This window comes from Catharus ustulatus, chromosome 14 (assembly GCF_009819885.2).
Source record: "Catharus ustulatus isolate bCatUst1 chromosome 14, bCatUst1.pri.v2, whole genome shotgun sequence".
In the NCBI taxonomy this organism is placed as follows: Eukaryota; Metazoa; Chordata; class Aves; order Passeriformes; family Turdidae; genus Catharus; species Catharus ustulatus.
This window is the reverse complement of record NC_046234.1, coordinates 13,974,698-14,118,321: the sequence shown is the minus strand read 5'-3', so window position 1 is coordinate 14,118,321 and position 143,624 is coordinate 13,974,698. Positions and strand designations below refer to the sequence as shown.

Genomic DNA, 143,624 nt, shown 5'->3' with positions numbered 1-143,624 from the left:
AGATTCTTGCTAAATCCCAAGGCATTCTTTTTCTCCAGTTTCTTCCTTTTCCATTTAGGATAGACTTCAACTTGTTTTTGCAGACCTGCAAGCAGCAGCTCCTTTTAATTCCAGTGACTAACATCCTTCCTTCAGATCTCTGCCAAACCTCCTGTCTGCCAGATCTGAAGTATCTTTGGCCTTGTTTTCTGCTTAACTAGGTTGCACATTCTCAAGACAAGCACTCTCAAGTCCATTTGCTAAAGGTGTGATGTTGCCATGTTGCTGGTATGAAACACTGTAGTTGAGCTTTACAGGTTTTTTTTAACCATTTGTTTCTCTTGTATTTTTCCATCAAAGTTTCTTAGCAGGTGCTAAAGAACAGACCAAAAGAAATCAAACTCAACAGCCTACGCTGCTGCCATTTCAGACAGGCAGTTTAGAGGAAGAACCAGGAGAAAATTACTAGATTAAAAAACCACCCAAAAAATAGGTTTGGTGGGTTTTTTTTTTTTACAGTTTCCTGCAAAGGGAGACATACAATTGCTTGACCACTGCACAGTCAAGTAACAGCCTTTGCAGCTGCTGTTTTGGAAGACTGGAATCACTCTCTGATGCTGGCTAAACCTGGGCAAGAACACACAAGCCCACCATAAATGCACTGCATCCCCAAACTGGGAGCAGCAGCACCCAACAGACACCTGCCACAGTGACCAGCCTGGAGCTGCATGGCTTAGGAGGAAAAACCCTTGATGTCCACAAGGGAAAAAATAAAGGTAACACACACTGAGGAGACCTAATTAAGAGAGGGTCAGAAAACAGATGCAGCAGAACTCACACAGGTATCCAGACTCCAAAGCACCTCACAAGCCTTCCACCCAAGGAAGGCAAGTGCTAAATTTGCTAATTCAGATTGTTAAACAGAGCTCCTTACAGGAAGCACAGAGCTGTATTTCTTCCCTACTTCCCAACATTCAAAAGGGCTCAAAAATATAAGTTTGAGCAAAGCACAAATTGTTTCCAATTCCAGGATGCATCAGTGGACCCATCCTCTCTCCTGAGCCCTTGCTGAGGGACACCCCTGCTGTGAGAGGCTCACCTGTCACACAGGTCACAGCCCTGGTGACACAGCTCTTGCCACTGGGCCATGGTCTGTATAGAAAAGACAAGGCCTGACACCAGCGTGGCCTTCCTGGCTGTCCCTGAAGTGCCAGCACAGCTTGGGACTGTGTTTGTTCAAAGCATGTCCCACCCACATCCAGCACTGGGGTCTGGCTCACAAGGAATTCTCTCCATTAAGAATCTTCTTAAATCAGTTGTGGAGCCATTTCCATGTGGAGTTCAGGGCTGTGTGCTCTTCACCAACTGGTGTTGATTCTTTTTCTTCACCTCTGCACTGACACAACCCTTGAAGAAATCTTCCTTCCTTCCTTCTTATGAAGACTCACATCCAGTTCACTCTATGGTTTCTGCTAATCTAATATTCTAACCCAAATTCAATCTATTCAGATAAAATAATGATGAGGTAAGGGAAAATTCTCACTGCTTGCACTTGAATATTTTGTAGCTTCTGAGGTGCAAGATTTCAAAGGAGTTAATGGAAGTTACCAGCTCCCTGCAGCTGATTGGGCAGCCAACTGCATCCCAGCAAAAGAGCAGGTTTACACACTAACAAGGCCACTAGTTTAAAAAATGGCCCCTTCTCAGACACACAATGATCAAGTGAGTGTCTCTGGAATTGGTGATGAAAATTGAACAGCCATTAACTATATGGAAGAAAGCTGTCTCCTCTTATCACCTACTATTTCAAGAATAGCACATTACATGCAGCTTGATGCATTTAACCAGGCCATTTTACAACGAGGTATGCACAGTACATCCGACCCTCTGTAAATAAAATCCCTTCTCAGAGTCCAACACTTGGCATGGGAGGTCCATCACAATGACAAACAACTGCCATGAGAAATTCAAAGGAGTAAATCTTCCTTTGTATCACTTCAAGGTATTTGTGGGGTTTAAAATAAATATTCCATTTTATTCATCTGCACAGATGAATAAAAGTTACTCCTAAGAATCAGGGCACATTTATAGTGATGCCTTCCTCTATTTCACTTCATTCATATACAACATGACAGAGATTTGCTGTTGCTGTATTTAATTTCCTTCTCAAATTTCATTTCCTTCTTGGATTTCACTGGTGCCATTCCAATGGTCAAACTGCATCTTCCAAGGAAATCAAGGCCACTGCTTCACAGCGGGTGGAAAAGATGTCTCACAGGCTGGTTTGTACTAAAAATAACAGCAGGAATAGAGTACAGGCTCACCACAAGAACCTGTTTCCCTGCCTGGCCAGTCCACTGGAATCCCTGGGGTATTTCCCACACGAGGCCAAGAGCACAAGTCAGCATGAGCACAACTTTAACCTGTCTTTTAAAGAAAGCTGTTAGAGGATCAGAGGAGGTTATGAGTGAACAACTGAAAATACACACTCGTCCCAAGAGCCACTTAATACTGGCACGTTATTGGTACTGCTTTAAAGAGGGAAAAAAAATTACATGCAGGTAGCTTCAGTCTTCTTTGTATGTCCTGTCATATATGGAATTGCCTTTGGACAAAATAGTTAAGAGGAACAAGGAGAGGATACCAGCTCAGGTAACCAAGGGTTTGGTAAACTGCGACTTATGGCCCTCAAAACTGAGTAAAAATGTGCACCCCAGAGGCCAAGCTGAATGACACCTGGGTAAGTGCTCCAGGGTACAAACACATTCTGCAGCTAACACCACAAGCTGTGTTTGAGAATGTGAAACACCAGGTTCAGCTGGTTTTACAAAAATATCCTCAGTCTGCTGGTAACAGACAACTGGAGGAACTCAGTGCTGCCCGCTACAGACTCCTCAGATTAGCACTTCTTAAAAATTAATAAAATGGTTTATTTTATATATACATATGTTCCAAAAAATTTATACAGTTAAAATATCAAATTAGTGATCTGGTAACAATACTGTTCAAAATAATCTCTTTTGTATGAACATTAAAATACACGTTTTTAAAAGCGTTTCCTTTTAGTGCTTCCAAAGCACAGCGTGTGCCAAGGCCACCTGAAGAATCTCCGTCCTCCTCACAGGATGAAAGAGAACTGAAGTCGGGGACCTGGGAAGCCTCAGGTGCACTTTCATAATGTCTGCAGACAAAACAGAAGAGAGTCTGAGGTAGATTGTTTAGTGACCATCAGGTGGTAACAGTCACAGGGCTGTCTTTAGCTTTCATTAACACAATAGCAGTTTCTTTACTCTCAATCTACACTGAATCTCAAGTTTAAAGGCATGGCTAGCAGTTCTTGGGAACAAGACCCTTGTCTCTGTGGTGGCAACATGCAATTTTACCAGTGCAGGTGTTTCTGGGAGGGTTTTTTTTGGGAACACACGGGCTCTCTCCACGATGCAGACAGTGTGTGCATTTGACAGTGCCCCATTTTAGTGCAACCTGCTGCCTATAGCACGTAAATGTCTAATGACAGCGTTCAAATGAGTAAATTCTCATCACCTGCAGGAGGGGCAGCAATGCTTATTTTCTTCCGCCTGTTGAGCAAAGAGCACCCTCCACAGGAAAAAGCCACACCTTTCATAGCAAATCCTTAAGGTTATAGCCCAGCTTCTGCCGAATCAGGCTCTTAAAGTTAAAGCTCCACTGCTTCTTCTCAGACTGTGACAGTAAAATCACTTGACTGCCGAGATGGTGAGGGCAGCAGCTACGTCCTCTTCCACTCTTCTGTGGCACAGCAAACTGGTTCCTGGTCCGCATTCGTCTGGCTGGTACATTATTATCTACTGTTGACGTGATTAACTCTGTTGGGTGGGCTGGTGAAATCTAGTTCCTCTAGTATTCTCTCTAAGTGTTGTATTAAGACCCGTTTTTTAAACCTGCAGAAGAGAAGGAGAGCAATATAAATTTCTTCTTCCAAGAATATTCAGCCATGACAAACTGTATTACCAGAGGCTCTCTGTTTCCAGTAGGGAAGAGCTTGCTTTATTTCTGGCATTAAAATGGCTAGAAAATTTAATTTAATACATCTGCCCCTCCCCAAACCCCTCATATTTTGAGTTGGTCTTCAATAACAACCTGTTATCTCTCTAATTCATACTTAAACTTCATGTAAAGACCATTTCTACATAAAAATGTAATGGTAGTTTGACCACTAAATTGTAATTTAAATATGTCAAACCAGAAAATAAAAATACTAGCACTGATAAAGTTTATTATGTACTACCATGATCTAAATTAATATTTAATTTATGACTCTGAGTCATTTCTATCTGTACAAACCTTGCTGCTTCCTTGATAGCAAATTCAATGAAATACTTCTGAATTTCCATAGGTCCTTGCACCTCCTCAAGAAGAGAAAATATTTTTTCGTAATCTAAAAAAAGAGATAAAAATTCAACCATGTATTAAAAGTGACTGTTGCAGATGCAATTTCAGAAAAACTCAAGAGCCAAAATGGAAAAACAAAGCCCAGTTTCATGTATTTCTGTAAAATAAAACACATAAGGGAAGAAAAACACCTGTATTGGCTTTAAGAGCAGAACACAAGTGATAGAATGATTTGAAGTAATACTGATGATCTGAGAATTCAAATGTGGAACCAAATATTAAGGTTCTCTTTTAAAGAGCAGCAGCTAGGAACATTCAACCTCAGAAAATGCCTCCCATTTCCATGATCACAGTTCACATGCACAGGGCCACCAAACCCTGATCTGGCCTGAAGCCATCATTTCTGGGGGCAGAGGCTGCCATTAGATCTCTAGAAAGACAAATTATCAACCCTTGGTGAGCCATTTGTACAAGGTAAATATGTCCACTGCAAAAGAATAAACTGGACATATTAAATTGGAAACAGATTTAAAACGAGCATTGTTTCACTATTTCCCATAACTGACCCCAGGATGAATACATTCATGGTGCTGTGACCAAGGGTCTGCTCAGAACGATGCAATAGGCAGAGGGAGCATAAATGATCAGACCTCTGAATAGATGTACATATTCAAGCCATTATATTTTAGTTTCTTTCTTTTATGACTGCTTGAATTCTGCAGCAAGACAGGTGACTCACACTGAACACAGTTTTACTCCACATCACCATTTGCTAGGCATGAATTTGGTATAAAATTGGATGAGCCCACTTTGCAGGATGTAACTTTTAGTCTTCAGTTTTTAAGTCTGTAACTCTTTGCGTTTCATCACTCTTTAGTTCCAAAAAAATAAAATAAAAATAATTTAAAAAATCACTCTGCTAAAAACTGTTACTATTCCCTTTCAAGCATATTCCAAGATGCACCCTTACAGAGATATGCCTTCACCCTGAAAAGGGAATTCTGATGGACACAGAGCATTCAGTCTCATTAGATCACTGGTAACAAAACCAAAACCTCTGAAAGGTCTGCTTTCACAGGGCACCTCTTACAACAGTTAACCTGTCTTTGAGGGCAAACAGGGTGACTTGGCATTCAACCCCCAAGCCCAAGTCCAAACTTCAACTCACCTGCCCAGCACTTCCTCCTTTTTTGCCCCTCCATTGCCCATTCATGAGCAATCAGAAATTAATCTGAACCTGAAGTTGTGTGTATACTGAAAATAGCTCCCTCCTTCCAGGGAAAGTCTTCTCTCACACCACATATAATACATACTACTGAAACAAAGAAACCCAAACAACTTACTTCTTCCAGGTTTGCGAACTTCTTTCATCACTTTAATTTTGATGTCAGCATTGCTTCCCTCCAACATGGTAGGTGTTATTTTAAAGGAATTTGGCACAGATTCAGAAGTAGACTCCATGGCCCGCTTTTGGTCATCTCCACTCACACTGTAATTCAGAGGCCCTCGAACAAGTGCATTGGTACCAGGTTTGTGATCCAATCCATCTTCACTTAAACAATTGAATTCAACAGGCAAGGAGTCTAAGTCGTTGGGTAACATCTCATCCTCTCCCACAGCAGCTGGAACCACAGGAGCCATTTGCACAGGTAAGCCATCAATTTGCTTCTCCATTGACTGACAATTTTCTGCTTTCTTCTCTCCATTGCCATCTTGGACAACACTGTTATTGGTTTCTACAAGTGAAAAATATGTATCTTACTGGTGTGTAAGTGCAGCATCAAAAGAACCAAACAGAAGTAGTTGTGCATCCTTTCTGTCTGAAGTGCTGGGTACAATGTGACAGTGCTGGACAACACACCAATACTTTTATTCAACTGTGGATGTGACCTAGGGATAATTCCTCTTTGGACTGTTACATCTCCTATCACTGTTGAGGAGTCACCATGTTCTGTATTCCTAGTGCAATGTCATGACTCCTATGTAAACTCATGTCTTCCCTCTCTTCCCCAAACACAGCTAATGGAGTTTCCTTCTAACTCCATTTGCTGCAGTAAGTGGATATGAAAATTCCTATTTGTGGGAAACGAAACAACTGTAATTTTAACTTTCCTTCTTCGCCACAGAATACACGAAGAAAAACTAAAAGCAGATCTGAGATACCTTCTAAACCTGATCTGAGATCCTTTCTACCTCCAAACATTTTTTTTAAAGTTTCAGATTTCATTAGCTGTAGCAGCAACCTGTTTATCTAGGCCAACAAAAGAAACCCACTCCTACGTAACAGCGAAGCACAGACGCGCTGGCAGAACCTTTTCCCTTCCTCCCCAGATCCACCCGAGCTGCTGTACCACAGCTCAGTGTACCTTTATTTGCTGGGACACCCTTGAGGCTCAGGGAGGAGGGCGAGCCAGGAGCAGCAGGTGGCCCCTTGCCACCCACGTGGTTGGTGACGACGGGCGGTGACTGCGGGCGCCGCAGCAGGGGGGACATGCTGCGCCGCCGCTTCAGCGACGCCGGCGTGTTGGGCTCCCCGGGACGCTTGATCTTGTTCTGGGGCCCAGCCACAAACTCATCAGCTTCATCTATCATCATACCCTGAAAAAAAAATAAATTTCAGTAGCAGTACAAAACAGCAACTGTTTCACCAATCCACTGATGAGTTGAGTGCCTCTGTCTTCAGGCTCAAGTGGTTTTCAAACACTTGACAGCTCTCAGAACAGAGGTACCCAATGTAACCAGAGAGAACCAGCACAATTCCATATAATTCCTCTTGGACCACATGGGAAACATCCCTCCTTTCCACAGGCTGCACAGGTTAGCAATATATTGTAGTTGTGGGGGAGAAATTCTACTCATAAATGATTTCAAGTTGCGTTAAATATAAAGGCACAGCAGGCAGCAAGGCCCCTCCTACCTTCTTGTCCTGTTTAAATGGATTGCCAAACGTATGGAGTCTTTTTGGTTGATCTGGGTCAATTTCCCGAAGAGGTGAAGGCATCATTTTCAGGTATTCCTGGTAATTTCCCATCTGAGCAACAGGAACACTGTGAAGGCAGTCTGCAACAGAAAAGAGATCTTAATTTAGTCTTAAAATTAAGGTGATAGAAACTTCACACCTCAATTTCAAGTGTTAGCATTTAAGAAATAGAACTGATTATTTCTTTTGACTACAGAGGATGAGTTGAAGACTACAATTGTGGAAATAAGCCTGGCAAGAGCTGAGCTTAATTGGTAGAAAAATAAAAAATAAGCAAGTTTAATTTCTATGACAACAACCGCATCTTTAGACCACCAGCACCTCACAAAAAAACCAAGAAAGCTCCTCTCTGACTTAAGCCCCCATCACTTTATAACACATATCTACTGAACCCTGGTGAATGTGAAAGCTCTCCCATAAAACTTATTTTTAAATTTCAAAGCAAGCATGACATCTTGCTTGACAGAAGGCAAAGATTTCCTTCCTTCCCCTCCAGAGTCAAGAAAAGGACATTGTCTGACTCAGCAAGACATGCAATGCCCACTTCTGCTCCCACACCAGAGACAAAAAACACTACCTTAAGGAAATAACAAAAATAGCTGTATTCTCTTCAAACTGTTAATGAAGAACTGTGACTCCTTACCTTCATCCTGCCCCAAGATAAGCCTGTGTGTTTTCAGAAGATTGGTTCTCATTCGAGTTAGCTGGTCTAGAAGACTGCGACGAGGAATATCATAGGCATTTCTGAATGCCTGTGGCTTCAAATCCTAATTTTGTAACAAAAGAAGTAACTTTCAGTTAATTCATCAGTTCTCATGCACCCACTATGAACTGTAATGACATTAACTTTTTAAAAATATTCTTAACTTTAGAGTTTCATAACTGGCTACAAGCAGCTCAGTGAGTGTCTTTCCAACATGACCTTATTCAGCATTAGTGCTTTCAGCTCCATTAAGAGTAAGCACATTAATTCATGGATGAACAACAATAGCTGTCTTTTGCAGAGATTGGCACTTAGAACACAGTAATTTTCATTTACTACCATGGGGTTTTCAAAATCAAGTGCAAAAAAACTGCATTTACCCATCTCTCTCTATGTGTATGCTGTACTCATCACAGTTCAGCAAAGGTACTTCCTTCTACATTAACCCCATAAAAGTTACCCATTTAAAACAGATAAGAATAACTGCTTAATCATGCAAGATCACAGGGCTGTTTACCTTGTTTAAAAGTCCTATCTGGAATCCAGCAAATTCTTTAACATTCATTTCCGACAGTCTCAGAGGAGATTCCCCAGTGATCCCTTGCAGCAGTTGTTTAAAATCCCTACTGTGTACCAAGGAGAGGCCACTGGAGTGATTTTTCACTTTTATTCCAGTTTCTTGTGGAACTTTCTTACCCACTGAACCTATCATCCGTTCCGATTCTATTTTTGTCTAAAATGGAATCATACCGTGAGTTAAAGAATCAGCAGGCATTGCACGTCTCCAATACAAAAAACACACAGTACATTAGCAGAATAAAACTACAAATTTAGTTCCCTACTACCTACCCAGGGATATATTGGATTACATAGATTAGATCTCAAGCATAAAGAAATCCTAATGTGCTAGCATATGGAAAAATATTTAGCCAGTGAATCTAAATTTATGTGTCAGTAGGAGGTCTGTGATTATCCCTCATTTTGCTGCAACTCTGTGACTCTCTTGTGTCCCTGAAGAACCATTTTTAAAGGGAAAGAAAAAACAAAATGGAAGGTAGAATGCCTCAGGTTACAATAAAGTTGCATCTAAAACAATACTATTATTCAGTTCATTTTTGAAGCAACCTATGAACTAAGGTTTGCCCTCTATGTTTGTATCAATATAAGAGAGAAAAGTTGCAAAAGAAATCTGGTTTGTGAGTACATTTCTAAAAACGTATCACATCTCCAATTAGAACAGATTTCTTATCACAGCTACAGAGAATTTTACTGTATTAAGCTCTAAGTGTATTCCAAGTTAAGGTTTTTTTTACCCACTAGCAATACCTCCAAAGAAAAAAAAACAAAAACAAACACCCAACCAACCAAAACCCCAAGACCCACTGTGATTGCAAGCCACTTCCCCCAGATCTCCTCCTCTGCAGAGTTTGCTTCATTATCTGTGGGAAACTGAATTTAAGGACAGCAGGAGCACAGCAGAATTCTGGAATTGCCTGTGCCTATAGAGGAGTTTATAATGCATTCCACACATTCAAACTGTTCCATGTGCTGAGAACGTCTGTGAGAGCCACAGCAGCCATCTCCAGTCAGTCCAACTCCACAGTGCAGATAAATCATATGAATTTGCATATCATTAGATCACCAAAATACCACAGCAAGTTTTATGTCTAGTAGATTCTCAGTGATTCAGAGGCTCTGGGATGTATTTTGTGCATTCTTTAAGGTGGAGGATTTTTTCTTTGTCATTTTAAAGGTTGCACTGCTTCCCCACTACCTTCTAGATATTGAACTGCTGTTTTAAGAGCCCCTCATGCTAAGGAGGAAGAACTTCCAGGCCCTTACACCTGGAATGGAAGTCTTAGTAAAAAGATACATAGGACTATTTCCCACAAGGTCACATTTAACACATAGAAAGACTTTGACCTGAAGGAAACAGGAAGCTCAGAAAGCTTGAACTGTGATTTTACTCCCCATGGACAAGAGCACAATTTTTTTTTTTTTTTTTTTTTTTTTTTTTTTAGAAAATACACATTGCCAAGGGACACATGGTAATAAACATGAGACTGAAATCAAGCCTCTGACTTCAGCTGTGAAGAACAATGGCAAGAGCAGCCATAAAACCAATTAGTGATTATCTTTGGAGTTTAAAGTCTAGCAGATATAAAGATATTTCATTTGCATTCCTCTCCACCACTTACAGAAGGCACAATCACTGGCTGCAGAACCATACTGGATTCATCCATATTTGCAGTGGAAATGCTCACCAATCTTCAATTACAATATATGCTGCACACCCATATGAACTCCCACAGGGATTAACTGCTTTATAATGAGATTACCACAAACTAAATAATCAACGCACTTCTAATTGCAAAGGTTTCATCAATACTACCTGTTGGCTGAGTTTTTTAAGGTAAGAGATAACACTGTAACTAAGTCCACAATCTAAATTATCTGATATCAGATTTGGAGCTCCCATCATCCTTAGGGCTTTCTTTAATGGCTATAAGGAAAACAAAATACACAATAGTAAGAGAATAAGTATTTAAAAAAGAAATTTATAAGCTCAATTATAGGAAGCTAAGGCACATAGAAGAGTGCTCTAGCTTTTCCACTTTTGGCCACTAAAATTCAAGCCTATTCAGATAACATGTGACATGAGTTTGGTGTCTAACTAGCTCACAATGGACATTATGCCACATCACCAAGACACCACACAGCGTGGTGCCACTGGCAATTTCCACTCAAAGGCTCAGGTCCAGAATAGCCGGGATGATGCAAGTCCATATTGAGGTGCATTGTCCAAGCTACACGTAAAAGGTGACACAGTGCCTCCCTCCACCCTTCATTTGGCCCAGGCAGTAGCAGCTTCCCAAGTTCTAGCACTTCACCCACATTAACAAAAATCTAATCTGCATTTTCCTTATCCAGTTACAAAAATAATGCCAAATTTGGCTTCTCTGGATGTTCTGAAGTACTTTTGATCAAAATAATGTAACATTTAATGATTAGAAAACACATTTACTAAACACTATCTTTCAATTTAATTTCTACCAAATTATTAAAATTCTTAAAAATGTTTGCTCTAATCTACATACCTCTGAAAGGCAGAATGTTAACTAGCTAAAATGCCATCATAATTATGTAAAAAAAAATTTACTAGGAAGAGGTATGATGCAAAGGACTCTGGTCACACCAGCCATTATACCCCGGAGGATGAGATGAGAAGAGGAACATACCAGTAAGTAGTAAGGAGGCATTGTTTTTAAGTAGTTGTCAAAAGCCTGTCGCCACTTCAGATTTGGCTTAAGTTTGTGAACCTTAAACAAGTCATCTGCAAGAGGAAAACAACAAAAGAAGGTGTCATTTATACAGTCCCAGAACTTTGTCTGAAATCCTTCGTGCCAGGTTTCCCCCCGTTTTCTCCCCTCACCCATCTCCCAATGGGGCTTCCCCCCAAAACCTGCTCTTAACCTGAGGTGTGAAGGATTGGGAATCCCCAGTCCTAGCTGTAGTAGGCAATCCAGAGCAAGTTCCCATTACAAGCAAACTTAAAAGGTACACCAGACTTAAACACTGCACACAACTACCAGCAGCATGGAAGATCCACCTGTTAAAGAGTTTCACCTCCCTTGCCTCTCTCTTGCACATCAGGGAGTCCCTGTATCTGATTAAATCAAACAACATTAATTTGGTTCAATTTTCATTTTCAAACCAGCTTTCTTCTGTTCAACCTGTATGATGAATTCTGGTCTCCAGTAAAAATATTCTTTGGCATCAAAGGGAAAGAATCAAAAAAGTCCAATCAAGGAATCCTTCTGGTCAGCTTTGCTGGAACTGCTGCCACCAGCAGCAGCTGCACCTGGCACACAAGGGGTTACCTCCAGCCACACCACCTGCCTCATGCCAGTGCAGCAAAGTCTCCCATAGGTATAGACAAGAGACAGAAATCAGCTAAAAACCTGTTGTGCTTTAAAAGAGGGGCAACCAGACGTTTCCTTCCTTTGGGTACTGTTTTAGAAGCACCTTGCTCACTCCAGGTGTGCACCTGGCTGTTTAGGAATGGCTGAGGTGAAGCCTATTTGCTGTGCACACTATGGAACTGTGGTCTCTACACCCAACACAGCATCCTGCAATTTACCATTTGCAATTATGAATTATCCACTGAAATAAAGGTGGTTCTTAGCAGGATAGTAGCATGCTGGCAAACTGAGGCTAACGGAAGGATATGCAGGTCTGGAGAAAGGGATGTCCAAAAATTAACTGCAGGAGACAAAGATGCACAGAAGAGGATGTGCAAAAGACAGATGCAGCAAGGAAATTGGTTTTTTCCACGCTGAGTTTTCAGGAAGACATATTTGGAGAAGAAAATTTGACTTGCATAGTACTCTGCACAAATTGAACAGATGTTATGATACTATTTCCCAAGTTCTCATAGACAAACCACACTCAATTACAGGTATTCTCCAATCTAAATGAATTCCAGATTACATATAAAAACCATACTACAGATGCTACTTCTTCTCTTCCCTGGCCTGAAGAAAGTGGGCTGGAGTTGGAGAGGACAAATTAAAATTCAATTTAAAATCTCAATATACTTCAAGCTTAGCACTATTAATCCAAAAAATCCTAGGACAATATCATGGCATATGGCAAATATAAAATAACATCCATTCTTATCTCACAGACCTATTACCTTTTTGCAGCAAAATGCAAGTTAAACTACACTCTTCTCAAAATTCAACATAAAAACAAAACAAAAAACAACTTAAAAAGCAATATATTCAGTATTATAGTATATCCTAATATTTTGTAAAGAAGTCTATGAGTTGGTTGAGCACAGCTTACCCCTTAAACCCCTATCAGCACCTGATTAATGTCTCACCTGCTGCACTGTGAGGCTGTACCAGTGAGAGCACACAGGCACTGTGACATGGCACAGCCACTCTCAGCTCAGCCAGCTGGGGTCCCAATCCACACCACAGCTCTACTCCCAGACATCAAATGAAAAGGCATCTCCCTGATCTCTGCTATCCTAGGAAAAATTCTCAAACCTATGCAGAGCTTCAGCTTTTTAAAATCAGTGTTTCCCCACAGCACAAACTCACTGCAGGAACTGCCACCCTCTCAAAAGGGTGGTAAACACAGCCCCAAGTTTCAAAGAGAACTTCACCATCAGCATCTTACCTGCCTCTACCTCCAGAGTTTGAGACACACATTGTCAGCAGATTGCAACACAGGCCCTTGAAAGGCACTTTTTCCCTGTGCCCTGGGCTGCACATATGATTTATACAGATAAACTAACAATAATCCAGTTAACTATGTACTTCACAGATTAAAACCCAAACATCTAGAGATAAAAATCAAGAAGTATTGAAAAAAAACCTTACATAATTTAGTTTTTACTACTATCTAATTATTTGCACATACTAATTTCTGTATAGTCCACTTAATGCAGAATTCTTTTTGCTTCTGAACTCCAAGGGAGTTAAAAGCACTATCATTGGGAACATGGTATTAAAAACCATCAGGAATAGGCTGCAAGCTGCAACAACTCAAGGGATCAGATAAAACCACACAGACCTGTTAACTGAAACCTGTATTGTAAAGTCTTTATCCACTTCAGATTAATGTACAAAATAACCAAATTGTGACAAACAGGACAACAATACACACTTTTAACACTCAGTACTATAGAAAGGTGCTGGATGCACCTTTTAAGATCAGTTAACAGTTAAAAAAAGAGCATGAGAGAGAGGAGAGTCAGCAGGTAATTTAAGTAGTTCAGTTGGAGCCTAAATTACAACAGTTCATGCACCACATAACCCAAAGTAAAACTTATTTTTTTAAATCACCACTCACATTAAATTCCACCTGAGCAAGGACACCACCATTCCCTCTTGACTCCTGGAATTCTCCTAATGATGCACTAACAGAGACACTCCTCTATTCTAGGTATTAGATTAATGATTTTACATTCACAGAAAACAGGAAGCTTCCCTGCAAATAAACCCCCTAGCCAAAAATCAGGCACTGCAATGAAAAACAGGATCCATCATTACCCAAGAAAGGCATTGTGTCACTGTTTCCCCACTGATATAAAAGGTATCAAAATGTATTTGGTTGTCCCTCCCAGAGCTACAGCATGCTGCACTCACACTGGTGAGAACATAGCCCTTAGTTTCCAAAATATAAAATCATCACCTGCAGGTTCCCTCACAGAGCCTGCAAAAGCATCAAAGGAAACTGTCCATGCTGCAGTTCTTCACAGGCAGACATTTTCTAAATGCTCATCCTGTTGCATATTTAGACCCACAGAAAAAGGGATTTAACCACCTTCTCAAGGCATTTCCTGCATGGCTGTTTCACTGCAGCTTCTGCTGACACTCCCAGTGAACAGCCACTCCTACTGCCCAGCAGTGCTTGCCCTCCCACCCATGCAGCTCAAAGGAACCAAGGAAACAATTCAGGCAGAAGCATTTAGAAATACACCTCTTATTAACTTAGCTCTCCCTAAAACCCCTCAAATTTCTGCTTCATGAACTTGGATGTTTTTAAACATAACAGCACCTCAAGTACAACAGCTTTGCAACAATCCTTCAAGAGGAAATTTCTATCATCTGCAGGCCAAGCATTCAGCACTGAAGCACATCAGCATCCACCTGTGAAAAGCTCTGCTTTCAGCAGCCTCCCACTGAACACAAAGAACTGCACTCCACCTCCTCAGTTCTGGGAGCAAACCACCACCAAGCTAGGCAGGACTTCTCTCTGGCTTTCTGAAAGCAAACTGGAGCTGCTCATCCCACATTATCCATCACTGCTGGAAACGGACCAGAGACCAGTGTTTCTGTCAGCCAACCAAACACAGAGCATGAGCCCATTAACACACAAGTCCATCAGCTTCACTGTTTCACCAAATTCTATTGATTGGTTCCTTTTCCTTACAAAGCTTCTGAATACAAACTCTGTAAGTCAAAAGACAGGAGAAGCTACAGCATTCCCAAATCCACTCTTGCGAAAACCAAGACATAAAATCACCAAAGCTACAGGATGTGGGACAATTTACCTCCTTCAGCCAGGAATCATTACAATCTGTTTCAGTTTGCTCAAGTATCACTGCCTCATGTCTACCTATCTTACCTGTTTTTAGGGCTGTCTTACACTGTTTTTCAAAAAGAGAAGTAAAACTTTACCTGCTCAGGAATGCAGGAGGAAAACGAAAATGCAAGCAAAAAAAAAATCCTTAAGCATCTTACTATCTGTTTATAAGGTTGAACACATTTGATAATACAGTACAAATATACAGTTGTAAAGTGGTTTTGTCTTTGAAAGTCACTGGAAGGAACAGAGATAGATTATCCATGGTACTGTCCCAACCAGTCCTCCAACACAATATTCTACCAGTAGGGCAGGAGCCACTAGAACCACACTGATGCACCAGTATAGGAGATAGTGGCTGAACGGAGCAGACTTCTGGTCTTGGGAGTTCACACTTCCATTTAAATCTGGGTGAGAGTAACGAAAAATTGGTTTTACACACTCAAATCAGTCCTCTGCTGAACCATCAGTATCCACTATTAGCATGTATGAAGAAAAACACAGTTCCTACCTACCTACAGAGTCACTATTGCTAAAAACATCTACAAATAATTTACCAGGTATGCTGCTTATCATCTCACTCATTTTCCATACTGCTAAGTAGAAAAGGGCCCAGATCTATTTTTGTGTTGAAGGTACATTCCACAGAACCTAATTCTACCATGCCTTAGAGTCCAAGGATAAACCAAGTCCTGGAAGGAGATCTGAAGGTAACACTGTGTGTGTTTGTATGAACAATATGGAATGCATGGGATTCATGTCCTCAAGCAAACATCCACTTTACAGCTCAGGCAATGTGGGAGCTCTGCAGTTTCCTTTGAAGAGCCTTCAGAAACGTAAGAAATGGATTACCAGGTGAGTAAACTGCAGAATAGCATTACACACACTGGAAAATGCCTTTCCTCAAAGAAAAGGAAGAGCTTTACACCCCTGTTTAAAAAAAGGCAGGGGGAAGACAAGAGCTGCCAGGGAAGATACAGCAGAACTGCAAATGTCAACATCAAAATGAACAGGGAAGTTAATTTAGGATCAGTGATAGCTTTTCAGCTAGTGGATCTGCTGCAGTATTTCAGGAACCACAAAGTCACCAAAACTCTCATCCTCCTTGCACACTTTTGGACAATTATCAGGCTACATAGAAAACTATAAAAGACACATTATCAGCAAGCATACGTTTCTTCTTTTCTGGTTATGACCAGGATTATGAAAAAGCATTCCTGAATTGTGTTCTGATTTTTTTTTCCTTTTTAGAAAAGAACAGAAAAATCCTGTGAAAGACAGTAAGATTCAATTCTCTTGGTCACTGTTCTTCTGCATCACTAAACACACACACAAAAACTAGAACAAAAAAGCCTTACAGCATCTGCAACTGAAAGGGTTAGCAGCACCCTGGAAACTCCTGTCTGCCATTACCTTTATGCCAGATCCCTACCAATCATAATTACTGTGGCAGTTGCTCACACAGCACCTCTTCATATCATCTTTTCCTTAGAAAGTAATTTCATTGTGGGAGTAAAAAAACAAAAGCAAAACCTGGTCCTTTGGGCAGGAAAGAAATGCAGACTGTTCCACTGCTCAGTTCCTTCTTACTGCTCTGAACTGCATTAGGGAATTCCCTCTTCCCAACACCCGTGACAAACACTGCATCTCATCTTCCTGTAAAAAATAAGCTGCTACAAGAGCAACTGCAAAACCTGGATACACCACACCCTAAATGAGGGAAAAGAATGGAGGTTGAAGCTTACTCCAGGTTAAGGAAGAGGCTACGTGTCTAGGAGGTGAACAGCATCAAACATGCACTGGAAGCAGGTAGCTCTCCTCCTCTGCTGGAGAGAAAAAAAGGGAGAGGGGGTATGAAAATCCTCTCCTCCCAAAGTACGTTAAAAGAGTTTGCAACATTCTCTACTCTCTGATCTCCATTATTTTATAATGGCTCAAACTAAGGCAGAACACCAACCATTATTGTTTTGCTTTTACTCTGAAGCAGCTGCACTGGCAGCCCAGTGCAGATGTGTTACCTACCTAACAATGGAAGTAAAACAGGGTAGTTGTAAGGCATCACAAAGAGGTTTACACAGGTTAAAGTAGTGCTTGCTTTTAAATACCCAAACGGGTGGCCAAGTTCGCTGTATTTTCCACTGCTACTCACAAATACCTGACAAAGAATGAGAGAGAGAGATCATTGTATTAGAATGAAGAACATGAAGAGTATTAAGCATAAGGCATTTAAAAATTCCAATCAATCTGAATCCAACTGCATTAAGACAGTAAATTATCAAGCACAGACAAATCTGAACACATCAGGATGAGTGTGAACTTACATTCCCCAGTCACAAAACATTTAGTGCACATCCAGCAAGTGTGGAGATGCTCTTCAGAGAGTCATCTTTACTACTTTAGTGAAACTACTATGAAGAGATGCCCTGAAGAGTTTTTGAAATTATTCAAAATTGGTTTGGGCACATCTGTTGAAGGAATGTTCAATAAATAAGCTATTTGAAATCAGGCTTCTGACTCAAAAAAAAAACCAACTAATTTTTACAACGCTGATAAAAAGAAATGCAAAACGTTTTTAAGCATAGAAATTAAACAAAACAAACAACCACTCAAGAAATGTCTTGATTATGCCCAGTGCCAACATTCTGAAAATTGACTTTATTTTTTTAAGTGCACATATATGAGGGTCTTAACCCTGAAAAGCAGTACATGTAAACAAAATTTCAACAAGATAAAAATGGTAGATGTTCTTGACTGAGGCAAGCAAAATAACCCACATCTAAGTCAAAAATAGTTTTCCTAGAAAAAATAAACCTTGCAGCAAATAGCAAGTGGTTTTCTTCTGTTTTTGCAGGGCATAAGGAACTGGGTTTGTTACATGGTTTCTATGACAATGAGCCTATTTCTCTGATTTGTAAGGGTCTGATGTATAGCTGGGAGAAGAAAAGCAGTTTCTGAAAAACAGTAGAGTAATTTTAGTAACTCAGGCAAATAATGTACCTATAAATGTTTAAAGGACATTTCTGAAATCAGGTTTTTTTAAAGTAACTTTAGTTTTTCTTCTGAATATGCATGTCATGTTTTCAACTAAGCTGTAGTATTTATTAGGGATACAGAGACACCTCCAAATTCACCTTTCCAGCTGAAGTATCATATCAAGTAAACTCCTGGTGTACATATTAGGCTAATATTTAAAAGAACACCACCAAGAAGGGAGTCTGATTTTACAGAGGACACAGAAACTTATAAAAAAAATTACAAAAGGAGCCTGTGACAAGGGATTTCAAAAACAGAACTTTGACCTCTTCAAGGCCAATGTAGTCAACAGGATCAACAGCTTCCACTCAATTCCCATCAGCAGCTTCAACCATCTAGTGAAAATGATTTGCAGCTGTTCATTAGGTAACAAGATGGAAACTAGTGCTGGATTTTCCCTGTAAGCAAATGGAAGCCTGCAGAGAATTTCAATTTAGCCAAAAATGGAACCTGGGGGGCATATTTCTCAGCAAAATGAGATGGACCTAGAAAGAGAACTAAATGAGATTACAAGGCCTGTGGAGGGAACACTCAATTCTGACTCCTGACAATTCTCTTAGAAAGGAGGTAAGTGAAACCTTGACATGTTTCTTCTCTTCTGGTGCAGAGTTTGAACCAGACCCCAATTCTCCAGGCTGGCAAAGACTGAAGTACCTCAGATTACATTTCTAGAATCAAATAAAGGACAAGTACCTGCCAGCAGGTATGGGGAGACTTTCGTTCCAAGATGTACTGGGTGAGGGGTGAAGGCTCAAGCTCATACTTGTCAAAAGGAAGCTTGTCTATGACCATGGGCTCACAATCCACACAGGAGAACCTCACCACGGGGTGAGCTGTGCGTGGAGGCTGAAAAGGGGGAAAAGGTATCAGTTTTCACATATTTATGGTACATGAATCAATTCTCTTAAAAACATCCATAAGTGGGTATTTCACCTTCCTATAAGTCTTAAAATACTCAGTTTCCATAATATTCCTTCAAAGAAAATAAAATACAAGCTCCCATAACAGAATATAGATTAACTAAATATTTCTCTAACTGAAAAAAAAAAATGCTCACACATTGATACATTCTTCCCACCAAGACAAAAACATGGTAAATAAGCCACCATTTATCTTTCTATTAGAAGCCTTCACGTCAATCAAGCTACAACAATACAGACAGGCTTAAAAGAAACTTCAACTCTTCTTCCCAGCTTGAAGTTCACAAAAAAACAGATGTGAGATGGCACTCAATTCACAAATAATGCTCTACAAATTTTTTTTTTTCTCCTCTTTTTGTAGGAGGTGGGAGCAAGGGGAATGGACAGACAGCACCTTGTGCACTTGCAAAGTGCAGGAACAGAACATGCCTAACAAAAGAGAGGTGTTTAGAAAGGCTAGTAAGGCATGCCAAATCTATCATTTCAGTAAGAAAAGGAGAAATTAATACTGTTTTCTCCTCATTTTTTGCAGGGAATACTCTTCTGTTTCAGTTTTAACTCTTCCTACTAGTGAAAGAAGAGTCCGCACATAAAGTAATACTAAGGAAAAAAAAACATGGTTGATCTTTCAAAAACAAATCCTACTTTTTCCACATAAATGAATTTTATAAAGCTTTGATTAAAATTTAATAGGCTCACTCTGATTTGTGGCATGTGAAGTAACTTACAGCTCATTTTTATAATCTTTAAAAACCATTCAGCAAATTAACTAACCATATACATGGAAGTGAACTTTCTGGATACAGGAAATGTCACAGGTTACAGTATCCACATTAGATTACATCACTCCATTAAAAACAGTTTTAACCTTTTCAAACAAAGTCACATCATATTATAAATAAAGTAAAAACTACTCTATCCATTATCTATTTTCAGTCCATTCAACTATTAGCATAGAATCCTTTTTTCAGTTCTTATTTTACTTACCAGTGTTGGTGAATTCTGATCAGGCCAAAAAGATTCTGGGATTGGCCAGTGCCCCACAGGAACACCCGTTTTAGGGTTAGGCCGTACATAAATGAGTTTATGACAACTATGCCACGGCTGAGAAGCAAATGAATTGATGGGCCTGGATGAATCAACAAGTCCATCTAAAATTTAAACAAAGCAAAATAACAAACAAAAAGAAAATGAAAAGCTACATGCATGCATTTGTCTGCTAGCAAAATTTCTGTATTAGCAGCCAGTAAGGCATTTCATTACTCTTGTTCCAAAGGCATACAGATCTTTACATCAGAGACTGAAATCACAGGTGTATCACAGAATCATCTGAGAAACAATTACAATATTTGCCCTGATCTCCCTTCTGCTCCTGTGGCACAGCCATTACACAGTGAGTGCAGCAAGGCATACTCACACATTGTGGAAAATATATTTGCTTAAGCTCAGTGTCTGAGCTCCCATAGGCAGCACCAAGCTACTGCTGCTGGTTCTGCTGCACCTGGAAAGGCTGAGAATTGGCATTTTCATTTCTACAGGGCTGCAACGCTCACTGACTGATGCTGCCACTAGAGGAAACAAAGAGGAGCAAAGTTTCTTGGAGAAGTTGGATCCATCTTGCAGGAGGCAGCTTTTGCCACATTTTTAATGACAACAATTCAGAAATAACTTAAACCCCACAGCCTGCTGCAAAGGCCAGAATTCCCTGCCAGTCCACCAGCACAGACACCCCTGCACACTGAGGACAAAGAACTCACTCAGCTGTTCTAGTTTTCAAAGACTGCTCTTCAAAGCAAAAGCACAGCAGAGATCACCCACTTAACCAATCTTCCTTGTTTTATAAAGATTTTACATTACTAGTTTTCCGTGCTGTAGAGAATTGGCCAGTACTACTGTGGAAACCATGTTTCAGTGACACATCAGTTTGGTTTCTCTGCATTATAAAAACAGTGATTTTTGCAGCTTGGGTAAATCCTCTTGTATTTCTCTCTAGTTTAGGACCTCCTCAATTTCCATAGATATGAAAACTCTCAACATTTTTATACATTCATATCCTCAGTCCATCACCATTCAAATGTGACCAAAATGAAGTAAACACACCCCTTCCCAATTTTCATCACTTGTTTTGTCACATAGGAGAGAACATTTGGGCCACCAGAGACATGGGAACTTGCTTATATGCTGTCCAGCACAGTGTTACAGGAAAGCCTTCTTTAAATAAGCAAAAGGAGAAAACAAACAGAAAAAGCTGATTCCAGAATGAAAGCAGGAATAAAGTTGGCTTTGCTAGAATGTTCAAGTGATGCTAAAAGCCATTATGATTTTTGATATTCCAGGATCCTAACTTCCTAAACTGGAACTGGTCAGCCCTCTCCTCTTCCTTTAAAAGTCTTGAACTTGTGCAAATCTGAAGATCTGCTTCTGCTCTTTCCTCTTATACACTTAACTCACAGGGAGCAAAATAATTCCTTGTTCTTTGTAGTTTTTCACTCACAGCTAAGACCATTCACCTGAAACTTACTTTTCTGTGCTCAATTAGCAGAATGAAAATGTACAGAAAACTAAGCATTCAGATTGCTTCAGAGATGTTTAAGTGTTTAAATACACTCATGCTAGATTTAATTATTTTAAGTACAGTCTTGACAACACTGTAATTCAAACATAAATGCTTCCTGCAAACATTCCCTTTCCTCAGCCATCCAAAAAGAGGTAAAAGGAGTGACACAGAGCCAGCCAGCAGTAGATGATCCATACAAGCATGTGCAGACATATGGCATCATTTAACTTAGCAAGGTTCAAACTGACACTTATAGAAGATGCATCCTGTACACTACAGAGAAAAGGTGGCAGGAAGGACATGGAAGACACTTAAGGATATCTACATACAAACAAAACATTTAAAACATTAGGAGCAGGGGAAAAAATCCCCAACAATCACTGTACCTTCTCCAATAGGAGCTGGGTCTGGTCCTGACTTCTCAAAGTTAATAACAACTCCACTTTGGACTTTTTGAACTAAAGATTCTAAACATTGATTCAACATTCTTTGTGTCCGAACACAATACGAACGACCTATTTAAGAGAGAAATTACAGGGGGAAACAGAAAAGCAAATTTTGAGTAATCTTATTTAAGAAAGATGTTTTATTACTTAAGTCACACTGCCAAGGCTTGCAATTTTATCCAAAATAACAGCAACAAACTCTGTACAAGTTTATGTAAAAGGCAAAGTACTTTGCAAATGCAGTACAACCAAGAAAAAGCACCAAAACCCCACACCCTGCTGGGATTTTACTTGTTACTAAAAAGAGGTCATTAAGGCTTCATCAGGCTGGACCAAGGCCAAATTTATAGAGGCCCTTAGGAAGGCCTGATTTCACCAAGACTATGTAATCTATCTGCTTTTGTGTGCCCAAACCTCCTCCTCCCACACAACAACTTCTCCAAGCACCAATTAAAAAAAAATTCTAATCAACATATCAAGTAATAGGCTCCAGAATTAATTTTTAAAGATTAAATTTAGCTTATCAGCCTTGCAGCAGAATTAACATCTCACTAATAGCAGTCCTGCCCAATTCAATGATTAAATTTAAAAAAAAAAATTAAAAAACTCTCATGAGCAAAGCCAACCTCCAGAATAACCAAAGAAATTTTCCAAACCTCCTACTGCATTTAGAAAATGCCCTCACATCTAGATCTGAAATAGGAATAAGTTCTGCTGTGCTACTGGAATCCAAGAAAGCACCACATGGATTCACATGGACGCAGAGCAATTCAGAGAAAAAAGGAAGAGGTGAAGGTGAATTAAAGGCAAAGAAATATTCCAAGGCAAATGCCAAATGTGAAGCAAAGCAAAAAAGCATCCAGTTACCTCCTGTAACCTCACACATCTGTGTGATAGCAGATTCATCAGTAGGCACACTCCCAAGCTGCTCTGGTTCAGCAGATGCAGCTCCTGGCAAACGCAGCACCAGAGCAAACAGCCTTTGATCCCAGCGGAATGGTTCTTTGGTTAGTTCACTTCCAGGCAAAGGAGAATTCAACGGAAGATGAAGCTGGTAAAAAAAGATATAAGAACATTTTCCAGTATTTGACAAACCAGCTAAAAACATCATATCCAAATTCATTCATTTATCTGTAGAAGACCCCGTTTCTCTCCAACCCACTAATTTATCTGAAGTTCTCATCTCAAAACCCTTACAGACTGAATTTAGGGGCTGGGCAGTGACAACATAGCTGGTTTCTATTCTCTATAAAAACAGGTCAATGATGAAGAAGTACAATTAGCAGGAAAAGAACTATTAATATTCATCTCAGCATAGCACCAACTTACACAATCATAACTTGAAAGAACTTAATGCAAGTTTACCTCCTCTTGGACTCCAGCTGTATTTGTCAGTTTGTTTCCGTCTGTGATGGTAATCAAAATAGATGGCTCCAAAAAGAATGGATTCCTTCCCTACAGACAAAAGCACAACAATGGCAAGAGCAACCTTAACACACAGGCTTAGAGACTTGTATTTTTGTCACTACAAAATAAACAGTAAGATAAGCAATCTTTCAAAATAATCCTGTAATTTTTTTAATAGGTGTGGAACCACACAGAACTACACAAAATGGGCAACTCCTGTGTTTCTGTGGTTGGGGCATTTATACTCTGCTTCTTTGTACTTCAGTAAGGAAAAAAATGCCAGTATTTTCCAGGGTCTTTTCACTAGACACAGTAAGGAAAAAAGAGCTCCCAGTCTAAGCTCTTACACAGAGCTATCCAACATTAAAAGAAAAAATTAAATGCAAAAATGAACTTGAACCACCAAAATCCCTCACCAACTATAACTTAAAAAAACATAGAACTATAAAAGATGGAAGACTATAAATAAATTTGTTACCTGTCCATAATTGTCTATTCCAGACACTAATCTATTGAGATTTAACAAGTCAAACGATGACCTGAGTGCCTGACCAAGGGTTGTTAGTCCTGAAGCCTGAAGGTTTTTCAGCTCATTCATGAACGTTGCATGGTTTTCCTTCCATCCAGCCTGTTACATAAAACAAAAAAGCTTATTAGTTATTCTAGCAGCAAACTGCAATCAACTGCAAGTTGGCATTTATCTCCCTTCCCAACAAAAATTAATTATATTCCTGATTAACGGATGCACTGCACATTTACATGCTGCACACACCTAATCCAGGTATGCACAACTTGGTGTGAAACATGGTTACACCTACAATGGGAGGTTTAAGAAACACACACACTGCCAAACACTGGAAAAACTTTGTATTACCATGAAAACTGCTGTAGAGATGATGGTGTTAATAGAAGTATTTGGATTTAGCATATGAATATTTTTTTAGGAGAAAGTGCCATGTTTAGAAATCAGAAATGCAGCTGCCAAAGTAACAGCAAAGGTAAAACCAAGATAAAAGCAGCATAATGTCACTGCCTCTTCTGGCATATACCCACTGCCTTTTTGTCCTTTATTCCATAAATTAAGTCTGGAAGGAAAGAAAGGAGTGGCTGCAAACAGAATTAAATCACCATTTAGTGTCTCAGTGTAACAGTTTAAAATTTTTGAGGTATTTTAAAAAGGTATTCCTGCCAAAGCCTAGGGTCAAAGGAACAGCAAGTGATGAGGATGATCAGTCCAGCCAAGCACTCTGGACCTGCTGGTAAGCAGGCCCCACAGGTGTGACTCACATATCCTTCCTTTAAAAGTGCTTTGCTGCACAGTTGGGAGGCTATTTTAGAGAAGACCAGCTCACAGGGAATTGGTACAGGATTTAAAGATGCCTCAGCTAAAACAACAAAGCTTGAAAGTGCTGGATATTCCCATAACTGTCAGCCTTGCTGTTACACCACACTCTCCCAGGCACTCCTGCAGAAAGCAAGCAGTTATTCAGGTAGGCTCACTCTCATCTGGCACCAGAGACATTCCTGTGCTCCACCAGGAATCCCAGCCACGCAGACATGGAGAGGATCATTTCAGACAGCCTGACTCTTGCTGGGACAATCTCTGAGCAACACATCCTCCAGGTGAAGCAGCTTTTCCTCCCTGTGCACTGGGCACAGCAGCAACCACCTGCTGGCTGTGCCAAGCTGTGCAGGAACACCACAGGACAGGATTTTCCTGCGCTTTTTTAAGCAGCTCTATCCCACTGCCAACCTTTAGTGCACACTGAGGGCTCTATAAATGGTCTTAGGATAGACATGTTCAGAACTGTAAAAGAAGGTAAGAATCAAGTAGGAAGCATATGTGATGATCAATATTTCTGTTGAGTTGACAAGCCTAAGATGGGTGGGTTTCTTTTCAGAATGGGGAATTATCATAACATGATACAACAAAAACATTTTGGTCAAGTTGAGCTCCCTTTACCAGTTCTTCAAGTTCAAGATTAATGCAAGGGACAAAAATTCTGCAGTGGGGCAAAGAAAGAACAGACTTTCAACACAACTGGTTCAGCTTTATGATTAAACTGCCCTGGAAGCTCAAAAGAACCAGGTAATTCTCAGTAAAACACCTCCAACACTCACACACAACCACAACTGGAAGCATCTCATCAGCAGAGTCACAGCAACCTCCCACACCTGTGGTCAGCTCAAGACAAAAATGAAGTGCAAGCATGGGCTCACTGTTTTGGGGTAAAAGTGACCTGGCTAATGGTATTTTTTCAGAGTGAAATAGCACCACATCCCAACAAGATGATTTGTCTTATGCTAGAAAAGCTTCTCTTAAACAATTTTAAGTGAACAGCTACCAAAATAGTTTTGTCTGAATTCTGTGGACCCATAAATGTAGGTGAGACTGCTCCCTTTTGTCCGCTAAAAACACCCATCTATGAATGTTCTTGGGAACGGCCAGGCTGGAGTTAAAAAGTGTTTTCCAGCAAAGACCATTTGTGTTACGTTGTTACAAAAGCACATGGGGAAACAAAACATTTACAAGAGAAACACTATTCCCAGTCTACATTTCTTGATTTGAACTCCAACGAATATAAGAGTATTCTTTATAAAATAAACAGTGAGTGTCTTCACTGATATTTGGAGATTCTGCTATTTTCCTGTTGTGAAAATGTTTGCTCAGCTTCCAGCTCTCTGTTTGATCTTGCTGCAGTGTGGTCAACTGCCGGCAAAATAAACCATGCACCATTTCCCCAGGCAGAAGCAGGGAAGCTGAAGGTACAAGGAGCAGCAGATCACCATAGGTTGGTTGTCCAAGAAAACTATTTTTCATCTTACAGCTCTCACAGGATCTTTAAAGATAAAGCCAAGGAGAACTGAAATAAGTAGAGTAAAATGGAAGAACTTCTCATAATGAGAACAAGAGCAGCAAAAGCAAGAGTTCCATATTCACCTCTAAATAAAAGTCTGACTAGTTAATGTACTGCATTCTCTACCTTATCCTCAAAAAGATTCTTGAATCAAAAACACTTAAACCAATGACAAGAAGGTCTATTTCTTTAAAATGTTTTTCTCCAAAGTCTCAAGCCAATGTACATAATGAAACATGTATTTCAGGGACAGAAACTCCAGCCCCAAAGAAGCCTGTACATTCTCCTTTCCACACATGCAGTAGGAACATTCTCTGGGCAAAACAGACAAGTACCCAACACCAAGCAGATGCACAATGAGTTCATGTTAAAGTGATTAAATAATAATCCTTCCTAAATTCAAAATACTGCCACTAAAGCTGCTTACAAAAAAAAAAAAAAAAAAAAAAAAAAACCAAACCAAAAAAAAACCCAAAAAAACCCACACCACTGGCTCAATTTGCCAGGATAAACACTTAATAAGCAAAAAAACCCCAGCCAAAACCCCACAACTTTAAAGGACCAAACACAAATATATTCCACAACACTACAGGTCAGTCACTAAGGAGTCAGAACTGAATATTAGTTATTTCAGTTGTTTATGAACCAATTTGAACAGTGAGAGTAGTTTCTTCTAATCTTCAATATTACATTCCAACTTAGTCACTTTTATGTCCAGAATTTATTAATAGCAATCTGAGCAGCCTTTACCTTGCCAGTATGTTACTGGCCTTTCCTTTGATAATTTATATGAACAAATAATTTCAGACTCTAAACACATACCAAAAGACTTTCAAAGACAGCTACGAAAAAACAAGCACTAAAATCAAAAATCTCACCCTCTTTGCTTATGCCAACAACAGGCAAAAATGCACTGTCATTTGGCCTTCTGCAAGCTCTGGATGCCATCCTACAAACCACCCAGAGCTTTGGAAGCACCACACCATCTTCCAGCTCCTGGCTTCAGCCTTTGCAAGCAAATCATGCTGACAAGAAATAACATACTTAAAAAGTAACATTTTTCTCTGGTGACTTGGTTTTCAGACAAATCCATGGCCTGCTCTATATTTCACACACAGTTACAGAAGTATTTCAGCTGCTTCAAGGAGCAGGTAAGGTCAAAACTGCTTATTTCAGCAGGAGAAAGGCCCAGATTAATGAGAATTCAAACACCAAGGTGAAAAATCCAGTGAAGAAAAGGAGGCCTTAGGCCAAGAAGAATCAGGACTAAGTGAACATCAAAAGAACAGAGTTGAGCAGCAAAGGAAAATCTTGGTCAGTCAGTAGCTTAAAAAGACCTTCAAGACTTAGTAGAAACAGAAGACTTTAGTTGCAAGACACTAGAAAGAAAATCTTATCAAATGCTGTAGTGGGAGTTAAAAAACAAGAACAAACCACTCCACCCCACCTATAATCACATAAAAGGGGGCAATATCAACACACAAGTAAAACAGTACCAAGTTTTGAATACCTGTAACACACAGATCTTGAAACCTCAGCTACACTGGCTTATCTGTCAAGTTACAAGGACTTATTATAGTTTTTTTTTAATTGGTTCATTGTTGGTTTGTTCTGGCTTTGATTGGTGCTGTGATTTTCTCTTTTATTCTTTCCAACTATTTTTTGGCACAGTTTGGTCAGCTGGCAGAAAAAAAGGGGCAGTGCCAAAGTCTGGGCATTAGAGCACAAGAATTCCAGGTCCAAAGCAGTTCCCAGTTTCACCAGTATCAGGAAGTCCAGTGATGTGGTGCTTTGGAGGTTTCAAGTCCTCATCTTCAGAGCTTCTAATAAGCAATGCCATAACACAGAGCTGCATAGTTTATTGTTCACTGGATTGTTTTCAGATCTAATTAAAAAACTGCAACATTACTAAAAATAATCTTCCAAGACAATTTGCAATCCTGCATGCCAATCTCAACAGCCTGTACTACAGTAAGTACTCAGTATTTAGTCAAACATACAGACTTTTAAAAGAGTTCTGCTAATGTTTTCCTAGGAAGAGCAACTGCATTTCAGATATTACAATTTGTCTGAAGTATTTAAGTTTCTCAATAATTCAAGCTATTATTAAATGCACCCATTTTAGGAAAACAAACTACCTTAAGACAATAAGCCTGTGGCTTCCTAGCTTGTCAGTGGCAATCATTTGGAAAAAATAAGGTAAGAAAAAAAATCCAGCTGTTGAAATCTGAAACCACTCCTGCTGCAGAATTTCCCAGTACCACAGGAAGACAGTGAAACCAGCAGAGCATTTTGCCTCCCAAATCACCAGAATGATTCCTTTTCAAATTACCTTTCTGTTCACTGGTGACTGTACACATGATCACAACTCACACCTGCTCATGTCTGAGCCAAAGTCAAGCAGGTGTCTATTTTGTATAGAAATGAATTATTCTTTTGGACACCCTACAATGCAAGGGGCTGCCTCCCAAATGCTGAAGTATCTGCACCTCTTTGTAACCCCCTGAGCCCAGCCCCAGCACTGCTCAGTGGGTTCTGCAGCAGGGAATAACCTCCTGTGTAGCCTTGAGCTTCCCTACTTGAGCATCAGCAACTTTGGGACAGGAGTTTTAACAAACCAAGACTGTCTTGGCCACCCCAGTTCTGCCACAATAAAACTCAGCAAACAGAGAGAGGGAGAGGTGGTGGTACCCTGTGTCCCCCTGCCCATGAAGGACAGGGTAAAGCTGCTGTCAGTACAGAGCAGCCAATGCCCATGCTACCCCCATGTGTTTGATTTGTTGTTCAAAGATTTGCTAGCTAAAAATAGCACACAGGAGAAGAAAGGCACTGACTACACTATGAACACCAAACACCTTTTTATTTAACATTTTTCATGTCCTAAAATAATTCAAAATCATATGACCTACTAATCATCTACTAATTTCATCCTCACAATAGTCTGTGCAAATGGGGCAGAAAAACAGCTCTGAGAGACTCTTACAGACATTGACTCTCCTCCAAAGACTTAAGAATGCCATTTTTGAGCAAACAGAGCTCTCAGGTTTTCTGTACCTCTGACTGCAGAACTCTTCTCTCCTTGGAGCACTTCTAGTCTTCAGTTTGTTCTGTGCAACACACCAGTCCTGTCACTGCACAGCATCAAACAGCCCATAGCAAAGAAACTCCCAAGATCAATTCTGTTTTGTTCTTGGCACAGGGAGCAGCACAGCACCCACCTCTGGTATCTGAGATCAGCACAGCTCCAGCACAGCACGATCCTGGCACACAGGGCTGCAATCAGCTTAGCACTGGGGCGGTGCTGAAGGCAGGGAGCAGCCAGGGCTCCCTGGTTGCTCCAGGAGGTGCACACTGCTGTCTGCTGTGAGACCTGCCTAACAAACCTCCTCCTCAGCTCTCATCTGAGCAGTATTTTAGCAGGTAACCAATTCACAGGTTTAAACTACTCCCTCGATATTCCCAGAGAGCAGTCAAGTACAGTGAAGAGTCTACAGAAGCATCACTTGGTACTCATTACATCAGAGCTAGTGAGCACCAGATCAGAGTGCCAAGGCTAAGTATTGTGAATAATAAGTTAATTGTTTCTTCCTGCAAAGTTATTTCTGCTGCTTTTGTAGGACACTCAAACTGAAAACTATCAATAAAAGTGATTCTTTAAATCCAGTGAGGACTTTTTGAAAATTTCATTTTTTAAAAAGCACTAAAATTCCAGTCAAATAAACACCACAAAAGCTTAATATACCTAAAATGTCTCCAAGAGAGCAGAGAATTATAAATTGCTTTAAAACATCCTTTAAAAAAAATCCTGGAGTGGATGATTCCTTTGATCCCAAACAGCTGATACACTCTGACACCAAATTTTTAGCAGAAAGCTGTCACTTTGCATACCCCTCTATCTCCATCCAGCTGCAGACACCACAATTCTTCCTTTTTCTCTGGGACACACTATGTACCTTGGTAACCCAGAATCTCTGCTCCCCTCACACACACTAATTTTCCCTACAGAGCTGGAAACAGTGCAGGAAGGTGTCATGGACCCCAGTGCACACACAGGGCAGCTTTGGGACACAACAGCCCCACTATGGCCCCTCCTGGACACTCATCACTCAGTGCCTGGGGAGCATCCTCCAGCTTCCCTTCCCCTCAAAGCAACCCAGCCTTGCACTCCAAAGAAGGGCTGCAGTGTGAACTGAGAAGCCCAGGAGATCCCTTTCAATTGCACATTTCTAAGTTTAACTCTCCTGTACCTGCACCCCTCAGACTAAGTAAACCAGTTGGTTTTCTAAAGCACATTAGTGAATGTGAACTGCATTCTGGCAAAGCATGTAAGTGACAATTTTTATTACAGGCAGTTGGCTACACAGAAAACTATTTCATCATGTATAGAAAGAAGTATTTCTCCATGAAACCTTAAAATAAAAAACCCAAAGAAAGCTCAGTCACTACACCATGTGGTTCACTGTCCTTTCAAGATGACTTCACCATTAAATAAGATATAGAAATGTTTTTCCTTCAAGAAGAATTCAAGATATTTATGTTAAGAACAACTCAAATAATATTTAAGCACAGCACCCCTGCAAAACACTAGCAGGGAGGTTCTCAAGCTCCAGTTACAAACGAGTGCTGGGGCCTTTTGTTAATATCAGCATTCAGAGGGAAGCAGCACCTTCCCTACAGGAATGCCAAATGCAGATGCTGTATGAACAAGCCAAAGCTGGAAACTGCTTGGAACCCAGGGATAATAATCAATGCCAAGCAGAAAGGAAAAAGCTTATATATTACCTTTTTTATTTATTACCTGCTGCTCCTGCTTCAATCCATCTCTGGATTTAGCTTTTTGGTCAACAGTATTTCATGTATTTTGACAGTTACTCTCACTGCACTTTTTCCTTTACAAGGATAAAAGGAAACACATGAAGAAAGGAAAGTAAAAAATACCAAAGAGATCATGGTATCACTCTGTTCCAAAAAGCATTCTTATTTAAACAGAAAAACACTATCCAGTTAAAAAAGCACCTATTTCTGAGGAACACTTGAGAAGCCAGCATATTTCAGTACACAGCTGAACCAGAACAACCAACATTTCACAAAACAGTTTAATAGAGAAGGAACACAGAAGTAATCACAGTTTGCAGCCTTAGCACAGTAAGATTAACAAGAGGCTCCATGCTCCTGTTCTGCAGCATAGCAGTCATTTCAGAAATACCATTATAGGTGCATCTTATCCAAACACTGTAGAGAGGGCAACTGCTGAAATGTGGAGGTTTCAATCAAAGATTTTCAGCTACTCACAGAGCCTGTTGCTCTTTCAGCCTATCAAATACATTTTCAACACCAGCCAGTCCCAGTTCTGTCCTTCTCCTGGTCCCCCCTACACTCAGCGTGGCTGGAGAAGTCACAAGGAACAAAGGCAAGAGGTACAGAGTGGGTGCTATCGACACAAGAGGTTCCTCACTGCACATTTTTGGAAATCAAGTGGAAGAGCATTACTGGTGATACTCCAGCTTTACAGCCCAGAGCTGAAACAACACAGTCTGATTCATGTTTATTTTGCAGACTGACATATTCCTTACTTCTTCCTTCCAAAAGCACATCACAGAACTAGAGGAGCACACCAAAGTGCTACAAGTATTGCAAATTTACTTCACAACTCAAGAAGGCACACCTAGGAGTCATTTAATCATCAGCTTTCCTCAATTCGTGTCTAAAAACGTGTTCAAGGCACTGCTGAGGAAATTAAATAATTGAGATGACCATTAAATTCATATACTCACTGAAATATCAACTAGCCAGTCTAGCAAATACCTTCACCTTGATACAGCCAAAAATACACTGGTGGCCCTGGGAGCATTACTATTGGTCAGATTTTTATTTCTGAGGATGGCAAGGTTGAATTTCTTTATAATGCTCCCCCAGGCCCTCTGAGTGCAGGGCACATGGTCCCAATCCAGCCTCTGGTCCCACCACCTCCCAGCCTGGGAGCACCACCAGGGGCCTGGCAGCAGCCACAGGCACCAAGTGTTCTGCCTCAACAGATGCACATTCTCCCACAAAGTAGAGCATAACTTTTTTTTTTAAATCAAAACTCACTGACTGAACCATGAACACGCTATGAAGACCAGTTCTAATGCATTATACTCACTTAGAAGCAGAGCATGACAACACCAGCTTAACCACACTGTAGATCTTTGTTTTCTGTCCAACTAATTGCTCAACAAAATCCATCTTACCAAGATTCTTACTTTTTAATTACTATTTCACAATACTATTTACATTTAAGATGTTAAAATCATCTGTGAGAACACCGACAAATTAACAATTGCCTTATCTTTAAAAAGTAAAATTAAGGAGTTCTGAACTGTTAGTTTTTTTTAGTCTAGAATAATATTGAACAAATCTAATGCTGCTTATCCTGAAATTTGCATAAATACATAAGGAAAGAATCATAACTGGCTAAATTGTGAGACAGAAAATTGTAACAATAAAAGAAACTAAAACAGCTATTTAAAAATAAAACAAGACTTAGCTGACAATAAGTTTCAGAGTTCCTTGTCAATCTCAGTTCTCAAACCAAAAGAAACTTTGTTTTTTCAATGCTCTGCAGAGTGAATATGCAGATCAATCAATACAAGTCTATGGGCAACTACAGATTCTGATCTGCACAATAACAGTCTCTTTACAAGAATGCACTTTTTTCTTGGCACATTCCTAAAACCTTGATCCTAGAACATGCTGCTTACAGCTGAAATTATTGCTACATGTATTTAAGTATTCTAAAATTAGCCAGAAAAAAACACAAAGCAAAAAAATTCCATTCATCTATTGCCTGCTATATTTTGGGGGGTGTAACAGCACAAGTGTTACATAATTAAGAGGTGCACTGTAAGAATAAAGTTTGAGAAAGAAGAAAAAATTCCAAGACTCAATCTACAAGAGTGCATTACTTAAAAATTCAGAACAGCACCAGCTACTCTTTCCATTGGGTTTTTTTGGTTGGTTGCTTGGCTTTTTGGGGTGGGGTTTTCTGGTTGTTGTTGTTTTGGTGTTTCTTTTTATGGTTTTTTTCTTGGGTTTTTTTGTGGACTTGTTTTGTTGTTGTTGTTGTTGGGGGTTTTTGTTTTTTGGGGTTTTTTGGGTTGTTTTTTTTTTTTTTTTTTTAGTCTATGTTGTTAAATAAAATCAAGGATACAGGCTTGCAAAACACCGACAATCATTATGGCTGAAGCCATCTGGAACCTTCTGACAGGGCCCCTGGAGGTGCAGTGCTCCCCCCTCCAAAAGCACTCTGCTCCAGAGCACAAGTCACACGGCACAGAACCTGCTTTTTCCCACTGGATCCCAGCTGCCCAAGCTCTGAGAGCCCTGCAGGAGACTTAGTTACATCTTTTCTAGACCCCACCACGCTCAAAACATCATTGTTGCAGCACCGCTGCAAATCACAGTTCCTCCTGGCAAGCTGTTACAAAATACACAAGGGTGAAGGTAGAAGTGTCTGCAATCTTAATTACCTTTTTCCACTGTTAAAATGTGAGCCAATCAGCACTTAATACTACATTAGCTCTCATAAGTTAAAAAATAATTAATGCCCATGCTCATGGTATCACAGATGTACTATGTGCAGATTTTTAGCCACACCACACAGCCAGGGTGCAAGGCCCAGGCCTTTTTACATATATACACCAACAAAAAAGGCATGGTTCAAAAACCTCCTAAGTTAAAATGAAATAGTAACAGCACAAAAGGGGAAGAGGCAGACCACAAAGATTCCATATGCCAGGAACCATCAACTTCTCAAAGTACCTTATTCCTTACAGAACATCTCCCTATAAAAATCCAATTCAACTGTTTGATTTCACATTTTAAGCTTCTATTTTTAAAATAAAAGTGACCTTTGCACTGAGGATGAGTAAAGCCTCTTAATGCAAACATATCTACTTTTGTCTAGTTTATCCTGTAGTCTTAAGGGCTTACATCTTTGAATGTGTCCAAGCCCAAATAAAGAACCAAATAAAAAGATGAAAATATAAATTACTTCAATGGCTATGAACAACAGATGATGGTTTCCAGTGAAGGCCTCTGGTATCTCTACTGTACTTAGTGCACAGTACAAAGCAGAAACCCACCTCACATGAAAAAGTAGGGTTTTACTTCACAGATTCCTGCAGGAGCAGAACCAGTTAAAATATTTTCATTAAGAATTAACCCACCCTCACCCTTCCGTGAAGACAGGCAGTAGGTGAAAGCACAAGTTCAAGTATTTAACTACTTCAAAATAACAATAATAAAAAGGACAGCTAAGCAGAGCTCATATCTATCAAAAAGTTAGTTTCTGAACTGTCCTTCCATTTAAATTGATTCCTTCCACAATTTAACCACCACCTTTAAGTTCTTGCATGAATTTGATTTTTGACAAAATACCTCCAATTTCAGAAAGCACAAAAGTACCTTTTAGAAGAATGAATCACCCTGATTACTACTGCTTTGGGTTTTTTAAAAGCAAAAGGTACACTACTTTTCACAGAATTCCTCATTATAATGTTCTGTCCTCATCACACCAGTTCCTGGAAGAGGTTGCTTACTAGAACTCACAACCAGGACACAAAGGAGTAAGACAGCATGCTTATGCATTGTTTAAAAGCATTTTAACATGTTTTACACTACCCAATATGATGATTCTCAGCAATGGGAATGTGCTTTTTAAAGGACACTCTCTTACAGGAATCAATTCAGTACCCTTATAAGCTCAAAGGGGCTATAATACTCCCTTGCTTGCTGCAGGGATGCCAACTGATGATTCCTAAGATTTTAGTAAAATAGATTTTTAGGTGTTTTCAGATTCTGAGACACATAAACTGCAGTATGTAAAACCTATCACCTACACCAACAAGAACCTTCTGTCTGTGGCCTTACTTATCCAATTTCAAAATGGATGCCTAATTTTAAAAAACAGGAACATTTTTGTACACACTCTTCAGTCAGATTTAAACGATAAAGTAGTTAAATCAAAAGGAGCATGTAAAAACTGTTTGATGGTTATTTCCAAACAGTATTAAGTTGATTTTTTTTGCCATCAAAATAAACCTAGACAATCTGATTTGCATGAGTGTCCCTTAAACAGTTGTCAGTTAAGTCAGTTAAGTCAGTTGATTTCTGTTTCTCTTCCTTAAGTCGTTGTGTTTAACAGAAGAAAAGCAATTGTTGGCTTTAACCTGCCAGTCATTCCTGCTCAAAGACAGCCTTGTGAAAACACACAAATTTCACAACAAAACCTCAAACAAGTATGGCAGAAGATGTGGAGGACAAGTGTGTGTAGTACTTCCAAGGCAATGGAAGATAGATGTTGGTGCTTAGAAACAAAAATACTGCTGTAACTGACTCAAAAAGTGCACAGTGGAAGAACAGGAATGGTTATCTCTCTCTACTAAACAAGTACACAATATAGTCTCCTGAATTAGTTATCAAGAACAGACACTGTGTGTGTTGCTTACATTTCATCCAGCCCCTCTGTACTACACTCAGCACCTTTTCCCCCCCTTTCCAATGCCTGGTTAGTGGGTTCACTAAACATGCACATCATATCTGGAGAGCAAGACAGGCCTCTCCCACTGACCTCAGTTTGCTTTCCCTCTTGCACCTCTCGGATAGCAGCTTCCCTCTTGCCCCTGCAGCTGCTATCTGCCTTGCAACAAAAATTCTGCCTGCACACCCCACTGCCAGCTCACAAACCTCCAAGTGTACTCCCAGCTGTCCACACCACTCCTTCCACAGCACAGGCCAGACCTCCAAGTACTTGTGCTTGCCAAAAGTCAGACCTTTTACATATAAAACCCGATGATTTTCACTGTCTCGAGGTTCCTGTAAAAGCTTAATCAACTTAGGCTTATTCTGTGGATCTGCTACAGTTAAGCTTATTAGGTATTCCTCTGGTTTTCTTCCTTCACAAAGGTGAAAAAACACACTAATGATTTCCTACCACCTCAGGCAGCATTCCTGCACATCTCTGCCTCAAACCCAACAGGTCTCACAGTTGGGTCTCTCTTTCTCCCTGCAGCTCAGGGTCAGGAGCTCTGATCTAATTTCTTCCAGAAACAGACAAACAGATCTCATATCTCCCTTTCTGTAGCACAACCTATTCATTTGCCTCTGCCCTGTGCAGAGTGAGTGGCAATCAGTTCCATTCTGCACCAGCACAGGTTCTCCACAAAACCAAAATTTTAAAATGCTGCCAGAAGCTTCTGTGCCACTGAAATAAAAGACAGCAAAGTTAGTCTCCTCGAGTGTGACCTCATGAACTCCCAGTTTTGAAGCACTATTTCAATATCATAAATAAACAGGTTATTTACATACAAGACAGATGTTTAAAAAAACCTTCTACAGATTCCTGCTCCAGTCTCTGAGATATCCCAATCCAACTCCAGAATATCAGGGAAAAAAAGAGGTTGCTCAGAGTCCATCACAAAGAGCTGCTTCCACAAGGGAGCTCTTTAGCACTGAAACATATGTTCAGGCTAGCAGGGAACAGCACTGGAACTGGAAGGCATCCTATCCATCAGTCCCAGTTTGCACATCTCAAACAGTGCAGTGTTTCACACACACTGTAGAAAGTAATTTGAGCTACTTCTTAGACAGCTACATACATATTTCTGCACTCAAAATTCATGGAGGCTATTTCTGCAGTGCAGTCACAGCTGACTCTTGAATTCAGTATAATACAACAGAAGGAGGAAAATATGTATTTCAGAATATAACTTATGTTCTCTCAGTTCTCTGACTTGTGACCAGATCATTTATGAAGGTCAGACGATAAGAGTCTCACAAGAACATAAAACAGAAGTCATATTTCTGTGACCAGATCATAAATAATATTCCTTGAGCCCTGAGGAAAGGCTGTATCTCTGCCAGCAGCCAGATATCAGTCACAAGGGAACAGGGCAGTCCAGTTAATCAATAACTTCACATAAGGCCACCATTGTGTTTTTGGTCCAGGTCTGAGCTCGCCATTTGCAGCCCAAGTCCACAAGCAAATCACAAACTGCAGGAGGTGAGGTGTCACAAAAATCGAGAATGGAAAAAAATAAATGAAGAGATAAACCTTGTTTTCCTTTTCAAAAACTTTTTAGGTTAAGATTTTGGCATAAGCTCCATTTTCAGACAAATATAGATAGATCTTGCTGAAACATCATCACTGGAAAATAGGAAAAGCCTGGGAGGAAAGGGCAGGTGAGAAGACTGTTCTTCCCTGTACTTTTACTCTAACACCATTACTTCACAAAAAAAATAAACAAAATTGTTTAAGAGTCTGCCCACTTACACCATGGCATGTGCTTACACATCTATATTTGACAGAAGATGCTGAAATGTATATGATTTTTAAAAAAAATCAGCTAGATAAATATATGAAAAAAACCACAGATGACTGTGAGGGCTGTACCAACAGCTCATCACGGGCCTCTGACCCACAAACCGTGCAGAGCTGTCAGTACCACGCCTGGCCTGCTCCCACCCTCCTGCCCAGGCATTCCGGATCAGCCACGTCGTGCAGGAAGGGATGAGAAGGGTGGGGCTGGCTGGCACTCAAGGCTTGGAGGTGCTGCAGCACCAGGTCACAACAAGGCTGTGATGGAGCAAGATCCGGGTTCCAGCTACCCATGGACATAAAGTCCTCAAAACAAGGACACATCAGGAACTGTATTCCCTGAATAGGACAACGCACTTCTCTTAGCCAGAAGGCCATGAATGTCAAATACCCTGCCAGGCAGCAAGGCTGTTCCTGAACCCACTTTTCTTGCCCAACTGGATACACACTGGAAATAAACTCCTTCCATACCTAAATTTAAGCACTAGTGTTTCAATAGTAATAGATATCTTTTACAAAGGTGCTTTACTGTACATATAATTACCTTTCCATGCATGCCAAATACCCAAAATCAAATACCCTAATACCAGAACAGACTGGCTTACTTACTTAACATGCCACTAACCAAGACACAGTCACTTGATAGCACTCTATCACAATTTTAATCTAAAAAATATACTAAAATCAATAGTCTGAACATTCTTACTTCATGAAGTAACATACTAATTTTCCCTCCTAGTTCATAAAATGAGAGTTTGCCCAAATATCCAATGCAACTTACAGGTATTTTTCCACTGACCTATACAGGATCACATCACTCAACAATTACAAGGTTAATACATTTCATAACAAGCTTTTAAAACATTAAATATTTGTCTCTTATTGTAGAGTACCTTGGAAACAAAGTAAGAATTATAAATGGTTGCACCATAATTGCTGTCACAAATCACCACCTATAGGTTATATAACAAATAGAAGCCAAACAGCTGACAAGGTTCCAGAGGCATCTGCTGCCAGAGTGGGGCTGAGATTCCTGCCATCCCCATCTTCCCAGGACAGCACCCTGACTGCTCTTTAGACACTTGTCATCACAGCTCATTGCAGAGCCCCACTGCAAACTGAGAGACTAAATAATTCCATTTTTCAAAAATGGTACAGAGAGCTGTAAGCAGTCAAACAGAAGCAACAGGTCCTGTAAATAATTTCAAACCATCTATACTAAAGACAGTTTCAATAACATCACCTTACTTTCATAATTTTGGCAACTCATTTGTGCAATAGCATAATCCTTCAACTTAGCACAATACATATGCATAATTTCTTAATATATTTTTGTCCATCAAGTGAACCCGTACTATTGGTTTGAAATATTTTAATGCTACAGGTAAACAAATTCTGAAACAAACCAAAGCACATTATCTCAGCTACCCCTGCTCCAAAGCTCAAGTTCCTGTAATTCCTCTGCCTCCTAGGTGGTCTCAACTCCACCACCAGATTATTTCCCTTAAGTGCTTCACTGGTAAACTATCTGAGAGGCTATGTAATTTAATTAGTATAAATCATAAAGAAAACAAGAGGACAAAGCAGCCACTGCTGCACATACTTGGAAAGCAAGCTTGCAAAATACATTCACTTGCCAAGTTTATTTTCATCTTCTCAAAATCAAGAGAAAAAGTATTTAACTGCAGTAGCATTAGCAAAGAAACTAGATTTTGTATCTTTTAGAAACATGTTCTGAAAGACAGAGAATCTGGCCTAGACCAGGAAGTTTTCCTGGCACAACTGTGGTTGTTAGAAAATACAACACCATAAATACCAGTGCAGGTCTTGAGAACAAGTCTTCAAACAGGGAGTCATCACTGCTGTGAGGCTTTCTCTGCTCCAGGAACAGACATGATGACAGCCCAGGAACACTCATTTATGCCATGAAGTCTTTATGCAATAGTTGAGCTGCACTTGTGATCATAATTACTATAATCAGTTATTTATTGAATCTGCAGCCTGTTCCTAGAAAAGTTACTAATTCTTGAAAAAATATTTTACGATTGTTTAAGGGCCAATTTAAGAACCAGCATACTAAAGGCAGAAATATAATTTTCTAAGAAGAGATATTAACAAGTTACAATACTTTTCCTTTCCCTTGGTTATTTAACGTATATTAAATATCACTGAATGCTATGACAGGTATCACAATCCCATTATTTCAATTGCTATTTACTAAAATTGTGAACAGTCAGATGCACATTAGCACATCAGAATGTACACAGATGCTCATTAAACACAAGAATCTTCCTCAGCAAATCTGAGCATAGATGTGGTAATAACCTGTAGCATTACCATACAGACCTCTAGCAGCAAAGTCATTTTTTTATTAAAACACCAGTATGCTTGCAGGGAGTAAGTTCATTTCCTAAACATAAGATACACTTGTAAAATATTTGACACAAAACTAGAAGGAAAGAAATCTAGGACACAAGAAATCCAGTTAACCCTGGCATAACAAAGATTTGGGGTTTGCATCCAGCCAAACCTGGAGGGGCAAACAGTGTGTGCATCATGTTTTAAAAACCTCTCCTAGGCAGATATAGGATTTTTTACGTGAGGTTCTGTAAGTCAAGAATGGTTTCAATTCACAGAAATTACTTCCACACCTTCTTCTGAGGAAACGAAAGGTGTAATACCAAACAATAAATACTTACTCTATGACTTGCCACTTCAGAAAGTTGTGCAAATTTATTACAGATGAAAGGAGCCAAGATTCATAGCTCACGATAATTGCATTTCCTCATTATCAAAGATGTGAATAAGAGAATAAACTCACAGCACCAGTGAGCCCACTTACTTTTAAAATGTCTCAAGAAGTTCTAGCTAGGAGATCTAGAGAATATTTTCTTCTCTAGGATGACCAACAATGTATTTGAACTTCTTTGGCCTTCACAGCCTGGGTCTATAGCCCAACAGTTATGATAAGTAGCGTATTATTCTGAGCAAATATAGTCCTAACCCAGGACTATTGAGGAGGATTCTAGAACTGCACAGCAATGCTTTCTGTGACACAATTTACCTAAGTATTTCAAGTTAGGACGTTTCTATCAGCAAGCTGCAGCCTACAGGATAAGGGATGCAGCAACACGATTTTTTTTTTTTTTTTACTTTTGCCTAAACCTCGTGGTGCAGCGGATGTGATGTGAACAGCATGGCTGTACTTGCCTCAAACTCGAGGAATGACAAAACAGGGACAAGAGGAGCCAGCCAGGCAGACTTGTTTACTCTAAAGGAGATTCAGAGCAAACCTCATAATTCTCTACAACTCCTTTACAGGAGGCTGTAGTGAGATAGGGGCTAGTCTCTTCTGTGTCTGCAGTGAGGACCAGAGAAAACAGACTTAAACTGGGACCAAGGGAATTCAGATTCGATATTAAAGAAAATTTTCATGATTCAGGAGGTCAGGCTTGTTTAGTGAAGGGTTAGAGTCACTGTCCCTGGAGGTGTTTAAGAGGCTGGCACTGGATAATGTGGTTAAGTGGTTTAGGAATTACAGTAACACTATTGGGTTGATGGCTGGTGATCTTAAAGGTGTCTTCCAACGTCGATGATTCGATGGCTCCACATGCAGCTCACCACAACCCTGCACGGAGTGGCGGCTGCGAGCACCTTCCACAGAACTGCTGCACCCTGCCGTGCTCAGCAGGATGATCGGGGCGGGGGAGGGGGACAGGGGGACACACAACCCCAGCACCACTGGGGCTTCTTGAATCGCAGAGGCAGAAACAGCCGCGGGTGCTGTCCCACACCCACAGCCGCGCTAGGGCCCCGCGGCCGTGAGGGGTAACTCGCCCTGCCCTGCCCGCCGGGCCCTGCCCGCCCCACCCCGCCCGCGTGTCCCGGGGGTCTCCGGGCCGCGCGGGGCCCGAGCGCGGTGCTGGCCCCGCCGGAGCCACCACCCCGCGGGGGGCGGAGCGCGACCGCCCCTCGTTGCGCCGGGGCGGTGAATCACGGCCCGCCCGTCTCCTCCCCCCCCCTCCTCCATCTCAGCAGCGCCCTCAGCCTCTCTCCTCCATACAAAAGCAAAATGTCCGCCATCTTCACAGGCTGCTGCTGCCGCCGCCGGGCCGGACGGGGCCGCGCCGCGCCAAGCGCGGCCTCGCCGCGGGGCCGAGGCGGCCGGGGGGGGTCATTACCTTGATGCAGTAGGGCGGCTCGTCGAACGTAACCAGCATGTACCTGTCGCCGCGGCTGGCCGGGTCCCGGGCCCGCAGCTACGGAGAGAACGGAGAGAAGCGGCGTGAGCGGGGCGGAGGGGGCGAGGGGGGCGGCGGCTCCCCCGGCGCCGCGCACTCACCTTCATGAAGATCTCCACGGCGCCCTTGGCGATGTCCAGGTAGCTGGTGCCCAGGTACGCCCGCTGGTTCATGGAGGCGGACGTGTCTATGAGGAAGAGGAGGATCGGCATGGTCCAGGCAGAGCCCCGGCCGGCGGGCTCCCTGCGGAGGAGGCGCGGCGCTCGCCCGCGGCTCGCTCGGCTCTGGCGGCGCTGCCCGAGCTCGCCCGGACTCAACTTCTCTTCCCTGAGCCTCCACCAGCACCATGTGACCAGCGCGCACGCCATTGGCTGGCAATTATACCGACATTTGCATATTCATGGCGGCGCGCGCGCGCGCGCAGGGGGGAGGGAAGGGAGGGGGGGAGCGGGGTGGCGGCGGGCGCGCGCGCGCCGCACCTGTCACACACACACAGCGCCCGCCCCGCCCCTCCCCTCTGCGGGGTCCCCCGCCCCGCGCGCCAGGGGCCGCCCCGCCCGGCCCCTCACGGTTGGGGCCGGTCCCGACCCCGCCGGGTGCTCCCGGTGCCTCCCGGTAGCCGGGGCTGAGTCACCGTTCCGCCGCCTCGCACCTCCCCGCGGCCGCCCCGCCTCGGCCCGCGCAGCCCTCGAGGTTGCGGAGCGTGCAGGAGCTGTGTGCTGTTCCCGGGGTGCCGAGCGAAGCCTCTCAGCTGCTCAGCCGGTGACAATCGCCCCCGTTGCTGGTCTCCAGAGGTTTCGCTTCAGCACTCAATCCCCTCCCCACCACGTGCGATCCGTGCCCAGGTCAGGTAACTGGGGTGTCCCACAGACAGCGCCTGGATCTGGGCATCGCACACTGACAGGGCACCTCAGTGTACCTGCATCAAGGCAGGATGGCAATAAATCAATTGTGGCAAAACTGAAAACACATAAACCCTGCAATATTGCCTACTACTCAGATAAAGGAAAAAAAGAAACAAACAGAAAACCAAACAAGGAAAAAAAAACCTATTACCTGAAAGGAGAGATCACAATCAATTGGCCTGGGAAGTCTGAGGTCATCAAGTCCAACCTATGGCCCAACACCACTTTTCACTGAGTGCCACATTCAGTCCTCCCTAAACATCTGTAGGAGCAGTGACTCCAGCACCTCCCTGGGCAGCCCCTTCCAATGTCTAATCACCCCTTCTGTGAAGAAATTCCTCCTAATGTGCAACCTAAACCTCCCTGAACCATTCACAGCCATGTTCCCTTGGTCTGTCGCAAGAGCCCAACTTGCATCTGGCTACAACCTCCTTTGATATAATTTTGGAGAGAAATAAGGTCCTCCCCAAGCCTCCTCTTCAAGGTGTCCTGCTCCAGTGGGCCTGGCAGCCACCACCAACAGTAACCAGATAAGGGGAAGGAGGCTGAGGAAGTATTTAGCACTATGTCCACTCCTGAATGCTTGTTTGCTTCCAGGAGCAAATCCAAAACACACAAAAGCAACACTGCCAACATGAATCTTACTTTAAAATAATAAAGAAACTGATAATATTTTCCAGTGCTTTTAAATTCAAAGGCTTTCTCCAGATATTTTTTTGCCATTCATTTCAACAGCAAGCAGAATCAGTTTCAATTCTCACTCCATTTTTGTGAAGCACTTGGACAATACTGTTGTTACACAACATCACAGGTGAATGCTAATGCCCCATTACAAAGCATTATGAAATACAGATATTGGTAAAGATACTATTGCCCATTTTGATCTGAATAATCAAGAGATGTAAACTCATTTAATTCAAGCTTGTACTCATCCATTTTGTCACCAGAAAAAGCTCAACAGCTGCACGCAGGACTTGCCACATCTCTATATCAGCTTTAGAAAGAAGTTTGTATTTTAAAAATACTTCTGTAGATATTTTTCAAATAACATTATCTCAGTAATTAATTCTATTGAACCAAAAGTAATTAAAATAATAGTTGAAAAGCAGTTCATTTTGAAATAGAATTCTGTCAAACTTGGAGACTCCATTCCATTATCCAAACCCTCCATAAGTTGTGTATGTGTATCTGCAGTTAAGTTTTCTGAATTTTAACAATCATAGCAGAAATGCCAGGAGGGATAAACAGATAAATATTTTTATGCAAGTGATTGGTGCACATGAATGGAGCCAGACTGAAACAAATGGGATTTGAATTTCTATAGATAAGATAAAAATGCAGATACTGTATTTTTGTACCGCTACATATTAGTCAGGAAAGATAACTCCTGCACAGGAATGGATTTGCAAAGGCCTGAATGGAAACTGAACTATTGGTAGAAGATGCCACCTAACACTGCCAGGTCCTGGGAACTCGATGAGGCCACCTATGCATTGCTGTCATGTCAACCAGATGAGGTCAGAGACTCCCTTCAGCCTCCAGCTGACCTCAGCCAATTCCAGCTGGCAACCCAATGCCCCATGTCCTGCAGCCTCCTTGACTGCTGTATGAAATGCTAAACATTACAAGTTAATATCCCCCACCTTTTTTTTTTTTAATTCCAGACCACCAGATACCTAAAAACTACTTTTTTCCCATCCAGACATATTTAAAGGTCAAGATGAAACTCTTGTTTCCCATTTCACAGGCTGACCTTTCCAAGGGCAGCAGCAGGCAAGGTTCACATACTCTCCCCTCTTTCTCTCTTGAGGATCTTGTTTTTTGGATCCTGCTCCAGCTGGACACCACAAGAGGTAAAGTCTAGCAATCTTCTAGGCACAATGCAAGACATTTATTTAGTTTAATGAGACACTTTTTATTCTTTAAATTACAGACACTATGGTTGCTAACCTGCATGAATGCAGCTAGAGTGGCTTTTACGCCTCCTCCAGAATGTTTGTTTTTGCAGTGCTGACTACCTGGCAGCTGTGACAGTGGACATTCATCATCTCTATAAAGTCTAAACTTTTTTTGGTTTTTAATTGAAAATACACTCATCTACATTTACTCATCTACATTTCTTCAACTGCAATAGTTAAATAAATTATCTTTATGGGGAAATAAATTATAACAGGTACAGCAGGTTAAGCTGTCCTATAATTAAATATTTTGAAATAGTTTCTATGTAGATATTCTATCCCATAGTAAAAAGCAATAGAATTCTGAGTTAGTAATTCCAATTTTTGAACCAAACAGATCAGTGGTATTTTTCCCTGTTGTGCTGATAAAGGATTATTTTTCTGTTTCTTGTCCTAACACTGCTTAACATTTAAGCTGTTGCCTCTAACAGGATTTTAGCACTAACAGTTTGTTTCTTAACACTTCTATATTGCTTCATCTTACTGTTTTCTCACCTAGCTCCTTTCTGCCCTGAACAAGTAATACACCTGTGAGACAGAAGCTGTACTGCTTTAGACACTGAAGGTGCTCAGCTTTGGCACCAATTAGCCACCTGAATTTGGGGCACACTGGATACACTAGTCAGAAATTATATACTTAAAATCTGGATCAACAGCTAAACCCTTCAAACCTCCCTCTGCTGCTGTGGTTCCCCTATTTGGTCATGTAATATAGCTGCCCTGATGACTTCCCTGCTAATTTAAAATGCTTCCAGCCAGGGCAGAAATGGTCACTGCTAAATCACCATAAAAATACAGATTAAACCATGCCATGAGCTGGGAGGTATGATCTCTATCACACACAAAAGAAGGGGCTGCCACCAGAGCTAAGGGACTTCCTTGGCACCACACAAGGTGCATTTTTCAGTGCCACAGTGAGAATTCAAAAGGGTTTAGCTCTTAGGCAACCATAGATCTCTGCTGTCCCTTTTAGAAAGGTGAAATCCTCCATAAACTTAAAGAATTTGTGTGCAGCTGGACCCAGCTGTGGAAGGTAAGAAATTGTTCTAAATAACAGCTCCTTCACAGTTATATTCAAGATGGCAGAAGCTGAGCAAATTCAAGTCCTGTGATATTGTGTGCTGTATCAGGGCAAAATATTCTCCCCTGTCAGCAGTTAGCTGCTCTTAAGCCAGACACTAGAAAAGGCCAGGCTGCTTCTGCCAGTGTGTCACACAGCCCCTTCTGGAAAAACAAAACATAAAAAAAACCCCAAACCAACAAACACAAACAAAACCCTCAAACCAGTATTTTCTAGGATATTGCTCAGCAGGACCTCTTTTTTTATTTTGTAACTACACTACAAACTTCCACGAAACTGTAACTCACCCTTAAACATTTCTGCCCCTTTTATTTGCTGCCTCTCCTTTCTGCAATGATTCCACTCAAGAGTTTGGGAGCCTGATCCAAAATTTGCCTTTTTGCTGCTTTTCAGGAATCTGGCTTTGCAGATGGGAATACAGTAATGGAAGCTGAGGAGCAAACCCTGGTTACTGTGAGCCATCAGACTTTGTGTAAGTCTCCAATGGAGATGTGCACCTGAATTTCTTTTCACAGGCTTCAGCAAATTCAGGAATTTCATTTTCAGCTAAAATATAAAGAACAGAGTATGGATATATGCCCTGACTGCAGCACGTTCTCTGCTGATTTATTGACTGTGCATAAATACTGCACTATAACTGTCATATTTAACTACAAAAAGAGAGAGCTGTATGCTCAGGGAGATAATTCAGGGCAACTCTGAGGTTTTTCATCTGTCTTCCATGTACTTCAGGAAAAAGCAGCCACTTAGCAAAGGGACAGAGTCCAGCCATCCTGATTTTCTCCCCTTTTCCCTCAGATATGTTAACCCTTTGCTGTGCATAGTTCAGCAAGGTTTCCTTTTCCTGCAAGGTCTTTATGCAAGGGAAACTGATACTGCCCAGAGTCCAAAGGTGAAAGCCAGATCCACAGCCTGCATAACAGCAGACACAGTTTAATTTCCATTTTGCTTTAAAGACCAATGAGAAGGAGATGAGGAAGTGATTGGTTGCCCAAGATGGGGGATCGTTTTGCAATACTGGTAGATAAGCAAAATTCTGACAAAATGTCTCCGAGGAGACATGAAATGAACCCACAAAGCAGCACTTTGAACAGCAGAGCAAGACAGAACACATTTCCAGATAGGCAAGGCTTTCCATATGAAAATAGGTTTCAAAGTCCAAGAGTCTCTCCGAAGAAAAAACAACACTCAGAATAAAAGTTTGAAAAATATTCTGACTGCTGAAAAAGAAACTGAAATCTTGTCCTGTTTAGCAACTGGAGAATTGAGTTAGTTCAAACCTCAGAAGATAAGAAAAAGAAATTAAAATTGTGCACATACCTATGCAGGGTGATACAAAACCGAAAGCATGTGCTTCAGCCTAGTGCATGTTTGTGATCCAACAGCAAATAAGATCAGATTAATGGCCCCAGCTTCAAGCCCCCATATGTCCTGCCAAGTTCTCCCCTAAGAAAGATTTATTATCTCGCTGATGAACACTGGGAGACAACAGAGCTTGTTCTGGGGGGTAAGAGAAAGGGAGAGGGATTTGTGGCCAAGAGAGGAGCCTTGCATCAGGCAGTCACAGCCACGGGAAGCAGGGGCTCACAGGCCAGGGATGCTCTGACTGTAGGTGCGTTTGAATTGACAGCCAGCCAAGAACTGTGTGAAATTCCCCGTTACTTCCTTTTACTGGTCTTAGGCTAAGTGTTGCTAAGCTGTACCTGGGAATCAGGCCAAATCAGCTTGGGATCTTAGGATGAAAAGCATTTTAAAAAAAAATTAAATTTAAAAAATCCAGAGTATTACCAATGTGGATAGCAACAATATGAATTAAATGAATGCACAAGTGACGGGATTTGGATTTGACTATATTCTACAATGTAAAATATAAAGACAGATTAAAACTTGCCACTTCTGAGGAAAACTACATCCTTCTGCCTGGGTTCCTGTAAGGAAGAGTCATAAAAGCAGCATATCGTTACCAGAACTGAAAATACATAAAATACATAGGTTTAAATAGAGTGGAGCCAACGGAGACTGGTTAGGAGAGTTGTTTTCCCTGGCTATGCTACACAGATTTGTGCCACCAAGTGAGAAGCTCACACTGTTTCATCCATTACCTATCAGCATTTATTTTATGAGAAAGAATACTCATGGGCTGGGGACCTGCTCTGAACTGACAGGATTTATCATAAAGCAAAAGCCACACTCGGTTGTTTCATTTCTGGACACAGTTATGATTTTTCTACTATATACATGGCTTACCTGCCCTTGCAGAGCTCAAAGTATCTCCCACAGAGAAAGTTTAGCTAACCTGACTGCACTCCACATGCTGCTTGTGCCTGATCCAAAGCAGACCAGACCCTGCTGGAAGCCTCAGCCCTCTGATTGCAGCTCAGCAAGTCACCTTTCACCCCTCACCATCTTTTCACTGCTCTGGGAACACCCACTGCTCCTCACTGGCATGGCACCCTGTGTCTTAAAAAAAAGTTTGGGACAGTCTCCAAAATATTGATAGGACACCACTCCATGGGATATTAACTCTGTACTGAGGGCACCTAAACTTACTGATCACAAACAGGAAATATTATTATCAGTTAGGGATTAATATTAACACTTCCAACATATCCTTAACAGATCACCATCTTGCTGAAACCAAGCATTTCCATGGCATGAATATGTTTATCATTATTTAGTTCCCCTAAAATAAGCAAAACAGATACAGACAACACTGTGCCACAAAATCATTGCATTTTACTATAAGCAATTTTCACAAGATATTTTTTCCCCCAAAGGAATCCCATATTTAATCCTAAAGTCAATTTGTGATTAAAGACAGTTATAAAAGAAGACAGAATGATCTACAAGGACCACAAGGCTTTGGTGCCATATGAGCCCTCACTAGTTCTGTTATAGACCTTCACCAGCATTTTCCATGGATACCTGGCCTTCCTACCTTAGTTTCCCCAGTTGCAGAAGTGCTTATTTTGTTGTTTTCACTATTTTTTCTAAAACAACCTAAAACCATATCAAGCCTTCACTGTACAGGCAAGAGGAATCAACCCTGCCCTGTGGTTCTCACCAGCTAATTTCAGCCATGATCTAATGAGTGGGTGGTAACAAGACAACGAGGCAGGACAGGAGGGGAAGGCCCAAGCAGCACTGGGAACTTAGCAGGAAACTCAGCAGAAAGCAAGTGCATGGAAAAATAAAACAAAGATATTTTCATTCTTCAGTATTTATTTATTTAGACAGATAATGAAAAAGAGGAAGTGAAAGCTCATCTCCTGAGATATCTGGTAGGTGTTTGGAAGAAGCAAGTTTCCAGGAAGACCTTAGGCAGGGACACAACCTCATCTTGTGAGAACAGCTCTCTGTGTAGGGGAGGAGATGGTAGGAGGAGACAGTGCAGGGCAGCAGCACTGCCGGCAGCACTCAGCAGATGGGAAATCCAAAGAACTGAGACACAGCAGGAAGCAAGAAGTAGGTGTACAGAGTCCTGAAGAGTCAGCTCAAATGTGACAAGGTGGGAAAAATGGGCACGAGGTAGAAGAGCTTTGTGACTTTGCCAGACTGAAAGGACAGCAAAGTGCCCCCTGCAGATGGCTGTGCTCAGAACTGGACACATTTGCATTTGCCTCTCTCAGATGGAGTATTTGTGCCAGATAGGAACACAGAAACTTAAAATAAAAATGTGCTCTCTTTTACTCCTCTGTCCCTGCAGATGTAGACATAATAGAAGATACTGTGCTTATTCTGTACTAATAGAACAAAACTGCCCCACTCTCTCTGCAGCTGCTGTGTCCTGTTGGTGCTGCCGACCTTGCTCACTGGAGACTGAATTACTGAACTTCCCGAACTCTCCAGTCCCAGTTTTGTCACTTCCTTGCACTCACTCAATTTTTGTGTATTAATTTGGAAGGTTTGTTGGCAACAAAGGAGAACTTTAAATACAGACACTCTGTTTATTTGCTGCATTCTCTTACCTACTTTTAGATAGGAACACAATCTCAAACTGGAGGGGGCTACAAGAACATTTTCTCTTCCTTTCAGAAGCTTCTGGTAATTTCCAAGAGCCAAAAGCTAATTATTTTGGCACAAAGAAGCATCAAATAAACTTTTAACCATGACATTCCTGTATAGGGTTTCCTTGATGCTTTTGTCTGAGAAAAGAAAAAAAGAGAGGAGCAATAAAAAGTAAAAAAAATATCTTTTTTGAGATACAGAACAGTTTCACTGCAAAAAGAAATTAAATAGACAAAGGCTCTTCAGGTTGGAAAAAAAGATGACTGCAGAGGGAAATGATGGCAGTCTGTAAAACGCCGAATGGAGAAGGTAAATGCAGAGTAATTGTTCAATTTCTCTTGCAGTACAAAAGCTGAGGGGGCATCCAACAAAGGCATTTAGCAGCAGGTTTAAAACAAACACACCCAAAAGGAAGTACTCTTTCCTACCATCCATAATTGCATTGTGGCAGTCGGTGCCTCAGGAGGTTGTGCAGACTGAAAATGGATTTTAAAAGGCATTAAACAAATTCATGTGGGACAGCGTGATCAACAGCAAATAAACACTCTCGATTTGGTGAAACTTTTGTGTTTTCAAACCCTTACCCAGAGCTGGGAGGAGGCACCAAGTCAAGAGGATTCGGTTTGTGGCCTTTTCCTCCCTCCCTGAGCGCTGCAGGCTGTTCCTGGAAGCAGCGTGGCAGTTCCTGTTGTTCTGTGCTGAGCCCTGAGCCGGGTGTTGCACATCACTGAGGAGCAGCAATCGTTCTGTGCTTTCTCCTGCCCGACTCTGTCTTCCAGCAGACTCCCTCAGAGGGCAGGAGATGCTTCTGGCAGAGCTTTGCAATCCAACCCTCCCCCCATTTTCCCTAGAGCAACCACTCTTGTAATTGTGCAGAGAGAGAATATTGCGTTAGATCAGGTTAAACCAAGGAAGATTTCAATCCTATGTTTTGGTATTTAATTGCAGCATTTATCTCATATTTAAAGGGTAGAAAATGTAGCTGCCTCCATTACTGGTCAAAATGCTCATCTGTCCCCAATAATAATTGAGTACTTTCTACCAAAAAAAAAAAAAAAGACAAAGCAACCAAACAACTTGTCTCCACATAGCCAAGCGAAAGTAATGATTTACCTCAGACAGCAAGGAAAACCAAACAAAAAGAAAACCCAGAAACTCCACCCTGAATTCACTCAGTTTCACTTTTTTAAAAAATAGCATCTGCAATAAAAGATTTTATATTCAACATTCACATAAAGGACAAAAATCTCCAATTATGATTATGCTCATCCTTTTATTTAAAAAAGGCTGTAATAATGCCAATTCTCATCCAAACATTTTCAAACTTAAATTATTCCCTATTCAGCTAAACCCATTGTGTTTGCAAAGAAAATCCAACCAAACTGGGAGTTTGTGCCAGCCCTTTCCTATGTCACAACAAGCTCATTCTTCACCCCAACACTTCTGCAGCCTTGCACAACACACACTCTGCATCAGCAGCGAGCCAAGGACAGGCAGCTTGTCCCTTATCCCCAGCAGCCCCACCCTCCTGCCACCCCCTGTGCAAGCTCCCCTTTCCTCCCAGCACACACATCCTGCTCCCTCATTTTACCATCCAGCAGAAAAGCAGGAGAGAGAAGAAAGCAGCGGACAAGGAGGAAGGGAAAAGGACACAGTGGGTAATCAACACTAGGTACAGGCCTTATGTATTTTTTTTAATAAATGAAATTAGAAATTCAAGGGGGAAGATCACAAATACCTAGTGACAGTGCGGCACAGTGGAAATTTGTGATGAGATACTGGTGAATAGAGCTTTCCACAGCACTTGTATTCTCAGCTTAGGAGCACATTAAAATGAAAAATAGAAGGAAATAGTTACACTGGCACTAACGTGGTGGGGTCCTGGGGTGTTCAGCACCCCTGGTAGTGTGGGTAATGTTCCCCTTCTCCTGGAAGGGAGTCACTGAGATGGAACTGTGCCCCTCAGGGCTTTGTATCTCAGTGCCATGCCTTGGGGTTTCCAGCTAAGTGCTCACAAAGCCTTCTTCCTTCTCTACCTCCTCAGGTCTTCTCAGTGCTCACACGTTAAGGAACACAGATAACAGAGAAAAAAAATGCAGGGAAATGGATGAATAGAGGCAAAATAAAGGAACAAACCTTTGAAAAGTAGTTATGAAAAAACAAGCATAGATTAGAAGGAAAACCAGCAAAAAGAGAAGCACAGTTCTACAAGATTCCTGCTGTTCTTGAGGAGGAGCCACCATAATACGAAATACAAAACTTCATGCATTGAAACCATAAATTACTTTTTGATACACATAACAGAAGCTTACCTGAATCATGTCTCAGGAAAACAATTATCTGATAAAGCTAAAATCATCATAAAAGTGAAAGTTAACTTTTTTTTAGAATTTAGAAATTAGCACTAAAGAGAGTATTTAGCCGTCAGACTGCTTAAAAAAAAACCAAACAAACAGCACACTACATCGTAGTGTATTAAGGCAGAACACTTCAGAACGGTAGCAACAAAGGAAAAATTAGCCTCAGCTTTCCAGAGACTTTCAGTGAAACACAAACGTTTCAGTTAATGGGCTTTGACTGTGGGTATTTTAGCTCTAGGCAGTCCTGCCTGGTGCACTTTGAGCTTAATTCTCTGAGGTATCAATCACTTGAAACTCCAGATGAACTCAGGAAGATCAGCAGCTGATGCTGGTCAGAGTCAGGCCCAGCTGTCCCAAAATGGTTAATCAAAGAGGCATAAAAAATGCGAATCAACCAAGGTTATGGCAAACAGGAGTTCATGTACTAAGAGGGCAGCAGGACTCTAAATCTGATAATATTACCTGTCATCATAGCAAAGCAGAAAATAAAAAGACTTCTGTCCTGATAGTGATACCCAAATGTATTCTTTTCCAAATGCAGCACAAGCTGCAACATGCAGCACTCCTGCCTGAGGAAGAGCAGTCCCCGGGCCTGAGGAGCAAGCAGGACAGCACCTGTAGCCATGTGGGTTGTGGCTCCTGCAGGGAATGCAGTTGGAGCTGGTGCATTCCTTGCTAATTAAATACAGTCCTAGGCTGCCAGCCAATTACCCCTGCAACCCTCGCAGAGCCACGTTTGCAAACCTTTGGTCAGATATGGGATATGTGGAAGACTTGAAAGGTAAGTAAACTCAAATTTAAAGCCTTACTGCATACCAGATACAAGCATAACATTTTTCTTACTTGTTTACTATTTTCAAGCAAAAGCAGCAAAGGCTGTCTGGACTCTTAACTTCCCATTGCTTGCAGAGACTCAGAAAGCTCTCCCATGAACCCTTTGCTTCCAGGCTGTGGGACTGGCACATCCACAGCACCCCCAGCTCCCTGGAGCTGGTGATGTGGCAAACAGGGAGGGCAATAAAATGAGGTGGGGCAGTGCAGCAACACCATGGAAAACTGCTGTACTTGCTGTGAGTGTAACATGGAGACTCCTGCAGTCAGTGCAGCTCTTTGTCGAAGTACAAAATGAGGATCTTATCTTATCCAAAGCTTTCCTTGAAACACTATACAGAGCTGCCTGTGTGTATGTTTTATTGTCAGCTGCTTCTTTCCTAGTGGATAGGCAAAAGAGTGTGATCTGATTTCAGAGGCCAGGGCTACACTGCCTTCTGCCTCCAAATAGAGCTTTTCCTCAACACTGTTAAAACAAAGGCAGCTCATCTAAGAAATGGGACTTTGCAGACTTTAGGGGTTTGGTGACAGCTTTTTCTCACTGAGGTTTGTTTTCTTGTCAGAGCCTAATCATGAGTTTTCCAGCAGTACAGAGCATGCACATAAGTCAGCAAGGCAGCTGGCAGGGGCCACATCCTTCCAAAATCCAGTGATGAGGATTAAACAAGCTTGGTAAAAATCCTCGTTTTGTGATTACTCTGCAACCAAGAAAGCAGCTGGGAATGATTCTGTCACTACCAGGTCTTCCCACACATCCTGCTTTCATCTTAATTTTTATTCATTGGAACATGCAAATTTCCTGTGACATGGGCTGGAAATTGCTTCTATTGCATTTCCAAAAAACATCAGAGGATTTCAGCATCAGTTGCTGTGTCACACATGCCATTAAACAAATTTTAATGGACAATAGTGGAAAAAAATTCTGAACTAAGAACTAGCACAACAAACATACAGAAAAACTCAATTCTCCCTCTGGAAATGCTATTGTTTACTGCTGTCAATGTCAATGAAACTATAAGTGAACTGTTTCAGCAAGCCCAGCAGATTTATGTGTGCTAATATTCCATGTTGTTAGTGCAGAAATATTTTAAGAACAGTTAAAATCAAAAGTAGGCGGGCCTCAAATACAGCAGCTGAACAAAAACTCTGGAGGCTTGAGTGGCATTGAGACCAATCTGCTGCCTCTCCAAAAGAGTTCCTTCCTTTTTGAATCTTGGGAGAGAGGGACAAACAGGTTAATTTTTGCAAACTTGGTGAATAAAGTATGAGTTTCTGGCCTCAAAGGCTAGAGACTCTTTGCTGCTCCCCCAAGGCCTCCCAAACTTTATCCAGTTCCTTAAGCCATCTCAGAATCCCACAGAGAAAGGAAAGAAAGTCCCACAAAGTATCACCATGCTGGAAGAAGCTCTCCAGATGAGCCCAGATCTGGTCTAGGATCATAATAAATGGAAACACTTCTACCAGCCATGGTCATGGGCATGCCACACATCTCTTGTAGTAATTAAATTATTTGTTTGTTTGAAAATGGAGCCTTTTGTATCTTAGCAAAAATGAAAGCAGAGAGCACAACCAACCAGCAAGACTGAGCAACAGAGACACTCTCCTGTTACTGGTGCAGTTGCCAATATTTTAGTTTAGTGACAGATATTAGTCCCAACTGTTAAGTCATATAAACCAACTCACATCAACACATTTCACATGGTGTCAGTGTTTTATGCTCATTCACTGAGGAAGAACTCACTGTCAAATTGGTTGAAACCAAAGGCACTTTTGTCCTTGCAAATCACCTTGACTGCTGTATGCCCTCTTTTCTTCACCACCCAGCAGAATTTTGACTCTTGGTAACAGGTTTGGTTTGGTTTTGTTCTTTTTAATTGTGTACTTTCTGTCTTTTTAATCTAAATCAGGTAACATTTGCAGTCTGGCCTTAAATGACTTAGGGCAATACAGGCAATAAAAGACAGAAATGAAAACAGAACTTCCATTTCCTTACTTAAAGTTATGAGTTTTACACTCTCCAATGCTGCCTCCCTCACTGAAATAGTAAAGTATAAGTGCAGGCAGTTCTGGTGCTCAGATTATACGATCCCAGCCTTCCTCTTTTGTTGTTGCTCGTTCATCCTTTTTATGTAACTGTTGCCTTAGCTGTGAAACCCATAAAGGTCAACTTGACTCTGAACTGTATCATTGGGAAGAGTTATCAAAATTGCAGACAAAGCATACAAGGTTGCCACACATTTTCTTGATTTTTGGGATGTTGGTAACTTTATTCTAAATGCAACTGCTTCAGCGAAAATATTTCTGCAATTGAATTTACTGCCTAAGATTGGGCCTGCAATAGGAGGAAGCTGTAAATAAATGGCACAGTCTTGCTAATGACTGTGTAGAGGGCAGAAATAAGGTCAGACAGCAGTGGTGTTGTTTTCACTAAATTCCATGGATCTAATTTTTATCTCCCATTGCTATAATTTCAGTGGTATTATTTTATCGACTCATCCTAATATAATCCAAAGTATCCCAACTGTTCATTGTTTTTCTTAGTAAAATATTTCTTGTGAGTGTAATTGGACTTTGGTGAATTTATTAGTATTACTATAAAAATAAAAAAGAAATGAAAAATATGAATACACCAACTGCACTATGTATGTGCTCTGTACTGAACTGTGCTATTAGTGTTATATTGGGGAAAGACTGCACAAGGCCAGGAGTTTTGTGAGGATCTGTGCTTCACTTATGTTGGAAACACCTTTCCCAGCAAAAACCCACTTTTACTGTGATGAAATGCTTCAAGCAATCAATAATTTTCTTGAATTTTCATTTTAGAGGAAAACTGAGATCATCTGGTGTCTTGTTTCAATATCTTCTCTCCAAAATAATTTTCCTGTGACAAGTAGCACGGTGCCTATGAACAGGGGGGTACACCATACTGCAGTGCAGGGGATTCTGAATTAAAGCCCACGTTTCCATCTAACCATCACACCTTTATCTTCTGAATGCTGCAATTTTACCCAAATGAACAAATTAAACTTCACAAAACAAAGATCTCTCCCTCCAGCGTTCAGGATGCTGTTCCCTTGTTTCTTCCACGTCTCCCTGGAGCGAGGTGGGTGCAGCCCTGCAGGGAGGACATGGCAGGAAGGCTGGTTTGGGGCTCGCTCTCCAGCTTTGGAGCTCTGGCTGGCGTCACTCGCTGTCCCCACGCTCCTTCCCGAGCTGGTGCTGGCGTCTGGCTGGGCACAGCTGAGGGGGAGGTGGGAAGCAGCACGTGGCACTGCAGTGGGAAGGAGAAGGGGGCCATGTGGAAGGCAGCAGGAGAGCTGGTGGTGGTGGCACAGCAGGCAATGCCACAGAAACCTCCCTGAGGCTCCCAGCACATGCTGAGCAGAGCCTGGCTCTGAGCGTGGCAGAATATTTTGAAAGAAAGGTTACAGACTTCAAACAGACAAACATTAAGTTCCCAGGTATAATTTAGACCCCTTACAAGAAGCCACCACCCCTGAGCTGAGCCTGCACTCAGACCATGTAGGCACTGCAGGTCTACTGTGAAAACCCAGGTTATGCAGTGCTTCTCTACCAGTGCCAAGGGAAATCTGGGAACTTCATTGCTACCCTTGTCCCCATTGACATTTTCATGACTTTCAAGAGGGAGATTATATCTGAGAGCTGGTTATTACATGGGGGGAAAAAAAGCAAAGCCATTTAAAATAAATTTTGTTATGTTTGCATTTCAGAATAAATGTAAATTTGCACCAGAATGGATGTGGAATGAGACTTACAAATGTGTTGGTGCAAAGCTGCACATGAGGTAGTCACAGATGATTGATACAATGACTGATACTATAATTTAGCTTTTTATGCAGTTTAAATGAGCACTCAATTCTGTACCCTTTAATCACAAAGTGGCATTTCATCTCAGGAGTAGCCAGCTGTAGTTCAATAAAAGAAAGACTGCCCAACAGGAATAGGCAAAGTAGGCTGAGGCCTCCAAAAGAACCCAGATCAAAAACATTATTTGAAAAATGAAATATTAATATGGGCAAGATTTCCAACTAAATGTTTCCTTTGGTATTTGTTCAAGTGAATGTTATACCTCTAGTGGCAGCAGAAGTGAATTATTTAGCATAATGACGATGGAAAATTCAGACTACAGTTAAGGAGTTTCTACATCTCGGCTATAGGTATGTACATACAAAAATGTGTCTTTTTTGAAAAATGCAACCTTAAATCCCCTGTCAATAATTCACACTGCTCAGAGCCTGAAAGTGTAGCAAATAAAAATGAGCAGGCCTTTCCAAGCTAAATGCAATGATTTGTCCAAGTGAAATGACAGAACTCAGGCTTCCATGCAGAACTGGGATGTACCCATGGCTGGTGCTGAAGTCAGTGGGTCTGGCCATTACCTGCCCTCAAAGGAGAGCTTGTTATAAAAATGTTAATGTACAGCCTGTCCCTGCAGGCATGGGGGAAGGCAAAGTGCACGCTCCAGCTGCTCTGAGAGGGAGGCACACGCAGGCCTGGGTGAGGCTGAGACAGTGCTGCCAGTCAGGCTGTGGACACAGGTCTCCTCCCAAATCCAGCTCTGTGACAGCACAGTCCTCCTCCAGTCTGCCCAGAGGCTGGTGAGCATTGCCCAGCAATGTTACCACCCCTCTGATCTGGATATACTTGTTTGAACACTCCCTAACCTATTTCAGAGAAAATCAGCTGGGCCAGCAAACTCTTATTACTTAAAATGTTAGGCCACAGACATTTTTTCTTCCCTGCAAAGCAAGCTCCAGCTGTTTCTACTCCCTTTCTTTGGGTCTGCTTTGGTTCTGCATTCCCCACCCCACAGGTCTATTCACTGTTTTGTCTATTTCTATAAGCCTAAATTGTGTTGGGTTTTTTTTAAGTTGGATTCCCCCAACAGTCCTCATTTGCTTAACTAAGTGTTACAGTCTGTGCCAACATATCAGAGGAGATGGTGAGGGACTGGAAAAAATCACCAGAAGTTTTCCTACATCATATTTGTATTCAGAATAAATGTCTTGCTGAAACCATGGTCTGACACTCCCTAATAATCTTCTGGGTTTGGCCTTTGGTAAACTACATGACTCTGGTTATTTTACAATCACAGAAAGAATGATCTTGACCTCTTCTTAGTGTGACCACACTTGGCAGAATCTCCACAGTCAAAGGGGGTTTGGCCTGAACCTTCACATAAGCAATTCAGGCTCTTCACCCAAGGCCGGTTGCTTCTAATGCCTGGAGGCAAAAGGGTCACTGTAATAGCAGATGGAGAAATAAACCCTAACCACTGTGTGTGCAAATCAGGTACAGGTAGGATCTGCATGTCCTCTTCAAGCCAGAGTAGGTAGATTATCTGCACTCTAAGCTTCTCAATTGTTGGTGGCAGCAAAGCCCAAATCCAGAAGCATTTTGAATTTCCAGGTCAGAGATCAACTCCAGCCCCAGTTGCCTCCTGATCTCTCTTTCCTGCAGCATGTTTGGAACATGTCAAAAGCTGCACAAATTAACACAAGACCATCTGCTGAGCAGCAACAGCAGCTCCTTGTCCTCAATTTGTAACCTTTGAAAATCCCTTGTCGTGGTCCTGCTGCCCATACTAAAGAACGAGTTCAGCAGGAAGGACAAGGGCTCTCCAGAGTAATTCCCAGCAGAACTCCACGAGGAAGCCTGGAGCCTGCCTTGGCGCCATGCTCAAGAAACAGAGCGTGCAGTGTGGAGAGCCCTTCAGAGAGCGGCCAGGATCAGAGAGGGAAGGACAAATGGTACCTGTGGTCAGCTTGTAACAACAAATCCAAATAGCAGAGCAGGCATTTGCTGAGGTGATAGAACTGTTGGTGAGGCTGCCCTGCCTCCCCTCCCTACAGCTGCACAAAGACTCAGTAAGTCACACACTGAGAATGCTTGAGCAGTGGAGGTGCAAAATGGAGTGTATTAACTGAAGCTTTTAATAAGATTTTGATAACAATGATTTTTATGTTAATCTTTAAAGAGTTTGCTTTTGTAACATATAACTGATAAGCATATAATCTAGTTTTAATTTAATCTCTGCAGGTGTTTCCCGATGGTAAATGTTAAATTTTTATTGCTTCCTTAGGCAGTAATAATAGGGGAAATGTCTGTAGGGCTCCCACCATCCATTTGTATGCAGATAGCATCATATTTTATAATAGCTGTAAATCTGACAGGATAGACTCTTACTGTTGAGATGATATTATAAATATGTGTCAACACTGAATAAACATCTTTGAAAGGAAAATAAAATAGAGATGTTATTAGAGGTCTAATGAAACAATCATAACTGCTTATTTATAAGAGATGTATGCGCACATCCTTGGAAAAAAGTAGAGCCCATGCTGGGTTTGCAGCTTTCCAATGAGCAGGACATGGAGATTCTCAGCAGGGCCCTGCAGACAATGCAGAAATAGATCCTACACTTCATAAAGATGATGACTGTCTATAAACCTCTCAGCGTTTGTTCTCTCTGAGGTTTCAAAATGATTATAAATACCACGGTGTCTAAGACTCAATTATGGCTTCTTTCCTACAGTTTAGGAGCACAGCATGTCAGGAGCTCCCACATGAAGAGCCATGAGACACCAAGTACAAGGAAGTGAACCCTGATGCCCATCTGAAGTGTAATGCAAACACCTTTTGGGCAAAATTCACTCAGTATGAGACCTGAAAGAGACTTGATCCCTTAGATCTTACACTTAGCCTTATTCACTGAGCATGCATGAAACCTGCCCTTGTTTACATTTAGTATTTTAAAGACAGTGACACTTTAGGATGTATTTTCCTCAAATAATTTTATCTGTTCTGTAGCAAATATGGCTCTCTGGCATGCTGTGCTCACCATGCCCATAGGCACATCCCAGGGACCCAGCAACACAGGCAAAGAGCTGAGCTAAAAGATTCCTAAGATGGAACTGGCTTGGCTCCAGCCAGTGGGGAGCATGGGCAGAGAGAGCTTTGAGCTGTCTTTAACTCTCCTGTATAGGCATGCCCTGGAAAGGATTACACTTTAACAGAAGTCTAGATATTTCCTCAACGGTGCTGAGATATGTGGCTCCCAAGGTCCACATCATTAGTCATAAAAACAAACAGTGTAACCTCTGAAACAAAAAATACACACGAGTCCTCAGTCACAGGGAATGGGAATACAGCTCGCTGCCACTGGAGGGGGAAAATTTGAAAACCTGCCACATAAGCAAGTCAAAAAAAAAAAAAGCAACACACTTTTGCTGGTGAATTAAAGTTACAAGAACAGCTTGGACAATTTAGGTTAAACAATTCTTGCTTTTATTCTGTACAATGCTTCTGTTGTAAGTCAAAACATGTATGTTGCTTTAAGGTGGTGGTTTAAATGCAGTATTGTTTCTTCTGCTAGTCTTTAAAAGTGAAAAAAAAAATTGTTATGGAGACTTTTTAAATAAATTGGTATTAATTATAAAGAAAATTCCAATAATTTTCTACAGAAAGACAACATGAGCGCAAATGGAAAGGCAGATGTGTCACTCCCTTTCCTGAGTTACTGCAAAGCCAAAAAGGATCTGCCACATTGTGCCACGGAGAGGGAACTGTCAAGAAAAACAAAAGATCGTGTTAAGATTATTGATTAGTAAGAATTAAATGCATTATGAGCTATAGGTAAGATTCAGATATATAAAGTGTTCAGCTCTCTCCTGCTCTCTTGTTGTTTTCACATCAGATTTTGCAAAAATACAATTTCATGTGTGTGACCTCTTCAAACTGAGGATTCATTAAAGGAGGCCCCTCATTAAGTGTTTGCAGTCAGCCTCTTCAACTGTACACACATGCCAGTGTTCCAGGCCCACTGGGCTAGTGGTGGACACAGAGCCCAAGCATGGTACCCTCTAAATATAAATAAATGCTACATTATGTCCTTATGCTATGACAGATAAAGTGGAATGTTTTGCTAATTAAGAGTGCAAAATCACAGGAGTCAGGCGTCATGCTGTGTTTCTCACAATTTAAGAAAATCTTTTCCATGATAAATGAGTTGTGAATCTCCCATATGAAGTATTTAAATAGATGGATAATCACCACAGCAACCAAAACCACCACAGAGTCATCCAGGAGCATTTCATCTCTGCACACTCCACTGTCAGGTTTCATGTTGTAAGGAGGCAGTATTTTATGTAACAGAAGACTAGCCAATGCTTTTAGGTAACTCACAGCAGTTTCTAAGGTAGGTAAAAAATCAGAGGGCCAATTACAAGCTGCAGGAACAGCATTTTTTTACACCTTGGTTCACATTTAAGGTGACCTGACAAACTTGTTGCAGATTCTTTGCTGCATCTTACATCTCTGCTCCTTTGCATTTGTACTTCTGTTGTCTTCTTCACCCACATTTTCTCCTCTCAGCATCATAACAAGGAATGTAACCTCAATCTCCCTCAAACCTCAGAAATAATTAATTATCCGGGCAGCATAAAGCAGCCCAAAAAGGAGAAAGCAAAAGAAACGATGACCTAACGAAAAAGGAGAGAACTTCGCACAGATCTGAGATACTCCCGGTTACTGCCACACAAGGCAGCACCTCCACCGCCCCCGGCGCAGCTGAGCAGCTCTCCTGGAGCACTCACCCCGCACTCACCTCTCCATCCTCCTGCATCCCCGCAGGCAGGAGCAGCGGGGCTTGGCCAAACACCCAGGGATGTGGCAGTGCTGGTTCCACAGCCGTGGCACACACGGACCTTGGGGAATGGCTGGGATGGGCAGAGTCTCTCCCAAGGGCACGATGGTCCGGGATGCGGCTTTGCGCATCAGCAGCAAGGACAGAGCACCACCGAGTCCTACTCGCACTCCAGTTTTCACATTTAATTGGAGTTAACGCAGGGCTTTTAAAAATCACAAAACAATCTGGACACTAGCTGTAGTGATCGATGGGTGGGAGAGGAAGGGGACCAGCTCAGTTCCTGATTTTCAACAGGTGGATGCAAACCTTATCAAATGTGCGACAGAAAAAAAAAGTTGGATCCTGGAAAACTTACAGAGGCAGACATAACACCTACTTTTAGAACTTTCTTTGTAAATGAACTGGAAAACACCAATTTGTCTAATTAATGTGCTTTTAAGTCTAGCCATTTGAGATTTAGTTTTCATTTGATCATTCTGGTTGTTAATTTGATATCTCTGAAGCGTGTTTATATCTGCTGCTTCTTCTGAGACAGGTTTCCAAAATGAGGAACACACTCCATTGGATTAATATTCAGTAAAATCATAATAATTTTCTGAACATATCCTGAAAGGCTGAACTCTCATAATCTTTTTAAAAACAAGAATTCCAGTTTATTTTTAAACATGTTAAAATATGAACTGATTTACACTCATCAAGAAACAAAATATTTTGCCAGTTTTCACTGCATACATTTTCAGAAATTCAGACAAGATTGTGATTTCTCTATATAATAATTTAACAATATTATGTAATTTGTGGCTGTAAGACTGAGCTTCTTAATGAACCATTAGATGTGCAGAAAAAGGTAAATGCTAATACACACACCTTACCTAAGTTGGAAAATATACATTTTACAATTTCTTTATTTGAAGTCTTCCATGATTTTAAATATGTTACTTCCTGTTCTGGATTGTTCATGATGTTATTGTGAAACACTCGTGGCTGCTGTGTTTATTTCACCACGGATGTGTATTCATTTCACTGAGGGGTAAAGCTTGGTAATGGGTAAAAGATTTTGCAATCCTGTACTGGGTGGCTCAATATAAACCTTAATTATCCACCTGACTTGCAACAAAAACATTTTGCTGCATTAAAGATCTTGAAGTTTGGGATGATACTGGGTGGTGATTACACATTGATTTGTTTGTATTATACAGAGGGGAAGTTGGGAAAAAAAAAAACAAGGGAGGATGATATAGTGGATAATGCAAGTACCAACTGAAGTCCACCAACAGTTTAATTGAATTAAAGCACATTAAGTAAGTAAGAGGAATAAAGAACAAAGGTAAGAGCATGGAAGCGTTTACAGGGACAGAGTGTCCGATTTAAGCTGTGCTGCTGGATGAGCAGGCGGTCACGCCTGGCTGTCCGGCTCGCCAACCCTTCCACCCCGATCCAGCCCGGGGTGACACTCGCCGACCCTTCCATCCTGATCCAGCCTGGGGTGACACTCGCCAACCCTTCCACCCCGATCCAGCCCGGGGTGACACTCGCCGACCCTTCCACACCGATCCAGCCCGGGGTGACACTCGCCGACCCTTCCACCCCGATCCAGCCCGGGGTGACACTCGCCGACCCTTTTCTTGCAGCGGGACCGGGCGATGGGCGGAACGCACGGCGGCCCCGAGCGCAGCGGGAGCCGGGAGAGGGGCAGGAACCCCTCCGGGACGGGGTCAGACCTCGGGAACCGTGAGATGAGGTGAAATATTATTAAAAACACCGCCCCGCAGCTGAGAGGCGCCGGGCCGGCCGCACAAACCGCGCTGTCCGGGGAGCCGGCGGCGGAGGCAGCGCCGAACGCCGCGGTACCGGGGCAGGCGGGCGGGGGAAGCGGTGCCGAACGCCGCGGTACCGGGGCAGGCGGGCAGGGAAGCGGCGCCGAACGCCGCGGTACCGGGGCCGGCGGAGCCCGGCGTGCCGGGGCAGCCCCGACATGGCGGCGGGGGCGGGCGGCGGGCGGGGCGGTGACGCGGCGGCGGCGGCGGCCGGTCGGTCCCAGCAGCCCCAGCGCTGCCCGCAGTGACGGGCGGACAAAGGGGCGCCGCGCCAGCCCGCACCAGCGGCCCCGGGCGGGTGAGTCGGGGCGGGGGGCGACAGCGGGCACGGGGCGGGCGAGCGGAGCGACACTCGCGGCCCGGCCTGGCCCGTCCCGGCTGCGCGGCCCCGCGGCCCCGCGGGCCGGGCCTCACGCCCCTGCCCTCCGCAGGCCCTGCGGGAGCGCGGCGGGGCCGGGACGGGGAGCGGGGCGGCGGCCGCGCGTTCCGAGCCCCCGGCCTGGCGCCGCTTCCCCGCGGGGCCGGGGCTCGCTGCGGGCGGTGCGGGGCCGGTGCGGGGCCGGGGGTCGCGGGGCCGGGCTCGGGGCGGGCGGCGCGGCGGGGGCGGTGCGGAGGTGCCGGGCCGGCTGCGGGAGGCGCCGTTATCGCGCAGCTGCCTCAGCCCGGATCGCTGCCGCTCCTCGGCGGAGAACAAAGAGGATCAATTAAGAGTGTGCAATTACTGCCGTGCCCTGCCGGCAGCGGGCACAGCTCGGAACGCCTTTCCTCCCGTGGCTTTCCTAGGGAAGAGTGCTCCCCTCTGTTAATCAGAGGCGGTTTGGGGCCACGCAGAGCTAATGAGCACAGCACACATTTAAAAATCAGCTAGTCTAGTGCACTAAACATAAACTTAAAGTGGAAATAGAGACTAAAGCACATGTGCCCTTGAATGTGTTCTCTAGGATCCTTGCGAGCCTATAGCAGAATGGATCAGGAGCAATGCATTGCTTTACTTAATTTTTCATACCTTAGTTGCATTTAAATATTTCCTTTTGTTAGTCACCTTTTCAGCATTTAAAAAAATAACGTGGTCCTAAGAAATCCTGCTGTCAGTATCAGCATGATCTATGTGTGTGGTCATCCATGCTAGTAGTTAATGCTCCGAGGCTATTTCATTTTACAGCATCCTGGAGACAGTTACTGATGACATTTCTCATCATCCTGTGAAGGGGTAAACAGTAGCAGTTTTGCAAACTATCAGAGCAGCTCTGCTGGTTCAAAGGGAACTGTCCGCCTACTGAAATACTTTGCAGAATGTGTGCCTCCATAGATCAGCAAATTGAGGTGAGGTTAACCAACTTGCTCAAGGTCATGGAGTGTCAGTGACAGAGTTAGCAATAATGGAATCCAGCCATCCTGGCTGCTGGCTCTGTGCTCTCATCGTTGGGTGACGCTCCCAAATAATTGCAGGTAGTTTAAACATTGGTTTGCGTAAGTGCGTGTTGAGGCCTTCAAAACATTTTGGAGAAACAAAATGTTTATGGACTACTTCAGATCCTATGCTGCATTTGCATGTAGCTTAAAGTGATTGCTCAGCTTGGCATAGGAGGGAATTTTGAAGAAAACTTTGTGGTTTATTTTGTAAATATGTGCGCAAAAAGCATCAGTTTTACTGAGTATATGGTGTAGAAAGACTTGTGTAGATTTAGGGGGTAGATCATGAGATGTAACAAAAGTAGATTACACTGTAATTAGGCAACTTTTAAAACAGCAGTGTGGAGACATGACTAAAGAGGTTTTCTTCTGAATGAAGTGTTTACCCGATGACATTCTGTAGAGTTATTTGCAGTTATGAAGAAAAACAACCAACAAATGTACTGGGAAGCCATGGTGATGAGTGTGTTGGAAGTCAAAATGGGAACAAAAAAGTTCCTCAGTTGATTTATTTATTCAGCAGATACTTGTTAAGTAAAAACAAATCACAATGGATGTTATTTCTGACCCTGGAGAGAAGTTACGTTTCACTTTGTGTTTTTCTCTGTCAAGTTAAATTTATGAAGAAAGGGATTTCAGAGGAAACACTGGCAGATCTGTGCTATTGTGACACCAGCAGTATATATTTAGTAACTTCAGGGAGGAAAGATCCCTATTGTGCTGAAAAAATACCAGTGACAATTGTTTGTCAGGACTTCAAAGGGCGCTGGGAAGTGAGCTGGCATTGTTCAGGTGTTACCTCTGACAGATCCCTGCTCCTGTGGGAATTTCATCGGTGCTGCTGGGAGAAGTCCATCTGTGCAGTGCAAATCGCAGGTCTGAGAGCACAGATCCTGGGTTGGGATAGATTTGCTTGTGCTTACCTTTATGTGCTGCAAGTAATCGTGGTGATTGTTGACCACAAAATTTAGAGGTTGTGGTGCAGAAGAGCTTCAACTGAATTTCTGTTCATGAACTGTCTGGGGTACGTGACCTTATTCTCACCTTTAGAGCTGCTGTGGGGTTAATCTGGGCAGAGAAGTTGTGGTGATACAAACTTCCTCTGTAAAAATGCTGACAGTTTCTCATTGATGGGAAAGGTGTGCTGTCATCAAGTGTATCAGTGCTAAACATCACATCTCCCTAGCTCATGTGTGATTTATCAATCAGTCTTTGGGAAAAGTGCTTTTACTGCTGCAACTTGGTGAGATGTCCCAGCAAGGTGACTTCTGAGCTAAAACTGTTGTCTTGAAAAGGATGCTGGTTGCTTGTTTAGGAATCCAGAAATTTACACCCTGAATGACAGGGCTGTGGCAGCAAGTGTGTCTGCTGTAGTCCTGCCAGACATTACTTCTGCAAGTTTGGGTGGTAGCTCCTCATCCAGCCAAGTTAAATAGGAAAAGGAAGCAATAATGGGATATACTTTTTTAAGATTGGTGACTTACCTCATGCAGGTTGTGGAATCCTGGGAGATTTGCACTCTGTTTTCCACAGATGTGTAACAAAAATGAGCCTGTTGATAGGTGTAGTGATCCTTTCCTCCACTGATACTGAGAATTGTGGGGTTTTGGACACTGAGCACTTGCCACAGACTGAGCTGAAGAAACTGGAGATGTGGGATGAAGCCAGGAATTGGAATGAAACATGTGCAGTGTTTAAATAAAAAGCCAAAGCATCAAAATAATACTGATTATTATAAACAATACTTGAAAGTGTTATTAAACATAGTCAATTAAGTTGTCTGGTAGTTTGCTGTTGGTTTTATGGTAGCTTAAAACATTTATTTGAAAAAAATCCCTTTTGTTAATGTCAAAATTTGCCTTTATTTCTCTTACAGATCATGTTCAGGGTTTAGATATGAGAGCCAAAGATTCCAACATATTCTTACTGTATACTGCATTTGGTAAAAGAAATTTAAATAAATAATTCTTAATCTTCTGCCTATGACAAGCATCAAAAGGCATTTTGTATTCATACATGCTGGCAGTTTTTCCACATTAGCTTTTCATATAGACTTAATATGTTTGAATGGAACAATTAAACTCACTTTGCAAAAGTGCATTAAGTTGTTCAAGAAGTAATACTTACACTTGCTGTACAAAATCATTCCAGAATTTGTTCTGAATTGATTCTTCTGAAACAAAAGGGACTCACCCTATTTCCAAGAAGCACTCAGAACCCAAATTGCCACTTAGACAGCCATTTCTTTTTCTAGACTCTTCTTAATAAGGTAACAGAACATCAGCTTGGAACACTATCATTGGGGATTTGTTTTCAGAATATTATTAGTAGCATTTCAGTGAAGTGGAAACAAACCTGTGCTCTGAAAAGGAACTGGATCATGGGGAAAGACGTTCCAGTGAGATCTGTGAATTTGAATTCTACAGGGATAATTTGCTATTTTAGTAACTAAATAAATTAAATTAAAAGCTTAGTTTATGAATAAGAATCAGAACCTGCAAATCTGATGGTATGACAGATACACTTTAGTAAACATGAACATGTGTCATGTTTCAAGTATGGAATATGTATCTGGTGCTTGGAAATGTGATCATCATGATGTTTATAATGCAGAAACAAGCATTTGTTTTTGATTGTTCATAATGTTTGGGCTACTTGCTGCTAGAAATTTCAGAAGTTACAAATCCTTTAAGGTGCAGCTATCCAGTGTATTGAGCTGGAGAACAGGTAAAATGTACCTTATTTTAAAAAGCTTTCTGGTAAGTGGAAATGACATCTAATGAGTCAATAGAAACTTTTTGTTGTTTTAATATTTTTTGCTATAAAGTTAAACCTCAAAGGACACCTTCAGTTTGATAATTAATCTCTAGAAGCTGCAGTAAAATATGACGTTCTTGGGGAGGAGGAAAAGACTTTGTTCTCTCTGTCATGTGTTAAGTCAGTGGTATGTGTGCTGAGGAGTCTGGCCTTAATTTTATTTTATGAATTACATTTGGGATTGTTTCTTGGTTGGGTCATGGGTTCTGGTTTTAGTTCTGGAATGTCACTCAAAATAAAACAGAACTCTGGGGGGTGGCAGAGGGAGAATTGTGACTTTGGTTAGAGGTAGTGGTGGTAGAAAAACCTGTCATCTCTTAATAAAATAGTAACCCCCAAATCTGTTTGGTGTTACTCATCGCAGTCATTTTTCCATTCATTGTGTGTGACTATGCAGTTGGAGCAGGGAGTTTGGTTTAAACAAGACATGAAGGTGTTCCCCATTCCTGTGTTCTGAATCCCTGGGATTTGACATACCTGGGTGCCTAGGTGAGGAAATTCCTAACTTGTTATACCTCATCCGGGGAGGCCATCCCCATGGAAAGGTTCCTGCCTGAACAGTGACTCCTGCTGCCTCAGTGTCCTGTGGTTTCCTCGTTTCTGCCCTCGTGTTTCTGAGGTGTTGCTGTCCTCAGGCAAGGATGGGATTTCTGTTTGCTGTCATTGTTTGTGTTGCAAAGACCCAGCATGAGCAGCCCTAGCCATGGGCTGGGCCCCCAGATGCTGCCTTGATACACTGGAGAGGTGCTTATCCATTTGTTTTGTACAGTTTGTTAAATAGATGGAAATCCAGTGCAAATATTTTTTCTATTTCAGTATTTTTGAAGGAACATAAGTAGAGGTAGATTCATAATCAAGTGTCACGTTTTATATTTTTACACCTTTGTTAACTGCCTCAGTTTAGTATAGACTTATGGAAATAATCTTCTTGCCTTTTCTCTTTTTTTCTCCCATTTTTTTCCTTTAGAATTGCCAAAATGCTTTGGAATTCTTAAACGATTCAAAAACTGAAGTCTCTGAGGATACAAAATCATAAGAACACAAGAAGCAGCAAGGAGGATTCAGTGCCAATGCAGCAACAAAAAAGACAGCCAGAGTTAGTGGAAGGAAATCTTCCTGTTTTTGTTTTTCCTACAGAACTTATATTTTATGCAGATGACCAGTCAACACACAAGCAGGTGTTGACTCTATATAACCCCTATGAGTTTGCCTTAAAATTCAAAGGTGGGTTTCTTAGGTTAAGTTCTATTTAAGGGTTAGTTGGTGATCTTGAACAGTCCAATTATAATTCATGTAACAAGTCGTATCTGTGACAAAACCAAACTCTTGTCTCTACGTGTATCTGTTGATGAAGCTGGTGATGTATTCATGATTTGTTACCACTCCTGTCCTTTTCCTTGCAGTTCTTTGTACGACTCCAAATAAATATGCAGTGGTGGATGCTACTGGTGCAGTGAAGCCTCAGTGCTGTGTTGATATGTAAGTAGAAGTTGCTTGGGCTTTTTCCTAATACACAACATTTTATTACCTTTATTTCTTTTATTATTTAAGAGATTGTAAATGACAGCATGTGTGTTATAATATATAAATTGGATAAACATATGTTTTCCTAATCTCCTGTATACTTGTGGCTCTGATTTTTGTTCTTTCCCTCTAAAGCAGAGGTATTACAATATTGGAGTAATGCCCTTCTTTAATTTTGCCTTTGGGCATAAATAGAGTGCCAGTAAATGCATCTTGGATTAGAGTTTATAAACCAGGAGCAAGAGTAATATGAGCCTCCTCTGAGCACCTTTCTATCAGAAATAGCAAGAAAAACAAAACCCCCAGGGTTGAGATTTGTTTGTGAGAAATACTTGTTTGGAGATCTCATTCTCAGATCTCTGTGTCTCTCCTGTCAGGTGTCAACCCAGTAACTCAGGACAGGAGGAGGCTGCTTAGGTGACCACAGTAATGTGCAGGGTCTGTAGGCTGCTGAAAGCTGAAGCAGAGTAGGTGTAAAAGCTAAAATAAACCAACTCTTTTTATCTTCTATTTGCCACATTATTTCTGTGCTGATGTAGAGATACAGTTGAAGAAAATCTGAAGTACCTAAAAGAGCGGAGTGAACTTTTTGAATAGACATTTTCCAAACTGTAAAACATCACCTGGAATCTCTGGCTAACAAATGGCCATGTACAGAAATCTTTTGTCAGATAAATAACAGCTGTTCTTGGGGAATGGATCTTTATTCTTATAGACTGTTTTCCTTAGGTGCAATTTGAAAAATTCCAAGGATTTACCAAGTAGAAAGGAAGTTTAGAACATGGGACTAGAAGGTTTTAGTAAGCAGGGGCAACACTGCTAAAAATGGAACTAAACAGATCAGAATATACCAGTGTACCAGTGAACTGTTCCATTCTTTAGCAGACATTTACACAAGCTTGGTTACATTTGGTTAAACAAATGGGTTTTATTAAATAAAGGAAGATAAGACATACATGTGTTCCAAGGGGATTTTTTTGTGCAGCAGAACTCCCCCATCCCATTCCAGTGGTTGCTGTCTAAGGACAGTGTTTACTGCTAGGATATGAGCAGTACTATGCAAGTGTGGCCATTTGCCAGATAAACAGATATTCTACAGAGCTTCCAATTATGCAATGATCTCTAAAAAGAAACAGGAGAATGTATCTGTTTATAAGGGTCTGCAGAAAATATCTCCTTGCTTGGCAGCAGATCCATGTTCTCCTAGCACAGTGTTATGTAAAGATTCTGTTTAGGTTGGTAGTTGGTACCATGGTACTAGGAGTAGGAGCACCAGTTTAAAAGGAAGTGTTAAAGGAAGAAATCAGAGTTGATCTGCTGTGCTGATATGCTGAGAGCTGTATGAATTAGGGTTTGGGGGGGAAAAACCTTTTGTTTTAGTGAAGGCGGTTGCCCAGCCCACACTCCACTTGCTGAAAGCCTGTCATAGGAACACCCCTTTGCCTCTGAAGTGATGTCAAACATCACTGCAGCCTCTTGCTGAGGGGATGACTTGCTCTCTGTTCCTGTGTTGAATGGTCTATTCAAACTAGATACCAGTTGCAAGCACTGGCTACGTGCTAATGCTTGTACATATCTTGATGTGATACAGTTCCTTTAAATGAAGACTGAAAAACAAAAATCCATTTCTTGCAGCATTTTAGCGTATGTATTATCACAAAGATCAGTTTATTGAAGCAATTTTAAGACTACTGTTCTGTGTTACTAAGGGTACAGTCATTTTTTCCCTCTCATGAGATGGCGACCTTCTTTGTACGTATATACTTCAGATTAGCTGCTGTTATCTTGCAAACTTAGAATAACCTTTCACAAAAAAAATCTGGAAAAACAGTTGAAATCCTTATTTACACTATGAGCTGATACCATTTCAAACCCTAAATGTTGTAGGTTTTCAATGCTAAATATGTATTCTCATGATGAATCATGAATGCAGAGAGGAGGCAGTTGAGCACAGCACTGCTCAAAGGTCTGTTTTGCTGTTGATCAGTGCTATTTTAAAGCTGTGCTTTATATAGCTTCCAAACATACTCTCAATGGTGGGTTTCTGATTTTGAAAATCCCTAGCTGACTCTTGTCTGTAGAAGGAATGAGTTTTGCTTCTGAGAAAGTAGAATTGTAAAGCTTTGAGCCTGGTTTCCTCAAGAAACTGGACTGTTGCTTGCCAAGCACCTGTCCAACTTCTTTTCCTTCTCTGTCCAATCCAATCCCCTCATTTTAAAATCATTGGCCAGCATCAAACAACTTTGATACATGAGGAGAAGGCATCTTTCAGATAATTGATATTTGAAGGCAAAGATGGGCTTGAGATAGATAGGCTGAACTGTCCTGTTTGGCCAGGAGCATTTATATTTGGGAATTAAAGCAAACATAAAGAGGGAAGAGAGGAGGTAAGATCAAGTCTTCAATAACATTGAGTGATGGAAAAGGTAGTGGAGGTCTGGATTATTCCAGTTTATCTGGAGGAGGGGGACAGAGGGCAAATTTTGTGATATAGGATGTAATTCCACAACAGATACGTATTTTAGTAGTTCATCTGTTTGAAAATGTTGTTTTTCTACAGTGTGATTCGTCACAGAGACGTTCGGGCTTCGTACTATGGTGTCATAGATAAATTCCGTCTGCAAGTGTCTGAGCAGAGCCAGAGGAAAGCATTAGGGAAAAAGGAGATTATTGCTACTCTGCTTCCATCTGCAAAGGAACAACAACAACAAAAGGAAGAGGAGGAAAAACGAATAAAAGAACACCTGGCTGAAAGTGTCTTTTTTGAGCAGACTTTGTGTCAACCAGGTAGCTGAAATCTTTTACCTCTCCTATTTCTGAATCAGTTTGGAATAGCTCTAGTGACTAGGCTTAAAATATTTTTAAAATATAAACAGAAATTAATTTTAAAATAATTCATTTTACTTACCTGTAAGACTGTCTATATCACTTGAGGATGACAGTATACCAGAAACCAAACTGTGGCTATTCTGTTTATGCTGCCTTGATCAATCAAGACCCTTTGCTGCCCTGAGTTTCCATGCCACACCTTGGAGAGTGCATCCACTGTTCCTCTGGAGCAGGAGTTCTACAGACAATGGGAATTAATCTCTGAAAGGATGGTAGTTATTTTTTCCCTTGGGCTCTTTCATATGCCCCTTCTGAGTTTGTTCCAAACCCTTAATCCCCCATTTCCTGATGAGTAGAAAATATTGCCAGAACATCTTCTAAAGTGCTCCTTGTTCTGTGCCCTGTCCTTTGTCTGTCCCACAGTTGGTGGCTGAAAACTCTGTGTGTTTCATACACACAGTGAGGAAGTGAATCAACACTCTTGAAAACCTGGGCCAGACAGTTATATTGAAGGGGTAGGATATAAAGTGTCAAGTTGTACCTGAAATTAATCTAAACTGATTCTTGATGGTCTACATTCTTCTTACTTTTACTGATTTGTACTGAAACATTCTTGTCACTGTTACATTTTTCAGGACAACAAAAATCAATTTCAGAAAATAGATGAATCTCCTTGAGAGCATTCATGTTGTTAAAATGAATGTTTCACTATTTATACTTAGTTTATTGGCTTTTTATTTAAAAAACACTCATAATAGGTATTAGTAGGATACACAGTTAAAGCAAACCTACAAAGATGTCTGGGCTCACAGAACAAAACATTGCTGTGATAGTTGCTCCAGGACTGAAGGCCTGAGCTATCCTGAACGATCTGATACTGGTCTTACTCCAAATGCTGTTTCTATGCTTAAAAACCATGTTGTCTACTTTATGTTGCTTACTTACAGAAAAGCAGTAAACAAAGAAACTGCAGTTTTGCATGTAACCTGCATCCTTGGAAATAAGAGATTTATGGAATTAAAATGCAGCACATATTGCTAGTCACTGAGGATAGGAGAAGGTGATAAAAACATTGGCTGTTTTCCAATGGGTCTTAAGGGTTTGGTTAGAGGTATTCAGCTAACATGTTGACAGTTCTTTTCAAAGATGGCACAGTGGGCCTTTGAGGAGGTTCCAGCTGCTAAAGTACAGGACATAAAGACTATGAAGGACTCTTTATTGTCTGTGGTTTGCATTTCCTTATTCTGGTAGTACTGGACTGTCAGAGTGCTTCACTCTCACAGTTTTTAAAGTAAGATTCAAATTTTACTCATTTGTGACATCTAAACTGACTGTGGGTCAGGTGTAGCCTAAGCCTGTAAAGAATGAAGGGAATGTACATTCCTGTGAAGAATGAAGGGGAGCTCATCTGTGCTCCTGCTGCAGACAGCTTTTTTTCAGGAGATGTGAGCAGTTACCTGCCTGTGCAGGTCTTAACTGATTAATTACTGATCACTGAAAGAACATATCAAGGAATGGAGTCAGGATGCACGGGGAAACCTCAAGCATTGCTGAGACATCCAGCTGTCCTCAGTGTGTATATATAGCAACTGGGCCTGGCAGGCTCTGTTCCTCCAGAAGGGAGGGGTTTGGGAAGTCATGTGAAAACAAGTTCCAGCATCAGAACAGGGAGCAGCCTCCTCCACTGCAGAATGCAGAAGGTTTAGAAGGGTGGGTTTAAGAGTTCTCTTCCACCCCCTGCAAACTCCAGAGCAAAAAGCAAAATCTGAGGGTATTTCAGCTCCCATGTACTGCAGACATTTTTGCAGAATACTTAATGTTTATATGATTTAGATCTTCCTTATAATTGGGGCTGTCTTGCTTTTTCAGAAAACAGAACTGCCTCGTCGGGACCTAGTTTACTCACAGTCTTCCTTGGAGTGGTGTGTGTCGCAGCACTAATGCTACCTACATTGGGGGAAATGGAATCCCTGGTGCCTCTCTACCTCCACTTAAGTGTGAATCAAAAATTAGTAGCTGCTTATGTTTTAGGTAAGTGCTTTGGATTTTATAAACATTTTCCTGCAACATTTATGAGTTTGGAAAACGTCACCTGTCTTTGCCAGCGGCCTCAGGAAACTGGATGGAGACAAAGCACCATGTTAGGTTTTGTTTCACATCTCAGCTTAGATCTTAATTTGTAGCCATGGTGATAGCAGGCTAAATTAGTTATTGTAAGTGTTTTAGACCAGATTTGAGTTGATACCTATTGCACACAGGCCCCTACGTGCTAATTTCAGCTTTATTTGGTGATGAGCCAACAACAGTGATCTGCCAACACACCTGAACGGAATGTGCTGTTTCTTACTCTTGCATTGCAATAGTTCCTCTATTGCAGAATGTAGAAGGTGTTATTGTGTTTCTCCCTCCAGCCCCCATGAGCTGTTTAACACTTCATTGTCAGTACCTGTTTAATAAGCAGTTGATATGTGTAGCAGTAAGTTGTTGTAAACTCTGTCTGAGACCACTACCATCCACAGTTCTTCCTGATTTGTAACATGCTCCTGCATTAGCTAGCATAGATGAGTTCAACATTTCATTTGTTATGACTATTTCTCTGTAACTATTTCAGATTTGAAGAACAGTCACACTAAACTCAATTCTCCTGTCCCACTACCTGGCAGAAATGAGGATTTACAGGAAAAGAGCTAGGCAGCTCCAAACTGATAGCTAGAGGTGAGGTAGTGATGGGGAAAGGTGCAAGTTTGTCATGGTTCATGCACACTCTGCTGACTCACAAAGGTCCATCTGCTGAAGTGGTTTGAATCTCACTTGTGGCTCTTTGCCCAAGCTGATGCTGATGGATTCTCAGATCAGGACCTTGCAGTGATCCTCACTTTGTTTTTATCTCTGCTTTTGAAAGTTACTCCAGGTTCTGCTGGCGCCAGCTACAGTTTTAAGCCTTTTGACTTTATACATTTGCAACAACTGAACCTGTTTCTAGATTCCCTATGAAGTTTTGAGAGGTTTTGACTTTGCTGGCAGCATTTTTAGTGTTTTCATGGACAGATACTCTTGTGTGCAACTCTTGCTCATGTAGAAAGTCAATTGCTCTTGAGAAGTTGAAACCACTTTGTTCCACAAGGAAGTACAACTCGATTGTGGAGCATTTAATTGAAAGGGTTGTTATACCACACCAACAGGAATATATGATATTTGAGAAGTATTTGATTTACAGAAATGAGTTAAACCCTTTATTGTGTGGAAGTCCCTGTACAAGTGGTGCAGGCTGTTCTCCAGAAGCCTCTGCTGTTCCTCTGGGATGAGGGAATTGGTCCAAGCTAAGGATCCAGCAGCTGTGGGAGCACTGATTGTCTGAACCAATACAGACCTTAACAAACAGCTGAGCTGTAGCTCCTGTTTAAGGGATAAATTGCTGGTCTAATGGAAGGGAGTGCTGCAGCTCTGTTCTGCAGTGCTTCTGCCTTCACCATCTTCATAAAGTAGCCAAGTTCCATCAGTATGGAGTGGCAGGAGATGAAATAGTCTCAGAAATGTCTTCATCCATGGTGAGATCTGTAGGCTTTAGCTGAGCGTTCTGCAGTGAAAGGCTGTTACAGTGACTTCATCTGTACCTGCAAGAAAGTGAGATTGCCCAAGAACTGACAGATTGTTATTTTGATGTTACATAAGGCTGGAATTCAGAGAGCCCCTAGTTCTTCCATCTATCTCCCTTACCTTGTGCAATATAGCCCATTACTAAGAACTGCAGATTTGTACTTTCTCCTGTATCAGTACATAATTAAAATGAACTTTTCAGTGTGTCATGAGTAGATTTATTAGCCCCTGTTTCCTGTTTTCATCTGGTTTTAATTGTTTTTAACCTCTGTCAGAGCAGTCCTTTTTTCCCCTCCCTCTCTAAAGGTCACAATAAAGAGTCTGTTGAAAGCTCCCTCTGCAGACTGACAAGGAAGCTTAACATCTTTGTCTAAAACTGGTCTTTGATCAGTTATTACTCACAGAGCAGAAAAAAAGCCTTGGAGCCTTCAACTGGTCTGCCTTGCTGATGATTCAGCATTGGAATGACACTGCCCATAACTGGCCCCCATGAGAAATGGGGTCTGGGTGCTTGTGTTACATTTACCCAAGTCAAAACTTCAATGTTAAAATTTTCCAGCAGAGATATCAATAATTGTTTGGAGTATTTCTATCTTCTTTGATATTCAGTTATTAGATGCACCACATGTCATCATTGATTTTTGAATATATCAAAATTTGGAGCAATACTTCTAATATTTAAGTGCATACATAAATGCATTCTGCATGTATTTATGCACTTATACCATATTTTCTGGCTTGTCACAGGGTAAACTCTTGATTTTAAATGTTTTATTTTGAGTGAAACAGAAGTGTTTAGTTCTTCATTCTTGTCTTTCAGGTCTCATCACCATGGTTATTTTGAGAACATGAGCAATGAGTTCATAGGATGTCAAACACCTTACTGTATATTCACATCATGAATGTGGACTGCCTTTTACTCCCATTTGGCTCATTAAGATGCTAGCAAAACTGTTCAGTGATTTAAGATACCTTCAGAAGTGTAATATATTTTAACTGTGTATAATAAATGAAAGACTCAAAGCACTTTGCGGTGCTTCTGTAACAGACAGCTATGAAATGTTCAGTGATACCTGTGAAAATAATTTGAAAAAAACTTTTATATCTATGCCTACTGTAAAAAATCCTTATTAAAACAACATTTGTTATTTTTAGTCTATGTTCACATCAGTGCGTGATCACTATAAAAGCAAACTGTCCTCTGTAAAAAACACTCATTTGGTTTGTGGTTGTACCTGCCGAGGCTGGCACATAACACTTCTGTATATACATACCAGAGGGGTGAGAGTCGTGACTGATCATTGAAGAAAATGAAAAATTCCATCAGTGGAACTATGAAATAAACCATGAATTTTAGGTGAAGAAGTAATTCTCAAATTTCTTACTTCATCGTTACAAATGTATCATTGAGTGCTCATTTTTCGTACCTGGGGAAATAATTTCTTGCAACAGCCATTTTGTACCACAATTACTAGACAATAAAAACAAGTTTCTGTAATCAGATCCCTTCATTTCTTAGGGATGCATGAAAGTGGCATTAACAGAATCTGAGCTCGTATTAATACAAAATTCACCATTTTTTTCTATTTTAGAGACCAAACTAAGTGAAATAGCAAAGGCATTTCTCTACATCCCTCCTCCCACAGCTACCACAGAGACTTCTATCAGAAACTCCTGCTTAAATGCCAGTTTCATATTTGAGGTGAACATTAATCTTGTTTCATACAACAAGTATTTCCCTTCATTTGACATTTCATTGTCGAGATGTTAATTCTAAAAGGGCAGCTATTACTGCATTGGATTCATACAGACAAATCTTTGTTTGTAAGAAGTCTATAGAGTATGCTCTGATATGAATAATAAAGTTTGGAAATCAAACCTTCTTTCCCCCTGCATGTTATGGGTCACTTTTCTGCTTACATGTGGAAATCCTGCAAAAAATGTGTTTCTTTAAAAAAAAAAAAAAGATGAAGAGAAGTTGAAAAATGTTGTTAACCATCACATTTTTTTCTTACATATTGCTACTGCTACTTCAGTTTGATTCTCAGAAGAACGGGGATTGTGTCATCCATCGATCAGCATCAGATGATAAAGTCAAACATTAACATTCACTAAGGAAAAAAAAACCAAAAAAGGTTCCCAGCTGCTTTAGAAGGCCAAGTGCCAGGGCCTGCTGCAGGAACAGCAACTCCCTCCAACACTGAGCTCAGGGCTGGGTCAGTGTTTTCCTGCCGCTGCAGGGCTCTGTTCCTGCACTGTGAACTCTGATTTTCACCAGGTGCTTTAACTTGCTGCTGCCTGGGGAAAGGTGAGGGAATGGAGCAGAAGCTGGGGAGATAGAAGTGCCATGTGGTACCTTATCTTAGCACCCAACAGCCAGGCTGAACATTTTGTTGTGGCCAAGCTGATTAAAAAAGCCCAACACAAACCCTTTTTTCCCCTGTATCCTGGTGTTCCAGTCATGGACCAGGATCATGTTTTGACCAGGATCATGTTTTGCCAGGCAATTGCAGAAGTGACAATCTCACCTGTAGGAACTTTTGAGTGACTGTAACCAGGTCTGGCACCTGCAGCTGCCTCAGTCCTGCAGGACAGCACATGCATGGAGAAGGGAGATCACAGGACACATGCCAGCAGTCATTTTCAAGGAATCTGAAGAGAAATTATTGGGTTAGAAAAACACCTTGACCAAAGAAACCAGGAACAAAAAGTTGTCATCGACCAAAAAGACTAAAAACGTTGGACCACTTCTTTGTCAAGGCAACAGAGGAGCAATACACAGGGGAAAAAAAAAATAAATGCACAGAATAACTCAGCAGCTGCAGATAAAACCAGTGCTTGGGTGAAGTGTGAATCCTGACTTCTTTCTCCTTCAGGGAGGTTGCAGCACACTGCAGAATTTATCCCAACTGGGAAAACAAGACCTGAGGACTTTTTCAGTTCAGCACTGAGAACATATCAAGTTATGTTGCAGCATAGTCATAGCAGGGCACCAGTAAAATTTTACCAGGTGGATACACAAGATTTGGAAGATATTTCCTGATTTTATGTATATTTATGTGCATGCACATACCTCTAGTACTTACATAGTAGACTTTCAGAAAACACTGACTGCCTTTGGAAATAAGACCTGAGAGACTGAATGTACCTCTTAGAAACACCAGGAAAACCAGTTAAGTGTTCACGTCATTTCCCATTCCTGACTCCTAACACAAACAAACAGTCATTTCCTTGCAATGGGCAAGTATTTTCAGCAGACAGTTTGGGAGGGCTTTGAGATCATCCAGCAGAAACAATCCTGGTGTTTACCCAGCACTTGCAATGGCACCGGTGCCCTGCTGGCAGCAGAAGTGGCAGCGCTGCTGAGATCGCTCTGGGGAGCGTCACTCCCAGTCGTGGTACATGATCTTCTCTGGGTGTTTGCACTTGTCTGGATCAGAAAATCCTGAGCTGATCGTGTTTCTCTAGAGCAGTGAATCACAGAGTGCTTGAAAACTTCAGCAGACCCAGTGCACTGTTGCAGAGCTCCAGGGACAGAAGGGGCTGCCAGGGAATCAGTAAAATGCACCAGGGATCACAGCGGATATTGGAGAGCCGGGGAGCAGGGGAACCCCCTGGAAACAAAGCAGCCCCTGCAAAGGGAAAAACTGAGCTGCTGCTGACATGTCTCAAGACATGCCCCAGGAAGACAATGGGCGTTGCTGCCAGATGGGAACAGTCACTGCTCCTCTTGAAAGCGTTCCACAGGGATGTTTGCAGCAGCTCCAAGAGGAGCCCATGCACAGAATTATATCTTCAGCAAAAAAAGCAGAGAAATCCTGCAATCAGCTAATTAAGAACTGTCAAAGCCAATCATAGGTTACTTCATCTTATGCTCATATGTACAAGTGTCTGATAACCAACAAGCCTAAACTGGAAAGAGGCTGCCAAATAGGTTTGGCAATAAATCATTGTGTTTTAGTCCTCATTTAACGCACATTTAAGATACCTCGCTTTCCTTGTAACAGCTTTCCTTAAAATACCAAGTTCCATCGCCCGTTTCCTTTGTCAGGAGTGTGAATCCCACACTTCAGACTTACACTCAGGGCAACATCAGATTTAAAGATCAGGTCTTAAAAAAACCTCTTGTACAGGAGGCCTTAAAAAAACCCAAACCTCGAATCGTCTTCTCTGCCAGGTGGGTTTTGAATTGTTGGGTTGGAGCAGCTCAGGTCTTTCCCCTCTGACCTTGCATGAGCCCCTCTGGGCAGAGAAAAGAAAGGAACAAACTGCCCTACACAGCATGCAGGGCTGAGCAGTCCTGGCATTGACCCTCCTGCCAGCTGTGTGCAGACAGAGGGGCCAAGTGGCCATGGAAAACAGGTTCTGTGTCCCTGGGAAACAGAAACTCGCTTGCAGCAGTGCAGGGAAGGCACCATCTCTCACAGAGCTGGAGGAGAAACAGCACAAGTTCATAGTGCTGGAGTCTCTTCCCTGCAGGCATAATGTGCTGCCTGAGGAAATTAAATTAAGACTGACTGAAACCACTGAAGGAGAGTGAAGTTCACTGCTGCCAGCAGCCCATCACTCACTTGTTAGTGCCCCACAGGAGCTGGTGAGGATTGGGAAACCAGCACCACGGAGTCAGCAAGAGCCATTTACAGACAGGACCTCAGTGAAAGGAGCCTGGAGAACAAGAGCATCATCCCAAAATGAGAGCTGGAGGAATGAACTCAGGCGGGGACACTCACAGCATCTCAGCTAAAGCCGAGTAAGGGGACACGCTCACTCACTCACTCACTCACTCACTCACTCACTCACTCACTCACTCACTTTTGGGTGTATTTTTGTCTTCTTTAGAAGCTCTCCACTGAATGCTAACGAGCTGTTTACTTTGGATAATGAGCTGTAGCTAATGCACATCAGCTCTAGGAAATCTGCAAAGCTGTATGACCTCGCTGACAGTATAATGTGGAATTACATGCAAGCAAAGCAACAACACTGGTCTTCAAAACAGCAGAAACTGCAAAGAAATAATTTAAGCAAGAGCACAACCACGAGTACACCCATGTGTGTCCTTGCTGTGAGGAAAAAGGCTGGTAAGAAGGTCTACTTGAGTAACAGGCACCCTGTAAGGGAACTTAAATCCATGTTTCCAGTGGAAAAAAAAAAAAAGAAAAAATTAGCCATAAAATTTTCAATAGCAAAATATGATTAACTGTAACAAAATGAGAGTATTGTTCTCTAGCAAACTGCACACTCAGTGGCTTGAGGTATGAACATGAAGGCATTAGATGAACAATTGCTTTGACAAACAAAAAAACACCATCCTGAGACAAAACTGCAGTAGGGCTCTGGAAACCCCTGTTCCATCAACATCACCAAACCCATTAGCACCTTTCCCTCAGGAATCTGCCAGGAATCTCCACAATCCAAACCAACCGCTGAAGTGAATGCACTTAAAACGAAAGGATGTTGATGTATTTTTAGCAGGAAGCCTCTTGTAAGTGATTCAAACTGGCTTGAGAGACAGCACAGTACCTGATTTCTGTGCCACAAACCCTGATGTGTGCTATGCACATCATGGGTTTGATTTTTCTCCACAGAACGACAAAAAGTAAACAGGAGAACCACATTTCCAAAGATTAGTCCCTGCAGCAAAATCTGCTTCCTCTTGAGCAGTTCTTCCTACCTGGGTTGACATCCAGCAAAATTCTAAACATTTACATACAATTATTTGTTGTGGAAAGAAGTCTTAAAATAGTAAGCTTTTCCTAAGGCTTTTATGAAGCAAATAAAGAATAAGAAACCAAACTAACAGAAGAATTTTTAATTTGATAAATGCCAGATTTGTCTGAGGAATCTTTGTGGCACTGGGGATGTCTCACAGTTCCTTGAGAGACACAGGGGAGCCAGCACAAAGGCGTGTGGAGGCTTGTTTGGTTTTGGTTTGAATGCACTCGACTCCTCCCGCTTCTGAAATTTCTGCTCCCAGCCAGCTACTGAAAGTCAAACAAGGTTATTCTCCTTCAGTGGCTTATTTTTTTTTGCCTCCTCTCTCATGCTTGTACCACAAAGCCCCAGTGGTGGAAGCAGTCTCAGTGTGTGTGGGATCTGGGTCTTTGGGATGCAGAGATCTGCCTCTGGTGCTCCCTGCCAGAGGAAAAGAATCTCCTGAGCAAAGCCTCGGCTGGCTGACAACTGCTCTCAAGTTTATCAAACAAGGATGCTCCCAGCAGATCTGCAGAAATGAGAAGCTTCCACTGGTAGACATAAAACAATCACCCCTAGAAAATGAACCTGAGGTGACAATTTTTACACCCAGTTATAGAAAAGGATTCTTGCCAAGCACTCCTCTCTGTGTCAGTAAGGTTTTAATTACTGTAGCTGTAAACATTGAGTGTCATTTACAAATATTTTAACTTGTTGCTTCCAGGAGAAAGAGGGTTCAACTTAAACTCCATCTGCCTGTTGGTGATGAGAAAGGTTGCTTGAAACAGGGTAGGAAGAGCTCACACAGTTTAATTATGACTCCTGAAGCTCTCTATTTTAAGTAAATGAGTTACGACTCCAGCATATGCAAGAATACAACAGCATAAAGTGAACATTTCTGAAGTGACGTCTGCTAAGGAGGCACAAGCTGTTCTCAAGCTCAGGGAGTGCTGGAGGTCCCTCCAGTCACTTCACTGGCAAATCATTGCACAATAGCAGGGCTGGACTCACAAACAGCACTGATACTGGAACCACAGCACACATCTATAAATGGAAATATCTCAGCCTCACCAGACTTTGGAGACTTGTTTTGTTTCTATGGGTTGGTGATCATTTACATTCAAGTTTTCTGAAAAAAGGTGAGAAGTAAGAATTCAGGATTAAGTTCTTACACTGATCTCAGGAGGACCTTGGGCAGTTGCTCAGCTGAGCATTCAGGTCACCTGCCTTGCTGGCAGCACACAGAAGATCCTGCAAGTCAATCTAGCTGAGGCAGAGGCTCATTTTTCCTGGCAGTTGTACCTCTCCTCCAGAGGGAAGCGTCTATCCCTCTGCTAAATGCAGCAACCACTGAAGGGTTCATTCCAAAAATACAGCCCCCTGAGCACTGGCACGGTTACCAGTGTTCCCTCAGCAACTGTGTCACTCTGGAGAAGGTGGAAGGAAGAAAAATACCCATCACTTGTCAGGGAAGACACGGTGGCCCCAGATCTGATGTAACTGCCAACAAATCCTGCGGGATCATTTTCAACCAGACCAAGCAAGTGCTGAACCCAAGGGTGATTTTGGAAGGTGCCATTCGTGGCAGAACCCCAGAGAGAAGCAGAGGCAATATTAAAAGCATGAGTTACTAGACAAGTACAGGGTTGATTATGTACATTGTATAACATCCTGATTGCCTGATCCAGATACATATTCTGGAGTATAATTGGTTCCAAAATGTTTCCTTTCAGTGGGAACAAACCCTGTATGTGTCACCGGACTCCAGGGAGTGAAACTGTAGCTTCTTGATGAAGTGGAGATAAAACACTGAAATGCTTTCCCACAATTTCAATGCAATTTCTGCTTTGCAAAAGCAGGGAAAGGAAAAGATACCGATAAATAACTACCTCACTCTCCTCCAACAGCATTGATTGACCCAGAGAGGTTGTGGATTCTCCATCCCTGGAATTGTTCAAGGCCAGCTTGGATGGGCCTTGGAGCCACCTGGTCTGGTGGAAGGTGTCCCTGCCCATGGCAGGGGGTGGGATGAGATGGTTTTTAAACCTCCCAACCCAACCCATTAGATAATTTTATGATTAACTGCCCTATTAAAGCAAACCACAGACTCCCCCACTTCTTCCCAAGAATTAGGACCTCAGTACTTCACACCAGCCAGCAGAAGCTTCTCTCTTCCCAACTATTTCACTACAACTCCTCCAGGTATAAACGAGATTACATAAACATGTAACTCGTACTCAAAAATGTTTGTGTTTATTCTTCTTTGTTCCTAGAGTTGTCACAGACCTGCAAGACAGCATTGCACGAGGAAAACAAGGTAAGTCTGCTGCAGATTTTAATACCTACTTGCATGTTACTAGACTGGGTGCAAGTAAATGACAATAGATATTCTGATTTTAAAAGAAAGCATTTAATCCCAGAAGGAAACAATATGGATACCTAAAAAAGTGCAGAAACAGCAAAACACATTTATTTTTCCATTTATTGGCACTTATTTGAAAAATAGCATAAATATTCAACAGAAAAGAGACAAGTTGACCCACACTCAGCTATTAAACCCCCCTATACTGATGTGTCTTCTAACAAAGACTGGAAGAGACACCAGGAGGTTAATTCTTAAGAAATAAGCAAGATTTAAAAAAAAAAAAAAAAAAAAAGAGTTTTGCTCTCACCACAGAAGAGTGAATGCACAGCAACTCTTTGGCACAAACCTGAAACTGCAAAGCCAAACTTTGCCTCAGCAGAGAGAGCAAACAGAGCCCAGCACTCCCGTGTGCATCTGCTCAGGGACAAAGGGCAGCTGCACTGGGGGAGGGACTGCAACCAGCAGGGTGATTATTACAATAATTTAAGAGGAATGATACCAGAAGTAAACCATGTCGTATCTTAACTAGAACAGAGTCAGACTATTAAATACATTCTATTTTCTCTCTACAATAAGGACACACAGAAATGGGTCACTGGCCCTCAGGTCGCCAGGTCTTTGCACTCCAAGTCATCCCTTTCTCATTTTGATGGCTGCTGTCAGTCAAAACTTCATCCATGTGAATCTTTCACAGCAGAGTTCAGCACAGGTTTTCCTCCTACTTGAGGAAGTTTCCATACTTTTCTCACTTTATGACACACTACAAAGATTTAGTGTTTAAAAATAAAACATTTTGCTCCATTCTTAACCTCTCTGGAGAGAAGGTTTGAAACCACAAAGCACAGATACACAGACATGTACAAAGAGGGACTCAGCTGGGGGAGTTCAGCTGCACAACCCCAAGGAGGGTGGCACTGCACAATCCCAGACAGCTGTCCATAGGGGGTCTGCAAATTCTTCCTCCTAGCTGGGGAATTTGAGAGTTGAGATCAGCATGCCTCAACACACTGACTTCTCAAGCATCTCTGATTCCCAGATTCCAGGCTTCCAATCAGCATCTGAAGTTTTCAACAGCAGAAATGACTTGATGTCATTGTCTGAGGAAGAAACATCAGGAAATAAAACACAGATTAAATATGTTTGATGGCCTCAGGCTGTAAAAAGGCATTCAAGGTTCCTCACCGTATCTGTCATATATGAAGACAAATACTGACTTAAAATAATGTATTTCTGAAGTACTAAATACTAAAATATCAGGATTTAATGTATTGTTCCAAATATTGTCACTATTTCCCTATTAAAAGGCCTTTAATAGAGCATCTACCACTTCTATACATCATCTAAATGAGGAAGAAAAAGAAACAAACGCCAGATACAAAACCCCAGAAGGACGTTCCACACCTAATTTAGATTTAGTCACAATAGCAGTCATGATCATGAATAGAATCCAACACATAAATTTGAAAATTCACCAATTTGTTCTTTTCTGACATCCACTGGAACACAGAATTGATTAAGAGCCAATCATAATATTACACAATAATATTAATAATAATCAATTTCTCCCCTGCAATATTCTCCCTTTTATACGAAGAAGAAAAAAAATATAAATATCTAACACTCTGGGAATAGAAATAATTAGTAAGCTGCTTCATTGGTTTTAGGCTGAAGACAAATGTGAGTTATCTGCTCCTCCACAGGCAGGGAGGACACAGGCTGCTGGCAAGCCAGGTCTTCCACAAGCAGGACACACGTACAGTGTCTGTAACTCATGCCAAGGAGATCACATCCACTGCAAACCAGCACCTGCTGACTGACGCGAGCACCCAGTGTGTCTGCAGCCCAAATGCTTCTGTATTGTAGTAAATGTCATACAAATCACTAGAAAGGTGAATTCCTCCTCAAGGAACTGTTCTGGAAGTTTCCTAGAAGTAATGACATTGCTGGAAGTTCCTATGAGGAACAGAATGGGTTACACACAACAGAAAGTCTGGGCGATGTCTCGCCTGTTTGCCGGTGTCCATCAGCGGATTCTGCTTCTCAGTTCATTGGTAACTTGGCCATGAGATCCACTGGCAAAAACGGAGATCTGGAGTCAGACAGTGACACTGGAGAGTCTGTGCTGGTGCCAACTTCAGCTGGGGAGTCACAGGAGGAGCCTGCACTGCTCCTGTTGTCATCCAGGGCGTGTGAGGACAGACTGAAAACAGAGCGGCACCAGGGCGTGAGAAACGAGGCACTGGCTCAAGGAAGTGCCCAAAACAGCCCAAACCATCCCAAAGCCATTCTAAACACACAGGTCCATCTCTGAAGGAGCAGCAAGCCCTGTGAGCTGAAATACAGCTGCAGCTACGCACACAGTCACTTCCAGACTCACACAGGACACTCTGCCCATTTCCTCCTTTGCTCACCCAGGAATGGGGCACAGATCAGAAGTTCCAGACTGAACAATCCACAGCCAGCTTCACTCCATCCTCAAAGCCCTGGGCCAGCATAGCCACAGGCCTTTTTGCCAAGAGAGCCAATGATAAATTGTTCATCTTTCATTGTACTACATATTTCACAGGAAATAAATTCATAACTACAGCTGATCTATCATCAGTGATAGCAGCAAAGTGATTTTTTAAAATTACCATCTCCTAAACCAAGAGGCAGCAATTGAACCCACACTATCCCCACCATAAACAGGGTGTGCAAAAGAGATGTGTTTTTAAAGTACCTTTAAAACATCTATTTTGCAATTGCTACTCAAAGCTTCTGCATTAGTTCAGTACATCAGCTGAGAGGCAAAAAGATAGAAATACATTGAACAACCCTTGACAGTTGTGTAGGCACACCCTATGTATGATTAACCTTTTGACTAAAACACCAGATCAAAATCCCTTGCTATCAATCCCAATCCCAATCACTACAATTTTTAACAAAGTACTTTTTATCTCCTCCCAGCTCCCTCCAGGGAGGGTCAGACAGACTCATGTTCTTTTGTGACTCAGAACAAGGGAAAATAAGAAAAATCCAATTCACCCAAAAAGCATCAGCATTCACATTTGATTGCAATTTGAGTCAGCCTCCAAAAGCTATCATCCATGAGGTGTCTTTTCCTAAAAATGCTCAACACCCCACATTATCAGTCAGGCCTAGAAACTGCAGAATTGTAGGGAACATTGCTGCCTGTTTACTGTGATAATTTCAGTGCTGTAACATTATGAGATATCTCTATTAGAAAAAGGCAAAAACAAACACAAAAAACTTCAAGCATTATCACTGCTAGGAAGAAAACAAAAAGGAAAATATTTGTAATGCTTCTACTGAAAGGGACAACAAACAGCACAGCATTTACCATGCCCCAAGGTCCGCCTGATGTGCAGCCTCAGGGGTTAGCATGTTGCTGGATCCTTGGAATAATCTTTTTGGGTGATCTTCCATCTCTGTCACACCTTTGGGAAGAGATACCGGTGATAAAAATTATGACTCATTTAAACTAAAATCTACTTCCATTGTACTTCTACAGAGCAAACAGAATAGAGGTTTGAACTCACAATATTTCATATGCAGAACATAGAATTTAGATGCTGAGATTTTAAAGACTCTCTGTTTCCTGGAACCATTTTGTCCAAGCTTCAGTACAGTTTAGTGAATAATTAACTAAGGCTTAGCTATCAGATATTTATTCTTCAGTAGTGAAGAATAATCCTTTTGTTTTGGTTTATCCAGCTATCAGTTCACTGATCAGCTCCACCACAGCAGAGAAGCTGAAAATAAGAAAAAGGAACAAGCTCCAGGATTACCACAAAACTTTTCTATTGACTTTGATTTCCAAACACTCTAGAAGAGGAGAGGATAGACACATGCTTGAATAGGCTATGACTGAACTCAATGAAAGTGTTTTAAAAGTTGTCTCAGAGCCAGAGGTGTTCTGTAACAAAGGTGAAGCCTGAAGATATAAAAATAGGTGCAATAAAATTTCCAGAAGTTAAACTTGAAGAAAAATGCAGAAAGACAGAGAAACATTTCCTAATAAAGTTGCAAGGTGCCAACCAGGCCTGTGCATCAGCTTTGGGTACAGTACATGTGTACTTCAGTTAACCAGGACTTTCAAAGTTTTCTCTTTAAGTTAAATATACCAATAGTTGTATTTATTGTTTTGTTAAGCAGGTTACATCAGATTTTTATCACATCTATATGACCACAGCAATGGGGAGGAATTAGAACAAAACAATTATTAGCTATATGGAATTAGAAGCTTTATGGAGTAGTAAAACCTAATTTAATATGTTCTGTTTCTAGTTCCCTTTTGAAGTTCCAGCCAACTGGACAGAATTATGAAGACAGCTATATGAATTATTATATAACTAACAAGTTGGCCTACTGTATTTGCCAACCTAAATACTGTACCTTTTCTTTTCATTGATCCAAGAACACTTGGTCGAATGCAGTTAATTGGGCTCTGGCTTCTCCTGCTAAAAGAAGACAAATGCTGCTCTGAGATCACCATTAAAAGAGAAAGGTTGAAAAAAGAATCAAAAGATACTCAGAAAACAAACTACTGTGTGGAAACTAGTAAGAAAACAGGCATTAAAACAGCTTATCCAAAACAAGTCCTTTTTCTTCCCTCTGAACATAGGCCAGGGAGCACAGAGAAGAACTGAGCAGGAAATGTTTAATTACATTATTTCACAACTAGGGCAGTCTAAAAGCTCTCATCCAGACACTGACTACTTCTCAGCTGACAGGCTGAACTGTGAGGGCCTAGTAAAATTTAATTGCATGCCCACATCACTCAAAGGAGTAACAAACCCTAAATCTGTTTGTGTTTTCTTTCCCTCAAAATTCAATTACTAAAGATGTGAATGAGAGCAATATAGAGCCTACACTGGGAAGACAGATGCCACAATGGAGCCCATTTCCCAATGTTATGACATGAGTGTTTTGACAAATGTTTTACAACACTGTAAAATCTGAAGCCTACATGAGTATATGAAGTTGTGTTTGTGCTCAGAAATCAATTATGGATACAACAAACTCTGGTATTTCAAATGCCTACTATGAACAAGCTACTTCAATTTTCTATCACTGATACGATCTGGTGACATACCTCGAAAATCTTCTTGTTGGACTTGGGCTGGGACTTGGAGGCAACCCACTGCTGCTCACCAGACTTTGCAAAGATGGTGAGAAACATTGCTGAGAGGAAAATTGCATTTATTACAAATACTGTATAACTCCCATGTGGTAACAATTGATGCTTAACTGCAGAGAAATAAACAACCCAGTATCAAATTCAGCAACCAGTCACTGGGTATGCTGAGAATAATTTTTTGCTACTGAGAAAAAAATTTATATTGGACAGATTCCATTTTCATGCAGATTTGTTTCACTGTACTCTAGTTAAACAGACTTATTTGTTTTTTATTAACCACAGCATAACAGCTGAACACTCCACAGAAATTCACATCCACAAGATGAGCAGCTGGTATTTTCTGGTTTGGGGTTTTAGGGGGTTTTATTTACTCTCTAGTTTCTTGTTTGCAGCTGAGGTAGAAAGGAGCAGGTGGCTTAATCTTTTGCTACTAATTTGGTTGAATTTATTTAGCTCTACTTAAGATAAAACCATTATTACCACATTTTGCTCACCTTCCCTATGCCTCGTGTAGGTGAAGGAGCTGGAGAAACTGGAACAAAGTCTACTTGCTTTGGTGATAGTGATTTTTCAAAATCATTGTCACTCTGTAAACAGTACACATAATTAATCTTACAACCAGGTACCTTAACAAGAAAAGGACTGATCGGTGTGAAATCCCAAAGTTATCCTCCATCATATCAACAATTTTTAGGCAGCCATTTACAAGCTTATTCTTAACAAAAAAAAAAAACCCAAAAAACCAAAAAAAAACCAAAACCAAAAAAAAAAAACCAAAAAAAAACAACCACCCAACCCCTTAAATATTACATGGAGAGTATCAGAACATGGAAGAAAATTTGAATAGGCAGACATCCATGCAATTTCCTTCAGCCCAAGGAACCCACATGTACCTTGATCATTTGATAGCTCTGTACCTCATTAGTGTGAAAAATTGCTGATCAAAAGCAGTGCTATACAGCAACTTAACTGTAGGTCAAACTATCAAAGGAAATGTCGACATGAGAGAGTCTCTAGTGTCCTGATACTGATGATAGAAACACAAATTAAAGCATGAATGCATTACCAGGCTCAAGCTCTCCTCCCATGAGTGGCTCATCTGCATTGCTACTTGCACTTCTCTATAAAGAAGAAAAGAAATGTGTTGTCCTGGGCCCGCAGAGAGCTGTAGTGACTGTGCTGCTCTGCCTTAGTGCTCACCTTTCTCGAACGGTTTCCCTGTTCAGCAAATTCATTCCTTCTTCCTAAAAGATTAGCACATGAAGAAGTAAGGTCAAAAAAAAAACCCCACTTTTTTTTCCAGCAAATCAGAAAAGCTGTGGTTTCACTTCACTTTGGCATGTGGAAAATTTAATTCAGCTCGGTTAAGCAACATAATTTCAAGTTCTCATCCATGGAAAGGAGTGAGGAGGAGAGGATGAGAAAGAAAATGTAGCAGGAGAGACCATCATGTAAGAAGTGCTTATGTGAGCTGGTGGTTTCCCAAGCAGCTTTATTTTCATTACTAACCAAGAGGTAGCTACAAAACTGAATAATGATAGTATGAACCAGAAATTCTGCACATGCCAGAGCATCTTTATGCAGTCTTGAGTAATATAATTTTACAAAGGGGACACTAGCACAGATAAACCTCAAAAACATGGCTGGGTTCTTACCTTACTCTATGGGTTAGTGACTAACTAGACACTTGTCAGCATCTCATTTGCAATACACTGCATTGCACACAATGAATTCAGGATTCAGTGAGGTTTTTTTCTAAAAAAAACTCCATAAAATATTATTAAAATGGATCGAATATGTAAAATTAAACTAAACATTAACACCAAGTACAAACATGACTCAATCTCCTCTTAGGCAGACACCATTCCTTAAAATTAACTGAATGCTACCCAGTTTGTTCAGTGAATGAATAGGTTCCCTAATTCAAGAGTAAAAGTTCAACTAAACATCTTCACAATCCTCATCATAAGTAGGAAGAGTCTAACTTCTTCACCTGTGTGATAATTTGCTCAGATTTGAAAGAGATTAGAAGTAAATATTGCAGGCTCTCAATGAGTATACAGGACATGGAATTAATTCCAACTTGTGGATCTAATGCTCACTTAGAAAATTACTGTTTGCTTTAATAAATGGATGACACAAACATGAATGCAGGAGCCTTTTCCAGAAGACTGAATTATCAAATTTTACTTCAGATAATAGAGCAGACCCACAAGAGTTCATTCCTTTGCTCTCAGCATATTTCTCATTAAATATCTCCCTGCTCACTGCAGGAGGGTTGGACCAGATGACCTTTAAAGGTCCCTTTCAACCCAAACTAATTTATGATTCCATGATATTTACATATTATTCCTAAGCTTTTTTATATTGATAAAAAGAGCTGTACAACTGACCCAAGTACTTCAGAGTCTATTTAAGCCAGTAAATTATTTACATAATGAAAGCAAGCAGTTATTTTCTTCAGGATTACTGTGCAACTACCTTAAATAACCGAGGTAGGAAGCAGAAGTGCCTTCCACCACTCAGGCACCACCATACTCTAAAAATGCTGTCTGAAGCATTAAATTGTTTTCTTAACTTTTGACCCTGTAAAAATTAAGCCTATCTATTGAAAACTAGCCAGCTAAAAAAAAATATTCAAAAAATTAAGCATCTTCAAGCCAATTTTATAACCATTCTACTGTCAAAAAGTGGAGATATAAAATGAAGGAGACACAGGAGTTTGAGTTTGTTGATTTTAAAGCTGGAGTGTTCAGCCTGCGGTGTGCTGGCTGGGAGCAGAGCTATTTGAGCCTGCTCAGATATTCCCCACACCACCCCCCTTCCCGAGTGTTTGCTCTGCTGCCCTTCCCCCTCCGTTCCTGCTGTGACAGCACAAGTACAGGGATCTGGATAAGAAAATTATACAGATGAAAAATAGCCCAGCCAGAAGAGTACAGACTATTTTTCAGCCAGAGTGCTTCCTTATCCTGCTCATTTTCTGGCTGCACAAAAGTCTTGTGCCAACACAAGTTAAGGAACACTTTGTTATTGGCCCCGAATATTTATGCTGGCACTGCTGCCAAAAACTTGGTGAAACTTTACCCTAAGGGTTTACATTAAAGGTTTCCTTTCTAAAATGTCCATTTTAAGAATCCTCTCTCTGCTCAAATCTTCTCCCTGCTGTAAGATGCATTTTGCTTCATGAAACGTAGAACTGGGCAGGCAGTGTGAAAATAAAATCCAGCCAGTTGAAGGACATTAAACATTGGCTGCAAAAAAACCCAAGCACCTATAAAAAACTCATTTAGAAGAATCTGTGCTTACTTGTTTGATTTGATGAAGACGGCTGCTAGGAATACGGATAGGAGACGATGGCACAAACTGCAAAACAAAGTCACATACAACTGAAAGGCCAGCAGAAGGCAGGGAAAGGTGCCACAGAAATGTTAGTGGTGTTGCCTCAAACTAAAAATAACCTAATTTAAAAAAAAAAATCACTTATAACATTCTCAGTGTATATCTAACCTACATTACTTACTTGCAAGAACATGTTAATGTGTATTTCCACATTATGCTGCTTTGTAGGCTCACAGATGCTAATTGGTATCAGCCTGGCTTCCATTCCATTTCCAGGCAACTAGAACTGACAGCTTTCCCCACAGAATGGAGCTGCTTTTCACCAGCACACTGTCACCCCCAGTATATATGTTGGCATAAATATTTTCCTTTATGTGATTCAGAATATTTATTTTCATTTAAGTGATCCAGAAAGCTCCCCAATAGATCCTTTAAAAATTCGATGCATTGTACAAAAAGGTTCCTGGATTGCTGTCTGCCTATAAATGAGTATTTTGACAGGTGAAAAAAATCAGCTATTAGAAGGCTAACAAAGAGTTAAACACTTTCTTTATGGTTTCTCAAGAGCTTCACCAATTTGGGTGAAATCAGAGAAGACGTCACTAAAAATGGTCTTCTGTTAATGTTGACAGTTTTGCATCAAGGTCTCACTGGAATGCTATGATCTAAAACTGCACATCCAAAACCGAGTAATTTAAAGTGATTATTTTCTCAAAATATAGGTTTTTTTCATATATTTCCCATCCCTCACATTGTCAACCCTCAGTTGATTTATGTCATAGCTATTCAGGGAACAAAAATTCTAAACCAAAGCCTTGAATAGAGGTTTAACTTCTCTGTAAGATGAAAATCCTTCCAAAAAATAAGGTGTCTTTGCAAAATGGATGTGTTCAGCAAGTAAGGCTAGCATTAATATAGGTGTTTTTATACTTCATTCATTATAAGGCTTCATCTGCTTCACAAAACATTACTGGAGCTCTTCATCATGCTGAAGCTGGAGAACTAACAAACATTCAGTTAACTGTTACTGCACCATCTTCTTAGAAGTGTCACAGAGAATACAAGGATTTTGCTGCCTGACAGGGTAGGTTAATACAGAATATTAATGCTTCATAGATCCAGAACCCTCCTTCCAAAAAAAACAAACACAAAGACATCACACCCTGATCTCACAAAAGAATTCAGCCTATCAGGCTCACCCAGAGGATGACTAACGTTTGTGCCAGAATTTAGTCATCCTAATATATAATACTAAAGTCTAACAGCTATAAGATCTTGATTTGCTACTTTTAAAGTTCAGTTTAGTTCAGCTTTACTATAATACTGGGTTCCCAAAAATCCTGTGCACCTAATAAAAATTCCTCCAAGCTGCACCAGCCAATGCAGACCTTGAGTTGACCTTGATTCTCACACAGAGAAAAGGATTTGGACAATAGTGCATTCCTGCCTATTCACTCTGTCATTCCACAGTAGAAATGCATTTGTTCCACTCATTATATTCTAATTTTATGACTGTGATCCACATACTTTAAGATTTGACACTTACAGAATGTGTACAAAAACAGTGGCTTGCAGTATAAAACAAAAAGTATAAAAAGACAATTAAGTATTCCTCTGCAGGGTCTGATGCACCAACAGCCCTGAGGATCCTACATCTTGCTTCCAACAAGTCAGCATCATTGCTTTGTCAGTGTGTAAAACTCACTTTTGCTCTGTTTGCATATTTTAATTTAATTCTTATGAAAAGAAACCTCTGTCTCTTTCAAAGGATACTTGCTAAACTGAACCCATTTATTAAAATTATGCTGTTCCAATCTCCAATGTTTTAAGAGAGGAAAAAAAGATTAATAAAAACATTACAAATCATTGGACTTCGACAGGGAAGGGAAACACCTTCCCCCCTACTCCAGTGTGTCAGATACTGTGTTCCAGTGCAGGTACAGTCTCAGCAGTGCCAGGCTGGCAGGAGCCAGGTGAGCAGGGGCTGTCCCAGTGCTCTGCCCTGCCCTGCAGTGCCCTCTGCCTCCTGCCAGCACAGCCACCTGTGGGGCCACACTGAACCAGGCAGGGAAACTACCAGCTTAAAAAAAAAATAGAAAAAAATTTAACATCAACTTCTGCTGAAATAGCACCTAAATATCTAACCACAGAGCCAACTGCTCTGCCTAGGCAACAAAACAAAAACCTCAGCCATGCAAAACAAAGCAAAAAAACATCAAAACATTTACTCACTGGTATCTCCTGGAAGAAAATAAACTGCAGATAGTGAGCCTGGTTTACCCTTCCTTAGCAATTTGTAGTGTCAGAAAACTGCAGATCAAGCCTCAGCTCAAATGGCACCACTGCCCTTGCAGTTATCATTATAAATCAGCTGAAGTCTGAGACTTGGAGAAGCTACTCCCAAAAACAGATTGTGGAATTCAGCTGAGCAACTGGGACAGCACTGATGGAGTTGATGTTGTATAATCTCCAATTAACAGAGATTTTAGCAACTCCCATTGTTCCCCTGACAGGGAACATCACACTTTTTTTCCACAAAGTTCAACAAAATGTAAAATTTAATCTGTGCTTGCAATACTTGTAATAAAGAAGTTTCAGTTGGTTACTGAATCTTTTAACCCTCTTACAGCTTACAGTGCAGTAAAACTTGGATTAGTTTTCTTAAATACAAAGAAGTGGGTTTTGAAATACAGTTTACTACCTTCTTATGTAAAATTTAATTTACAAAAGTAGATGTGATCTAGCTCCTTAGGATATCTCTAACATCATAAAACTAAATGCAATTCTTTGCTATTGGAAGAATTCCAGGGAAGGTTGGTTAGGGTCCTTGATGCTGAAAGTTTAATTGTATTACAAAATCATTTATCTGTGGATGATCTTGCTTTAAGACCACAGAAGGATGAGAATCTCTAAGATCCTTTCCAGTTCCATCCTCCCTGCAATATTCAACAGAACCATAACCCAGGTAACTCAAAGAAGCATTTCAAAGTAGAAAAGGCACTGATCTACCAGTCAGTGGGGAACTTGATTCTTAGTGCAAGTAAAATTTCATGTATTTTGTCAGCATCTGATCAGCTGGGAGTGGAGAAGGATAACATTAGTGTGAGGGGAATGGTTAGAAACATCATCCCATGAAGATGGAAACACTGGTTAAGTCCAGGAGACTGCAACATTTATGAGGGGCAGGCAGAAGAGCTGTCCATCAGTGAATTAGCTCCAGCTTCCCAGTAAGTTCTGGGTAAGGCAGCCTGAATTAGCATCTTTTTAGCCCAACAACTGAGGATCTTCAGGGGTAAACACAATAAACTGAGCTTTTGCCTGACCACAAGCACAACCAGATTTACACTAAGCTGCCGCCCTAAAAATATGAAGAAAGAGACTTGATTGAGAAACCTTGACCATAACACTTTCTTTCAGTTTTTTTATGCCAGCAGGAGAAAGGCTTTTCTACCAATCTTTTTTAAATAAAACTATCTTGGTTCTGTTACAGATGCAACCTTTGCTGAAGTATTTGTCTGCACTTCCTTCTTAAGCATCAGAAATCATTTAGGACATTGATTACTGTTAATAATACAGTTACATAATTAGTTTTCTTAGCAAGCCACCTTTCTTACTCTACCTTAGAACACCTATTTTACAAGCAAAGTAATGATCACAATGAAATACAAGCATTCTCCAAGCCAAATGATCTGTGAGTAACTTTTCATTATAGCTACAGCACATTAATGTCACGGTCTAGAGCCTTGTTTCTGAAAGCAATGTGGTATTAGTTTCACAGACTGCAATCTAATTTTGTTGATTCCTGTTTGCACACTTGTGCTTGGCAGCTGCTGGGCTTGGTGCAGGAGTTTTCTTACCAGGCTGTGCCGGTTCATGACGGTGGTGCTGTTCCTGCGGGTGCGCAGGACGCTGCCCTGGAACACCTGGGAGTTATCACTGCAAAAAGAAACACTTGTCAAATGCAAAAGCCATTTCCTTCCCAGCAAAAAAAGCACCTCTTCATATCAGCTCAGTTTCAACTGCTGTGACAGCTCTCCTGTCGAGACAAAGCACTCCAGAGACAGGTAGCTAAGAACTCTTTGAGCTCGCTGGCAGAGAGTGCAAATCAACTTATTCATCCTCCAATTCCCAGCTACTTCAATTAATGATTTCAATTAATCATTTGGTGTCTTTGGAATAATTGAATAATTGTTTAGACTGTGGGGATTTATTATGTTTGGAATGGCTGCTGCTTGTATATTGCTTCAAATGTCATTAAACACAACAAATATATAAATGGCTTGTAAGCAGTAACTGAAATCAGCCTTGATCCCACAGATAAAACAGAATTTAAAAATACAGCATCTTGATAAATCTTATCACTACAAACATTTAATATGTTCTGAATATTTTTACAGGAAAAGTTTAATTTAACTTACAGCAAACCCAGTTTTTAAGGCCCCACAGGAGCATATCCATTGAATTATAGGATATAGGAATATAGGATTATTTCTTTTACACAAAATGAACTTCTTTCTTAAGGCAATTTTAGTTCTATTGATTCCTAAAGCAAGTTTTACTGGTCATGTCATCACCAGTGTTATCAACAGTCAATGATCAGCACTTCATAAATATGACTGGAGAAATAAACTAAATTTTATGGTCACTAGAAAAAAAAATGTTGAGCCACAACCCTACAATCCCCACACCCAAAAATCAGTGAGGAACTTCACAGGTAAACAAATCCAAATGTAAGACTGTAATTAGATATGAATTACAAGAATTCACATTGTATCTCTTTTTATTTTTTTTCTTGGCTGCTAACTTGGGATGAACTAAAGCCCCCCACAAATGCAATTTCTTTAAAACTAACCTGACCAACAGCACTACCTTGCTGTAAGCACTGATAATCCTACTGCACTTTCATGAAACACCACTGTCAGAATCCTCTAGTTTATAACACACCAGATACACACATAAGTTTTAGACAGCTTTTATGTAGCTGTAAATACAAAACAAATAAAGCTTATACTGTGAAATAAAAGCCAACAGCAATTGGCATAAGCAGTGTACTTTCTGCCAAGAAAAATGCATAGACTCTCCTCCAAAATGTCAAGTACATAGGACCAGACATGGTTTACAATTTTCCAAGAAGTTTCACTCAGCTCACACCCACGAGAGATCAAACAGCTGCTATTTGACAGAGGTGGAAGAGGAGAAATTGGAGGGATCCATGACATGATGTTTAGAGATGAGTTTTGGCTGAGGCCAAGAGCCACAATTCTTTTCAGAGTAGATGTACTGGTTGGCATGCAAACACAAGACAAACAGCACATCCTGAAATCCAGGGTCTGAGTCAAGAAAACAGGTTGGAACAATCCTGTCCCACTTTACCATAGCCTGAGTCCAGTAGTCAGTGCTAACTAGCAGAGAGAAAAAAGACCTACAAATAATCCTGTCTTTAATCTCCCCTGCAAAAATACCAGAACTGGTCAGACCTCAGACTTACTTTTCACAGAAAACTACAGTTCCCATTAAAAATCAATTTTATTTGGCACAAAAACAAGAGTTAAAAGTTCTGTGAAATATAACTTTTGTGATCTAAAATACTTATATATTAAGCATATAACTGTTCTCTGGATCTGTGGCAACTCTTTTTCCAAGTTCTTACTAAAAATGAAGAAGTCAAAATGGGAGGCAGAGGAGAAAAGGCAAGCTGTGTAAGAGCAAGAGCTTTTGTTTCAGTTTACCCAACAAAGCCATTCTGGGAAAAACTGAAGTTTCTTGCCAAGAGCTGCAATCTTGCAAAAACAGTATTCTGCTGGAAAATTCCAAACTAACAGGCAAACCACGGCAACCACCTCAGATTAGTTCAATGGCATTCAGTTTTATTTGTATGAACACCTAACCCATAGTGTATGCACAGTGTCAAGGCAAGACCTCAGGCCTTACCCTTCTATCTGCCCAAACCCTGCACTAAATAATTTGTTTGTTTTTTTGTTGGGTTTTTTTTTTCTTTTTTTTAAGAGTCAAGGGTCTTAGAGTTTCCAATTTACAAAAGGCTGAGATTATAAAAACGTCTTGTCTCAGTTACACAATTAGATCACCTGCTCAGAAACCTCCCAGGGGAGAGCTTCCATATACAACCATCCATACTGCATTAAAATGTGAAATGGAGTAGTTCCATTGTGATTATGTAAAAGAATCAAAATTGCATTCAGTTAACATTAAATCAGGATGGAATAGGCAAGAAGTGGTATTTTGTCTGAACTGTCAGACACTGTTAACCATTTTGGTAAAAGAGGTATGTGAGATTTGTTCATCACTTGACATCCAGTTTCTTACAGAAACAGAAAGGGAAAAAATCAATCCACCAGGAAGTACTTATCCTGTAATATGCTATAGTTTATGAAACTTACTGTCAATATGCTCTCCCAAAATGCAGACACACCACTAACAGCAGCTCATGGACCACTGAGAGTTGGATGGAAGCCACACCATGTAGCAGATGGGGCATCTCCCAACTCCTCAACAGTCCAGAGGAGAAAAGAAACAGCCTTTTGGGTTGTTTACCCAAACAAACCGTACAAGAAACCCTACCTGTCTGAAAGCTTTCACCTGCCCCTTGCCTGCCACTGCCACTTTCTGTCCTGTCGGCTGAAGACAACCAGACCTGGCAAACATCCAAACAGACCTGCCACGGGCTGTGGCAACATCCAAGCACAACTGTCTACACAACACATTGTATTCCTCCCAGTAATGCATTCTACAGAAATTAGTATCGCCCAGGAAAATTCCTGGGCACCTGACACACTGTTTTACGCTAAATGTAAAACTTACGTCAAGGTCCCGTGAAATGACCCTCCTGACCAAATTTGCCTGATTATTCCGAAAGCATTTACTGTTGCAATCACACCCACAGCAGTGATTTATTTCGTTCAGACTTGATCCATTACAGAAATCACCGCGATTGTTATTCGATGTGTAAGAACAGCCACAACTCTGACGTTGCGGACGGTGTTTCTCTGCAACACAGCAGACCTTGGTGAAAACAAAGCGTTTCAGTAAAACCGAAGCCCGTCTTCCCGGGCTCCCTCGCACCCCTCACACAGGGAGGGAACAGGATATGTTCCCTAAATCCCTCCCAGCCTGGGACAGCGTTCAGGAGTCGACTTTTCCCCGTGGCGCCGCGGAGCATCCCCGGAGCCCCCGCACGGCCGGGCCGGGCCGGGCGCGCCCCGGGCCCCTCACCTGAGCCCGTGGATGAGCGGGGCGCTGTTCGACCGCCTCAGGCCGCCGCCGTCGCCCGGGGCCGCGGCGCTCCCCGGCGGCAGCTCCAGGTCCAGCTCCATCTTCTCCTGAGCCATCGCGGCGGCGGCGGCTCCGGCTCCTCCCGCTCCGCCCATCCGCGGCCTCAGGCCGCCGCTGCCCCGGCCCTGCCGAACCCGCAGGCGGGGGGGCTGCCGCAGCAGCGAAGCCGCATCCCGGGGCTCCGGGGGCGGCCCGTGCCCGCTGCTCCCGCTGATCCCCGCAGCCCCCGCGGGCCCCGGGCCGCTCTCCCCGCCCGGCCCCAGCGCAGGCGGGCCCGGGCGCAGGGCGCAGGCGCAGCGCTCCGGCCGGGCCGCTCGGGCACTGCTCCGGCCGGCTGAGGGGTGCGGGTGTGCTCGTTCTCCACAGCTCTGGTAGATCTGAGGTGTCTAAATGTGCTCGTTCTCCACAGCTCTGCCACACTGAGGTGTCCAAATGTGCTCGTTGTGCACAGCTCTGGCACACTGAGGTGTCCGGGTGTGCTCGTTCTCCACAGCTCTCTCACTGAAGGCCACAGTGCTGATCGCTACCTAGTGAAAATATCGCCTCTGAGTTCATACCGAGCTGTTGTCGCTTGCAGAAATACCAGTGGATTGTCCTCTCCCAGAGAGATCCAGGAATAAAGAATAAAACCAAACGTTTTCAAAATAGTAGCTACATGTGGGCCTAGTTTACACCTAGATGAGGTTGTGGTGAAATGGTTGGAAGGTCGATGCCATGCTGGCTGGTGGACAGTGCTGAGATCCTAACCCTTGGGAAATGGGAATCTGGTTTGCCTTAACAGGGCATTTTCCGTAGAGTCATGGAATGGTTTGGATTGGAAGGGACATTAAAAACCATTTTGATCCACCCCCCTGCCACGAGCAGGGACATCTTACACTATCCTAGGGTGCTCCAAGCCCTGTTCAGCCCAGCCTTGGACACTTCCAGGGATCCAGGGGCAGCCACAGCTTCTCTGGGGAACCTGTGCCAGGAGCTCACCACCCTCATAGGGGAGAATTTCCTCCTAATATCCAATCTAAACCCACTGGCTTTTGATTTGAAGCCATTCCTCCTTGTCCTGTCAATCCAGGCCCTTGTAAATAATCTCTCTCCATCTCTCTTGTCAATTTTCTTCAGGTTCTGGAAGGCCACAATTAGGTCACCTTGAAGCTTCTCTTCTCCAGGTTGAACAATCCCAATTGTCTCAGCCCTTCCTCATAAGAGAGGTGCTCCAGCTCTTCATCTGTTTATAGTGAGAGTTTCAGGCAGTCTTTAGGAACAGAAATAAGCAGAGAAAGAGAGCAGATTATAGAGAGCTAAAACATTTTTCCATGGGCTCCATGCTTACTGATTTACCTAGGGCTGATGACATTTTGTGACAGTGGCTGTGATTATTTCACTCACAGGGGTATTTCCCTGGCACTATAAAATATCCCCCACATCATCACTCACTTCATGGCCACCAGTCCCTATGTATCACTGTACTCACTTATCTCATTCTCTATGAATATTCATCCTTCACTTGTGTCTCCCAAGCTCTGTTTAACACATTCTCTCCTTTCTTAACCCCTCTTGCCATGGTGCTGTTTATCTAACTCAACAACTTGTGATTTCCTCATTTCCATCATTCTGCTCCACAGCACAACTGTCCCAGAGGCATCTCACCTTTGCCTCATTACCCTCCTCAGCTCTTTGAGGGTCACCCTGACAGTCCCCACTTTTTTTTGGACACATATTCCCATTAAAGTTCTGTTGGGTACAGTAAATCCTGGTCAGAGAGTGGGACGATGTGCCTGGCACTGAAAAATTTGAGGGCATGAAGCAGTTGTTTTTGAGCTCTCTGCCACATTTTGGACATTGCTGCCTTTTTCCTTAACAGTATCCTGGTACATGGCATTTGAAGGTGTTTGCTGCCCTTAGCAGCAAGGACAAAATATAATAACTCCACAACAAAAATAAATAGCAAAATTTACATACTTTAGTGCTGTAGTCAGATCCTGCAGGTGGCTTTTGTATTAAGAGAACCGGCATATTTTTGAGTAGATTTCCACTCAGAGCTAGAAGTTTTGCTAGGAACTTTCACCTGAATTGCCTTTTAGGCAATTTTACCCATGGAAAATGAAGGCATGGAAGCTATTCCAAGCTGTGAAATGCTTGTGCTGAAGCACTAGACAAGGAGAATGGTGCAGGTTCTGTAAAAATGTCATATTGCTTCCAGAGAATGGTGGCAGTGAAAGGAGATTAATGGTATATTCCTTTCCCAGTTGCAAATCCTAATTTTCCAGTAAATCAGACTGGTCATGATTATTATAAATTAAGCAAAATTATTTAGATATTTACGTTCTCAGTCTTTGCAGGAGATGGCAATTCTGTGTGTCACAGAATTACCAGCTGTGATAGGCCATAGTGTAAGGGGCACCAGACTGTGAAAGGTATTTTTCCTGTGCAGATAAGGAATTTTTCTCTGTTTTTTTTTTTGTTTTGTTTTCTTTAAATATCAAAAAGTCCCGTAAATATTTAAAATGTAATCTTGTGGGTTTTTAAACTCAACTCCATGATGTTTGTTCTTCATTAATAGTATCATTTCAGTGAAAGAAATGTAAACATCAATAGCAGTTGATGAGACACAGAGTCCCCAAATGAGGAAAAATGGAATATGCTTAAGTCAGTCTTGATTAACAAAAAATGCAAGGAGGTACCATAATAAATGCTAAGGGACAGAAACAAGAGTTCTAATAGGTTATCTAGAAGCATCTTCCTTCATTCATTTTAAAGTAAGAGAATAATTCATCTAGCCATGTTAACAACTAAGGTAGTTGCAATGTTGAAAAATCCTAAGTTTTCTATTTTAACAGTTTCAACACCTAGCACTTTGGCAAAATAACTGCTTTATCCCAGGAGAGAATGAATATTTTTTAATATTTGGTGCTGGGAAAGAACCTGAAGCCCACTGCTTGTAAGAGACAAATATATATGATGCAACTGTTATTGCAGAAAAATACTGTAAAACAAGCACAAATTCTGATACTTTGATCACTTGGAGCGGGTTTGCCTAGGTCAGTCCCAAAACTGAGTACAGTCCAGAACTAGGATCACTTCTCATAACGAATTTTACGCCAGATTTCTGAAAGCTAAGCAAACTCTCATTGCAATCAAAGCCCTGGTACGTGCTTCAGCAGCTAGGGAAGGCTGGGGAGAAGGCTGGGAAAGCCGGCGGGACTTATGTCCGAGAGGACCTAATCTTGAAGAAAGTTGTAAAACCTTTTCCCCACTAAGCCGGGAAAAAGCCGCCGCGCTTGTGGCCGGGGTGGGACTCGAACCCGGATCCTCCTGTAGGCCACGCCCCCGCGGCGCGCGCGTCCTAGCGACCGTTGCGGCGTTTCAAACGCACACACGCTCCTCCCACAGCCAATCAGCGCGCGCAGCGCCCCCGGGGGCTGTCGGGAGCTCTCCCGCCGCCCAAGCAGTGCCGGGGTGCGGAGCCACCGCGCATGCGCCGTGCGAGGCGGGCGGTGCTGCCTGCGCCCCGATCCCCGCGCATGCGCAGTGCGCGGCGGCGGCGGGCGCGGAGCGCGGTCGGCGTCGAGGGAAGCACCGGGAGCGCTCCCACCGCCTCCGCGGGCACCGGCACCTGCACCAGCCGCTGGAGGAATTGGCCGCCCCCGGGCCGCCCCCGGGATGCGGCGCTGCTGCGGCCGCCCCCCCCGCCGGGCCCGGCGCGCCCCGGGGCTGAGCCCGCGGCGCCGCCCGCGGGGCCTGTAGGGCCGGGGCAGCGGCGGCCTGAGGAGCCGCGGCGGCCGCCGGCGGTGAATGGGCGCCGCGGCGGGGCGGGAGGAGCCGGAGCCGCCGCCGCCGCGATGGCTCAGGAGAAGATGGAGCTGGACCTGGAGCTGCCGCCGGGGAGCGCCGCGGCCCCGGGCGACGGCGGCGGCCTGAGGCGGTCGAACAGCGCCCCGCTCATCCACGGGCTCAGGTGAGGGGCCCGGGGCGCTCGGCTCATCGAGCCCTGGGGTCACCGCCTCGGCCAGGCCCGGCGCTCCCTCCGCGGCCTGTGGATCGTGTCCCTTGTCCCGCGGGGCTGGGGCCACCAGTGCTCCCTTATCCCTTCTCGGCTCACAGAAGGTGCTTCTGTTCAAATAAAATGATGTTTTTAGCGTTTTGGAGGGTGCAGCGCGTGTCACGGCACTATGAAGCTTTAAATAAAGCTCACCCAAAAAAACTGTTCATAAAACTTTGTTTTCTCCCCCTGCAGTGACAACTCCCAGGTGTTTCAGCCTTACGTGTTGCGGACTCGCAGGAACAGCACAACAGTTATGAGCCGTCATGGAATGGTGAGGAATCTTAAGCATGTCATGGTTACACACAAGAAGGAATAATTGGAGCGGAGAAATGAAGTTAAACTTGACTTGTATTTGCACTAAGTATCCTAGCAAACTTCCAAGCTGCAGAATAAGCATTTTTTCACCTCTAACTGCAACCTGTAATGAAATAATACTGGTGTGTGTCGACTGTGTGTCCCCAAGAAGACAAGAGTCGTTGACATTATATCTGACTCCCTATATTCCAGTTTTAAAGTTAATTTAAGCCTGACTCTGTGTTAGAAGGGTAAAGTGCTGTCAGAATTAAAAGTCTTTAAAGGGTGCTTTGTTGTGAAAATGGTTGAGGGAGTCCCAGTTCTTTGTTGACCTGTTTGACAAAATGCTCTTTTTTTGCAAAGACAGAACACTAGACCTCAGAAAATCACTGAAAGAAGAGGAATTTATTTGTTGCTCTCTAAGTCTGGTAGTGTATACTACTGTAGTTGTTTAGCTTTTCAAAGATATTACATTTCTTTTTTTCTACCCTCTCCTTGTCAGGTGAGGGATTTATGTGCTCCTTCCACTGAAATTTTTCTGTCTTGTCTTAGGGTAGTGAAGATTAAATACTGCTTTTCTCAAAACCTCGAAGTCCTGACAAAAATTTCCTCTATTCAGGAAAGGTGACAGGGATTATTAATTCAAAGTCTTCTGTTATGAGATTTCTTAAGAAATAGGTGTGACAGTGGACACATCCTGAGTGGGAACTGTTGGCCATTTATATGTGATCTTAGAATTTCAGAGGAATTAGATGCATAAAATTGCACAAAGTTAAAAATTCCAGAAGTTAAACTTTAGGGAGTGTTGTTCAAGACTGAATTGAAGCACTGAGATTTCTCCTTTACAATAGCCAGCAGGTTGGGTAAGGTGTCCTACAGGAGTTTGTCATATCCTGGGCAGTGGAGAATTGTGCAATGATCACAGTTTCATTTGTAGCATCTCTCTTGTCTAAAATGGCATCTGTAGCTATTTGTGTGCTTGAGATGCTGAGCAGTATCTGCCTGCAAGTCAGATCCATGCCACTTGCTGAGTGATACAAGGAATTTGTAAGTGGTAAAACAAGTCTTTTCTCTTGAAGGTCAGTGTTTGCTTTTTTTGCAACGTTGTTTGAGTCATCCACGTGTAGTTGTGCAGCTCATTTTGAACTCCCTAAGAATGTAGTTGATGGTAAATAGTGTGCATGCAAGCAGTTGTGTGATTTAATCATTGTGGCTGTCACTTTTTTTTCCAGTTCTTGTCATCGTCTCCTATTCGTATTCCTAGCAGCCGACTTCATCAGATCAGAAGGGTAAGTGGAGTTTTAATCTGTATATTCAGTAGCTAAATGAAAAGTACTATATGATACTGAAGTACTTGCACAGGTTTCTTTCCTATTGAGTTTTTCAAGTACTAAAGAAAATGGAATATTTCTTAAGACTAAATTTCAACAAGGAAGTGGCCTTGCAGGGCTCATTGTTGTGTTTAAGCTACCTTGCATTTTAGAAATATTTAATTTAAAAGAAGCAGTGAGCTGGACTGGTGGCTGTCCTGTCTTTCTGTACTGGTTCTGCTGTTTATATTTAAATCCTGATGGCAAATAATGGAATAATGAGTCTTATTTAAGTACCTGTGGTGAATTGAATGTTATGGGAAAACTTAAAACATTTATGTCTTGCAGGAGGAAGGAGTGGATTTAATGAACAGAGAAGCAGCACATGAAAGGTGAGTGTTACTGAAAGGTGGTGATAAAATAGCCAGAATTATTCTCTTTGTAGCTACTGATGGGGTTTTTTGTATTCTAGGGAAGTGCAGACAGCAATGCAGATAAGCCAGTCATGGGAGGAAAGCTTGAGCCTGGTAATCTTTTTATAGATGTTTCCTATTTAATTCTACTTTTACATTCAAATGTTGAATTTAAGGGAAAGAGAGGAATTAACTGTGAAAATAATTTAAGAAGAGTTTGAGCTCATCTGCTTTAGCTACTTTGTGCATTTGACCCAATGACTTTTCATTAGAAGGTTGTGCCTTAGATTTCAAGGTCCTGTGCCTGTGTTAAGTGTGAAACCTTGTATTCACAGAGCGACAATGACTTGGACAAGTCTGAGAAATCTTTTTCCCCAAAGAGAATAGACTTCATTCCAGTTTCTCCTGCACCTTCACCTACAAGAGGAATAGGAAAGGTAGGATAGATGAAATACCAAGCTGGGGCAATGTTTCAGAATTCTACACCAAGCTGAACTCTTAAGATTTGTAGCTTTACAAGTTGTTCCATAGTTTAAAAAACTGGATGTTTTCCACTGCTGTTTGTGCAGTGTTCGTGTGGGTTGGGGTTCTGCTTTAAGGGAAACTGGAAGAGGTCATGAAAATAATCATAGACAGGATCTCCAGGTATGGAAATGGGCAGATTTTGGGTAAGAAGCACCAAAATTGGACTGCAAATCTGTGTGGTGAGAGATTAAAATGTGTGCATCAGTTATGGAAAGGAAGGCACAAATGCACTCTGAAGGAGAATTTGGGTGGGTTCAACTCATGCTGGAAAATGGTGGCAGATGCCAGAGAAAGAGGTGGCTCTTAGATAAACTACATTTCCAGTGAGGATTGAAAAACTGAAATGTAGCAGACAAACTGCCATCTGGGTTTAAAGATGGGCTGCTTGACCTTGTTTGCACCCTCTTGTGTGATTCTGCTTTTGTACAAAAAAGGAGTAACCTGTGTGCTCCTGCCAGATTGGTGCATGTAACAACCACGTATGAGGGCTGGCTAAATGTGTTCCTGGGAAAACACTGATGCTGGCTGCTGGTCCTGTACCTCTGGAATTCTGGCTGTAAAGCACTAGCAGATAACGTGACAGAAGGATTTTTGTGTTTAGGTAGAAGCATTCAAATTAGCTGCAGAATCGCAGAGCTAAATAGCCTGTTTTACTCTGGAATATTGTCAGTTTTCAGGTCAGATGCACTTTGAGTAAACTTAACTTGTTTGTTTAACAAGCCCCTTGAAAGAAGTAAGTCCTGAGTATGCTACTGCTGTTTCTAAATGTAACAAAGAACAGAAACAACTCTTAGAGAACAGTGTCTATTTCAATTTTACTACCCTTATGGGTTTCAATTTTAGCTTAATCTAAGCAGAATTGCGTGGGCCAGTATGTAAAGTTAAGTTCTAATACTTTTAAGATTATGTTTGATAATCTGTGTAATCTGTTGCTAGCTTTTCTTTAAGAATAAAAAGGGAGTAGAAGAGGGGATGTTTGTTTTGGAGGGTGGAGTGTAACATCTGAATATTTAAAAGGAAATTCTGAACTGTTTTCATTTGACCTTTCTTCCTGCAGCAATGTTTTTCACCATCATTGCAAATGTTTGTGAGCAGTAATGGATTACCTCCAAGCCCTATTCCCAGTCCAACAAGGCGATTCTGCAAGTAAGTAATGAGTGTCTGTTGTGCTAACATTGTAATTTAAACCAAGGATTAATTCAAGTTGATGTTAAGGCATTAAAACAGACTTCAGTTTTTGCAACTGCCACAGCATTGCCACATAAAAATGAAAGTTCTGCCTTTACCAGTGGCAGCTTTATGTGTGTGCTCTTATAGAGCATGTGTCAACTTTAAACTAGACTTGGTAACTTGAGGGGAAGTTCTTGGGTATTTCAAATTAACTTTGTCAGCAGATTAGTTTTAGATGAATAGAATATTTAGAAAAGGATTGAAGTGAGGATGTGATTCACTAAGGGAAGGAGAAAACCATAGAAAATCTACTACAATTTTGTGTGGCTCTAATAGTCAGCCCATATTTATTATTTATCTATTTAGATTCCACAAGAATTCCAGTTGTGCAGGAATAGTTTTGAAGAATGCTTCATATGCTGAGGATGTGTTGATTTGATGCAAATTGGAATCTTTATAGGCCTGACTCTCAGTATTCTCTCTTCAGCAGGAGGAGTCAGAGTCCAATCAACTGCATCAGGCCCAGTGTTCTTGGCCCCATTAAAAGAAAAGGTCTGTATTTACCTTACCAGGTGTTTTCATGTGGATAAAGTTTTCTAGCTGGATACATTTTTTTGTTATTTTGTAAATATAATGCACTTGTATCCACAGTGAACTGGAATTTGCCAGGCATAACTCAAAAATACAATGTCAAGTAGCTAGTCTAAAACACAGGAAAGAAAATCTTGAAAAACAGCTACTGCTTGACAGAGGCAAACTTTGTTATAGATCAAATTAAATGTCAGAGCTTACAAATGCTCATAACATTCCTACAAGTACCACTGAACAGTGCACACCCTTCAGATCATCTTAGGAATGTTGCTTATCATGCAGTATCTTCTAAACTTAGTACTGAATGTTTGTTTTCACTCTGAAAGTTCAGAAGGTGAGTGTTTAGAGAAATAGAATAGATCAGTGCCCTTTCCTCCTGAAGGGGGAAAATGCATTCTTTCCTGGAACTGTTCCATGTTAGAGATTTTCAAGTAACATCCCCAAACAAATCTCCATGGTAGAACTGTAAGAATGAGATATTCTAGAAGTGCCTTTAGCTGTGCTTATCCTTTCTGCTTTTTTTTTTTAAACTTAGGCATTCTTGACTGCACCAAAAACGTTCTTTTATTGTACAAGACTTACATTTATGCTTTGAGAAAAGTTACTGTTTGTTGTTTGGCTTTTTTTTTTTTTTAGTACAGCTTGTCCTGTCAGATTGTCTGATCATGACTCTGTAAAGGAGAGAGACAAGTTCTCTCACAGATGTCAGTTCTATCCTGGCTTTTATTTTCTGTGAATTTTAGAGGCACTAAAATGGAACAAAATTTTATGAAGCTGAATGATCAATAAGGAATAAATATCCACACTTACACTTTACACAAATTGTAAAAGCAGTGGAAGTAGAGATTGACCTTTCCTCACTGAATCCATGTGCTCCAATGGAGCATCTTTTGCAAAGTGGAGATAAAAGTTTTCCTCTTCTTGCGTGAAATATCAAGAATTTTTCAAAATGCTGCTTAGTTTTGAAGCACCTAAACCATTTAAATGAACTTACTTCCTTTTCCTATATACATGGTCCTGTTTTTTTCTGAATTTTAGCAGTAGATTTATAGTAGTAGAAGGAAAACTGTGAACTGAAGAACTTTTCACTGCCATAGGGAATTAATCTTGGTGGACTCTGCAATGTGTTTGCAGTTCAGATTTGTCTCTGTGAAATTTAAGAGGCAAAAGTGTTACCTAAGTTGCTGTTTTGTTCATTTTTCTACTAGACCAAGTATTTCATAAATGTTTTCTGCCCATTCTGCTTGCTTGAAGCAATTATTCCTTGCTTTGAGACAGGAATGTATCCCTGTGGGCTGAAGGAAATGAATGTTTTGGAAGTTACCAGTCTTCTATAAAATGTAGCAGTGTGATTCTGTTGCAGAATACAGAGACTGGTTTGCTATAACGCTTAACCTCTGTCACGGTTTCAAACTGACTCTGCAACTACTGCAAAGTGTAGGTAAAAGCCAGAGAAATTACTACCATTTCATGCTTTTTTTTCCTCCAAAGTAAGAATGAAAACATACTGTAGGTGAGAGAGTTTTCTTTTTTTTTAATTTTCAAGTTCATAATATTTTCTAATGTCTGTTGCAGAGCAGCTATTAGTGAGCCAACTCATTCTCACACAGATTTTACTGAACAAATTACATCAATCTCCCCATCATATTTAGTCTCTTAATGTCTGTAGATGGTTACAGGTACAAAAAAAATCTGATCCACCATGAGTAAGTGGAAATGCTTCTACATGACAGATTTATTCCATTCAGCTTTCCTGTAGAAGTGTACCCATGCATCAGATTTCATTGTAAGGGGAGGGTGAAACTGAACCCAGCTGTAATTCTTATTTTTATCATCACTAACAATTTTAAACTTCATATTTTGACTTTTGTCAGTTACCTCATCCTAGCTTGCTGTTTACTTCAAACTAAGTCACAGTAATAAGTTTGCTTTAGATTACTTTGTCTGGCTGCAGTACAGTAACAAGTTTGATGTCTTTGAGATCATTGTAGCCTCTCAGATACTGCTGAAGTTTTAGCTAAGGATGGACTGGATGGTCTAACAACAGCTATCATCAAATTAATGTCTTAGGCAGGTGCTTGGTTGGCTGAATTAAAGAAATTGTGTTACAAATGCAACCTTGGAATGTTGTAGGTCAACCCTCTCTTTTAGAGCAGACAAATATTGAATAGATATTCCAGAGACTCAAGTGAGTTTGATTATTTGTGCTGTTTTCCTTAGGTGAAATGGAAACTGAAAGTCAGCCAAAGAGACTTTTCCAAGGAACAACCAACATGCTTTCTCCAGATGTTACACATCTGACAGATCTCAGTTCATGGTAAAATATTGCATGTGCCCTGAAATGCCAAAACAGGGAATGTGCATTTATCACAAGCTTTCTAGTTTGTTTTTTTCCAGGAAAAAAAATACTTTGTGTGTATCTTGTGGATGTGTATTAATGGGAGCTGTCCTGTGGTAGTATCCTGTGACAATGGTCCTCCTTTGATCAATTGTTCCTGAACAGAATTTGTGTATCAAAGCTTTTACACTGAATACAATTGTTACAAACCCCTGTTAATTCATAGGCAAAGTTACTTTACTTCATCGTTACAATATGTTGTAGGCAGTGTCTGTGTCACTTCACTGAATGCTTAGAAAATGTGTGTGGGTACTTAATTGTTCTTGTCCATAAGTTCCTGATTTTTAGAGTTATCTTTCTTTATTACAGTCATAAAATACCAAGTTCTTTTGTGTAGAGTCAGATACTAAGTATTCAAAAATATCAGCTGTTTTTACAACTAATTACAATTACTGTAATTTCAGTTTACCTACAGACTTGAAAATGCCTGGGTGTTTTTTTTCCATGTTGCTTCCCCCTAAATTGCAAAAGCATAAATTTAATGTGCCCTCTGGGATCTTGTATCTAGACTTCAAAATCCAAACACAGGAGTTTTGTGAGAAAAATAGGTCTCAATCTTGCTTTGAGTAGTGCTGAGTTAAAGAGCATACCGACTAATTAATGACATATTTTCTGCATTGCTGATTAATTTATTATTTTTCCTTTATTATAGGCTTTTAAGGTTTTGTGTTTATTTACTGTCACCTCCTTTCTACATCTGATTAAAATCAGCTTCATCATTTATTCTGCATGTTAAAAAAACCCAATAATTCTGCTCCCCGTTCCCGTGAGGAGCATGAATACCTCTAACATGCTACAGAAAACAAGGAGTTTTCAGGGCTGCCAGTCTTGCAGTAAAGACTGAGTGGTAGTATAGGTCTCCTACAAGTCCTGGCCAAGGGGAAGCACGTCAGCTTTGCTCAGAGCCTCGTGCCCCTGCACTAAAGGACCTTTTTCCCTTTCCCCAGCCTGTCCTCGGATATTCTCGACGGGAGTAGCAGCAGTGTTGGCTCTTCCTCTGATTCCCTGACTAAAGGCAGCATCACCACAGAGTCTCCAGTGACGTGCTCCAACTCCTGCTCCTCCTTCATTCTGATGGATGACTTCTCACCCAAGTGACTTTACCAAGTCCTGAGTCAGTGTCTGGCTGTGCTGTCCCATTCCTGTACACTTGTACAGAGAAATGAACTCTGATCCTTGAACCATTCATATGAGGTTTATTAAAAGGAAAAATTGTTGTTACTGTAATCCTTGGCTACTTTCCAGTGATTTTTTTTTTTTTAATTTATCCATTTAATGGACATTGTAGACCATATTAATGTCTGGTTTTGCGAATTTATTTTTTAAACAAGATGTCTGCTGATATTATACTAACTTTTGCTTTCAGGAACTTGCATACACTTTTTGATTCCAGGAATAGGTATCTACCTACTAGTGTTGCAATTTTTAGGAATGTACTTCTATCATTATCATGGTCACTATGTCTAGGGAAATAACTTGGTTTGGAAGGATTTGAAAATACTAATTTATTCTCTGGCACTTCTACTATTGAGTAAAATTATTCTTGCTTTTTTTTTTTTTTTAAGTCACTAGCCTCAAATTCCTTTGTGGAAGGGAGAAAAAATATTTTGTTTTCTTAGTGCTGCTAGTCATTTTTATGAATTCATTTACAGAAGACCACATTGGGTGTGGAAATCTCACTCTATTACATTAAACTAAAAACCCCACAGCAAAATAACTAATGACTGTCACTTTTGCCATCAGTGAAGAAATAATATTACTCTGCAAACATTATTGAATTAGCTGCATAGTTCTCTTCCCAGAACATTTGTCTTAGAGATTGTATGAAATAAGGTCATTATTCAGCAAGATTTGACCAGGAAAAATTAATCCACACCTCGATTGAAGACATACAGTGCAGATAACTAAGTTAATTAAACTACTGTGTAGGAGAACCATGTATGGCACCGTCGATGTCTCCTGTGGCATTGAGGTCATAAGTATTTTTGTGCCTTAGGGGACATTGTTACAAAATTATGGAATGTAAACCAGAGGGGTGGGTGGGGAAAGTCCTTTGTGTACAGCTTGTTTATAGAGTGCTTACCCCAGTCTGTCGGCGGTGCTGCTTCCCTTGATGTTCCTTTCTGAGGTGTGGAGGTGCTGGGGCAGCCAAGGTGAGACCCTTTGCAGCTGCTCTGGGCAGAGTTTGTCCCTTTCTTGGTCATGAGCAGAGCAAACAGCTCAGCAAACATTCTATTCCTAAGGAAAGGTTTGGATTGGATACGAGCTCTGCAAATTGCTTGGTGAAGGAATTCCCTTTGAGCTATGATAGTCTTGATACAGTACCTTAGTCTGAGGTAGGAACAGATATTTTACTTTTTAAAGACTATAACGGGGCAAAATAAATCCGTTTGTAATCTACTGTGTTATGCTATTTATTATTTATAACTCTGTAAAAAGTCTGTGGTGATGAATTATAGTATTTTTTTATGATTGAATAAGTTTTTTATGTTCAGTAATTGCTGGCTGGTTTGTATTTAATACGCAACATTGTCTGCCAGAATCATAAGCTTCCATTTTTGAATGTTTGTAACATAAATGCTTTTGTTACCTAAAAGTACAACTTGTGGTCTTTCTGAAAGAAAATAGCACTGAATTTAAAGTAAGATTATGTGCTTTAGATGTGAGCACAATCTCTGGCAATACTGTCTGGCTAAAAGGGGAGGGGGACAACTGTAGTTTTTTCTGTTCTGAAGAAGCCGCTGGGTATCCAGAAGACATGTACATACCAGATTATTTTTAAAAGTGTTTCCATTAAATTGTAAGAAGTACCAGAATGGGCCAACAGTGGCACTATTATTTGTATGATCATTTCCACCTGTGGAGCATTAGTTCCCCACTTCAAATAAATGTGCATATTGTAAAATATTGTCCATTGGTGCCATTTTTAAATGAGCTCTACAGTATTGAATGTTAATTTTGTTTGTATATGCACAGTGCTATTTCTTGAATTTTTGATGTCTTAAGTCGCTTAATTATCTTTTTATTCATGCCTGTATCTTCTCTGCCTTCTTGGTGCTTAAAGAGGGCTGCTTTTCCATTTGCAAATTATTGATAAACAGTCTGTGATAAAATCCAACCCTGTTACCTGTGCCCTGGTTCCCTTCTACCGTGCTTTTACTGGTACTATGATTTGGAAATCTGATCAAGGGGTGGCAGGAGGGGGCAACCTATTGCATGCTTTCTTAAACCTGAGAAGAGCATAGCTATTGCTTAATTTTGGCTGATTTACCTGTACAATTGATGTATTCCAGATTTGTTTGTTAGTGGAGAGTCCTATCTGAGTGCTGGCCTCTGTAAACGTTCGAATGTAAGCTGCATAAAGTGAGCGCACAAATAGTCACTCTTGTTACAGCAGTTTTTTGTAGTGTTCTGGCTATTCCCCACTCCTGGAAGGTCTTGTGAAAGACATTGCTCTTTTATAAAATATAGACCTAATGCACACACTCGCTGTGTCTGTTGTTTCAGAAGGAATGGGTGTCACTGTGTAACGGGCCTAAGGAAGGCACAGTTCTCTTTCAGGCTCTGAACACAATTTATTCATTTTTAAACAAAGTTTTCTAATATGCAGGTTGATACTTAACTGCATTTGAGTTGCCATTGCTTAGAGGGTTCATTGATACTGTAACATATCCTGACTAAAAATTGCCTTTCTGGGTTTGCTACCTGCCTTGTCTGAGGGAGTTAGAAAGAAGGGCAGCTGGTGCTGGTAGCCAGTTTTAATGTGTAACTATTGACATTTAACAACTGTTTTTTATGACTTCATCAGACTTATTTCTGCTGAATTGCCATGATGGGAGTCTGAGAATTCCCGTCTTTCCCCCACTTCCTTCTTTTTATAAGGGACCATTAGTGCATCTGTTGCTGAGAATCACAGTGATGAGTTACCTTTAATGTTCTAATAGTTGAGAACTAAGATAAAATACCTATGTAATTCAAGCAGCATTTTAGAAGGACTATTTTTAATGTGTTAATTAGCACAGCATTACAGCAATGGTCTTTGTACAGCTCATTGACCAGCACTGCCTTCAGATCATATCCAGAGCACTCTGAATCCTCATTTCATGGGCTTAAAATGCTGGAAGGATTTTACCAATGGTTTAGAAAAATGTGTGTGTCAGCTGTGGAACTCTGTATGTTTTGATAATATCAAGTGTTCTGCATCAGGAAATGGATCACAGTGTGCATGTTTCATTCTCCTTCATTGAATTTCAAATTGGAGGATCATGGGCCCAAAAGCCTGTATTTAAGGGACTGTTTTTCTGACTGTATGTAATTAAATACTTTCTCCTACAATGAAAGTAATTAAACTGTCAGTGGGTGAAGATGTAAATCTGAGTCCTGCAGACTTTATTGGAAAACTCATTCTTGAAAGGCTCAAGGAATTCTATACTGCATGAAAACACTAAAGCGGGATTTTTTTAAAAAAAAATATTTCGGAAGTCATGATAAAAATAGAGAACTCATTTTAACAAATCAAAATGCTAAAAACATTTTAAATGCAAGGCTTTAGCTTGGCATGTTTCTCCAGTCAGGTCCACGTTGGGGGCTGTTTGCAGAGGTGAACTTGAGCAGGCAGATTTGGAACTGAGGTTCTGGTGCACAAACACAATCGACGGGCCTGTGGAAATGATTTTTTCCAAATATTCACATTCTTATCTGTAGACCCTGCTAATGCATTGTGTGACAGCAAAAATGAGAACTTGTTTTTCCTGGAAGGAATTTAATCAGCATATAATTTTCCTGGTTACTTCATAATAAAAAAGCTTTGCATTAATATGAGTTCAAGAATTTCATGAAGTCATAGGCCTGTTGCATTTGCCTTTTTGGAGTAAAGGCCAAGGAATATTTTTGGAGCTACACAAACTGCCCCTTGTATTCCAAGGCTGTTATATGAATGGCAGCTGTCCGTAGTAGATGGAAAGCAACTTTGCCTATCCTTGAGTATTTTAGTCTCTCATAAGGCTTTTTTTAAACAATCCTTAGCAAAGTCAGTGTAAGGGGGGTCACTGGAGGTACCAGAAGACTCGGTGAGAAGGAAGTAGTGACTTGCTCCCCTAACTATAAATTTAGAGTTGTAGTCTTGAGTTAATCTTACTTAGATAATTTTCAAAGGAAAAATACATTTCTCAGACTACTGAGACTTTTCATGGGGTTCTGCCCTGTTCAGACTTAAAGGAAAAGGCTCCTTGTGGGCAAGTCTAAGGCTGTTTTGATTAATCCACTCCAAAAAGAGGAAACTGTGTTTGTCCATCAGAATCAGTAGCATTTTCTCAGTTCCAGCTGGTTTTGGGGAGGGTAGAGATTTGGTATTTGAGTTTCCTTAAGGGCTGGTTATTTCATTCCCAAAGGTTCCAACAAGGACCTTTGTCATCAGGCTAAAATCAGAAATAGATCTCTTTTAGGGCAAGTCTGTTTTCTGGGGGAGTAATTATGCTGCCGAGCTGGTTTAAGGGTGACATCCAGGGTTTGCTTCCTGCTGCAGGGACAGGGCTGCTGTTCTTTTAAATGGAAAGGCACAGAAGTCACTGTAAAGTGTACCTGCACCTCAAGGCTATTCCTTTATCCATTTAGGGTGGACTGGGCACTTGGTGGAAGTCTCTTGTTTCAATCCAAACTCTTTTCTGCATTCAAGCTGCTTTTTATTACTTGCTCTTAGATCTTAAAGCCTTTTGGTTTGAGTCTTGCCTCTGATTAGCATGCCAGGGCCAGCATTTTCTTTTTAAACCTGGAGCAATTTGGTTTGTTGTTCTTGCATTATAAAGTTTGGAGGTGGGCTCTTGCTATTAACAAAGAATGCATGTTAGCTTGGATGATCACAAAAGGTTTTGGGGTTTTAAAAGAAGTGAGACCTGAAAACACAGAATAAAGAAATTCCTATTTTTAGTGAACCAATTTGGCTGATCTGATACCAGGCTCTTTCTCTAAACACAGGCAAGAGTCTTTTGAGCATATTTTTAGTAGCAGCAACAAAATCCAATGTGCTTCTACCTCCTAAGTCTTCTTACTGTAAAGTAAGAATTTATTACTGAAGGACCACAAGTTTTGTTCATCTCTAACCAACCAGGCCAGGTCTGTCTCAGTCTCTGCCTGTCTACAGTAACAGTCCCTGGGATTCAACAGGCCAGTTAGTGGCACCAGGCTGTCAAGCAGTTCCTGTCTGTCCAAAAAGCATCATCTTGCACTGTACAACAGTTCTAACACTGCTGATCTTCCTTAGCCTATTTCTGAGGGCCATAAAATTTTATTACCTTTTATACAAACACAATTATTATTTACTCTTAATTACTGTAGGTCGCTTATCTTACTGAATAGCTGTGGTAAAATTCCTGGTGGACTCTTACCTGTCTTTCATCTTGGCTTGTAACAGTTTGGTATTTTTGATTGTTTTTCAGATAATGCAATGTTTTCTGGAACAATTATCCATTGTGTTTTGATTCTGCAAGGTGTTTGGATATAGTTTATGCAGAAGTAAGTCCTATTTGACAACATGAGTTAAATGAATCTTGGAGACAATGACATGGGACAATTTTTTTCAGAAGATGAGTAGCTTAACCCTGCATTAATTGCGTTCTGCCACCACTTTTGAACTACACCATAGTCGAGTAAGTTGGCAGAAGCTCCCAGCTATTATTTGTGTTTGGATAGTTTATAACACAGATTATGAAAACCCTATTGTGCTAGAACAAAAATATTTTCCTTCCCCTAAATAATTTGCAATTTAAATTTGTCATGAGAACTGCAATCATTTATCAATGCAATGTGTGCTCAACAATTTTTTCAGTATGCAAAAGTTAGGGTTTGTGATGGGCAGGTAGGAAGCAGGTGCTATTAAAAACTGGGCACAGATAAAATAAAGAATGTAATGGAAGTTAACTAGCCCAGAATCTAAATACAAATGTTGGATCTAGCCTCTGACAAAGCTCTACAAGCCCCTAAAATTTTGGAAAAATTCAGCTCCTGCCATGAACTTAGCAGCTTTCTCTCAACCCTAGTTAATGTCAACACTTCCCTATTTATGACCGGAACCTCCAAGAATTTGGAAGAAAAATAAATGTTTAAAGGGGGAGTTAGAATAAAAATGCCTCTGTGCCTATGATGTATGAGTACTGGTTTGAAAAATGTTACAAAGTACAGTGAGTTGGGACAAATGTGCTTTGAATAAGAGTTGAGGATGTGCTACGTAGAGTACGTGTAACATCTTGTTCGTGTGCAAGAACAGACTGTGAAAGAAACAGCTTTGTGTGGGAGAAGCAACATCAAAGGCCCTGAAAGAACCAGTGCTGTAATAAGAAACATTTGCCTTTGAGTTCTCTTTTTGCTTCTGGTCACTTCTTATTTTTTCCCTCTTTTTTCCCCCCATCCTGTATTAAAACAGCAGCTGAGCAATGGAAGGAGCACGGGCAGGGTGAGCTGGATGGGCAGCAAGGAGGGGAATGGAGGGAAGCTGGATTTGTATGGGATTGCAGAGCTTCCCTCCAGTGTGGAGTTTGCATCAGCCTTAAAGGCTGTGGTTGTGTTTGCTGGACAACCAAAGCAGGGCTGGAAGCTCAGCTTCGTGTCTTTAGCTGAACAGTGAATGCACAGCATTGTCAGCTTCTGTCAAACACGTCCTAGAAGCGGGCAGAACTCTTCCTGGGGGCAGAGTGGGAATGAGAGGGGAATGAGGGGTGTGGGAGTGGGACAGAGGGGCCCCAGGAGCTCCGGGCACTGTGGCAGAGCTGGTGGGACAGGGACTGTAGATAAAGCACTGTCACTGAGCAGGGGAGGATGTCACCAGCAGGAAGGACACGGCCTGGCAGCAGCTGCTGCACACACTGGCTGTGGACAATGTAAGGGTTTTCCTGCAGAGTGTCGGGGTCATCCCTGCTGCCAGCAGAAGGCTCAGTGAGGGAGAAGGGCTGTGGTAGAGCTGGATGCAGGTAGCAGCCTGCCCCAGCCACATCCTGCAGCCTGCGCCTCTCTGGGGGGCTTTTTGGAGACGTAGCAGAACTTTTCCAGCCTTACTTTCCATGAGCATCAAAGAACACGGAGCAGGCAGGACTCAGCCAGCAGAGCATCCCTGCCTGTGCCGGGAGCCTTGGACCAGCCGGGGCAGGCTGGTGGGACCTGGACGGCCACGGGATGGCGTCTCGTGGCTTGCAAAGCACAGCACGGTGTTCGGAGAGCAGCGGTGATGCTGCCTGAAGGGCTCGGAGCTGCACTGACCCTGCAGCTTCTGCTGCTAGAAGCTTCTCATGTTTTCTTCCTTTTTACTTGCAAGGTAACCTCTTCCTTTCAGAGTCAACAATAACTTCCCAGAGTCAGGGTTTGGACTTCATGCAATAATCTTAACGCTGATTTTATGAAAGTTTCTCTGTGGCTGTAATGACAAGGCAATCCCGTGCTAGAGGGGACTTGGATCAAATTTACTGACAATCTGAAGTGATTGAACAGGCCCTGCTCACAGTGAGAGGGCTTTGAGGAGTACATTGCACACTGGCTGTTCTCCTAGCCCTGGAGCCTTTCAGGAGCCTGCTGAAAGTGGCACATTTTGGTTGGGTTTAGGGGATTGCAGTGCACAAGCTGGGGTTTTTCCCAAGTGCTGATGCTGCAGTGCTCCCATCAGATGCATGCAGGAAGCATCTTCCTGTTATTTCTCTGAGTGGGCACACACTGACCCAGACCCTGGAGAACGTACAGTGGCTTCAGCTCTGAAACCTGCAGCCCACAGGGAATGTCTGCCTGCACGGAGAGCACCCAGCCATGGAGCCCTGCCCTGGTGCCCTGTCCAGGTGAGTCCTCAGTGCTGGCCAGAACGGGGCTCTGCTGCTGCTTTTGGCAGAGATTTGGTTATTTACTGAAAATCAAGGTGTAAACCAGCGCTGGGCTGTGTGTGAGAGCTGCCAGCAGGTCACAGGGCTGGGATGGTCCAGCTGCTACCCTCCAGCTCCGACCTTACCCAGCCTGGGAAGGAGCTGGGGGAGGATGGGGGAGCCTCATGATCTTCCCAAAGGGCTTTGGGATCCCTCCAGAACCAGTGCTGTGCTGAGGCTGAGCACTATCAGCACTGCTGCTGCTGGGAATTCTGGTTTGGCCCCTGGAGCAGTGGCTGGCCTTGTTGTGCCTGTGCTGCACGTAGTTTTGACTGGAGCTGGGAGCGGTTTCTCTGCTCTTTCATAGTTTGCCTTCTCCTTCGCACGTCTCCAGCAGGAAGTGCAGATTCAGCAGGCATTGTATGCCTCAGCAGCCTGCCAGCTGCCTTGCTTGAGCTAATTCACAATTCAAGTCACTCCTGATAAGTTTGCAAACAATGTGCAGTGATTTCTGAGCTAGATAGCAGCTGGGCCGAACTCCTCCACTTCCAGCCTGTCACTTGGACAAAGCTCTGCACTTGCCTTGAGAAGCTCATGGGTCAAACGTGGCCTCAATATTCTGTGCTTCTGTGATGTTTCATAAACTTCTCATTTGTTCAGGAGCAGCTTTGAGTGTCATCATTATTATTGAAACCCTCAAGAGTGGGGAGACACAGGGCATATGGTTAGTGTTGGGTGAATATGAGTTGGAAATTGAACCCAGGACTTCTGACTTGCAGTTTAGTTCTTTGATCACTGGATAATTGTGTTACCCCCTTTATAACACACTGGAATAGCCTGGGAATTTCACTGGCAATAACCCCAGTGAAAACAAGAGCAACATTTTTTTCTTCAGCTAACTTCATGTGGCAGCCACTGGAAGTGAGTGCTCTGAGGAACTGGCCCAGAGGAAGCGACTCTGCACTCATGGCTCATCAGCCCTGGCAGGAAACAGCAGGTCAAAGAAGGAACTTACTTAAAAGCTAATGAGTGAGTGGTGCAGCAAGCACTGCGAGAAAGCAAGGCTTGACAGTCAGCAGGGGAGCTTGGGGTTCTCTGTCTCTGTCCTTTTTCCACTTCCTCTCTCCTTGATCACTTCTGTTTAACCAGAGAGGTGCCAAGGTGATCTGTCAGAGGAGAGTTTGTAGATGAGACTGTGCCCTCTCCTGTTCTGAGCACAGCTCCCTCTGGAAAATGGGGCTGGTGCAGAAAACACACTATTTAATGTTCCTCAGTATGTTTTTATGAAATAAAATTAGATCCTCATGACTCTATATCTCAGCTTGGCAGATGTTGTCTTTTTTCAGATGTGTAAGGTCAGTAGTCGCAAATGTAGCAGTCTAGAACTGCAGGGTTTGAGCCATTCTGTGCAGAAATTGGTACAATTCAGTGGCAGAAACAGGAATATATATTGCTTCTGCCAGATGATAGCAGTGTTTTTTCCCTAGGTAGGCTTTGGGAAGCCCTCCTTGGTGCACTTTCCAAAGGGCACAAGGTCACATCACAGGCAGACTTACATTTTGGAGTGTATTTGTCTCTGTGCCATGAGTTGGGCCGGGTTTTTTTTACTCCTCCTTTAGTATTGGAATTGAAAATTCAAGTTGGAGAAATGTGAAAGCAATTGGGCCTAATCCATTCCTGTTGTTACTCCTTTTGTTTTCACTGGAGTTACTCCAAGGCTGAATTCAGCATATGATGAACAACTTGTTCTCCAAAGCTGGAACTTAGGGGAGAAGGTTTTAGGGATGATCACGCAACTCTGGGGCTCCTTCTCAAACAGCTGAAGCTCCCACAAGAGGGACAATATTTGGTGAGTTCAGATTATTGAATTTATTATAGTGTTCTAGTAATAAGCCCTCTAGTCATAATAAGGCATTATTATCCCTTAGAAGAATTACTTGAATAGAACCCAACTGCTTGCTTAGATTTGATGGAAAAATCCTGTTGATCTCATTTACCAGTCAGCTGCACAGATACCAACTTGAAAAAACAAAAATGGTTCTGAGCCAGGTAATCCTGGTCCTGCTCGCTGTCCTCTCACCTTCTCTGGGACCAGCCCCTCCAGGGCTGAAATGTTCACTGCTCTTCATGCACTGATCACCTCAGCTGCAGCCCAGGGAAGTCTCCAAAGAGGTTACAAGCCCTAATTCTGTCTTGGTTAGATGGAAAAAGGAGGGTGCTACAAGCTATGGAGAAACTGAATGTTACTGGCTGAGGACTAGGTGCTGTTTGAGTTGGAGGGGTTGTTTGTTTATTTTTTTATTTTTGTTTTTTGTTTTTTTTTCCAGGATCAAGGATATTGCTGTTAAGAACTGAGATGAAACTTTAAAAATTCACAAGATGAACCAGTCCTCACTGCTGGTTAATTCCTCCTGTGTTCCTGTGAGCTGTTGGAGGGGTCATGGCAGAGGCAAGATCCCCATGGTAAAATTAAGCTTTTCCTTCTTGGAGAAATAACCATTACTGCCTCTCTGGCTCACTCTGTTTCATTTACTTTCTAAACAACTTAGATCACAAAGGGCTCCAGGAGGGGTGCAGCACTTCCAAAGAAAAGGCCTGGATGACTTTCTCCAGTTTAAGAGAGTGTTGTGAAAATTGTGCTTCCTGCCCTTGCCCAGAGAAGAGGATTTGGAACAGATGCTTCTGCAGCCTGCATCGTGTGATTTGGAAGGTGGAGGATGCACCAATCTTGCTGTGCTTGGGAGGCCAGGGCAGCTTTCTGCTGACCAGCACAAGTCCTGGCTGACAAACAGAAAATCCCAGAGCCCAGCTGACACAGAGATCCCCTTCTTGCACAAGCTCTGGTGTGCTGGGGCAATCTCAGTAGCTTTGCTCAGACACTTCCCAGTGCCCCAGCCATGCTATGTCCTTGGTCTTGCTGAGGTTGAGCACTTCTCTGCTACCCTTTGGTTTTCACCTTCCTCCTCCTCTACTTTACTTCTGACCTGGGGCAGGGGATGCCAGCTGCTCTCCCTGCTGCTCCTTCCACATTCTCTATTTTCAGTGACCCAAGCTGCAGTTTGGACCCACACAGCCCTGACTACCAGGGATGGTACAGAATGTGCTAAGAATAGAAACAGCACTACAGGAAGGGGCATTTATAGTGCTTATTACACTTAATTAGAACTAGAGGAAGTGCTTCCTTAATGCCTCAGCTGATGCACAGGGTAAAATAATTTCTTCAGCAGTTAGGAAGTGGCAAGGAAGAACCCCTCGCTTTTAAAACCAAAATAAAACAACTTCCAGTCTTGTCTTGACCTGTTTTTCTCCACAGCAGAAAATGCATCACTAATAAGCTTGTCAGGATAATGGTCAATGAGATGCTGTTTCTCTTAGATCTGAGGAGATTTTAGGGAGAAGGCAGAAAATTTGCTGTATTCTACACAGTTACTGACCCCAAGGTCAGTGGAACAAACACCAGGTAGCCAACAAAAACAGAAAGAACAGTTAAAATCTTACAAACCACAATGCAGAGGGACTATTGCATCAAACTTTGGTTAAAGTTCACATGGCAAAGAGGATCTTTATCTTCTGGGAACTGCAGCTCCTACTGTTTGTCCACCATGCTGCTCCAAGATGTAATCACTTCCCCAAGTTTACTTGGTCATCAAGAGGTAATTTGGACCAGGACTCCAACACCAAGCATGTTTTGCTCAGCTGAAGCACAGGGCAGGAGGGGGTGGATTTTCCTGCCCATGGCTGTAGCTCTGCAGGACACCCAAACACCCAAATCTCTGGATCCATCCAACAGGGATTTGACACATTCCAAAGGTGGGATGTGCTCCTTGTGTGCAAACCTCACCTTCCCAAGAGTCCAGCACCAGGTAAGACTATCGGCTTTTGCTTCCAGCCCTGCTGAGTTTTTATTTTATCTCCTGTTTGGCCCTTTGCTTCCCTTCCCTTCAAGCACTTGGCTGTAGGAATTGGTGCATCTCATCTTTCACATTGAAACTCTCTGTTCCTGCTAGCCACTGAGTGACCTGGGAATTGCAGATCCTAAGAGTTTGGAAGCTACAAGATATAAAATAAATAAAGCCTTAAAAACTGTACTAATTTCAGGAGTAGGTGGATTGTAACTCATGTCCTTGAATACTCTGCTTAGGTGCTCAGCTTATTTCTCTTGTAAACTAAAATTTTATTTATTTTGCCATGAGAAATATTTGCCCAAGAACTTCCTTCTGTCCCCAGGTTAGTAGTAACACCTGTGGAGAAAGATGGACTAGTTCTTAAAAATCTGTCAAGTCTGGGTAAAGGACACAGGCAAGCAGCCTGGTGTGGGGAGTTGGTAGGGGTGTTTTGGATGAATTATGACATGACCTCACACTGTGCTCATTTGATTCAGGCATGAACTTTCCTGAAGCAGAATTTTGGGTTCTGGGTTCAGCTGTGAGAGCTGAATATCACTTTCCAAGTGGGCATCCACACTTCTTGAGGAAAACCCCAGTTCAATCCTGGCCATCAAGGCACTGGATATTTTCCTTGATGCTGTTCCAGAGCTCCATAAACACTCCATGTCCCAGAGAGGCTGGGACTTGTCTGGGGCTGTTTCTCAGACCTGTCTGCAGAGGCCACTGGACCTGAGAGCATCGAGGGGCACATCAGGGCCAGGTCCTGGCGAGTGCTGTGGGGTTTATCTTTTCTTGTTCCCTTCGATTTTGCTGTAGTGCATGGCCCTACCTCAGGACTTCCAAGGGCTGCTTCTCTAATCTCCCCAGCAGGATTCCTGCCGCTGGAAATCAGGGCTTGGAGCAGCTATCAGCTTTATCAGGAAAGCTTCTTTCCGGCCAAGGCAGTGAGAGCTTTGCTGAGCGGGAATCTTGGGTTGAAGCTGCTCTCCTCATATTTCACAGATGGCCTCAATGAATGATTTACTAGGAGAGCAAAAGATTAGCCAGATTCCTCTGACTGCATCTCAAGTCATATAAAGCACTTTGGTTTTGCTGGAGCGTGGGCAATTCCTATTTCTTGAGGCTCATCAGGCAGTTTTACAGTGACTAATTACCCCACACTCCCTTTTCTGGGAATCAGGTGTCTCCTGGGGAGGGATCCACGCTTCTCACACGAGCCCTGCCCTGGAACAGCCAGAGCAGGCTGCTCCACATGGGCAGGGACCCAACAGCCCTGGGATGTGGTGTCTCCAGCTGGATTTTACTGGAGAGGTTCGTGTCCATCTGGGAGAGAGATGGTAAAGGGAATACTTCAAATATGCAATGAGGAGTTCCCATAAAATTATCAAAAGCTTTGCTGAATTTTCCTGTGGAGAAAACCATCACTGTAGAGTTCAAGTGAACAGTGGTTTGGGAAGGGCAGAACATCTAGCTTTAATATTTTAACTGGTCTCCAAGGCTTGGATGAGCTCTTCTGGGGGAAAGGAGATTACCCCACATTTGCCTGTTACAGAGTTTCTCACATTTTTCTCCTTTACACTTGGCAACCACAATTCCGTGTCTGTCTCTCTATGGCAATTTCTACAGAATCTGGCTGTTTTAAAAGGCTGTAGTACTGATTTAAACATCCAAATTGGAAAAGCAGGGTTTAAAGCAGACCAGCTTTTCCCTTAGAGTTTGACTTGTTAAAGATATTTGTAAAATTATTTACAAAGGGTCTCACAAGATGAACAGATCTTTGCATGTAATCATTTGTATTATTTCCATTGTGCTTTTTCCCCCTGCCCACTAAATCAAAACACAATTGTGAGAGCACTGGAGGGTTGGCAGGGAGGGATGGCCCACTGCTATCGATATATGAAGTGCACATGCCATAAAGCCTAAAGCAGTATTGGCATGTGCTGATCTCCTGTGAACAGTCTTTGATTTACAGCCCTCAGAGATGAGAGCTCTGGGGCTCGCTGGGGGAATCAACCCCTAGCAGAAATGCTTAAAATACTTGGAGTTTAGCCAAGAGGCTAAGAAAAGAGGGGTTTGTATCTTCCTTTCTCTCTGCTGTGATCTCCTCTCCTAAAGCTGTGCAGGACACAGGGATGAGAAGAAACAGCCTGGACAGCTTTGTCCCCAAGACATCAAAAGTTGTTGAAGATCCACAGTCTGCCTCAGAAGTACAAACATAATAAAAAATTTGCTCCTTTTCTGATTTTTGCATCACTATTTGGACAGAGAAACTGTGGCTGAACCTGCACCCTGGCAGTTCCTCTTGGTGGAACCTGGGGCATAAAAAATCCCCTTGATAAAAGCTCCCCCACCACAGTTCTAAAATTTAGTTTTTATAGCAGGATGAGGGAAGGGTTATAAAAAGTAGAGGAACACAAAATTCCATCTTCTTCTCAGTGAAGATAGAAATAAAACATTAGTGCACATTTCCAGGACAGAACATTATCTACCACCAGTTGTGTCTCATATAAATGAGTTGTGCACAGGCATTTGTTGCACAATTTTTCAAGCCTATCAGTCAGCAGAGCAGAGCTTTATTTTGAGATGGCTGCGTCCTCCCCATGATCCAACTGGCTCGTAGGAGCAGAATATTAACACCAAACATCACTTTAAAAGCAAATGGCATCCTTTGATGTTTAAATATAAAAAAGGACAGCCTGTGTTTATGAGGGCAACACCAAATCTCAGGGGATTATTCACCATGGCAATTTTTTGAGGATATTAAGTCACTCACACAGATTTTATCCATAGGCTGCCAGACCAGGAGGATCCCTGGGGTTGCCTGAATGTGATCTCCCACCAGTGACCATCGAAGGTCTTGGAGCCCTGCAAGTCCTCATCAAAGACTGAGACTCCACTTCTCATTGCCAAGCAGATGGGGACGTTGATCATGGTTTGAAAAGGCACTGTCAAAAATGGAGAAATTAACAGGGAGAATTCAAAGTCATGAGAAAAGACTGTGAAATAATTAATTTCCTTAATTTTTTAATATCTCTCTCATTATTTTCAGATGTAAGATCATTGTGCCAGACCAAATGGACACCTGGGACCCCAATGTCATACTCAGAAAAGGTGCTGGGCTGTGATTCCAGGATTCCAGCCTTTTGTTGTGCATCCCAACACGTGTGCGTGTCTGGAACCCTGTGTCAGCAATGGTGGGACAGCTCTGCAATATTCTGCTAGAAAACTTTCCTCTTGCAATTCTGCTTTGCTTTTTATTCTACTCCTGCTGTTATTCCATCCCCCTGTCACTGCCAGTGCAGCAGGGGATCTGCTCCTACAGAAGGGGCTGCTCTCCAAGTGCCTGCCCTTGTCCATGCACTGATTTAAGATTCCCCTTTGTGAAGGCAAAAAAGAATTGGAAAAAGCAATAAGCAAAAAATTGAAATAAAAATGTATTTGTGAGATTACTTAAAATTACTATTTTGTGAGGATTCTGCCTGACACCAGCATGAGGGCGATTGCTTGGGAGCAGGGACAGGCAGGGAGAGGAAAGGAAACAGCTGTGATCCCTTTTTGGAGCTTTTGCTCTTATTCATCCTCTTAGATGTATCCCAACGTAAATAACCTTTCAGATCACTTTACAAAGTGATTGCTAAGTGGGACTGAGGAGAAGGTATTCTGTAATGTAATAATTTCTGTCTTTTCTCTTCATTTTTTCCTGCTTGGTCATAGAGATGAAATGTTGCTGGTTGTTAATTTGAAAGCATTTGCAGTGGTGAAGGCATAATTGATATGAAAGTTCACAGGACTCTGACAACTGCCAGTGCATTGAGGCTTGCAGATGAAAAAATGAAAGCTGCCTGTAAAGGATTCCCATTTGTCATGGAAACTCCACAATACCCCAGCTGCTTGCCTGGGATCTGTACCTCATAGGCAAGGAACCAGAACAGACATGTGCTCTATTGTACAAAAAGTACAACCCCGCAGAGACAGGTAAATCATTCTTTATAAGGGAAAAACATCATCTAGAATTAGTTTTCTGTAAAAGATGGTTTTCAGGGTTTGCTTGCTATCTACCATGATCAAAAATATGACTTAAAGTACATAAATTACAGTATTTTATATTCCAATGCCCTAGTACCTCCTCTGGAGCTGGGTCTGGTGGTGCTGTAAGTGTGGCTGCAGAGCTGGGGGAGTCTGGCTTGGCAAGGAGCTCTCCTGTTGAGCACAAAAGTGGAACAGGTGGTAAAAGTTTCCTGAGAGATGTTGGGTCTGGAGTCTTTCCTCCCCTCAAGCCAGTCTGTGCTTTACCTTGGTCCCTATATCAAATAATTTTGTGAGGTTTCATTTGAAAATTAGAATGAAAAAAAAAACAAAACTAAGAAACAAACAAACAGTCCAGAGTTGAAACTACACTAAGCAGCTGGAAATTAGGAAAGGCTAAGATGTGATGCAAAGGTAACACAAATTTCATGTAAGGGGTGAACTTCTGGAGAATCTCTCTCTGGTTGTTTTGGGGTGTGTTTATTTTCATGGGGTATCTTTGCAAGGGTTTCAAACACATCCTTGGACTTCAGTGTGACCAGGCTGCTTGGGAGGCTGCCACAAAAGGTCCCTCAAAAAAAACAGGGGTATTTCTGCGAATTTCAGGGAGGAGAAATAATCCCCCTCAAGCTCCCCACGAGCCTCCTTTTTGGTATATTTTTAGCAATGGCTCCTTTTAGTTCAGTCTGTGTCAGGAAATTCAGTACTGAGCTTCCCACTGTGCCACGCTGCGCCGGCAGCAGAGGCCAAAGCATCTCTGCATGGAAGGGTTTATCTAATAATAATTTCCTTAATTTTGGCAGACCCAAAGATTTCCTCCCATCCTTTCTCCTTCTCTCCACTTTTTGGAGAGAAGACAGCAAACCTTGTAGAACAGGGGCGACAAAATCATGAAAATAGAACGGCAAGATTAACCCAATTGCAGGCTTAGTGTGTGCAGACATAGGAAAGTGAAAGAATACTGAAGGAAACGTTCAAAACTTTGTTTCTTTGCCAGAGCTCAATCTCCAGACACTAATTTAGCTGTGCTAGTAATGCATTTAAATGTGTTCCTCTGTTAAGCAATATACTCCCTGTGGAGCAGCTCTGGAGCAGCTGTTGGCTACAGGTGCTCTGCAGGCTGAGGTCTCTGGGTCAGAACACTCATCCTCCACCAGCACAGCCCCTGCACTGCTCCACACATCCCTGCTCTGTCCTAGGCAAGGTGAGCTCCAGGTTTCAAGGTGCTGCAGCTCAGCTGCTGACAGGGGCTGAGGGCAGCTGGGTGTTTGCTGCTCTGCCAGAGGGAGATGGGTCTGGAGCCTCAGCACTGTCCCTTGTCACAGCTTTGCTGAGAACAGCGCTCACTCCTCTGTGGGGAGCAGTGCCTGGCTGCTGCATGCTCGCTGCAAGTCACATAACCTGCTGCTCCCATGCATTCAAACACAGACACTTCATTTTCCTCAAGCTGGTTTTCCTCTCCCAGTGCCTTCAGGCTCACAGAGCGCCCGTGGCCGGCTGAGACACCAGGGCTGAGGGAGAACAACCTTGACTTTGTTGCTGCTAAAGAGAGAGATTATATTTAATGTAAAAGTTATTGTCTTGGGCAGCCTTCATCTCACCAGTGCACAATTCCAGAATGCTTTAAATTAAGTCTGGAGGCTAAAAGTGTGTTAGTCATTGCCCATACATCTTGGGGGAAGCAGGGCTCTCTAAGTTATTGTTAGCATTAGGCATCTGGTTTATGTTTATAATGATTTATTCAGCAATGGGAGACAGGTAAGGAACTATCGTGAAAGACAAACTAGAAAAGATTGAGTTTTTCAAAGCTCTGCAGCCATTGTTAAATCAAAGTTGTCTGACTTCAAAAGGAATATATAACTTGATTAGATTCTTTAAACAATGTACAATGCTCACAAAGTTGGCAGCTATTATTAAAGGCAGAGTTGGTAGCACAGCCTGCTCTGGAGGTTCATGTCCCTTCTAACTATGAGATCCTGTTCTTATGTCATGACTCTGGCTTTTGGGGTTTTTTTAGAAAAAAAAAATTCAGCCAAGTACTTCAATGGCCTGTGAGAGCCAGGGAAGAATACATTATTTTTTGCAGTGTTAGAATAATTCAGGAAATACTTTCTTTGGAAAGATCTAATGCTTCCATACTTTGAAAGGGGGACTTGAAATCCAATGTGGGAAGATAGGCTTTGTGCTAAAGAGAGCATGTTGCCATCGCCATAAGGCTCTGGCCACGGGTTTTTCAGTTTTATGAGACTCTGAAGAAGCCTACTTTGTGTCTGTGCAGCAGGGCTTTGCAAGGGCTTAGCTAAGATTAGAGAAGAGTCTGTGCTCGTGTCTCCTCGTGCCTTGCCCTCTCTGGCCTGTGCCATTGGTGGAATTGGGCTTTCCCAGCAGCAGCTCCTGTGCAGCAGGACTTGGGGAGGGACAAGAGGAAGCCCAGACAAGGAGCCAGTGGGACAGGGCAGGTTGGGGAGGATAGGCTGAGAAGTTATGGGTTCCTTGCCTGTTTGATCCCCTCTCCAACCTGGTGGGTATTGCTCTCCTGCCAGAAAAGACACTCACAAGCAATAATCCTCATTCCCTGTGGATCAGGCAGGGAACACTCCACTGGCTGCCCCAGGTGTGGAGCTCCCACCTCAAGGGCAGGAGGGCAGCCCAAGCCCTCCTGGGATGTTGGTGAAAGCTGCGTCTGGAGATCCTCAACTCCTTGCTGAACACATGGTTGCTCACCTCACCCAGATTTTGGATAAAGGATGCTGTTCTGGCTTGCAGCTGAGGCACTCAGCAGCTTCAGTCTCCACACAGTTCTGGATAGGGGCTTCTCAATTTTCTGTGACACAGAATAGATGAGTCCTTGTCATCACTCTGTTCTCTGCCTTCCTGCTGAGGAGCCACAGTGAAGGGACACACAGGGCTGGGCAGCCAGAGGTGCCAGCTGCCAGCGCAGCCTGGACATTCCCAGTGCCTACTCTCTGCCTGCAGGATGAAAAACAGGTCTGTGCAACTGTAACTTCATGCAGGCATTGGATTTACTTAACTTGATTTTTCCATTCTCCAAAACACCCCTTGACCCAAGGAATGACCCCTCTAACTCTGCAGAGGAAAAATTCAATAAAATGTTGTGGATTTGGGGGGAAAACACTGCTGTGGAGAACTTAGCAGGGCTCTGCTGTCAACTCAGCATGCCTGTGCCACCAGGTTCAGCCAGCCCTGGGCAGAGTCCCCTGTCAGACCTGCAGTGGAAATAAACAACCCAAGTTTTGCATGGTTGCCCCTCACCTGAGGTGAACCCTACACCCATCCCATTGCTCTGTGTACTCACAGATGTCCCTGGGCTGGGGCAGGGCACAGCACACCCTGAATGCCTCTGAGTGACATCCCACTGTGGGACACACGCTGTGAGGACCAAACCAACAGCGTGGGGAGCTCGTGGAGCTGCTGGGAGAAGGCCAACACCCCACTCGTGCTCGAGTCAGAAAAGTGTCCCAGCACTGGATCCACCCAGCTCAGCTAGAGCAGGGCTGCCTGGCCAGACGGCTGGCCTGGCTCTCTCTCCAAAGTGGACGAGTGCCAAAGGGGATTTTTAATTTCCAGATGCTTTTAGAATAAAAATAAAGCCTCTGCTGTAAACTGGGTTTGAATGGACGCCTCCCCTTCAGCCAAATAGCTGACTGATATGGGTGAGCTGACTGGGCAATAAAACCTTTCACTGCAATCTGGTGCATGGTGAGGCCTGGCCAGCTCTGTGCTCTCTGCAGCTGGACAGGGCTCCCTGCAGAGCTGAGGGTCCCTTGGAGCCAGCCCTCCCCACGGAGCCAGCCCTCCCCACCACCAGGCAGGCAGACACACTCCCAGAGCCCTCTGGCTCCAGATAAAAATCTTTATGCACTCTTGATTTCTGTTTTGTTCTTTTCAGGGGAGGGGAAAATGCTCTGTGAGAAGAAAGTTGGCAGTAGTGGAATGGGAATGAAAAGATTTTGGGGGAGTGTTGTCCTGAACACTCAAAAAGTGGATGTGGCACTTGTGGATGTGGTTTAGCAGGGAACACAGTGGTGCTGGGTTAATGGTTGGACTGGATGGCCTAAGAGGGTTTTCCATCCTAAACCACTCTGTGATTCTATCCTGGGGGGCAGGAGTGGTGGCAGGGTGACATTGCAGGACCCTCACACCTCACTGGGCATCAGGACACAGATGTTTCTAAACCAGCCCTGGGTGAATCCCTCCACAAACAACCTAAACCTGGTAGCTGCCAATCAGCATAACAAGACTGGTGAATGAATTCCCAGTGTCCCTGGGCAGCCACCCAACTGTGCTCCAGGGCCCTGGGAGCTGGGGCAATTCCTTCACAGCTCTCATAACCCAATTTTACCTGCCCAATAGAGATTTGGGCATCCCTGCATGGAGATGGCTGTTTCATGTGATCTTATTTCTCCAGGGTAGCTCAGGGGTGTTTTGTGAACCCAGAATGAGACCTGTGCTGTGGCTATTGAAGTGTAAAGGTGATGGCTCCCACATCTGTGGCAATGCCAGCCAGGAAGGGCCATGGCAGGGACAGGGACACCTGGGGCTCTGCAGCCCATCACCTCCTGCTGCCATCACTGGGGTTTCAGAGACATCTTTTCATTGTGTGTGAGGCAGGGGTAGAAGGCAGCACGTGTGGGTGCTGTCCCCTCCTGTGTGAAGGTGATCTGGGTGTGCAGCAGCTCTGCCTGGCATGTGTGACCCACCCAGGGAGGGGGGATGTGTCTAATCCTCGTTCTTGTTTCAAATGTCACTCGATTCCCCATGGCACCTCACAAAAGACTAAATGGACAGCAAGCATAAAGGCAAAATAATCCTAGTGCTGGGAATGCCTTTGAACAGCCCTGCCTGCCTCCACTGGCATCAGCTGGCACGGGGATGCCACATGGTCCTTGTGTGTCTGAAGTTTTGAAGGTGGGACACAGGATCCTGACTACAATATTTACATCTGGATTAGAATTTCAAATGCCAGAACCTACATCTGTGTTGCTCCATGTCAGTAATTTCTTCCTGACTTGATGGGCCTGGTCACTGAGTAAGAGCCACAACAAATTTGCTTTTTTTACCCTGCCCTTGTTTGGCTTATTAATTACATCTCCTGTGACACTGCACTCTGGCCTCAACAGATTCGTTTGTGATTCTCCTGCGACATGCATGCAGTAGCAGCAGATAGTAGCACATAATCATTTAACATATGAATACTGTCAGAGAGTTTAATCAAACCCAAAATTGCCGCCTTTGTGCCTGGCACTAACTCGTTGTGACTGCACAAAGTGAGCCCAGCTCCCCTACACAAAGAGCAATTGCAGCCCGGCTCTTTGTCTACTCTCTTTGTATAATTTCCTGAACCCTGCCCTGTTCCACCTGCTCACTAATGTTAAGCTTATTTATGGATAATTTATATGCAGCCCGTTGCACAAATGCACGGATTTTTTGGGGGGAGCTGTGGGAATCCTGTGTTCCCCTCCAGCCTGGAAGTCCCGAACTCCAAATGCTTCATCAGCATTTTCTGAGCCTTCCCTGGAACCCAAACGCGTCCCGGCCCTCGCACCAGGAATTCAAACGCTTTTTTGGGGGATGGAGGATAAATCGCAATTTTTATTTGTAATTTTTTTTCTATTTTTTTAAACCCAAAGCAGTGTCAGGATGGCTGGGCGGGCTCTCCCCGCTCCCCAGCCAGCGCAGAGCGTTTCTGAGCCGCAGGAAGTGCGGGGTTCCTGGATAGCATTGTTCCCCCGTTTGTTTGTTCCGAGCGGGGAAGCAGCAGAATAAAGGGCAGCGTTGGGGAGCTGCTCCTGCAGAGGGGACCCGGCAAAGGACAGCGTGCCCTGGCTGAGCCCTCCCGGCCACCAGCAGCCCTGCCTCTGCTGCCAAAGGCTCCTCTCAAGCGGAGCAGGCAGAGCTTGGCTGCTGGAGGTCTCAGCTACGATCCCAGTGCAGCGTTCAGAGCAGGGCTGTGTCTCTTCCAAACTGTCTCTCCAGATCCATCACTCCTTGAAATGTGGATGCAGCCTCAGGGCCAGCCAGGCTGATGCTGGTTGTGTTTCAGGAAAGCTCTGCCCCTGCTCTTCCCCTGAAATTTTTAAGGCAGGCATCGTCCTCCTCCTGGTCCCCTGTGACCACCCCTGGGACTTCAACACAGTCCTGCACCAGCTCTGCCAACACTGCCAATGCTCACTCCAGGCAGGCAGTCAAAAGAAAAGAAAAAAACCAGCCTGTCTGCTGAGCAAAAGGTCCAGGAGGAGGGAAAATAAACACAGGAAAAGCCACAACATTCAAGAACTGGACATATCACTGGTACTTAAATGACAAGTCCCTAAGAGCTGTGTTTGCATAAATGCTTCAGAAATGGCATAAATTTTACACAAAATAAAATAATAGCAAGACAACAAGTGTCACAGACAGTGTCTGTGTCTGGCACTCAACAGAGCTGATGTGGTGACCTCCATCCTGACAGAGCTGCCAGGCTCTCAGAGAGCACACTGATACCCACTGAGAGATGGGCAAACAGGCACGAGTGCCTCAGCTTTTCCCACCAAATTGGCAGCAGGACAAAACTGCCCCTGGCTGCTGGCCTGGCACCCACTGTGCCCCCTCCCAGAGCCCAACCTCATCCCCACCCCAGCTCACCCCCAGCCCACTCAACCTCAGAGCGTGTCATGTTCTCTCATTTCTTCCCACCCTGTCCCAACCCCTCCTTGTCCTGGTAGGGCTGCACAGCTCACCATGCTGGGGATCCTCAGGGATGTCCTGCTCCCACTCCAGGCGCTGCACCAGTGCCAAGGGAACGACCCACAGCAGCTTCAGGGAAAACTTGGATTGCACCCTCTGCCACCCAGCTCCTGTAAAAAAATTCTGTTTTCCAGTGCAAAAAGTTTCTTCATGGTCTTTTTTTTTTTGGTGTGTGTGTAGGGATGAATGGGAGTATGGGAGAACTGGGATTGACTCTTATTCCCAGGAGCTGCTGGCCTGACATGGACAAATGACTCCTTAAATATTGCAATGACTGTTAAAACTATTGCTGATAAAAGGCAAGAAGCTGGGAAAACAGACTAGACTGGACTATTTTTAGAAGCAGTGGCATCTGGACAGCATGAGAAATGCTTTGTACAAATTTAGTACAGCTGATGTTTGAACAAGAAGTTTGCTGGCAAAGCTGAAATTCCCCAGCACAGGCACAGTGACCAGCACAAACCAGCAGCTCCAATGCCAGCCAGGGACACCCATGGCCAGGTGTCACTCAGGGCCACCTACAACAGGGACACAGCCAGTATTTGGGGGCCTCTGGACAAGGATTTGCTGTGTCCCTGGGCAGATGTGTCACACCATGGTGCCACCACTGCAGCGTCTGTGCCAGTGGCCAGCTGGTCAGGTGGAGGTGGAGTGGGAGGCTGGGCAAAGCTTGTGGTCAAACAAACCAACAAACACTGTCAGCATTTAAAATAGCCAAACTGTAAAAACTAAGTGGTGGTGACTCCTGACCCCAGACAATTTTGCCTGCCTGTATTTCTGCAGCAGCTGGACAGAGAGAGGGAGAAGCCCTGCAAGTGCAGTGTGGTGCTCCCTAGTAAGGGGATATATTCTTCTTACATCCAGAGAGGCATTTAAATTGCTGATAGAAAACAGACATTGCCTGCCATGCATTTTCTCTCCACCCATGCAAGGAATTAATCTCTCTGGTGTTGTTACTGATACATCTCTCTTGGTTTTATCTAACAATGATCTGGGTTTGGAGTCAGGGTCCAGCTGACTCCAGGTGTGACTCAGGGGACATTGGCCTGGGCCAGGGAGGTTTGAAGGATGAGTGGCACAGCTCCCCCTCCACAGGATAAGGGGGTAGGCAGCGCCAGGAGCTGCAGCTGCCCAGTGTGCAGGACAGTGGGATGGCCAGTGCAGTTATCCCTGCAGTGTGTGGGACCAGACACTGTGAGTGCTGCACAAGAACCAGAACCCTTTGCTGCCTACCCAAACCAGACACCAGCCTGGAGTGGGGTTTTTGTGCAATCTGGCAGCAAAGTCCTTCAATACACCTGTGTAGTCAGTGCTGATGCCAGGGGTCTGAGAAATGGCAGATTCCATGATCTGATCAGGGATGCTGGGCCCTGAACTGATGTGTCCTCACCCCATCAGCTCCACCACCTCCCTCCCTGCATCCCTGCCTGCCTGACCTACTCCTTCCTCATCCCTGCAGGACACTGCTCCTATCCTGCAGTCTGAAACCCCTGTCCTTCCCTTCTCTTTGAACACAGCAGCCCCTGCACCACTACTCCCAGTATGGCTGTGCACACAGAGACTGGTTCCAGTCCTGGCAGGGAGAATCAAGCCTGCCCCCAGATCCCGGCAGGAGCACAGGGTGCCACTGAGCAGGGGGTGAGAGGGAGCCCAGCCCTTCAGTCACAGCAAAGGCAGCAGAGACACTCCTGATGGCTGTGTCGTGATAAAAGTAATGAAAAAGTGCCCAACTTAAACTCTGGCCATCTGTCTCTGTTTTGCTAACCTGCTTCTCTGGTTGGAGCTGACAGCTGGGCTGGCTAAGGACCTTTTCCAAAGGTTATTGGAGGGAGAGTGAACCATCCTGCCATGGCCTCGGGCTCCCAGACCAATTTCTTCAATGGAAAAAGCTGTGGGTGAGTTCTGGACACAGCACTTGGGCACAGATGGGGCAGTGGTGAGCGGCTGGGAGCCCCTCGGAGCCAGCACACCCAGGTTTGCAGCCCAGCAGCAGCAGAAGAAGCAGGTACAGGGAGAGGGAACCAGGAACTGGGGAGAGATCTGGGCACAAAACCTCCTTTGTGTGGCCCAGACACACAGAGGTCACAGCACCCTTGAGACCTGGCAAGTCCCTGTCCCCTTGCCCAGTGACAAGCAAAGCTGTCACTCCCCTTCCCCACACTGCATTTGCTGTGGTTGCTCATTGTTTGTACTTGGACATCCACTGTGTCCTGGTGAAAGCACTGAGAACCCAGACCCACAGAGTTTTGTGTATTTTCACACCACTGATTATTCATGCAGTAATCTCAGATTGGAGTGTGGTTTTTATTATTTGCTACTCGTCAGTGTCCTGTTTAAAATGCTTCCAGTCCAGGCACAGGAAGGGCTGCCCTGTGCCCAAGCAGACACACACACACACAGCAGAGCTCACTGGCACAAAGCACTTCCCAAACATCTTGGTGAGCACACAGCATGTGGAAACAACCCAGCCCAGCTCAGCAGCCCTCATCTTTCCCCAAAGGAGACTCTGTTTGCTATGGTGATGACCTCTGTCTCCATAACCAGTCATTAAAACAGAGTATTTATTCCATATTTTCTTCTGTTTCTCCTGGAGAATACAATCATGTCAGCAGCCCAATAATTCCTGCCCCTGCACAATGGGACCCTATGAGCAGGAGAGACATTGTCCCAAGGAGATGTCTCCAGTTGATGGGGAAAGCTCCTGAGGAGGGCAAGGGATACTGGGCTGGCTAGGAGGCAAGAACAAAGCTGGTTTGGAGTTGGGGGTGCTCTTCTGAGCAGGAGGTCAAAGAATTTCCCAGAACTTCCCTGCCTGCAGGTGGGGGAGGAGCCTGGAAAGAGGTGATGCAGATCAATGGTGTGCTGGTTTTAGATCTTGTTTTTTCCTATATACCCTTTGCAATGCCTCAGCTGCCACAGGGCAGGTGTGACACGAGCTGACAGCATGGAGAGAGGCATCTGAGAGCAGCCAAACCTGCGTGACGTTCACAGCCCTCCAGTATCCCTGTGCACATCCTGCTCTGCACACCTGGCTGGTTCTGCAGGCCCAGTGCAAAGGATCACAGCCCAGGAGCTTAAGAGAGCTGAGCAGAGGAAGAAGGGCAGCAGATACCTGCCCTGTCTATGAGTTACCAGCCCAGACCTCAGCAGAGGTGACCCTGAAGAGCCCTTTGCAGGTAAGGCTGATGGATCTGCCACCTGCCCTGATTTTTGGGCTGCCCAGCATGCAGGGAAAAGCTGTGCCACCCTCCTGCCTCAGGTTACTCACAATAGTCAGTGCCTGAGAGAACATTTGGGCTCTGAGCAGAGGGAACAGCAACCCAGCTGAAAATGCTGCACTAAAAATAGCCCCGTGTCTGAGTGTAAGCACTGAGGTTGGTTGGGGTTTCACATCCCTGAGGAAGCCTGAGCCCAGCAGGGACCCTTCACTCCCTTTATTGCCCACCTTCCCCCTCTCCTTCCAGAGACACCCTGGGGACTAACTAGAAAATAAATGGCTTACCACAGGACAACAATGGCTTCTGTGATCAATCTCCATGAGATGTGGTTTGGTAGCTTTGCAAGAATCAAGCCAGCTGCCAGTATGGCCCAGAATAAATGAGAGGCTGAAACAGGGCTGTGGGGATGGAGAGATGAAACTCCAGGGCCAAGGAACACACTCCAGGCCACTTTAGGAACACTGCAGAGATGGGACTGCCTGGGAGGGAGCTGGGGATGGTCACCCTGGGGAGCTGCAGTGCTGCTCTGCTTTGTGGATGCTGCAGAGGGAAGAAAATAAAGACAAGTTTAGGAAAGAGATGATGAGAGAAGCGCATCTCATGGCATTTAATTTTAGCAGAGTCAGGCTACCAAGGATGTGGGTGTTTATTCATTTGACTTGGCTAGTTTGGGTTTTCATGAAGTGTCTCCTAGAGCCACAAAAGCCAGACTCCAGATTAACCCGAGTTTGCTGCCACAGTCTTGTTACAGCACTCAGGATTGCAACTGCAGTCTGCACTACACCTCATCCATGGCTTTTTCTTCCCTGGCTTTTCACTGTCCAAAGGGAAAAGACAGATCAAGGTGGATGCTGGCAACCACAACAGCCTCTGCCTCTGTACCCACTAGCCCATACCTGAGACCCCTCCTGCCCCTCCAGTGCCTGGAGCTGGACCAGCCCCATCCATTTGCCCCTCCTGACACCCCAGCCAGCATTCCTGCAAAGCCCTCATTTCTGAGGCTTGTACAATGAAACATGAAGGAGGTGGATTAAGATTTCAGTGGCAATTCAGGTGTTTTTCACCTTTCCAGCGCCTGTCTTGGACATCTCACCCAGTGCAAAGGGGCACTTACCCAACAGTGTGCTTGCAGTTTCAGTATCTGTTGGGTCAGAGACTACTGGGATCCTAGGGATGGTGCCTCACTGTCACAAAATATTATTGCTGATGGAAAAAGAAGTTTGTTGCTCACTCAAGAAAAATAAATCCTTGACCCTTTACGAGACCTGTGCAGTAGTGGCGCCATTGACTCCTTGTGAAAGTGTGTGGGTGGGAAAATAATCTGTGCTGACTTTTCTGCTGGCTCTGTGAGCTGTGTCAGACATACACCCTCTCAATAGATGCCTGATAATACTCAGCTACTCCTCTGCTCACAGCCTGCAAGCCCCTACAGAAACACTGACTATGAGGCTGGAATTAGAGTCTCCCACTCATTATTTGAGAAGGACGTGCCTTTCACAGCCAAGTGGCCTCTATTTGCTTGGGGGGAAACATGTGCTTATCTCTTATTTATGTGATTTATTTCTTGAGATTAATGCATCAAATTGGCTTGTTCCCAAGCTCTCAGTAAAGTCTTGGTTTTTGTGGGATTGTCCTGAACCACACAAAGTTTCGCTGCCTGTTTTCTGAAACTGAGAGGAGGATTTTTATCTCGATCATAAAGCAGAAATTGGGGGTTTTTCAAATGTAAGGCAGTCAGCATTGTTTTGATCTGCAGGCAAATGATAGCCTTCTCTGAGTTCAAGGAGGGCTATTAAATCAGCCCTGTGGAGATAGAGCAAACAAAACCAGACAGAGCGAAGGAGAGAGGGGGAATGTTCCTATTCACATAGGCACGAAAGCAGGGGAGGCGAGTTAATGATCAGCTCATCTGGGGTGTTTACTTTTGCATGCCATTGGGGTAAACAGAGCCAGGTCATCCCTCCAGCTCTCTCTTGTTTATAAATATACAATAACATTTACAGCCAAGCTGGCTGGGCTGCCCTGCATCCTGGCTGGAGAAGCCCGAGGGGTCTCAGCTCCCACTCCTGCATGGGACAAGCCCTATTTCTAGGGCTCTGCTGCAAATCCACCTTCCAGCACTGTGTTTGTATCTCTTTTTTGCTGGGAAGGCACAAGCTCACCTACCAGTGCAGTCTTTTGGAGATGCCCTTCTGGAGATCCTCCAGCAACATCATTCTCACCCATCTGCTGTGGATCCTTGGAGCTGCCCCTTTGCATTGCTGGGTTCAGAGCAGCAGCAGGTCTCAGAGCCCCTGCTGGTACTTTACATACATAAATATATATTGATTTATAGATATATATACTGAGCACATACAGAGACCAATAGACTCATCTTCCATTTTGCCAACCCACCATGGTGACAGTCAGAGTGAGGATTTGAAGTCATTGGTGTTATTGACTGCATTTCATAGCTATCCTTCAAAGAAATCACATTTCATCTAAAACATAAAGTTCTTACAAACACTATGAAACTCCTGTGGGTGCTAATATTCACTGAGTCCCAGCAGAGGAAGCAGAACAGCAAATACTGGGTGATTAATTCACTGCAGCTGACGACTTAGTGCACATTTTTTGTCCTGGATTCATTGATCACCACAGAAAAAAAAGATTGATCTCCCATTTTTTTAAGTTCCTGCCCTGGCTCTCAGTGCTGACCTGTCAGCACTAAAGGTACAGTGTGCTGAGAGTTTGGAATGTGCCTCTATGAGGACATGTCACACAGGGTTTGTCTGCACGCAGATTTGCACCAGCTAAAAAACACTGATGCAACTTCCTGTACAGACAGGACTGGTGGCTTAAAGCAAAATTCTCTGTGGCTTACTTAAAACCCACTTCCAAAAAACTAAAACTGGACATATTCTGGCTTAAGACTAAGACGTAGTGGTGGTCACACAGGTTTTTCCCACCTTAAGTGTTGCATCTCTGGTTTAATCAGTGAAATTCCGTGTATGTCCTTATTTCCATATCACATGTAAAAGTATGGACTGAATTACATTGTATTTCTATTTAATAATGACTGTTAAGTAATTCTGTTGGCATATTTCTGCCAGAAATTGCATAGAAGGCAAGACATTCTGCTTCTGTAAACTGTCAGTGTAGTTATCAAGACTATTCATCCTTGTTTTTATTATTAATGCCATAATCCCATAATGATGGAAAAGAAAACTGAATAAATTGTGGAATAAATTTGCAATAAATTGGTTTACATAGGAATACATGTTTACAGAAAGTTTTTGTTCACAGCATGCACAGGTCTGACAAATGCATCTTCCCATTTGCATCTGCCCCCCAAGGGGACTTGCAGAGCCCTTAATCAAATTTAAAATAGCCAAATGAGTATCAGAAGAGGTTCTGGGTTGCTGGATGTCTCTGACCTATAGAAAGCAAGTAATCCCCCAGCTGGCAAGGATGTTTGTATGGATGTTGGCATGGTGCTGTCTCTTGTCATTGCACTGCTGGCATTTCAGGCTAACATCAAGATCAACACAAGATAAAAACTGGAAAAAGTGTAATCACCAATCATGACGCAATGAATTCGAAAATGCCAAACTTTGCACAGAACCTTATTCACAACAAGTTATTCAACCAGCTGTAATCAAGGTCATTTCAATCTGAAAGCCTTTTCTATTGAAATCCACGACAATATTCAGGCTCACCATTCAGTGCTCGTTGCCCAACAGTGAGAAAGCCACAATTGCTCTTGTGTGTCTGGATGCTCCAGGGTGGTGGGGCTGGGCCCTGTGAGGATGCACCCATCAGAGCCCTGTCACCCACCAAGGAAGCCAGCACAGCCTCTTCTTTGGGACCCAAGCGTGACTCACACATTCCCAAAACTGTCATTCCCTTCCACAGGGGTTTGCTTGGTCCCTTTCCTCCACGGTGGCTTCAGGAGGATGTGCTCCTTGCTCTGCAGCTTGAGCCCTTGGGTCCTGAGGTCACTGTGGCTTCATGGACTTCGTGCATGGTGGCACCTGAGCCCACAGCACAGGGACCAGCCCCTGGGGTTTGCACTGGGCATTGGTGCTGGGATGAGCGAGAACTGTCTCTGCTCTGCCAGAGCTTGGCTGGTCTCTGGGAAATTTGGCTGGGGCTCAAGCTTTTGTGAAGGAGGTTTGTCCATGCGGCTGCCTAATCTGGAGAGAGTGCCTGAGTTTCCAGAGGGACAGCCTGCAGCAAGTACAGGGAAGCTGCTGACAAAGGGTCATGAGTGGAGAGGGGGATGCTCTGAAATGCTTTGCTCGGCACATGGAGGACTCTGCAAGATGGTTTTGTAGTTAAAGCTCAGGCCAAGGCCCCCAGAGACTTGAGCTCAGAGCCTCCAAGCAGAGCTCTGCATCCTTGTGCTCGCATTTCCCATCCACACAATGGGACAATGACCCTCCCTCGGCGCCTGCATGCCAGCAGGACAGTCCCCATGGCAGCTGCAACACGGACACACTGCTCTGCTATGAAAGACAGACAAAGATGTAAAAAATTCTGGCTATGCTTCCCTAAAAAAATGCTGAAGTTTTGCTAGACAAGACCTAGGGGTTCTCCCTGCAGCAGCACCAGAAGTAACAGTGCAAACTGCCTGGCGCAATTTAATTCCTTTTCTGGAGTTACTAACACCTCTATTATTCCCATCTGACCGCTGCAGACATCCTGCCGCACAATTGTGTTAAATTCTGTGGCGAGAAAGATAACCGGGCCTAAAATTAAATCATCCAGCACGTTTTTAATATTAGCACAGGCAAGGAGTGAATTCCTCCCGGGTGGAATTCACCTCTTCTTGGCAAAACCAGCCCTTGGTACCTCACCACCAGCAGTGATATCTGTGAATTATTTGTCATTTTAGTTTGTGATCTCCTGGGCTGGGTAGAGCGTATTCAGTGCAGGGACCTGCCCTGCTGCCACTGCCCTTCACAGGGTGCTCAAGGAGGTCCCAAATGGGTCATTGCACTGCTTGTTCAGCTGGGGATTTATTCAATGAGGACAAGAAGGCTGTGGACACTAAATGTGTGAGCAGATACCCCCATGTGAAACCTGGTTATAACCAGAGTCTCATGGCATTTTTGCCTCTGGGAGAAAAGACAGCAAGAAAGGCAGCACTGAGCCACAGCAAGGATATCACAGCCCCCTTTGGCTGCAACAGGATGGCTGCTCTGTTTTCTTTCAAATATAGTTTTCTGCCAAAAATAACCCTCCGGGGTTTGTCACGGTGTCTTTTTCACAGCGAACTCCAAAAGCAAGCCGGGCTTGGAGGTGCTGAAAGCTCCTTTGCAGGGCCTGGCAGGCAGCCTGGCACTTTGGGGCACTGCTCACACCCTCTGTCCTGCCCTCCAGCCCCAGCCAGGGTTTGCTCACTCCAGCAGCGTGAGGAGAAGGACTCCCTTTCAGGGGATGGAGAAATATGAATTGAAATGTGACCAGATGAGATCCCAAAGTCACTGCAGAACTGCGGCCATGCAGAGGGATGCAGACTGTCCTCGCAGGCTGTGTCCTGACTGCAGGACCTGCATCTCTCACTGGAAAAGGCAGCTCAGGGGCTGCTGATGGAGAGCCAGGGCAATGAAGGCTGCCTGGACACCCAGACCTTTCCCCACTGGTCCCTACAGGGATCCCTGCGGCTCTGGGATGGGGCAGCAGGGTCCTGCCTGCAAGGCAGAGCAGCCGTGGGACCTGGACTGCAGCAGAGCACACCAGGGCATGCCAGGGAACAGCAGGGCACACCAGCACACAGCAGGGCACACCAGGGCACACCAGGGCATGCCAGGGAACAGCAGGGCACACCAGCACACAGCAGGTTACACCAGGGCACACCAGCACACAGCAGAGCACAGCAGAGCACAGCAGAGCACACCAGCACACAGCAGGGCATGCCAGGGAACAGCAGGGCATGCCAGGGAACAGCAGGGCATGCCAGGGAACAGCAGGGCACACCAGCACACAGCAGGGCACAGCAGGGCACACCAGCACATGCCAGGGCACACCAGCACACAGCAGGGCATGCCAGGGAACAGCAGGGCACACCAGCATACACCAGAACACACCAGCACACACCAGATCACACCAGCACACACTAGGGCCCACCAGCACATACCAGCACACACCAGCACCCACCAGAGCACACCAGGGCACATAAGGGCACATAAAGGCACACCAGCATACACCAGAACACACCAGAACACACCAGCACACACCAGAACACACCAACACACACCAGCACACACCAGCACACACCAGCACACACCAGAGCACACCAGCACACACACCAGAGCACACCAGCACACACCAGCACACACCAGCACACACCAGCACACACCAGAACACACCAGAACACACCAGCACACACCAGCACACACCAGCGCAGCCGGAGCTCTCGTCCCCCCGCTTCCCGGTGGGATTTTCGCACTCTTGTGCTCCCTCTGCTGGTCCTCCGCCCTCCGCCGCTCCCGCACAAATCCCGCACAGATTCCGCACAGATCCCGCACAGATCCCGCACAGATCCCACTGTGCCCCGCACTCCGAGCCCTCCTGTTTCCCCCTGTGCTCCCCAGGACCAGCAGCAC

At 42.7% G+C, this 143,624-nt stretch overlaps 4 protein-coding genes and 1 non-coding gene across 11 annotated transcripts; 3 read left to right on the top strand and 2 right to left on the bottom strand.

Annotated features, from left to right (window-relative positions):
- Positions 1 to 2,888: 2,888 nt before the first annotated feature.
- LOC117002799 (integrator complex subunit 6-like) lies at positions 2,889 to 42,290 on the bottom strand. 6 transcript variants are annotated; one of them, XR_004419407.1, is made up of 19 exons: positions 42,051 to 42,290; positions 41,890 to 41,967; positions 23,973 to 24,122; positions 23,453 to 23,542; positions 22,955 to 23,138; positions 22,028 to 22,156; positions 20,072 to 20,235; positions 18,858 to 19,010; positions 17,154 to 17,286; positions 11,273 to 11,367; positions 10,426 to 10,536; positions 8,551 to 8,766; positions 7,974 to 8,097; positions 7,268 to 7,410; positions 6,717 to 6,948; positions 5,694 to 6,086; positions 4,303 to 4,396; positions 3,523 to 3,899; positions 2,889 to 3,160 (listed from the first exon to the last, which is right to left on the bottom strand). XR_004419407.1 is itself a non-coding variant. In XM_033072232.2 (18 exons), exons 1-18 carry the CDS (start codon positions 42,159 to 42,161, stop codon positions 3,800 to 3,802), a joined length of 2,700 nt encoding a protein of 899 aa, XP_032928123.1. In that variant the 5' UTR covers positions 42,162 to 42,290; the 3' UTR covers positions 2,889 to 3,799. The 6 variants fall into 6 exon arrangements, 4 of the variants coding, with proteins under 4 accessions (XP_032928123.1, XP_032928124.1, XP_032928125.1 ...); XR_004419408.1 differs by having other exon boundaries at positions 3,598 to 3,899; XM_033072232.2 differs by having other exon boundaries at positions 2,889 to 3,899.
- A 21,496-nt stretch (positions 42,291 to 63,786) lies between these two features.
- Positions 63,787 to 77,640, top strand: MOSPD1 (motile sperm domain containing 1). The gene is made up of 6 exons (XM_033072434.2): positions 63,787 to 63,875; positions 68,775 to 69,031; positions 69,211 to 69,286; positions 71,892 to 72,118; positions 74,030 to 74,191; positions 76,578 to 77,640. Exons 2-6 carry the CDS (start codon positions 68,878 to 68,880, stop codon positions 76,607 to 76,609), a joined length of 651 nt encoding a protein of 216 aa, XP_032928325.1. The 5' UTR covers positions 63,787 to 63,875; positions 68,775 to 68,877; the 3' UTR covers positions 76,610 to 77,640.
- Positions 77,641 to 83,912: 6,272 nt separating this feature from the next.
- On the bottom strand, positions 83,913 to 99,686 carry LOC117002901 (P2R1A-PPP2R2A-interacting phosphatase regulator 1). 2 transcript variants are annotated; one of them, XM_033072440.2, is made up of 10 exons: positions 99,523 to 99,686; positions 96,150 to 96,228; positions 92,260 to 92,316; positions 90,154 to 90,197; positions 90,020 to 90,074; positions 89,448 to 89,540; positions 88,909 to 88,997; positions 88,209 to 88,270; positions 87,154 to 87,250; positions 83,913 to 86,013 (listed from the first exon to the last, which is right to left on the bottom strand). In XM_033072440.2, the coding sequence occupies exons 1-10, from the start codon at positions 99,675 to 99,677 to the stop codon at positions 85,854 to 85,856; spliced, it is 891 nt and encodes a 296-aa protein (XP_032928331.1). In that variant the 5' UTR covers positions 99,678 to 99,686; the 3' UTR covers positions 83,913 to 85,853. The 2 variants fall into 2 exon arrangements, with proteins under 2 accessions (XP_032928331.1, XP_032928330.1); XM_033072439.2 differs by having other exon boundaries at positions 88,209 to 88,273; positions 99,523 to 99,684.
- A 3,424-nt stretch (positions 99,687 to 103,110) lies between these two features.
- PABIR2 (PABIR family member 2) lies at positions 103,111 to 113,807 on the top strand. The gene is made up of 10 exons (XM_033072471.2): positions 103,111 to 103,534; positions 103,814 to 103,892; positions 105,148 to 105,204; positions 105,574 to 105,617; positions 105,698 to 105,752; positions 105,974 to 106,075; positions 107,221 to 107,309; positions 107,821 to 107,885; positions 110,145 to 110,241; positions 111,270 to 113,807. Exons 1-10 carry the CDS (start codon positions 103,419 to 103,421, stop codon positions 111,418 to 111,420), a joined length of 855 nt encoding a protein of 284 aa, XP_032928362.1. The 5' UTR covers positions 103,111 to 103,418; the 3' UTR covers positions 111,421 to 113,807.
- On the top strand, positions 111,048 to 111,191 carry LOC117003138. Its single transcript, XR_004419467.1, has one exon. It is a non-coding gene; the product is annotated as a small nucleolar RNA U109 (small nucleolar RNA).
- Positions 113,808 to 143,624: the final 29,817 nt, after the last annotated feature.

Bases quoted from the DNA above. Each gene is read 5' to 3' on its own strand.
- LOC117002799 (XM_033072232.2), bottom strand. From the start codon at position 42,161: ATGCCGATCCTCCTCTTCCTCATAGACACGTCCGCCTCCATGAACCAG. The intron at 19,011-20,071 runs GTAAGTAAAATA...CCCCCTTTTCAG, and splicing joins ATCAGAATTCACCAACACTG to CCTCCACGCACAGCTCACCC. The intron at 6,087-6,716 runs GTACACTGAGCT...TTTCACTTGTAG, and splicing joins GGGTGTCCCAGCAAATAAAG to AAACCAATAACAGTGTTGTC.
- MOSPD1 (XM_033072434.2), top strand. From the start codon at position 68,878: ATGCAGCAACAAAAAAGACAGCCAGAGTTAGTGGAAGGAAATCTTCCT. The intron at 69,032-69,210 runs GTGGGTTTCTTA...TTTTCCTTGCAG, and splicing joins GTTTGCCTTAAAATTCAAAG to TTCTTTGTACGACTCCAAAT. The intron at 74,192-76,577 runs GTAAGTGCTTTG...CTTGTCTTTCAG, and splicing joins AGTAGCTGCTTATGTTTTAG to GTCTCATCACCATGGTTATT.
- LOC117002901 (XM_033072439.2), bottom strand. From the start codon at position 99,677: ATGGGCGGAGCGGGAGGAGCCGGAGCCGCCGCCGCCGCGATGGCTCAG. The intron at 90,075-90,153 runs GTGAGCACTAAG...TCTTCTTTATAG, and splicing joins AGGGAAACCGTTCGAGAAAG to AGAAGTGCAAGTAGCAATGC. The intron at 88,998-89,447 runs GTGAGCAAAATG...TTTTCCTCTCAG, and splicing joins CTACACGAGGCATAGGGAAG to CAATGTTTCTCACCATCTTT.
- PABIR2 (XM_033072471.2), top strand. From the start codon at position 103,419: ATGGCTCAGGAGAAGATGGAGCTGGACCTGGAGCTGCCGCCGGGGAGC. The intron at 105,618-105,697 runs GTGAGTGTTACT...TTTGTATTCTAG, and splicing joins AGAGAAGCAGCACATGAAAG to GGAAGTGCAGACAGCAATGC. The intron at 105,753-105,973 runs GTAATCTTTTTA...TTGTATTCACAG, and splicing joins GGGAGGAAAGCTTGAGCCTG to AGCGACAATGACTTGGACAA.